We start from the raw sequence: 131,386 nt of genomic DNA on the forward strand, positions 1-131,386 counted from the left end.
AAAAAAAAAAAAAAAAAATTTTTATCTGCAGAAAACTCACACTTTTGTAACAGTAAAGAAAGATACTAGACAGTGGCAATGGTTACATAACATTGTGAATGTGTTAATGCCCCTGAATTGTACACTTAAAAATGGTTACAATGGCACATTTTATGTTATGTAGATTTTACAATTTTTTTAGATACAGTAAAAAAAGATGCAAAATACCAGCCTCAACTTTAATAGTCTTCGACTGACATTGTAAAATTGTCATAAAAGTTTCGAAATGCTTACTTTCAATGTCTGTATTATCTCATTGCAGCCCAGTAGCAGCCTGTGGCCTGGCAGTGGTCCGAGGGCCACTCCTTGATAGCGCTGATTGAGGCCGTAGAGAAGGGTGGCCTGTGGCGGGAGGGAACAAGCCTCCCACATCCCTGCTTCCTCAAGCAAGCACTTCTGGATACCAAGCCACCTAACCCCGAGCAGCCTTAGGCCAAGCATGCTGGTCTGACTTATGGCTGGAGCCCTCCTTATACCTTAGTCGGTCTCCCAGGGCCTTCTGGTTGTACACTGTTATTAAGATCTCCCTATCAGTGGCCCCTGATACACACAGGCAGCTGTGGGTTGGGGTGGGGAACGGGGTGAGGGAAGTACAGAGTAGAAGAGTGCCTTCTTTCCTTTTAACCCCTAGACCAAACGTGGCCCAAGCCTCACCTCTTACAGGAAGTCATCCTGGGCCTACAGCTGCACTGAGGACCCCCCATCTGCATAGCGCAGGTCTCCCTGGATTTGCATTGAATGGTTGACATGGTAAATTCAGAAGAGGTGCCGCTCCTCTGTGGGTTGGGAGGGCGGTGGTGTAACGTGGCCTGGTGTGAAGGTCTGGCCAGATTTCAGGCCCCGGCTGAGTGCCCCCAGGCAGGGTACAGTCTGCACAAGTGAGCAGTGGCCTCGATGGCTGTAGCTCTGGGCCCATCTCTGCCAGACTTTGGGGGACTGGAGAGTGGGAACTGTTTTAGGGATGGTACACCTTGAGTACGGTGGTCTCTGTCTTGCTGAGCAACAGAAAACATTGTGGGTTCTAAAAAAAAAAAAAATCTAGGGGCGCCTGGATGGCTCAGTCGGTTAAGCATCCGACTTCGGCTCAGGTCATGATCTCACGGTTCGTGAGTTCGAGCCCCACGTCGGGCTCTGTGTTGACAGCTCCGAGCCTGGAGCCTGCTCCGGATTCTGTGTCTCCCTCTCTCTCTGCCCTCCCCAGCTCGTGCTCTGTCTCTCTGTCTCTCAAAAATAAACATTAAAAAAACAATTAAAAAAAAAATCTAGACACCTAGACTCCAATTTTAGAAATTCTACCTCCGAAGGGTCCCAGAGTCTATTTTGAAAATTTGTCATGTGACTCTGCTGCCCAGCTGGTGTCTGGCCCCTAAGAGGTGCCCGCAAGCATTTGGAGACTGTGCTAAGGGAACTGCAGCATGTCTGTGGGACAGTTAGGGACCTGTGGCCTCAGGGGACAGAGCCAGGGGACATCAGAGGGAGGGGAGTCACTTTTTATTGTATTTCCTTTTGTACCGATTGGACCTTTGACCTACAAAAAAAAAAGTTTGGCTGACAGATGGAGTTGCTGTCATCTGTGTCAGGGACAGCAAAGGCAGGCCTACAGCAGGGCCCTGGGTCCGGTCAAGGACAGAAGTGGCGGGCCAGAGGACCGATTGCTGTAGTGCGCACATCCCACCTCAAGGTGGCAGCAGCTGCCCAGAGCCTGCCGACTGTGTCTGGGCGGGACTGTGAGCCCAGGGTTGCCAGATCTTCCAGGTTTTTCAAGATAAGCCTGAAATCAAATTTTCTAGTGGAATTAATTGTCAACTCATTCAAAAATTTAAGCAGCACATGCTGAACACAACCTGCCTGCAGACCGATGATTCTGACTGCAGGCCACGGGTTTGTGCCTTTGGATCTGAAAGGATGCCATTAAGTGTAGGGCACCTCCGAGGCCGATCTGCAAACCAGGGCAGAGCCATCTTGTGCTTCTAGAAAACGGAATGACTTCCCATGGGGTCCACACAAGAAGAGGACAAAGCAAGTGCCCCGAGGTGGACCATAAGAGTCACTGGTCCACTCATCATGATTTGATTCAGCACAGATTTATTAACCTCCTACTGTATGCCAGTCTCAGAGCCAGAGATCCAGCGGTGAATGTGACAGGCACAGTTCCTGCTCTCTGCGACCCTTCATTCTAGCTGGGGAGACATACTCGAAACAAATAATTGCCTAATAATTCATTTGTGATATGTAAGGTGCTGCACTAGAGCTGGGGGTTAAAAGTTAGGGTTTGATTCCTGACCCCACACCCTTAGGTATGTCACTTTGGCAAATCACCTGATCTGAGTCTCAGTTGCCTCATTTCTTGCCTGTAAAGTGGGTAAGATAATGTCATAGGGTTGTTCTGGGGACTCACTGAGATCAGGCAAATAATAAGCTGCTGCACACAAGAGGGGGGCCTAGGTGTGGCAGGGAATCCCCCCCCCCCCCCAGTGATGTTGGGGCTTCCTGCCAGCAAGGGCAGTGGGAGGCCTCCTGTACATACAGAGGCTCAGTCGCCTGGTAACCGCCATTCTGCTAAGGTGGTGGCCATGGGCATCTGGCTATTCTGCCTCTGTTTCTTACCCTCTCTGTCCACTTCACAGTAGGATCTGGTGCCCAAGGACAGGGAAGGTACTGCTCTTGACCATACCGGGAGAAAACTGGGCCTTTCCAGCTATGGGCGACAGCCCCCTCCACTGAGGCTGCTGCATTTTGAGCTCCTCAGACCCTTAACTAAGCTTTAAAAATCTGGGGGCATGTATAAACCAAGGCAGAAAATCTTCCCCATGCCCCTTCAGTGCAGAATACCAGCTTCGGCGGGCCGAGGTCTCAGTCACAGGGCCCTTTGGACCTTCTGAATGACCCAGCCCAAGAGGCAGGAGGCAAATGGCAAGGGACTGAAGTGTCAGCAGTGTTTCTGGGGCCTTGAACTTCAGCTCAGTGGGGAGAAACCTCAGTGGTCAAAACATGGTTCGAACTTCCTGGGCACCTAATCCAACCTTCCGCCCAAAGGGAAAGCTCCTTTTTCTTTCTTTTTCTTTCTTTCTTTCTTTCTTTCTTTTTCTTTCTTTCTTTCTTCCTTTTCTTTCTTTCTTTCTTTCTTTCTTTCTTTCTTTCTTTCTTTCTTTCTTTCTTTCTTTCTTTCTTTCTTTCTTTCTTTCAGTTTATTTTGAAAGGGAGAGAGAGAGCATGAGAGCAGGAGCACGTGGGGGAGGTGCAGAGACAAAGGGGCAGAGGATCTGAAGCAGGCAGGCTCTGCACTGTCAGCACACAGCCTGATACAGGGCTTTAATTCATGAACCAGGAGATCATGACCTGAACCAAAGTCGGCTGCTTAACCAACTGAGCCACACAGGCGCCCCTGGGGAAAGCTCCTTTTTTTTCCTTTAACATTTATTTATTATCAAGAGACAGAGAGAGAGAGAGAGCGTGAGCAGGGGAGGGGCAGAGAGAGAGAGGGAGACACAGAATCCAAAGCAGGTTCCAGGCCCTGAGCTGTCAGCACAGAGCCGGACGCGGGGCTTAAACTCACAAATGGCGAGATCATGACCTGAGCCGAGGTCAGACGCTTAACCGACTGAGCCACCCAGGCGCCCCTCAAATATCTCTTTTCCACCAAGGCCTGCCCATCCCATGTCTAAGCACAAAGGTCCCAGGAGGAAGAGACAAGCTTCAGTTTCCACTCAAGCTAAAAGGAATGGAGTGTGCTCCTTGATGACAGCCCCCAGGCTGAGGTCACACCGCCTGGCCTGGTGTGCTGTCAGGGGAGGCGGCCCCACTGGGGGATGGGCACTGGAAGACAGGATAGAGGCTGGGGAAGTGCTCAGGCACTCCCCACTCACAGGCACCCACTGCTCCTTCCCTCCAAGTTGTAGGCCTAGAATTTGAATGAAAAGAGATTTCACTAGCCTAGCTCAGGCTTCTCATTTTAATTTGATTTTTATTTTTTTAATGTATTTTTATTTTGTATTTATTTTAGGAGAAAACTGAGGCCCAGGGCTAAGTGCCTCTCCGAAGGTCAGAGGTGAACCAGAAAGCCAGGATTTTTTGAGGTCATGGTAAGAAGCATCAGGCCTTCAGTTCCTTGTGACGCATCACTGTCACGAGGTGGGAACTCAGGACCACTGTGGTAGAAAGTCAGAGCCACCACGGGGTTGGTGGGAACTAACTGGGGTGTCCTCCCTCAGCCCATCTGGACTCTTTTCAGGCTATTTCCTAAGCTCTGCTCCCTTCCCTACGGGTCTTATATGAACACGAAGTTCACTGCCATCTGTAGGATGCCGAGTGTCAACACAAATTTCTATCTTCACACGGTCTTTATGTCCCAGTTACGCAAAACCGGCATCTAAAAGATCCCTCCAGGCACCAGGTCACCCGTGCCAACCTCTAACTGCTCCGTGCCAGAGGCTGAGGCTGAACGACGCTGAGTCCCTGCACAAGCCTCACTTTGTCCTATCGTCTGAACTATCGTTCTACTAAACTCCACTTGATCTTGTTCCTGTGTTGCCCCACGTGGCCATAACCCTTTAAATTCAGCTTTTTCCCCCAGAACAACTGATCATCTTGGTCTAAGTAAATCTGGAAGCCAATTCAAGGCATCACAAATGCTCATAATCCTTCCCAATTTGAGTATAAACTTGGCTCACTCACCGGCCTCCGGTTGATAAAGCCAGAGCCAAGGAAGCACGTGCGAGGCAACCAGCAGACCCTCCTGCAGTCTGGCCACCGGCACTGTCTCACCTCTCACTACAGATGCGTGGCTTCCAAGGGCTTTTATACAGATGTCGAAGCAAATAATCCTAGGCAATTAAGGCCATTTCCCGAATAGCACCAGGGAAAGCTGCCAAAGGCTTTCCCTGAATTGACAAGCAAAGCTCTGACAATGGTGAATATAACCTCTGGATACAAGATGAAGTAGATTGCGAACCTTAACCACCCAGATCAAACGTTACTCTAGAAAATAAGGCTCCCTTTAACCTCTTCCCAGAAGGTTGCTACATGGGCGCAGAGGATTGGACGAATATTCCCACTTTGGAGTCATGGCTTCTTCGGCAGTAAAGCACTGGAGGGCACATCCCCACCCCACTGGTAACATAAAGCAAATACACTGTCAAATACCTCGAACTAGGATCTCCAGATTTCCTCTGAAGCCTTCTCTAGAAAGCCCACGAAGCCCATGCCTTAATCTGCCTTTTTAACAGGGACATGGGAACAAAAATAAGCTTGTTTGTGAATAAACATCTGAAAGACCATCGGGACAGCTGATCTGGGCGGGGCATCAAAACACAGTGAGGATTGTGGAAGAAGACAAAGCAGGACCACTCTGGGGCAGAGAACTTTCGGTGATGTGTGCACTGGGTGTTTCTGGAGGCCAGAGGCCCCGTCTGGAACAAACAGCAACGAGGAGGGCCTCTAACACGTCACGGTTTATTACCTGTAGAGAAAGAAGTCACTGCCACCAACAGCACTGTGCAGTTTTATTAACCATTCAAGTACAGTAGCATCTGGGAAGATCGGGACAGAATTGGGATTTAAAAGTGAACAGATATTCAGCATCTAACAGTTTGAAAGAAGCCACTACATACTCTTTTCACAAACAGGTTTTCACAGAGCCAATACAGTACTAGCCATTAACCCAGCACACCAGGTGTGCTGAAGTAGAAAAGATGCAACGAGAAAAATAGCTACATTAGAAAGACTTCAACACTTTAGAAAAAGAGTAAAACACTTTCAGTTTCTCCCCTTTAGCCCCTAAAACAACATCATACAGTCTGGGTCTACCTATACAGTCCTACATCAGCTTCTAGAATATTTGTCAGGAGGGCAAAAATAAAATGACACTGGCCAGTACAGTCTTTGGATATTTGGGAAGGGGAAGGGGAGAAAGTCAGTTCTCAGAACAAATTAGTCGGCTTCAGTTTCATCAGCAGGGTCTTTGGACTCTTTGTTCTTCCGTACTTCTTCAATGTGCTTGTCCTGTGAAGAAACGGCATTCGTCATCAGTCTAATTCGAAAGCCTGCCAAGGCGCTCACCCCGAGAGTCCCAACGGCAGCATCAGGGCGCGTATTATAGATCAGTGGGAATCACATCGCATACTTAGAATTCTAAACATGATCTTCCAACTTCCTTGGGTCACTCGGGGAACCTACTGACTGAGCCTCCTACGACTCTTCCACAGAATGTACAACTATTCTGGAAATTATTGCATAGTCTGTCTTATTTCATTTTCATATATTTTTTAAAGATTTTATATTTTAAGTCACCTCTCCATTCAACGTGGAGCCTGAACCACGACCCCGAGAGCAAGAAAAATCGCACGCTCCACTGACTGAGCCAGCCGGGAGCTCTGCTCCACCTTATTCTAAAATAAGATACCTGTCATTTAATGTGTCAGGGCCTGAAACTGGTGACAAAGACACCAACCACCTAGATCGAGGCCATTAGTTCAGGCCACCTCATTGGGGCAGACTTCAAGCTCTTGACCCTCTCAAAGCCAGGCTGGGACACCAACCTTCTCCCGCAAGCGCTCCAGTTTGGCAGCCATCTGTGCCTCTCGGTTCTCTTTGTTGGCTTCCATTTTGTGGGTCAGCTTTTCTTCCGCCATTTTACTGAAGTTGTTGTTCTCCTCGATCGCTTTCTGAAGCACTTCTTTCTCATGCTCCCGCTTCTCAGCAAGCTGCTTCAAGACCTCGGCTTCGTGGGACTGAAAAATGTGTTAAGAGGCTAGACTCTCGGACGTTTATTTAGCATTAGGTACAATGACAAAAGAAATGATTAATCGGGAGGACTGAAGAGAGACAGAAAATGAAGTCTCCTTAAATAACACCTAAGTCAAGGGCCTGAATTATCTGTCTCAAAATACGGTGAAAACCATACTGTTTTTCTGGTATTTGTATTTACTTTGGAAAACTGCCCAGGCTGGTTCAGAGTCTTGCACTACTGTTCTTTAAGGGAATCCCTGTAAGATTTACTGCTTAATGGTAGCAAGAGGACTTGAGCGATGTGCACGCGACAAAGGAGCTGTACTGTAAAGAATCTGGCTCTTGAACTTGAAAGTCCACCCAAAGAAAATTAGCTTATTATGAAAAAATGCAACCATATCGATAAAAAGAAAATCTATGAATGATAGGGAATTTAAGACTAAGAGCCCAGATTACCAGAGAGAGTTCTGTTTCGAGGAAAAACTTATCAGCTTTTCTCTTTAGAAGCTGCATTCACTTCCAGACCACTGGAGCTCTGTTACCAGTGTGCCTCCTTCAACAGACTCGGAATGGCTTGTTACCAAATAGATTCTGATGTGCTTGGAAGTATCACTGACTTGCGCAAAAACCGAAGAGCACCTGCCACTGGTTCTCTTCTGCAAAACCCCAGTCAGGGGAAGTGTCGCTACATTTAGGCAGTTACTGCAGAAAAGCACAAGCTACTGACGACAGGGCTGGGGTCGACTCCTTAATTTTTTTTGTCCAGCTACTGGCCGCATCTCCTCCACAAACTCAAAAACTCCATGAACCTCCATACGAACTCTATCTGCACAGAGAAACAGGTAGAGAGGACCCAGCCTTGCACACACTGCCACTCTTCCTGGAGAAATGAATCACGCGCAGGGTTGACCGTGGGTCAGTGCACATACACATGACATGTAGCACTGAAATGTCCATGGTGCATCTTACAGCAGCTTAAACAGGGGCCTGTGTATGTGTGTATGTGGTTAGATGTGTTAGACTTCAAATTGCATTAACTGTGTTGGTCAGGGGCAGGTTACCGCTTCACCTTCTTGTGCCTACTTTCCCTAATTAAAAAAAAAATTTTTTTTTTCATTAAATAAACTCTACACCCAACACGGGGCTTGAACTCACCACCCCAAGATCAAGAGCCACATGCCGTACTGACTGAGCCAGCCAGGCGCCCCTCCCTAATTTTAAAATTAAACCCACTCACCTCAATCAGGGTTGTTGGAAGGGAATGAAATGGGAATTTATATATAAAGTTCTTCATGAAAAGAATAATATTGGATGGAAGGAAATGCACCAAAACGTTAACAATGGTTATTTCTGGGAAGTAGGATAACGAATATTTTTAATTTTCTATGCATAAACTTTTGTGATTCTCAATTTTTCTATAACAAGCATTTCCATACTTGTTGATTCTTCGGATTTGTTTTTGAAAATGGATACTTTACAGAATTGCTTAGGTAAGAGAAAAACTGCCCTAATATCATCATGCCAGTGGAGCAACACAATCGCGTTACCAGCAATCTAAAATGTTTTTATTGTACAGCTCTCAAAAAGCAAAACAAAACAAAAAAACCCACAGACACAACACACACAAACCACACCGAACTAATTCCCTCCCCCAAAAAAGGGAAAGAAAAAGAAATCATGCACCAACAAATCTATTTTTCAAAGAGAAAGCATGAGAGAAGCAGGAACTTTGGTTTCAGACAAACAGAGGCTTGAATTCTGGCTACGATACTCACTAGCTACAGGACATGGGAAAATGACAACATTCCCAAGACCATTTTCTCCTTTCAGTATCTCAGACATCTACCCTTTAGGGTCATTGTATTAAAGAAAAATAGAAGTAAAGGACTTGGTACATAATAGGAGTTCGGTAAGTGATGCCTGGCCTTTTCTTCTTCCTGGCATATGTAATTTACACAGTGTGTAATTACACAGATGTGTAATAATCACATCTAGCTACAACTGTTTTTCTCCTGTTATGGAAATAAAACTGATTTGCCACATTACATAAATAAATACCCTGTTCTCTGTGAATTGTGATGTTTACCTTGCGTCTTTCTTCTGCCGCTTCTAATTTCTTCTGAATTTCCTCCAGGGAAAGATCCTTCTTCTTTGGAGGGGAAAGAGGGAATTCTGGGACGGATTCTTTTGATCGAGGGCTGAGAATCAGCTCAAAAGCCTGGCCTGAGGCACGCTTCTCCAGTTCTTTCACCTGGATATCTGGATTTGATCATATTTATAACGTATTCAGAAACATGGGGTTTTCCTATTCTAATAAACTATCCTGTAATTTTCTAAAAACTAAATCAATTTAATGAAAAGATTTAGGGCTGATGAAGCTTCCGTTTGCAGGCAAGAAATTACGTAAACACCACCTCTCAGAAAACCAAAGCTCAGTATTTTTGGATTAATAAATACCATTCTGAGATATCAGTGCTTGACAATCACTTTCATAATAAAAGAAAGACTTGTGCAAAACTCCACAATTTTGCTCTAGACCAAGCCAAATCATCAAATGGTGAAACAATTACAAGCTCTCAGTATATTCAAGTGATATTTTTTCTTCTTTATTCTCCGATTTATAAAATGGGTTTTTATTTATAAGACCAAAACACAACTGCCAAATTAATGGCTTGAGGCCTGAATCCATCTCCTATTATAAAATCCTAAACCCATCAGTATTCAGCTTTTCCAAACAGATTACCTACCAGAAGAAGCCATGGTGAACAGAAGACAAGAGACTGGCAGTGTATTCTACACAATCCACTGGCAAGGAAAACCCTGAAAACGATTTTTAAAAGCATGCAATCAATTTCTTTGCATTTCTAGGTCATTGATCCAAAGGGACCTCAAATAACATCCACATAAATCAGTGTCAGAAAAATCACTACTGTGGAATTAAATAAGACATCATTAACTAGAAAATCATAAAAATCTAGAAAATACTGAAACATTGGTAAATTTGAACTAAATAGAACATTGGTTTCAGAAAATCAAGTCAACTGAGCTTGCCTGTTCAAAAAACATCCCCGCGATTTTAAAATTTAGACAAGGTTAAGTCACAATATATATTTTTCTCCTATAAACTCTAAAATACCCCCCCCCACGCCCCCCGGAATCAGCGAGAAGATATTCCAGATTCAACTCAACAGTGAGACCGGAGCCATCTTAATACTGCCTACAACTCATTGTGCAAATGAAATACCCACCCCTGCTTTGTCTGTGTCTGCCATGGTGGAAAACAAAACGCCCAAGCTAATATTAACCAATAATGTTGAACTCCTATTGTTCTTGGGGCCTAAGCTCCTTATCCAACAGCGGGCAAAATTAATCAGTTTTATGAACCTCTAGGCTTTAGGTTGTAGTATTTGCTGCCTTATATCATGAAAAATTCTACATTCCCCCCCCCCCTTGATTTTTTTAAGGTCATTATCCTTGTAGACCCCAGCCTGGTAAGAAGACATAAGATTACAGATCCCAACAGCTGGAAATTAAAATCCGAGGCAACGAAACGGTCTAACCCCGGCAGAGCATGAGACGCAGCACCGGACCCAGGATGGGCGTGGCCCCGGTCAAAGCGAGGAAAAGCGGGTGGCCGCCCCCGGCCAATCAGAGCACGCCCTGCGCTCCGGCCCCTGGCCCCGCCCCCTTCCTCCCCGCGCCTTTTCGAATCTCCCCGAACTCACAACACCCCGGAGCCCGCGCGCGTGGGAAGGGGAGGGATGGGCGGGGCTAACGGTCCTATCTGGGTAACTCCGCCCTTCCCGGGCTAGCCCCGCGCTGACGAACCCCCCCCCCCAACTCCCGCCAAAAACATCTCGAGGCCACCCCCACCCCTGCAGCAGCTCGGCGGGTGGGGCAGGCCCGGGGAACTGGCCGTGGGATAGCCCCGCCATCGGCCCGCCACCTCCTCCCTTCACTCCCTCCCAACCTGCCTCCAGCCTAGTTGTCTGTGCCCCTCGCCGCGAGAACAGGATTGCTCTCGTGGGGTGTCAGCCTCTCCGGCTCGGCCCTAGTCACTGGGCGAGGGCGACAGCGGGGAGGGGATGAGGCCCTAGTCGCCGGCAGTCTGGCCCTAAAACCGCTGCTCCCTAGAGCCGCCCCGCCCCTTCAAACAATGGGGACCCCAGTGGGGCCGCGACTGCAGAAGGAAGGAAGGAGGCAAACGAAGGCCCACGCCCCCTATTGTCTCCACGACTGCACCCCGGGCTAACACCAAAGACTTGCCCAGCTGGCCGCGCCCCCTCCCCACGATAGCCGCGCCCCCAGGGAGCGGGGACAAAGCCGAGACTCCGCCCGAGCCACACACAAAGCGGAGCGACCCCCGCCCGCCAGCCCCTCTTGGGGCCCGCGGCCACGCCCGCCGCCCTCCAGCAGGGGGCCGCTGCCATGGCCCGGCCCCTCCCGCCGGCCGCGTCCCTCTCGCTGGCCCCTAGCCTCCCGCCGCCTCCTCCAAGAGCCCCGCACCCACCTGCTCGGTCCGAGCCGCCTGGCCACACTCTGAGCACCAACAGACCCGGGCGCGCACAAAAGCGCCAAACAGCGGCACGTGACCTCCCGACCGGGCTTCCTATTGGCTGAGAGCCGCGGCACGTGCCGACCCCTCCCCCCCAGCCCAGTGGCCCCGCCCCCCGGGACCCCCAAGCACCTCGGGAAGTGTAGTTCAGGCTGGCCGGGTAGGCGGACAATGCGAGGGGTTGGCCGCGTTTGGGGGTCTCCCCGGTGTGTGCAGGGGGACGGGGCGGTTGTCTGGCCTTGGAAGAGGGTTATACGATGGCCCCTAGCCTGGGTCTGAACCAGCCCTCCAATCTCTAGGAAAAGGGCGGGGCCGGGCGGGGCGGGGTCCCTCTGTACCTCTCAGAGGGTGGCCGACTGGACTCCGCCTCTGTTGAGCCACGTGCCCCGCATCGCCCCAAGGGCAACGCTCGGACAGCGAAGGGCCTCTCCGGTGCTACACCCCCTGCTGCCACCTAAGACGCCCAAGCCCTTGTTACAGGACAGTGCCACTCTCTGCCCTTGTAAGGCCCTCTGCAACCCAGCGCCCTACCTCGAAACCCGCATGTAACCTGCATTGTGACATCATCATAATCCCTTACCCACTCAGTTAACAGGTCCTGGGCGTGGCCCTTCCTCACCGTGTGCCTTCTCCCTACCAAGCTCGGGTCCTGGAGCTGGTGACCAGAGAACAGTGGGGGAAAGGCGTGAGGCTCTGGAATTTGATCTCCTTTGCTTAAATGCAGACTCCATCTGTTCAGCCTAGCCTTTTGCCTGATGATAGGGAAGGAAGAGCAAAAGCAGTTCTAGACTACACAGACTGCAGTTAAGTGTTGCTTTTGTTCTTGGAGCACGTGCTCCCCAGTGCAGTGCTGGGCCCTTTTAAACAATCAAAACAAAAGGGGGAGCCACAAGGTCACGGTTCCTCCTGGCCTGGTTAGATGAGAAGTACAGCAGAGCTACAAAGGAAATTGACCGGAGCTATCTTAGAATGACTGGCCTCCCTCCTCCCACAAAAAGGCCAGAAGGAAAATAAAATGAACGTGGTTTCCAGATCCCTCCTCCCGTTCCCCAGACCAAGGCTGTGTCTTTGGGATTCGGCTGGTGGTCATAACACCAACGTGTCTGCTTTGCGATCCTCATTGGGCAGAAGGACACCTTCATTTCATGAATCCATGGGTTCAGTTTTCCCATACCAAGAAACGAAAATGACTAACTGCTGAAACAACAGCCCTAATTTTGAAAGACTCTCCATGTCCAGCTAGTCCCTAGGGATGTACCAGAGATAAATACAATAGGTGCCTGAGACAAGGAAAACTAGATCATACAGGCAGCAGACACCCCACACAAAGCAAACAATTAGCAATTCGCTGTTGGCTGAAATATGCTTGTTGTGGCATTTTCTCCAACAATCGCCCTTGTGTGGGGTCAGCCTCTCCCCCGCCCCCAATCTAAGTGGTTTTCCCTTAGCATGTGAGCAGGAACAGGAATAATTCAGATTCTAAGCCCTGAAAGGCTTCTCCCTCTCAGACCAAACTTAGCCACAAAACGGCCAGGTGTTTCCATCTGTCAGTTTTCTGAGTGAAATCTCAAAAATCGTTAGAAAGGCTGGAGAGGGGTGGGGATAAGACGGCACTGAAAAGTGACAGATTGGCAGGCAACACAAATAAGCACAGAACCCAAGGCCAAGAGGTCTATTATCCCCCGGAACCAGCCTTTCATGAAGTCTTTGTACTTGAACTGGAGGTTTGCAGAGGAAGGTCCCACCCATTTGATGCATTTTTTCTTTTAATATAAGAAACTGCCATGCAAAAATCTTACGCTTCTGACTATTAATGTTGTGACAGGAAAAAAAAATCTTTCAAAACACAGATTATTTTAAAGCACTTATACTGCTTCCCCCCACCTTTGCTTTCTCCCTAGAGCAGATGTCTATTTCCATGGAAACCACAGCTAGGAACGAAGATGTTAGAACTCATGTAGATTTTTTAATCTTTTGTAACGATGCTACTCAGCTTGTGGGTTTGTTGTTAGATGCCTAGCCCTGCCACCATCTCTGTGGCAAGGATTTCCTGAGCTCCTCACTACAGCTTGAGGACTGAGGGGGCGGGGGTACGGTTGTCCTTTTAATGATCCTGTGAATAAAAAGGTGTTTGTGTGGTGAGATGATCCCTGTTTCTTAGGTGGGGCTGCTTTTCTGAGATCCAGACCACAGCTGTTAATTGTCAACTCCTATGGGTGTGCAAACGTGAGCCCTGAAATAGGAAGGACTTTCAAGCCTAAGGAGAGAAAACAGCTTTGCCCCTTCACTTTGGAGAGGGGCAGAAGCTCCTTTCTTGCAAGCTTGCTAAAACTAACTTCAAAAGCCACTCCCTCCTGAAGCGGTAGCAAGGAGTTAATGTTCGCATCTTGGAGCTGTCTGTCTTTGCCCATGAGAATTATTTTTGCCTCTGCTCAGATGGTTCGGTCGGATTGCTGGGGAGCTAGCTGGCTGTGACTATGGATTAGCAGAAAGTGAAGTTGAGATATGGCAGCCATCCAGCTTATTTGATCTGCGTAGACAGCTAAAGGAGAGCACTTCAGGCTTCAAAGTCTAGATGGGATGTCTACACGGATCAAACGAGCCGGGCCGTTGTCAGATCTCCTCTGTTCTTACACAGCACCGCAGCCTTTGTTCATTGTTGGTTCTGAGGCTACAGAGGTGGCCTCTCACTCGGGCGCCGCCGGGTTCCAGCGCTGCTTACAGGGCCTGTCCTTGGCAAAAGGGCATTGTGGGAGAGGTTTTCTCCTTGTCCCCAGCTTCTCTGTTCCTTTTGTCCCCTTATCCTTAGGCACTGTGCTCTAACCCTCCCTCCCCTGTTCAAGCCCTGCCTGTGAATCTGCCATTTGACATGCCTGTCTCCCTCATTAGACTATCAAGTCCAAGAGGGCAGGGTTGTGCCTTTGTCTTGTCATCCCTTGTGCACAGAACTGGGCCTGGCCCAGGATGCTGGGATCTGGATGCTCACTGTTGGCTTTAGGCAAGAACAGCCTCTGTCATCTTCAGCTTCCTCTTCCGTAATGCTAGACACCTGTACCATATAGGAGTGGTGAGGACTGAATGAAATAAAGTACGTGAAGGCATGTAGCATGATGCCTGGCACATGTTAAGTGTTAATGCTAGAGAAATTTCTTGATTACTATAGGTTATGGAATGAGTGAATGAATGGATGAATGAATGAATTCCCACCCTTTGGCGGGAATCAGTTACTGGGTTAACTCTTCCTATGTGGTGTTTTAAAAAATTCAATTAATTTCACATTTTGGACAACCCATACATGTGGTTTAGAAATTCGGGCGCCTGGGTGTCTCAGTCGGTTAAGCGTCCGACTTCGGCCCAGGTCATGATCTCACATCCGTGAGTTCGAGCCCCGCGTCGGGCTCTGTGCTGACAGTGCAGAGCCTGGAGCCTGTTTCAGATTCTGTGTCTCCCTCTCTCTCTCTGACCCTCCCGCATTCATGCTCTGTCTCTCTCTGTCTCAAAAATAAATAAACATTAAAAAAAAAAAAAAGTAAAAAAGTCCTCCTCCCTTCCCTGTCCCCATCTGCCAAATTCACCAACCCTCCCCAACCATAACCACTGTTGTCAGTTTCCCATGTATCCTAGAGTCTCTTCAACAAGTTTGTACATGTGTATTCTTATTCCCCCCTTATAATACAAATGGTAGTCAACCGCAATTGTTCCACACTTAGCGTTTTTTCACTTGACCATACATACACGTCAGGGATGTTCTCCCTGTTCGTACATCAGGCGCATTTCCTTGATCTGGGATCCACTGTATGAATGTTCCATAATCTAGGTAACCTGTGCCCTATCCATGGCTTTTAGGTTATTCCCAATTATTTGCTGTTTCAGCCACTGCTGTAACGAATGCCTTGGATACATGGCATTTTCCACATAGGTGAGTATATCAGGAAGACGTATTCCTAGAGTGGTATCGCAAGGGCAAAGGGCAAACGCCTTTGTAATTTGGATGTGCCGAACTGCCTTCCACGGGAGTCATGCTGGTTCAACGCTCACCATTTGGTGTTTTAATTCATTGCCTCCGTTCGTTCAAAAATGGTTTGAAAGGCTTTGTCCCTAGAAATTTCAGGCATCAGGGCAAAGGAGGGGGAGGACTAGAAATCCCAAGAAAGACGTGACTGTCAATTCTGTCTATATTAATAACTCCTATAAATACTTGACAAGCAGCAGCTGATCTCAGAACAGCTCTGGTGCGTGCGTGGCAGTACTCCTCCCAGTCAGTCTTGTGGTAGAAATGTCTGCAGGTGTCACTGTGAGACTGGAAGCTTTTTGAAGACAGTCTTTTCCTTGGTGGTAGCCCACTCCCCCCCCCCCCACGATGCTTGACACAATGCCTGGCAAGTATCTTACTTAATTGATTCGAAAATGTATTTTTTCCCGCTCATTTTTGTATCTCTGAAAGTGGTTATGCCTCATGGTCAGTAAATAGCATGTCATAATTACTGATAGCATATCTTCTTAGTGGGACATAAAATAACGGTGTCTTAAAATCAATGGCATTTTTAAAAATAGGCTCCGTACCCAATGTGGGGCTCAAACTCACAACCCCGAGATCAAGAGGCACGTGATCCACCAACTGAGCCAGCCAGGCGCCCCATCGGTGGCATTTTTGAGTCCATGAAATATGGTAAAGCGTACCCATGTTAAATGTGTGGGTGGAATGACCAAGGTATCACTGCCCCTGCCTGTCTTCTCACTCTGTGTTCTAACCCTTATGGTTTTCCAGTTAGTTAGTGGCTTTGCTAGCCTCTTACCCTCCACGTTTCAAACTTCAGTCAGACTCAACTCTTCCCTTTTTCTCACCCAAGCCTCATTATGGAATCTTCCTGTTTTCTAGTTGAATGGAACCTTTAAAATGATAATAGCTACAAGAAGAACAAAGCTGCCGCACTCACACTGCCTCATTTCATTAACTTACTACAAAGTTACAGGAATCAAAACGGTGTGGTATTGGCATAGAGACAGACATATAGAGTAATGAAATAGAATAGAGAGTCTAGAAATAAACCCTTGCATATATGGTCAAATGACTTTTGACAAGGATGCCAAGACTCATTCAATGGGGAAAGGACAGTCTTTGCAACAAATGGTGCTGGGAAAACTGGATAGCCACATGCAAAAGAATGAAGTTGGACTCCTACCTCACGCCATATACAAAAATCAACTCAAAATGGACCTCAATATAAGATCTCAATATAAGACCCGAAACTATAAAACTCTTAGAAGAAAACACAGGGAAAAAGTTTCGTGACATGGATTTGGCAATGATTTCTTAGATGTAACACCAAAGGGACAACAACAAAGGAAAAATATTGGACTTCACGAAAATTTAAAATTTTGTGCATCAAAAGAATATCAACAGAGTAAAAAGGCAACCCACAGAACTGGAGGAAATAATTGCAAATTATATATCTCATAAGGCATTCATATCCAGTACAAGAGAGAGCTCCTAGAACTCAACAATGAAGAAACAACCTAATCCAAATATGGGCAAAGGCCTTAAATAGACATTTCTCCAAAGAAGACATACAAATGGCCAATAAGCACATGAAAAGATATTCAGTGTTACCAATCATTAGGGGAATGCAAATCAAAACCACAAGGAGATACCACCTCATGTCCATTAAACAAAAACAAAACAAAACAAAAAAAACCCCAGAAAATAACAAGTGTCAGAGAGGATATGGAAAAACTGGAACCCTTGAACACTATTGGTGGGAATGGCAGATGGTATGGCCAAAACAGTATGGATGTTCCTCAAAAAACTAAAAATAGAATTTCCATATGATCCAGCAATTCCCCTGCTTGGTATATACCCAAAGTAATTGAAAGCGGGGTTTTGAAGGGATATCTGTATACCCATGTTCACAGCAGTGTGATTCATAATAGCTAAAACATGAAAGCAAAACTCGAATGTTCATTTACGGATACACAGATAAGCAAAATGTGGTCTATCCATACAATGGAATATTATTCGGTCTTAAAAAAGAAAAGGAAATTCTGGCACACACTACAACATGCTTGAGCCTTGAGGCTATTAAGCTAAGTGAAATAAACCAGTCACAAAAAGACCAATACTGTACGAGTCCACCTACATGAGAAGCTTAGAGTAGTCAAAATCATAGAGATATAGAAAGTAGGACGATGGTCCCTGGGGCTTCTAGAGAAGAGGGACTAGGGGGTTAGTGTTTAGTGGGGACAGAGTTTCAGTTTTACAAGATGAAAAGAGTTATGGAGATGGATGAGATAGTGGCTGCACATTCTGGATGTATTTAATATCACTGAATTGAAAACTTAACAGTGGTTAAAATGGTAAATTTTTACCATCTTTTTAAATGTTACGTGTATTTTCTTACAATAAAAATAATTGGAAAAATGGTGATAGCTTACATATTTCTAGAATGCTTACCATGAGTCAGACACTGGTCTAAACACTCCCCATGTGATAACTCACTTAACCCTTATATCAATCTTATGAAATAGTATTAGCCTAACTATCAAGCTGAGGAAGCAAGGGCGACTAACTGTCCCAGTTTGCCCAGCACTGAGGGTTTTTTTCTGGGATGCAGGACTTACTAGTGCTAAAGGTAGAAAAGTCCCAAGCAAACCTGGATGAGTTGGTCACCCTAAAGGAAACTGAGGCACAGAGAGACCATGTCTTCCTTAGACCTGTCAAACAGGGTCCTTGTCCTAGGCCTTGTATGTTCAAGGGCCGCACTCTGACCCTCCAGCTGTGCCCCTTCCCACAGGCAAGCAGTCCCCTGGGGCCAAGGATATGAGCCCCTCTGGAGCCTGGGCAACCCTTCTAAATCACACCCTGAGTATCTGGGACTCTAGAATTCCCTTTCCAAATGGCCTTAGGCCACTTTCAGCCCCTCCACCAGCCCCTTCCCTGGTCCATCCTCCCAAGTGCAAACTTCCCTGCCTGAGTGCAGGCAGGACTGGCTACTGTATGGAAGGGGTATGGACAGAACCTGGGCATGAGGGCCAGGAAGAGGAGCTGGGAAAAGGAAGCCAAGGGGGCTGGCTCTGTTACACTCTGACCTGGAACTCCAAGGAATCCAAGAATTCTCAACTCAAACCCTGGCATTCTAGAGTATTATGGAGGTATATTTATCAGGGTAAAAGGGGTAAAACATACATTAAAAAAGAATTAGTGATAACTCTTAAATACTTACACCTAAGGTATGTGGCCTTCTCTTTTATACTCCTGCCTTGGGTCTGGCAAATGTTAGCACTAGGCCTGCAGAGATTAAATCACGTGTCCACCTAGGCTCCCCAGAAGTGCCGAGTCTGTGCAGCCTGGTTCCAAGTCTATGCTTTGAGCTATCACTCTAAACTGTTTTAGCTGGCTAACTCCAGTACTTGACCGACTGAGGAGAAAGGGCCCCAGGACGTTAGACGTTGGCCCAAGGTGACACAGCTAATTCATGTCACCACAGGAATTTGAATCTGGTGTTTGTTTTCAGTGATGCTGCAGGTAACTGTTCAGTTACTACTTGTGTGAGCTTGGGCGGATGACTTCTCCCTTTTTAGGCTCGTGTCTCATCATCTGTGAAATCGGGAGAATGCCCCAACTTCGTAGGGTTGTTCTCAGGAACCACCGCCTGAAATGCTAAATGCAAATAAAGTTCCTAGCCTTGTGTCGGATGCGTAACAAACCCTCAGTAAGTGACGGCTGCAGGTTTAACCATCAAGCACGGCTCCGATCATGCCACTTTTCTGCTTGAAAATATTCGATGAATTAAACTTGGGGGAACATTTGGGCGCCTGGGTGGCTCAGTTGGTTAAGCATCCAACTTTGGCTCAGGTCATGATCTCACGGTTCGTGGGTTCAGGGCCCGTGTCGGGCTCTGTGCTGACAGCTCAGAGCCTGGACCCTGCTTTGGACTCTCTGTCTCCCTGTCTCTCTGCCCCTCCCCCACTCATGCTCTGTCTCTCTGTCTCTCCAAAACGAATAAATGTTAAAAAACAAAAGCAAAAAACTTTGGGGCACCTCAGAGAAGAAACATAAAAATTCCTGAAATCTAAAAAAAGAATTTTTTTTAAGACTCCCTTAGATTTATAGTCCGAGGGTTATCCTTGGCATGGCATTTGAGACCCTCCATGAGGTTATTGCAGTCTAACTCAAGATCAACTAAACTCTGAGACTCTTTGGTTCTTGATGAAGATCTGTCATCTGAAAAAAGGATAGTTAGAGGGTAGCACAATTAAGAAGCATGGAAGGACTTAGCTAATGACAGAATGGACCTCGTAAGAATGAAGGAGATTCTTGCTATGAGAAGTATCCAGATGAAGATTTGTCAGACAGCTGCTGGGAATGCAAGAAGGATTCTTGCCTAAGGAAGCAGGTGGACTCCCCTCATGCTTTAAGAATCTTCTTTAATGAGATGGGGAAAAGCTACTGGTGATATTGTGCTAATGGAGTAAACAAAGGCTACCCGACCACGTGTACGATATGAACTCAAGTGGGAGCAAAATAAAATGCACCAAAATTTTTGTTTGGAGGGTAAAATAACAACTGAGTTTAGTTTTCTTCTTTGTACTATTCTGGAATTTCCAAACTTCTTCAAGTGAACATATACTATTATATTTTAAAAACAGAGAAGAATTTTGTCCTCCTTACTGATCTGATGTACTCCCATGTCTCTGAAACCTCTACCCTCCCACTCTCCCCCCTCCAAATCTCCGCTTTACTGGACTATTCTCAGCTCCATGAAAAGTTATACATCTAATATGTTCCAGTGTTTTGCTGACACTAATCCTCAGCCTTGAATCCCTTGGCTTCTGTCCCTATTGAAATTCTCTCCACCTTCAAGGTCTTGATTAATCTCTCGGACTCCCACATACTATGCCTGGTATTGAGTCTATCCATATACATCTTTGTCCTCCTCACTAGAGAACGCGTTCCTTGAGGGCAGGATTATATATGATTTTTTCTTGGTATTCCTATAGTGCCATGTATAGACACTCAGCAAATATTGAAACTTTGGGCTGAAGTCTTCTTGACCACTAAATAACTCTTAAGGGGGTGCCTGAGTGGCTCGGTCGGTTGAGCATCCAACTCTTGATTTCAGCTCAGGTCATGACTCCAGGGTTGTGGGATCAACCCCCAGGTAGGGTTCTGTGCTGTTTGTGGAGCCTGCTTAGGATTCTCTCTCTCTCTCTCTCTCTCTCTCTCTCTCTCTCACCCCCCTGCTCAACTCACTCTCTTTCTCTCTCTCACAAAAATAAAAATAAATAATTTTAAAAAATTTTAAAAGGCTCGGGGCGCCTGGGTGGCTCAGTCGGTTAAGCGGCCGACTTCGGCTCAGGTCGTGATCTCGCGGTCCGTGAGTTCAAGCCCCGCGTCGGGCTCTGGGCTGACAGCTCGGAGCCTGGAGCCTGTTTCAGATTCTGTGTCTCCTTCTCTCTGACCCTCCCCCATTCATGCTCTGTCTCTCTCTGTCTCAAAAATAAATAAACGTTGAAAAAACAATTCTTAAAATAAATAAATAAATAAATAAAATTTTAAAAATGTTTAAAAAAAACAAAACAACATTTAGGGCTGATTATCAGACGTATAACTGAGAGTATATCCTGAGGTCTAGAGTCTTGCGATTAAAAAAGTACATTAAAAAATATTTTTTTACTTGTTTTTAAGTTTTTACTTTTTTTAATTAATTTTTTAATGTTTATTTATTTTTGAGAGAGAGAGAGAGAGAGAGAGAGAGAGTGAGAAGGGAAAGGTCAGAGAGAGAGGGAGACAGAATCTGCAGCAGGCTCCAGGCTCTGAGCTGTCAGCAAAGAGCTGGACGCAGGGCTCGAACTCACAAACCATGAGATCATGGCCTGAGCCAAAGGGGGATGCTTAACTGACTGAGTCACCCAGGTGCCCTGATTAAGTTTTTACTTTTTTTTTTTTTAAGTTTATTTTGAGAGAGAGAGAGAGAGAGAGAGAGAGAATGCACATGCAAATGCAGGGAAGGTACAGACAGAAAGAGGAAGAGAGAATCCCACACAAGCTCTGTGCTGACAGCTCACATCTCAAGAACCATGAGATCATGACCTGAGCTGAATTCAAGAGTCAGATGCTTAACCGACTGAGCCACCTGGGTGCCCCTAAGCTTTACTTTTGAAATCATTTCAGATTTCCAGAGAGTTGCAAAGAACAAATACACCGAGTTCCCATACACCCTTCAGCCAGCTTGCTCTAACATTGACATCTTACATAATCACAGAACATTTATCCAAACTAAAACATTAACACCGGTACAATACTACCAATTGCGTGGCTAGCTTTCATTGGATTCTCCATTTTCCCATCGGGGTCCTTTTTGTGTTCCAGGATCCAATTCAGGACACCAGTTTGTATGCACAGCATGTCCCCTCAGCCAGTGACATGTCTTTTAATGTGAAGCCGGGGGGGGGGGGGGGGGGAGGGGGTATTGCTTTCTATTGTTTCTTCTAACCAACCTTTTCCCAAACAATCAAAAGATGAGCAAGAAAGATGATGTGGGGATGGTGAGCACACTGGCTCTCTGTTGGGCTTTTGGGGCTTCAGACAAGTAAAGGGACTGTTCCTCCCACATGGGGCCAGGAGGATGGCTTTCATTTCATAAGATCTAGTCTTTTTCTTTTTTCTTAAATTAAAAAAAATTTTTTAAACGTTTGTTCATTTTTGAGAGAGGACGAGCAGAGGAGGGGCTGAGAGAGAGGGAGGCACAGAACTCAAAGCAGGCTCCAGGCTCTGAGCTGTCAGCACAAGAGCCTGACGTGGGGCTCGAATTCACGAGCTGTGAGATCATGACCTGAGCCAAAGTTGGAAGCCTAACCGACTGAGCCACCCAGATCTAGTGTTTTTCTTGAATGGGCATTGGTAGACCTAAAGACAGAGGGGAGTTACTAGTTACTTTTAATTCATTAAATTTCTGGACCATTCCATAGCCCATTTCTCCATGGCCTGGCATGGGAACATGTTCCCGGTTACTTACAAAACTTCCAAGCAGTTGGCATTTATCAGCAGTCTTAGCAATTCAGTGAGAACAGAGGTTACAGCTGTCACAGGAAGTTGAAATCAAGCCTGCTGCAATCACACCCATTGAAAGGCGGGTGAAAGTGAAGACCGAGTAGAATTCCAGCCCAGGAGGTGGGGGTGGCTGAGGTGTCAGGAGGAGGGTGGGATGCTGCGCAAGAGAAAATACACAAGGGGAAGACAAGCTGATGCCTTACTGGAGCTCGGCTTGATTTATAGACCTTCACGGGCTTATTACTAAGCTCTTGCATCGATTAGTAAGTATCAGCACTGCCGGGCTTTGGCCGACCCCACAGCAGCCTCCTCCTCCTTGGTCTTCCTCCTGCCCCTGCCTCAAATCCACACCCCGCATGGGCACCTGCCAACTCAGGTCCCCGGAGAGTGCAGCCTCCAGCTAATCAGGATGGGTGGGGTCTACTACTTCCCTGGGACCTGCCTTACCGAAGAGCCACAAGCTGGGTGGAGGCTTAAATGGCAGTCTCACAGTTCTGGGACTTAGAAGTCTGGAATCAAGGTGATGTCAGGGTTGGCTCCTTCTGAGGGCTATGGGAGAGAATCTGCCTCTAGAGGAAACAGGGCAACGAAATGCCCAGATGAGAGAGTAAGTCCCGTAGGGCAGTGAACTGCCAGTGTTCCTCCCTGGCTCCAGCCTTCGGGTGAGAGTGGATCCCATGCCTGGGAATGGGCGGGGCAGGAGCACCAGAGCCCCTGAAAACCCTTCAGGGTGGGACCAGGACTTTAGGGATGCTGACCTAGAATCACAAGATCGCAGGGTCTCTGACTTGAGGGATTTGAGGGGTCACACAGTCACTCTTCAACCCCTTCCCTGAATTTTTACAACTAAAACAAACCCCCAAAATTATTCCCATTCCCCATCACCTGGAATTGACCATTGTTTACATTTTGACATATTTGTTTTCAGTGTTTTCTTTATGACTACATCGTTTTAAATTCCTTAGCCAATATATGGATGCACTGTCATTTTTTTTTTAAAGGAAAAATTAGAATGTTACAAGGAAAGCTAAAGTTCCCTTTCACCTCCCCTGGCTATCCCAGCTCCTTGCCCCTCTCCCCCAAGAAAGCCACTCTTTTGAGCTGGGAGTGTATCTTTTTATTTTTATTTTTTTAATGCATTATATATGTTTGAATATACCACAATTGTGTTTGATATGTTGCAAAATGGTATTATGTTGTATGCATTATTCTGCAACTTTCTGCCTTAATATCTTAGAGCTCTGCCCATGTCCCTGCATATATAGATCCAATGTATTCCTTCCAACTGCAATCTAGTGACTGATTATGAAAATAGACTGTTTTATTTATACTTTCCTTACTGATGGTCATTGAATGGTTTTCAGTGCTTTGTTATTAGATACGATCCTGCAATGGACAGCTTGCCCGAACACACCCCGTGGAAGTATTTCTCTAGCGTAGAAACCAAGAAATAGAATTGTTAGAGCACAGGGTACAAACCCGCTTCCCCACAGCCTCACCAATACTTGACATGGTCTAACTTTATGTTTATAGACGAGAAGACAGGCCTGGGGCTGTATTGCTTTCTTCTGGTCACAGTGCAGGTTACGGTTCAGGGCCAAGACCCGACCCCACACTCCCCCTGATTCCACGGAGTTCAATCTTTTCACCACACAGTATCGTCACTGTCACTTCTCCCCGGAAAATCAAGGAGAGGCTGGTGTAAGGAGGCGGGTGGGGAGGGAATGGCTAAAATTCTCCAGCATGGCGACTATGCTGTGAGTGGAAATGACTCCAAATCCTCCCAGAAAATGGCTTCACTGTGCGGCACGGATCTGCTCTCCCACGCGGGGAAGTTTCTACCTGCAGCTCCGCACCACGACAGTGATTGGCTCTTCCAGCCCAGACAAGGGTGGGGACAGAAATGGCGTCTCTAGCAGCTGATTTTTCAGTGCAGCAGCCCTGCTCGGGGAGGAGGGGCGGGGGAGGGGGAGGCCAAGCCTCCCGGGACTTGGGCAGGTGCGGAGCCCATGAAGGCAACCCCGCATCCCAGGCTCGCCCAGCAGACCGCGGCACGCGGCACCCAGCACGAGCCCCAGCGACCCCTCCCTGCCACTTGCAGCACCTTGAGGGTGGGCTGGCACTGGCCGGGCCCTGCAGGCAGCGCCTGACTGGCTGGAATGGAGCGAGCGCGCTGCAGAGAACGGCACTGACAAGTCCCAAGGACCTCCCAAGCCATCGAGCACGCAGCCGCGCCCACCGGGGCAGCTCTGAGACGCTGGACCCCCGGAGGCATAGGCAGCCACCGCCTGCCGTTAGCTCGGAGTAAGAAATGCAAGGCTGGGTCAGCACTTCTCACTTCCCGGGCTCCGATCCGGCTGCGGCAGGGACCCCCGTGGAGGATGCACGGACCTCCGAGGTGCACAAGGGCAATCTGGGTGAGGTCCCAGATCCCAGCCCCTCTGAAGAGCTAGTGCTCCCAGAGCTAGTGCTAGTGTGAGGTGTTCCTCCCCAGGGGCCTGTGGCCAGATTTCCCTTTTTCCTCTTCAAGGCAGGAAAGACCAGAGGAAGAATTTGCGGGAAAGAACAAAGCTGGCACCGCCCAGCCTCCTTTGCAGAGCCTGGAAGGCTCCCTCCTCTCACAGTTGGCATTACTTGGAAGATTGGTGTTTTTTCCTTAGCAAACTTTTCTTCTTGGCTACCACGTTGTGAGCCCTTGTCAGATGCCAAGCACTGTGCTGAGTGCATTATCCCATTTCCTCCTCCAGATGACTCTAAGACCTTAGTCTTGGAGATGATAAGCAACTTCCCCAGGTCACACATATAGAGTGGGATTAGGAAATTCTCCCAGATTCTGTGTTTTAAAATTTGTTTTGATTATACGAGTTTTTTTCCCCCCAAGCAAATTAGAATGTTTTTCATAATAGTCAATTCATAATTGCATGATGCTTTATGGTTTCCTAAAAACTACCACATAAACCCATCTACTTTAAACAAGTTTTAAAAATGAACTATCTGCTCACTCTTGCTAGTCTTTCACAGATCCTTTTGGCAAAAGTGACAATGGAGCACAGACACTGCAAACATCAGCATGCTATTTTTACTCAGTGGGAGGAGGGCGTGGAGGGCTGATGTATGGCTGGCAAGAGAGCAAATAGGTGACACGCTTCTGGAAAGTAGTTTGGCCATTTGGATCAAGAGTTTGAAGAACTGTCCTTGCCCTTTAATGAGGAAATAAGCATCTTCTAAGGAGACAGCACCAGCTGGCGATATATGTCAAATGCACATTTCCAGGGACCCAGCAATTCCACTCAAAGGAATCTATTCTATTGATGGATGTGCTAGCATGTGGTGAAAATGGTGTGTATATGTAAGGACATTCATTACGGCACAGCTCCCATAGCAAAAGCTGGGAACTAACCTAAAACCATTTCAATAGAATTAATTGTGGCACATCCATTTAAAGAAATTCTATGCAATATTTTCAGAAAATGAGGCAGTTCTCCTTTTTATATATGGAACAATCGTCAATATTAAACGAAGAGAGAAAAGTATAGCTCTGATATGCTATTTCTAAATGAAAAAGGAATATATATGTATGTATACATGTGTGTATACACGTGTATGTATAATACGTGTCTGTGTATATGCATATATATATATACATATATATATATACACATATATATGTATATATATATATATATGTGTGTATATATATATATACATATATATATATATATTTTTTTTTTTTTTTTTCCCCTAAGAAAGATACACAACAAACCAGGCAATTTACCTTCGGGGGAACACCACTGCTGGGGGGACCAAGTAGAATAAAGACTTTTTTTTTCATTGTCTAACTTTTAGTACCTTTGGACCTTTGTTCCATGTATGAATATTAGCAATTCAAAATTCCACTTAAAAATAGATTCACTAACATCCTTCCTCTGGACCCAGTAATTTTCCTTTTGGGAATCTAGCTCAAGGAAATCATTGCATTTCAAAGATTTGTACAAAAAGATATTCACTGAAGTGTTACGGTGAAAAATATGTAGGCAACTGAAAAGCCCAACAATAGAGGAAGAGCTAAGAAAATTACAGTATGTACATGTAATGTCCATCATGAAATCATAAAAAAAGGATGCTGACAAAAATATGTTACCGACACAGGAGAATGTTTGTAACATTAGGTAAAAAAAATGCCGGATAGAAAATTATCTCTGCAGTATGATCTGATCTGGTCACTGTAACAATAGTAGGACACAGAAACTGATTGGAAGCAAACATGCCAAAAAGCAGGCAATTGTGGCAAATGAGTAGAGGGACTGTGAGTGATGTTTTCTCTCTAGATGGCTTTCTATACTTTTCCACTTTTTTTGCAATGAGCATTCTTGGATAATTAAAAAAAAAACCTTAAAAATAAATCCCCACAGTATTTAGAAAAATTAAAGATATACTAACACATGAACCTAACAATTCTACCTCTAGAAATGAACCCTACATCAATAGGTGCACAAATGCACAAAGCATAATATTAATAACAAAAGATTATAAACAACGCAAGTGTCTATCAGAGGAGACCACTTCATAAGCACAGAACATCCATAATGGAGAATATGAAACGTGGAAAAATCTACAGGGTAACATGTTATTGTAGCAGGAAAGGCAACTTGCAGAAGGATATGGATGTTATGATTGCATTTTTTTGAAAGGAAGAAAAGCTGAAACTCTGTGTTTGTGCTGTTGGTACATACATGCATGAAGGATGCTAAAGTTTACCAAAAGTTGTCTTTGGGGAAGGGAATATGCTTTGGACTCTACGTTTATCTGTGGCATTTGTGTCTTTTATAAACATGTGTTCCTGTAAATCACTTGTGTAATTAAAACATAATATAGGGGGGAAGCAATACACATAGAGAAAGCTCTAAAAAATACACAATAAAATCACCAGCAGTTTTCAGCAGGAGTGACGTATCGGCGCTTGAAGCGATGGGTGATCTTCTCAATTGACTTTATATACTTTATGTACTGATTTTTTCTTTACACCCACACGTGAGCTACCTTCATAATTAAAATAGCAACACTGAAAGCCCTGTCTGATCGGCAGTAGCCCCTGGATTTCTCTAGCTCCGCTGTCCCTGTTCTAGGGCTCTGCTCTCTTAGGTAACCACCCTGGTCACGTGCACCGCCCAGGCACTCAAAGCCCCAGACAATACCCTGCTCATTTCTCCTCTTACCTAAGAGGAGGAAACGGAGACGCAGAGACACAACCTTCTGGCAGCTTTGTTGGGAAAGTGGACTCAGGCGACCTGGATCCCAGGCCCCTTCTCTCCCACCTCCAATTTCCAGAGATAACCCATAGGAAGGGAGAGCCGAGGACTGTTTCCACCAGGGCAGGGAGGACAGGGCTTGGAGCCATAAATTAATGATATCAGTGTAGCATCAAATGAGGGAACAATAAACCCCATCATTTGCCGAGTTCCCTCTAGGCTCGGCTTCAAGCTTCTTTCCCAGACAATGGCTGGTCCCATCCCCAGACAGCCTCTGCCAGGTTTTCCAGAAAGACTGTGACAGAGCATGGGGCCAAATTGGCCTCTGGTGGCCAACACTCTGGGCTTCACCTCTAATGACTTATCCCCTCCAAGGAGGGAGGCTTGGAAACCCTCCGGAGCCCAGGAGCTCAGCACTGGAAGATCTGTTTGCTCCAAAAGCTGAGCAGGAGACAAATGGTGCAGCGGGAGGGCACTGGCCTAGAAGCCAGAAAAGCGGCATCTCAGGAGCCAGCACCGCCTTGTCTCCTTTTACGACCGTGGCAACTCACCAGATCCTGTGAGTCTGGGCGCTTCAGGGGCAGACAGGAGCCTCTGTATCTGGGGAAGAAAGGGCGGTGTCGAGCCCCCTCCCCCTCCATGGCTGTCTCAGAATCCTAGATGCTGGTGAGGCTGCTGTTCCCTTTCCCAGCGCAGCTGCTGCCTGTCTGTCTCCATGGCAACCAGGCCAAAAGACTAATTTGCCAGGGTCCAGGCTCTGGAGCTTCCCTTGGAGCAGGGTTTTCACTTGTCTTTCTGCAAGCCAATCTTTTGCCCCTCCCAGGATCCTCTCATGGCAGCATCCCCTAGCCATCGCATGGGAAGGACACTGGGCCAGCCAGAAAAACGATTCCACGTGTCCTTTATAAAACCTGTCCCACTTAGAGGAAAGACACACAGCCTCCTGCCTGATGGCCTTATAATCACTGGCGATTCGTGTTTCAGAGACCCCCGTCCCGCTCCCTAGCTGCTCTGGGCTGCTAGCACGGGTCTGTAAGAACAGAGGGCTTAGGGAACAGGTTCGCTGGTAATGAGGTCCCCAATCTTATTCCTTTTCATCCCCTCAGGCTCCTTGCCACTCTCTCCTAGCCTATGGCTGGTCCAGAAGTTCTGCTGTGACCTGTCTGGTTCTCACAAGACCGAAATCTTTTTTTTTTTTTTCTTTTTGAAGCAAAATATCTTGATGACCACCTCTCTCAGAAGTTCACGGAGGGTTCGGCAGGTACTCAGCTTTCCAGAACTCTCCCTTGGATATAGTAAAATTTGCCTAACTATGTTGGCTTCCCCCAGGGCCATTTAAAATCAAACAGCTATCTTTTTCCATTTGTGCTCTGCTCTGCTGGCCTGCCTGTGAGCTTCCTAGAGGACAGGGATTATACAGCGGTCTTTTCCCAGGATATGGCATATTGCCTGGTATGCAGCAGATGGGTTGACGAACACCTCAATAGCACGGAAGCACCTTTATATACCAACCAAAAAAATCTGACTCGAGTCAGAAGACCTGGTTCTGGGCCTAACCCTGCAGCTAACTTGCTGTGCAACTCTGAGCAAGTCTATTGCCTTTTCTGGGCCCCACTCTCTCCATCTGTGAAGTAAGTTGGACTGTGATCTCTAAAGCTTCCTCCTCAGCTCCAACACCTTCTGTTCAAGGGAGAAATCCACACGGGTCTTCATAGGGGAAAACGGGTCAAGAGCAGGATAAATTAAAGAAAAAAAAAATCATGAAATGGTAACTTTGGACCCTAATGTCCCAACTGGAAAGGACTCCGTGAAGAAATAACACAGTCTGTGCAGATTAAATGCCATCCACGAGATGAATTCTGGAGAGCTAAGTTACCTGCCCTATTCACAGCCCGATCTGAGGAAGGTGTCCTGTGGAGTTCTCTCTGTACAAGGTGATAGTGGATGGTGACCAGATGGCCTGGTATATGCTGAGCCCAATGGAAACCAACTCCTGCCATGGTGGCTTGGCTGAAAGCCCTGCGTAAGGAGGCGAGTCATGCCCAGCAGCAGACCAGCACAACCAGCCTCCTTCTCCTAGGAACCGCCAACACTAGGTGCTCATGGGACCCTACAGCTCGGGCTGTAACCTGAACGGCACTGCACTGACTTGGAAGCCAGGGATCCTGGGCATGTCCAGTAGCCGAGACAGTAGAAAACAGCAACCAAAAACCTCTCCTCCTCCAGTGGAACCTGGTAACAAAATTCCGTCACTGAATTTCATTTACATGGGCTTCTTGTAACCCGGAAAGGCAACCTAATACACACTGACACTACCAGCTGAACATGCCACAGAGGGAACCCCAAGGCGACTCCTAGGCCCCACTGCAACAGTGAGAAATAGCTACCACACTTCCTCAAACAGCCCCTGCTCCAACCGTGCTAAACTACTCACATACTCTTCTCGCACATCATCCCCTTATTTCTGCTCGCTGCCCCTCCCCCTCCGCACCCCCCCCCCATCACCTTCCTACTCCTCTGCCTTCTGTGGGGCCTCCTCTGGTTCCAAATGTTACTCACCACACCCCTTTCTGGATTCCACAGCACTTTAGGACCCCTCACTGGGAGGTCTCCTCGACTGTGGACTTCAGTTTAAAGTCCTCATGTCTAGAGGCGCCTGGGTGGTTCAGTCGGTTGAGCGTCTGACTTCTGCTCAGGTCGTGATCTCAAGCTTGTGAGTTCAAGCCACGCGTCGGGCTCTGTGCTGACAGCTCCGAGCCTGGAACCTGCTTCAGATTCTGTGTCTCCTTCTCTCTCTGCCCCTCCCCTGCTCATGCTCTGTCTCTCTCTCTCTCTCTCTCTCTGTCTCAAAAATAAACATACATTAAAAAAATAAAAGTTAAAAAAATAAAATAAGGTCCTCACGTCTATGCCATAATTCTTTGTTTACATCTGTCTCTTCTCCCTTTGAATTCCTCAAAGCCTGGAGATTTCCTTGGGTCCTCAGTACCTATTGCAGTATCTGGCACAGGAGAAGTAGTCTATAAACATTTTTTCTAGCACTGAGTGAATGCATGAAAAGTAACAATGAGGAAGAAGACCTCATTTTTTGTATGAAGATGTTCAGAATCATGCCTGGTATTTGTTACCGTGCTTTTAATACTCTCAAAGCATTTCTTTCTTTTTTTTTTTTCCAAAAAAATTTTTAAAGTTTATTTATTTATTTTGAGAGAGACAGAGACATGAGAGCAGGGGAGGAGCAGAGAGAGAAGGAGAGAGAGAGAGAGAGAGAGAGAGAGAGAGAGAATCTCAAGTAGGCTCCCAGCTGCCACTGCAGAGCCAGACATGGGGCTTGAACTCCCGAAACCATGAGATCATGACCTGAGAGGAGACCAAGAGTCAGACGTTTAACCGACTGAGCCACCCAGGCCCCCTCAAAGCATTTCTAAGGTCACTTGTTACTTGGAGCCTCATCATACCCAAGAAGTGGACAGGGAGAGGGCTATGGCTCCCCACAGTAGAGAAGGACCCCAAGACTCTGAAGAGTGCAGTGACCTGCTCAAGGTCACAAGAGAGATGGCTCAGAGCTGGAGAAGAGCTGACCTCCTGACTCTGATCTGAAGCTGGGGTTCATCTACTCACACCATTGGCTTCCTGATGTCCCTGTGACCTCCCACACGGGAGGGGGTATCGGGAAAAGGAAGAGAGCTTTACGGCCGTGGATCTTCAGCCCTCTGGGGGACCCTCTCCTTCTTAGAAGAAGACCAAATCCATGGCCCCCAGGAAGCAGGCATCTAGAACCATGGAAGCACTGGGCTCACAGCCAGCAGAGTTGGGTTCCAGATTTGGGATTTCCACTTTTTAGCTGTTTAATCTTGGGTAAGTCATTTACTTTTTCTTTTTTCTTTTTTTTAAATGTTTTAATTCATTTTTGAGGGACAGAGAGCAAGCAGGGGAGGGGCAGAGAGAGAGGGAGATACAGAATCCAAAGCAGGCTCTAGGCTCTGAGCTGACAGCACAGAGCCCAACGTGGGGCTTAAACCCACACACCATGAGATCATGACCTGAACCGAACTCGGACACTCAACCGACTGAGCCACCCAGGCGCCCCTCGTTTGACAGGTGCTAGCTTCACAGGGCTATTGTAGAATCTGTGGGTTTCCAGAACTGAAGAGAATTTATACTCTGTTGAGGTATCATACCCATGTGAGGGGGAAAGACAAAAATAACATGGCAAAGAAGGGTGGACAAGGCCTCAAGTCTGAACCCATGCAAGGACATTCCCTCAGATGGAGTTCTATGTATGGGTGGAGGTCGCTGGCACAGCGACAGGGCAAACTGCCTTCTGTCATATCGTTCCCACCTCTCCTGCCATGTCCTTCAGTCAATTGATGGAAGGACAGAGTAGAGGGTTCCACTTTAACCTAAACCTGCAAAAAGGCATTTTCCTAAATTCCTTGACCTCATACAAATGACCTGCTTATTTTGAGATCACTTTATTTAGTTATTTTTAAGTAATTGCCATACCCACCACAGGGCTGGAACTCACAACCCCGAGATCGAGAGTCACCCCGAGATTGAGAGTCACATCCTCCGTGGACGAAGCCAGCCAGGCACCCTGGTGATCTGCTTACTAGATTCACTGGGTTCTAGCCAGCAGCCTCTTTCCAAAGCACGCTTTGGCCATTTTGTTACTTGTTTTCCCCTCTAAAAAGGTGGGTGGGGAGCCCATACCAGTTCTGGCTCTGCCGGGCTTCATCGGAGCAGGAGCTGGTAGGCACGGGGCCTTAGGGACAGTTACTTTTATTAAGTCCCTAGAAAAGCCACACTCACCTCTTCAGTTATTCATCACCAGATATTGTAAAGACTTGCAGAGGAGACAAAGAAGTCACTGGCTACCGTGACTGATTTTACACCCTCTGCCTGGAAATGGCCAGTTGCTACTTGCTATTGTTATTACTTTTTTTCCATTTCCATTAGTAAGGTTATGGGTTCAGTTTCTGCTCTCACACAATTAATGTCACCTGCAGACACGGGGGAGCTCTAGTCACCGCTGCAGACAGCGCCACTCCCATCGTGCTGTGCGGTAAACATTAGCCCGCCTGTTCTATCCACAGGACAATCAACTCCCCAAAGACGAAATATCTGCCGTATTCACGTAAGTATTTCCGGTGACTGGCACAGGGTCCGCACACTGTGGGCATTTGGTGATTACGGCTACCATTTGTCACACGCTGTGCTAGGCACTTTTTAATGTATCATCTCACGTGATCCCTACAACATCTCCAGGGAGAAATATTATCATTCCCATTTACAGATGGGGAAACTGAGGCTCAGAAAGGTGAAGTAACTTGTCCAGGGTAACACAGCCAGTAAATAGCAGACTCAGGATTGAAGAGAGGCGGACTAGCTTCAGAGGCTGTTGTCTTGCCATTTTGTCATAGGCTCGTCACCATCCACCTCCACTGCTGGAAAAACCCTTTTTTTCAGAGGGCCATTTCTGCAGCTAAGGCAGAGGCTGGCTCTGATTCTCTATCTTGTATTCCTGACTCTCTGGGGTCCCAGGTACTCTCAGTCTCCCCAGCAACAGAAAGGGACACTTACTCTTTTTCTTGATGTCTGCAGTGTTGGGGGCAAGGGTTTCTCACAAGTGCACGGGGGCTAACTGAAAAGGAAAAAATCATGATTAAAATAATGAGGCAGTCGAGGGACACTTCAGGCTCATCTGTCCTCAGGGGAGCCTCACATCCTAATCTGGTCCAAACCACTCACCTCCCTCCCCGGCGGGGCTGATTTGATGGTCTATAAGATGATGGTAATAATGCTAAAGGGAAAGGAGGTATGCGGGAGGAGTTAAGACTCAGATGGGGCGAGATTAGAGATAAAAAAGCACGAGTTTCAGGCTGAATTTAGAGCATGACATCATTTCTTTTCGGAGTCAAAAATCTCTTTTAAATTATGTTTATGAAATTGCGTTTTGGAGTTCCATAATTTCCTCATATTGCTCATCTTCTCCCTCCTATATAACAGGAGTCAGAAAAAGGGAGACAGAAGTCCTGAGGGTGCCGAGTCTCAAGCCTTCACAGGACAGACTTGGAGACTCAAAGGCTCACAAAGCCTCCGCCCCCACCAAGGAACGAAGGACGGTGAAAACAGGAGGGGACAGCTTGGAAGGTGGCTTTGGCTAGCTCCAGGTGCAGGAGAATTTGCAGTGGGAGACAAACAGGTCATGGGGACGGAAGCTCGCTGTGAGCTGGGGGGGTGGTGGTGGGGGGTCCCTCACCTGTGTGTTTCCCCGGGGCCCACGCCTGGACTGCTGAAGCAGACACTGTCATCTGAGGGCTTGTGGGCTCGGAAGGATAAAAGTGGTATTTAGCAGAAGAGAGAAAAATGTATTCAACTCCCAGCCCAGTTATGATTTAGACGCAGCCGTGGGCAGAATAGCAATGAGCTCCTTATTTTAAACAAGTGGTAGAGAGATGAAAATAGATCTAGGGTGTCGAACCATTGGAGGTTTTTGCAATCCGGGAAAGGACTGCAGACCACACCCTTGTCAGGCAGGGAAGAGAGAGGGTCTTCCTTGAGAACAAAAAGCCTCTCTTTTCAGAGAGGGGTGTTCACATTATTGTTGTGGCGGGATTTGCGTCTAAATCATCACTAGAGAAGGTTCAGACCTCATCTTGGTGCTGGGCTCAGGGAGGGAGGAGTCTCCAGCCCCTGCCTTGGGACTCTGGACCCAAGTAAGACCCTCCAAAACTAAAGGAACCCCTGACTGGGTGGGCCCTCAGGGTCATGTAGCAAAAGCTATGACCGTGGTTCCACTCTCACAGCATTCTCACGGAGCAGGCGTAAGTATCTGCATGCTATATATGAAGAAACTAAAGCCCAAGCTAAGGTCTAGACCAAGGTCACACATTTAGAAGTATAGAGTCATTATTTGAACTCAGGCCCATCTGACCCCTAAACCCATATTTTGCCTACTACACCACAGAGGCCTTTGCTTGATTGTCACTTCTCAGTGAGGCCTTCCCTGAGTACCCCAAGTAAACATGCAGTGCCTTGTCCCTGGCACTCTCTAGGCCCTGCCCCTATTTTATTTCTCTTCTCAGCCCTTAAAAGCATCTGACCTGGGGTGCCTGGGTGGCTCAGTCGGTTGAGCGTCTGACTCTTGATTTCGGCTCAGGTCATGATCTCATGGTTTGTAACACGGAGCCCCACGTGGGGCTCTGTGCTGATGGCATGGAGCCTGCTTGGGATTCTCCCTCTCCCTCTCTCTCTCTCTGCCCTTCCCCCACTCTCTCCGTCTTTAAAAAAAAGGCGAAAAAAGCAAACAAACCCAAAAAACATCTGACTTACTATATCTTCAGTTGTTTATTTGTTTTAGTCCGTGCTCTTCCCCTGAAAACTAGGCTTGGCGAAAGCCAAGATTTTTATCTATATCCGTAGTGCCTAGAACAGTATCTGAATTAATGAATATTCAGTGTATAAGTGAATGTTGAAAAGCCTCTTGCCTGACTTTCTACTGGAAAGCTAGCATCGAAATGCATACTGCTTTTGATAAAAAGCAACCCGATGATCCTTTAGAAAACCTAAGGGTTCTAGACTCTGATGGAGTAAAAGGGAGAGTACACGGACAGCGGGGCTGCCGTTTGGAAGGAAGGGGAGCGGAAGACAGCATTCAAGGTGGCAAGGGGGGTGAGATGTAGATGTGAGGTGCTAGCTCACAAGTTAATCCGAGTGCACACAGGGATCAGTGAATAAGAAAATAAGACAGGTAACTAGAGATGCTGACACAGACAGTGGTGCTCAGTCTCCAGAAGAATCAACAAAGCTGTTCCACAGCGTCGTCTGGCATGGATCGTGGGTGTGCTTGTTGCCAATAACTTTTTCTTCATTTAGGAAGATAAAAAAGGTGGGGGTGGGGGTGGGGGGTGGATAAGACTTCCCTGTAGGACAGATAGTAACTGTACCAGAGAAAAGATACACAAAGTCACTTGAAAACAGAGGTTCTTTAGCATGCCCAGACTGATAACTTGAGACAAATTTTTGGACTCAGTGGGGATAACATGAGGTTATGTAAAACCCTGAGTACAAGGCCTAGAACATGGGGGCCATGTGATGCTCACTATTAAGCTGATATCCTTTTCTGAAAATCTGATAAATGCAACGAACTCTCTCTCCAGAAAAATGCACATTTGACCATATACTCAAAATTTTGCATGCAATTTCACTGGGGATAGGAGCCTTCCAGAGCCTTCCAGAGCCTTCCAGAGGCTTCCAGGTCTACTGAACAAGGGGTTATGAACAAGTGCCTTAATGAGACAGAAGGGCTCTGGGGTCAACAAGATTTGGCTGTAACTCGCTAGAATAGAATCATACGCCTAAAGAAACAATGTGCTAATTGGAACAGGGGTTAATCAACCTTAGGAGCACAGTAGGCAAATATAGGCTGTCCCCATTCAAGCACTGCTAAGGGAGGGGTGCCCCTGGCCCAAGAACCCATTTGTCTGTCGCTGGTAGCAATGGTTCAGCCCTATTTCTGAGGTGTGTGTAGTAAGCCTTGGCTTGATATCTTTAACATTTGAATCATATCACCTAACTCCCCTGGCTCTGCTGGTGGAGGGTCTACGGGCAGCAAAAGCCCTGGCCAAATGACAGGGAGTCTGGTCCCCTCTGCTCACACTTTTCACTGTAAATAGTGAACTAGCATTCTGGGTTTACAGAACAGTCTGTGAGTTTGGCTAACCCCTCCTCCTCTGCGGACATGCAGATAGGTCTTCTATGTCCTGGGACTGAGAGTTCGTATCTTCGACCAAGTTTTCAAATTTGGTAATTTCTCTCATAGGAATCTACCCACAGGAAATAATTAGAAGTTGAGATGTATATATGCACACAAAGAAGATATCCACTACAGTGGATTCCTAAAAGCTTCTTCTTTTCTTTTTTCTTTTCTCTTTTCTTTTCTTCTCTTTTTTCTTTACTTTTCTTAAAGTAATCTCTACATCCAGCATGGGGTTTGAACTTACAACCCCGAGATCCAGAGTCACACGCTCTACTGATTGAGCCAGCCGGGCGCCCCTAAAACCTTTTCTCTTGAATTAATTTTTAGATTAGCAGACAGTTATAAGAAATAATATTGAGAGAGTCTCTATTCCCTTCACCTAGTTTTCCCCAACGGTAACTGTCTCCGTCTGTTCAGGCCGCTATAACAAAAACACCATAGATGGGGTCGTTTAAAAAACATTTATTCCTCCCAGTTCTAAGGCTGGGAAGTCCAAGCTGAAGGCACTGGCAGGTTACAGGTGTGGTGGGGGCCCTTTCCCTGGTTCAGAGGTGGTTGTCTTGACGCTGTATCCTCGACATGGCAGAGACATGGCAGAACGGGTGAAGGAACTCTGGTATCTCTAACCCCATTCACAAGGGCTCCACCCTCCTGATCTAATCACCTCACAAAGGTCCCACCTTCTAACACCATCACACTGGAGATTAAGTTTCAGTATACGAATTTTGAGGGGACACGTTCGATCTATGGCAGTAAAAAAGCTCATATAATCATGGATCAAGATGCTGGCATTCATGCAATCCTCACCTTATTCAGATTTCACTATTTTACATGCACTCATTTGGGTGTGTGTATTTCGTTCTATGTAACTTTATCACATGTAGATTGTGGAGCCACTCCCATAGCCAAGACAAGACAGTTCTGTCACAAGGAATAATGTTAATTTTTACAGTAACAAAAAGTAAAAGCAAGTTCAACACACAACATCAGGAGACTGCTCACATAACCTGTGGTATAGTCATAGGATAAAATATTATTCAGTCATTTAAAATGGTGAATACAGGGGCGCCTGGGTGGCTCAGTCGGTTGGGCGTCCGACTTCGGCTCAGGTCACGATCTCGCGGTATGTGAGTTCGAGCCCCGCATCGGGCTCTGTGCTGACAGCTCAGAGCCTGGAGCCTGTTTCAGATTCTGTGTCTCCGTCTCTCTCTGACCCTCCCCCGTTCATGCTCTGTCTCTCTCTGTCTCAAAAATAAAGAAATGTTAAAAAAAAAAAATTTTTTTTTTAAATGGTGAATACAAGGGGTACTTGGGTGGCTCAGTTAGTTAAGCATCTGATTCTTTTTTTCTTTTTTTAATGTTTATTTTTAAGAGAGAGAGAGAGAGAGAGAGAGAGAGCGAGCGGGGTAGGGGCAGAAAGAGAGGGAGACACAGCATAGGAAGCAAGGTCCAGGCTCTGAGCTGTCAGCAACAGAACCCAATGTGGGCTCGAACCCACAGACTGTGAGGTCATGACCTGCACTGAAGTCTGACACCCAACCCACTGAGCTATCCAGGAGCCCCAAGCATCTGATTCTTGATCTCAGGGTTGTGAGCTCAAGCCATGGGTTAGGCTCAAAATAAATAAATAAATAAAATGGTAAGTATTATAAAATGTTTACAAAGATTTTTTCATATGGGAAAATGCTTATGAGATACAGAGTTGTACATATGATATATATATTTAAAATTTTTTTTATTTATTAATTTTTTTTTGAGAGAGTGAGACAGAGCGTGAATGGGGGAGGGGCAGAGAGAGAGGCAGACACAAAATCTGAAACAGGCTTCAAGCTCCAAGCTGTCAGCACAGAGCCCAACATGGGGTTCGAACCCATGAGCCGTGAGATCATGACCTGAGCAGAAATTGGATGCCCAACTGATTGGGCCACCCAGGCACCCCTGATATGTATACTTTAAGAAATATGCTAGAAATTTCTAAATATCATTTACCTTTAGATGGTAGTATAGGTTGTACTCTTCTTCTGTTTTACTTTTCTGTATTTGTCAAAAATTTCTACAATAAGCATCTACTATGGACTGAATGTTTGTGTCCCCCTACAATTCATATGTTGAAGCCCTAACTTGGAATGGCATGGTATTGAGAAGTGGTGCCTCTGGGAGGTAATTAGGTTTAGATGGGGTCCTGAGTGTGAGGCCCTCATGATGGGATTAGTGGCTCTAGGAAAAGAAGACAGAGAGAGAGACGGCTCCCTTTCTGTCATGTGAGGACACAGGGAGAAGGCAGATGTCTGCAGGCCAGGAAGAGGGCCCTCACCAGGAACCAAATCAGCTGGCACCTTCATTTTGGACTTCCGAACCTCTGGCACTGTGAGAAGTCAATGTGTCTTGTTTAAGCCCCCCAGTGTATGATATTTTGTTATGGCAGCCCAAACTAAGACAGCATCTCTTACTTAAAGAATGGGGGTGCTGGGGTATGTGTGTAGGAAAATACAAGAGGGTAAAAAAGGAAGAGAAACTAAATTAAAACCAAAAATTTCAATTCAAGGTTCAGACCCTACTGCCAGGAGGGACTGCTCTCTGGGGAGGCAGTGGCTCTATCCAGGGCTCCAAGGGCAGCAGGGGCCGTGGCCTATGGCTTTCCCAGGCACTGGCAGCAGTATAGAGGAGGTCTACAGGCCTTGTAGCTCCCGAGTTTTGAACAGGGTGCAACAAGGAGGTGAAGGCATCCTCTGGGCCAGCCTTATTTATGGAAGACAAGGAGGCTGGAGAGACAGAGGACCAGGGGCAGAGGGCAGGAGCAGCCCGCTAGCTCACTCTTGCCTGTTCCACACTCGCCTTCCTGATCTGAACCCAGGAGGAAGAGGGAGGGGGTGCGGGGAGCCAAACATAGGATGGGTGGAACATCTGCTCAGGCAGTAACCCGCAGGACAAATGAGGGCAGAGCTTGGGGCTGGACTCTGCCCTGCTGAGGTCTGGCCCCTCTCTGCAAGGAGACTGTGCACTATCTGATAAGAGTATTGGCCTGGGAATCAGCTATCTGAGTCTCATTCTAACCGGGCCTCAAAGCAGGGCAGCTTGGCAAAGCCACTTTGATATGAGGGACATTTTGAAATGACAGAACAGTCAAAATAAAAATTATCATTAAAAATTACCAAGTAGGGCACTCGTGATGGGCACTGGGTATCATATGTAAGTGATGAATCACCAAACTCTAGTTGTGAAACTAATATTACTCTGTATGTTAACTAACTGGGATTTAAATAAAAACTTGAAACAAACAGGGGCACCTGGGTGGCTCAGTCAGTTAAGGGTCCGACACTTGATTTCAGCTCAGGTCATGATCTCACGGTTGGTGAGATTGAAGAGAACTGTGCTGATAGCTTGGAGCCTGCTTGGGATTCTATCTTGCCTTCTCTCTGTCCCTCCCTTGCTCATGCTTTCTCTCTTTCTCAAAATAAATCAATAAACTTAAGGAAAAAAACTTGAAACAAATAAAAATTACCAAGTAGCTTCTGAAAGGCATATCCAATCCTTACTTTCTCTCACACCCTCACCTACCCCTGACTCTCATGCCCTCCCTGACCTTGACTCCATTCCTGATTTCTACCATGTCTCTGACCCCCTCTCCACTGCAGTGAGAGCTGGCATTAAGTGGGGTGCAGAGTGGAAGGGAGGATGTCTGCTTTGCATGTACCACTCGATAGTAAGAAAAAAAAAAAAGAAAAGAAAATGAAAGGGGCTCCTGGGTGGCTCAGTCAGTTGAGCAATTGACTTTTGGTTTCGGTTCAGGTCATGATCTCACGGTTCATGGGTTTGAGCCCCATGTCAGGTTCCATGCTAACAGCATGGAGCCTGCTTGGGATTCCCTGTCTCCCTCTCTCTCTGCTCGCCCCCCCTCAAATGTAAATAAATAAACATTTTTAAAAAATTATAAATTTAATGATGTGGTTTTTAGGGTAGATGTCCTCATATGATAGTGCTGTGCCAATGCCTTCCAGGGATGAATGGCTGCTTTGAAATCTGCTAAAGGTACTGGAAGTGCTTTCCCAACAAAATGAGAGATCTCAGGGAGGGTGCTTAAGTGAAAAAGCCAGAGGTCCCAGAAGGGAAAAGAAGAGGCAACTCCATCTGGCAATGAATGCCCTAGAATCCTTATGAGAACATGGGTGGTCTACCTGCCAGGAATTGTGCCCTTTGCGGGGCTGCCTGCTTTTCTGCCATCCCACATGATTCTGGAAAACAGTCACAATGTCAGGTCTGCACTAGGCATAAGAAGTGGGGGGGCGCCTGGGTGGCTCAGTCGGTTGAGCGGCCGACTTCGGCTCAGGTCATGATCTCACGGTCTGTGAGTTCAAGCCCCACGTCGGGTTCTGTGCTGACAGCTCGGAGCCTGGAGCTTGTTTCGGATTCTGTGTCTCCCTCTCTCTGACCCACCCCCATTCATTCTCTGTCTCTCTCTGTCTCAAAAATAAATAAACGTTAAAAAAAAAAAAAAAAAAAAAAAAAAGAAGTGGGCCATGGATCAGTCCTGGCCAATTTCAGTACCTATCTCCTGTCCACAGTGACTGGTCTAAGACCTGGCTAAGATACAGAATCCAAGCAGAGTCAATCCCTTCCTTGGAGTCTAATAATACGGTCCCTGGGAGAGAACACTCCAGGATCTTCCTCTGGGACTGTGGACAAACATGGATAAAGATTGTAGATAAAGATGATGGGAGTCAGGGGGCTGTCGGCAACCATCTTGACACCATGCAGATAGCCAGCAACCCCACTTCGAACTCTGTAAGCCAGTAAATTGTTTTTGCTTAAGCTGGATCATGCCTGTTTTCTGGCCGTTGCAACTAACAGACCAGTTAACATATTGTTCCACTCCTTATTTTAGAAGGCCGGGGATTCCAAGATTGCCTAAAGGGAGGCTTGCTTCTGATAGGCCCTGCCCACTTATCAGAGCCCACAGTCAGACCTCCCACACAGGAAAGAGATCCTCTGTGAAAAAAAACCTCCCATGCTTCAGAGGAACCTACACCATCCATCTATCTGTACTAATCAACCAAGTCCTTTATTCATAATTGTCTTTCAGTCAAAAAGAGATACATACCCAGGCACATAGTGGTGAAGCATCTGACCTCCGAGGATAAAAGTTGGCCTCCAGAGTTCCCAGAGATAAGGGATCAAGACGTAGATTGGCATCAGATCTCTTACCAACAGTACTGCATCCTGGAAGACAAAAGAGTGGGGTCTTCAAAGTTCTAAGGGAAAAAGTGAATTTGTATGTAGAATTGTCTCCCCAGCCAAATGAACATACGTCTGAGGTCCCCCAAGGACCCCAAGTTTCCCTTTCAAAGAACTTTCAAAGAAGCATGCATACTCACACAAAACGAAAAAGGAATCCCAGAAAGGAATGGCCCTGAATGGGATACAGGAAACCGAGGAATGAACCCAAAAGACCTCTGAAGGCAGTATTTTATAAACTGCATGAACAAGAGTCTCAAAATTAGGGAACCCGGGTGGTGGACCTACAGGTGTTTTTCTGTACTATGATTTCAGCTTTTCCCTCTATTTGAAATTTTTCATAATAAAAAGTTGGGGTAGAAATAGAAGGACAAGGATCAGGAAGAAAAAAAAAATAACAGCCCATGTCTTTTATGTCAACAAGAAAAAAAAGGGCAGTTTAATGCCAGGATACATTAAAACAGGTTATTCAATGTTTTGTTAATCACATAGATGTTTCCTGATTTACTAGGTTCTACCTTCTAGGTATTTAAACCCGTGCTCATTAATAAACACGGGTTTTTTAACACTTTTCTTTAATGTTTATTATTATTATTATTATTATTATTGAGAGCGAGACAGAGCATGAGTGGGGGAGGGGCAGGGAAAGAGGAAGACAGAATCCCAAGCAGGCTCCAGGCTCTGAGATGTCAGCACAGAGTCCGACAGAGGGTAGAACCTACGAACCATGAGATCATGACCTGAGCCCAAGTCGGACACTTATATTGAGCCAGCCAGACGCTGCAAGAAACACAGGATTTTTAGGTTGCACGATGTGAGAGCACTTAATACCACAGAATTGTACACTTAAGAGTGATTAAAAGAGTAAATTTCATGTTATGTATATGTTACCACAATAAATTTTTTTTTAATGAAATGTGATTTCAAAAACTTCAGTACTTTCATTATTTTTTAAAACTCTAGGGGCGCCTGGGTGGCTCAGTCGGTTAAGCGGCCAACTTCGGCTCAGGTCATGATCTCGCAGTTCGTGAGTTCGAGCCCCGCGTTGGGCTCTGTGAGGACAGCTCAGGGCCTGGAGCCTGCTTCCGAGTCTGTGCCTCCCTCTCTCTCTGACCCTCCCCCGTTCATGCTCTGTCTCTCTCTATCTCAAAAAAAAATAAACGTTAAAAAAAAAAATTAAAAAAAAAACAAACTCTAGTTGGAGCTCAGGGTACCTTCGTGGCTCAGTCAGTTAAGCATCTGACTCTTTTTTTTTTAATTTTTTTTTAACATTTATTTATTTTTGAGAGACAGAGAGAGGCAGAGCATGAGCAGGGGAGGGAGGGAGAGAGAGAGAGACAGACAGACAGAATCCAAAGCAGGCTCCAGGCTCTGAGCTGTTTGTTAGCCCAGAGCCCGACGTGGGGCTCGAACCCACGAACTGCGAGACCATGACCTGAGCTGAAGTCGGACGCTCAACCGACTGAGCCACCCAGGCACCCCAAGCACCTGACTCTTGATCTCCGCTCAGGTCATGATCTCACGGTTGTGAGATTGAGCCCTGAGACGGGCTCTGTGCTGATAGTCTGGGGCCTTTGTGGGATTCTCTCTCTCTCCCTCTCTCTCTGTCAAAATAAATAAATAAACTTAAAAAAAAAAACAAACACCAAAACTCTAGTTGGAGCTTTTTAGGAAACAATACATTTTGTTATGAAGAAACATGTATGTGCGGCAAGAAATAATTTTGTGTGTGTTCCCTTATACACGTGAGCAAGGGTTTCTTCAGGTTTGCCTGGGAATAGACTTGCTGATTGTAGGTGCATCTCTGACTCTGTACAGTATTTTTTTTAATGTTTATTTATTTTTGAGAGAGAGAGCGTGAGCAGGGGAGGGCCAGAGAGAGAGGGAGACAGATCCCAAGCAGGCTCCCCGCGGTCAGCACAGAGCCCTTTTTTTCAGACTTGTGCATTTTGGGTGTGAAATCTGAATTTCATTTTTATAGAGCAGGGGTGAGCAGTATGTGATTTGTCAGCCTGGTTTAACATTCAGGACAGTACCCAACACGTGGTCCAGCAGTGACACAAGCAGGTGTGATGTTGGTTGAATTGAATTGCTGGGGACGCTCGTCCTTCGTGAAGTCCTTTGTGTGAAGGGGGACCAGTGTGTGCAACGAGCACTTAACAACCCTGCGGAATCGATCCCAGGCGCTGACAGCTGACTGGGCAGAGGAGATGTTGGAGCAGCCTGAGTGCGGCTTGCAGGGTGGGTTTTGTAGAGGAGGAGAGTCACCAGCAACACGGGAACGGAGGGAAGGAACGGAACTTGATGAAGAGGGGAGAGGGTTTTTAAGAGACTGTGGCGTGTCCCAAAGCTCAAAAGCAGGAGAGAATTCTTCAGCACTGAGGGAAGAAGATGGGTGTGTTTGGCAGGAAAGAACTTAAACTAGAGAATAATCAGAAAATACAGGACGGTGAGTTAAATTACTAAATTGATTCATGCCTCAGTAGCTTCAGTCATAAAGACAGGATACTGATGGTACCCATCTCATAAAATTGTTGTGAACATCACATGAGATCATATCTCTAAGGCACTTGGCATAATGCCTGCAACAAGTAAATTTAATGTTAGTTCTTGTTAACTAAGTCGTCCAAGATCACACAGCTCAACTCGCGAATGGGTGTCTAGGATTTGAATAGTTTCTCTGATTCCAAAGCCCAGACTCTTAACTGCACTGTGCTCTACTACCTACCATTTATTGCACACAGTGCTCCATACTCTACATTAGTTATCTCATTCACTCCTTATCACATCCCTGAGCTGGGTATTGCCATTTTACAGAAGAGGAAATTGGCCATCATTTAACTCTCTTGCCCAAGTTCACCCAGTTGGGTTTCACGCCCAGGCCTGCCTGGCTCCAAAGCCCTCTCCCCAACATCACGCTGGAAGTGTCCTGGCTTGGGTCCCAGTCCCAGATCTGCTACTGATCAACCTGTGTCACTGAGCCTGTTTCCTCATTTTGTACATACCAGGGGGTAAGTTAGAGAATGGTCTCTCTGGTCCCTCCACCTGTTCTGGAAAGGTGGATGTGATGAAATCAGACAGTGCTCCAGGTAGGAGGGAGGGGTATGAGTCAGACAGGATCCCCATCCCCATCTGAATGCACACCATCAACCAACAGAGATCCAGAGGCGCCAAGAGATGAGTCCTGGTCTCCAAAGCATTAGTCATCGTCTGCTCCCATGCCTCAGGGGACCAGCAGGGATGCTGATCCAATTATAGTGGATTGATGAGGGGCCTCTAGGATGATGAAAGGGTGGGAGAGGAGATGTCAGAGGGCACACTGGGAGAGCCGAATCACCCAGCCTGGAGAAGAGAAGGCAAGAAGGGCCTGTCTTCAAGTCTCCAGGGACTATGCGGTCTGGGTGGCAGGGGAGAAAGAACACAAGGGTAAGCCTCAGGGTGTCTGGGACTGGCCCTGTTCCTGGCTCTGACGCTAACAAGCAGGAAGACCTTTGTATGACAAGTTACTTCATCTTTCCAATCTTCAACTTCTACATCTAAAATATTAGGGACCTTGCTGTGATCTATCGAAAGTCAGCCCTCGACACAAGAATTTGTGAAAGAAAGAAAGAAAGAAAGAAAGAAAGAAAGAAAGAAAGAAAGAAAGAAAAAAAACAATATCAGGGAAAGAACTTTAAAGAGAAACCCCACCAATTTAAACAAAGAAATATAAACTATTATAGCTAAAAACAACTAAAAATGGCTCAAAACCCTGGCAATGGGGGGCACCTGCTAAGCAGACCCAAACAAAAGGGTGCCGGTTGATGCAACAGAATATTAAAATGTCATTTGAGGGGTGCCTGGGTGGCTCAGTTAAGCGTCCGACTTCGGCTCAGGTAATGATCTCACAGTTCACGAGTTCGAGCCCTGCGTTGGGTTCTGTGCTGACAGCTCAGAACCTGGAGCCCGCTTCCAGTTCTGTGTCTCCCTCTCTCTGCTCCTCCCCCAATCATGCTCTGTCTCTGTCTCTGTCTCTCAAAAATAAAAAAAAACATAACAAAAAAATTTTAACGTCATTTATAGAGGCGCCAGGATGGCTCAGTTGGTTGAGCATCTGACTCTTGACTTCGGCTCAGGTCATTATCCCCCACTTCATGGGTTTGAGTCCTGCATTGGGCTCTGTGCTGAGTGTGCAGCCTGCTTGGGATTCTCTCTTGTTCTCTCCGTGCCCCCACCCCCACTCAAAATAAATAAATAAACTTTTAAAAATGTCACTTGGAACGCTGGATAATAATAAACATTTATTGAGCACTATGTGCCAGGCACTGAGGAGAGGTCTTGGCATGCATGATCTCATTTGCTATCCTCGAGCATCTTCTGAGGTAGATATGATTGCATTTTTCAGATGAGTTAGCTGAAGCCCTGAGAGGTTCCATCACCCGACAAGTTAATAAGTGATGACATCAGGACTCAAATTCAGAGGTCCAGCGGACTCAGAAGGGCATGCTCCTAATTAATACTCTCCTGTTGGATGGGAGGACCATGCAGAAATAGAGAAATGCACATACGAAAGTGTGAAGCAGTGGGGGGAAAGCCTCTCCAGAGTGATTATGTTAATGTAAGAATGTTGGCATCAACATTCGGTTTGGAAATTTATAAATAGGCAATTTAGGTTGATGGGAACTTACTTGGGGCTGCTAAAGTTTAGATGTTTCTGTTTAATTTTGGATAGTTAGAGAGGATAAGGGCCTAACTCCTTCCCTTGACATAGAAGGCCTTGATTTCTTCAGTAAGCTCCCCTTTATCTCCATTTCTCACCTATTTTCTTTAAACCAGTTACAATGTCCTGAATATGCCAAGCCTTGCTATTTATATTTCTGTGCCTTTGCATGTTACTTCTTGTGCTTAGAAGGCCTTCTCCCTTGCCCATCTGGAAGATTCCATTCATCTCCAATACTGTGGTGGTTGGCCTCCAAGATGACCCCCAGTAATCCCCACCTCCTGGTGTTTACACCCTTGTAGGTCCCCTCCCACACCGAATAGGCCTGGCCTGTATCATGTGATACTGTGGATACAATGGAGTAGGACTTCTAAGGATGGGACATAAGAGACATTGTGGCTGCCATCTTACTCTCTCTTGGGTCACTTACTTTGGGAGAAGCCAGCTGCCATGTCTTGAACAGCAGCCCCATGGAGAGCTCCATGAGGTGAGGCCTCCTGCCAACAGCCATGTGAGTGAGCCGGCTTGTAAGTGGATTCTCCAGTCTTAGTCAAGCCTTCAGATGGCTGTAATCCCAGCTGACATCTTGACTGCAACCTCACGAGAGAGCTTAAGCCAGAACCACCCAGCTAAGCAATTCCAGAATTCCTGAGCCGTCAAGTGTGAGATAACGTTTGCTGTGCAAAGCTGCTAAATTTGGGGTTATAATGCAGCAATAGATAACTAATACAAATACCAAGCTCAAGCAAATGTTACTCTGCGAGGGTTTTGTAGCTTTTCTCCGCTGCTGAGGTTGAACTAATCACCGTGTGCTGCTCTGAGCCTTAGATCTCCCCTATTATAGCACTCGTGACACAGGGCCTAACTGCTGACTTGACGTTCTTACCCTCTAGATTCAGTCCCATGAGGACAGAGACAACCATGTATAGCCGTGTAAGTGACTGTAGCGTGAATGAACACATGTGAGAAAGGCTATCTGAGTTGATTCTCATAGACCTTTCAGCCCGGGCTTCTTCCCCACACAAAAAATCCAAGGTATGACTTCTGGAAATCATGGATGTCATGGTGAGTGGGTCCTGAGGATTTTCTTTCTTCTCTTCTTCTCTTTCTTTCTTTCTTTCTCTCTCTTTCTTTCTCTTCAAAACTTAGTTTATTGCCAGTTTAAATGTTTAATTTATTTTTTTTTATTTAGAGAGAGAAAGCATCAGTAGGGAAGGGGCAGAGAGAGAGGGAGAGAGAATCCCAAGCAGTCTCCATGAGCTGTGAGTGGAACAGCAGTCCTGCTGCGGGGCTCGATCCCACAAACCATGAGACCGTGACCTGAGCCAAAACCAAAAGTCAGATGCTCAACCGACTGAGCCACGCAAGTGCCCCGGAAGATTTTCTTAATAATCTAATAAAACTCTGGCATGTATGGAGGCATCTAAAGCACTAGATTAGAATTCAGATCTGGATATTAATTCAAATCTTCCAGCTACTTGCTGAACTTCCCTGAGCTTTGGTTTCCTCATGCACCAAAAGATTTAAAGGTTCTTCCAGTTCTAAAATTTAATGATTCTATATTTTCAGCTAGTAATTACTCTTGTTCCAGAACAAAGTGAAAGATAGGCTAATAGTGTTAAGCCATAACAGGGGTTCTCAAACTAGGCTGCATATCAGGAATACCCCTGGAGCTTATCACAGTTAGCGTGCGCGCGCATACACACACACACACACACACACACACACACACCCCTGGAGCCCACCCTATACCTGCTGATCAGCTTCTCTGGGTCTCTGGAGACATGGCCAGGGCATCTGTATTTTTATGCAGTTCTAAAGTGATTCTGATGTACATCTAGAGCTGACACTCACTGATCTACAGTATGTAAGTTAGAGATTAGAAATTTTCTTTCTGCCAATTGGTTGGCTTCATGGTTTATAGAGTACGGAACTAATGGGTTTGTTCTCTGAACTGTTAACTTTATATGAGGCGGAGAGATGATGGATGGACTGTTGGAACCGGCCCATCTCTACTGCTAGAAGAGGTGTACCATCAGGACTCAGTTGGACCTTCCCCAAAAATCAGTCTTTGTATGACCCAACTGTTCAGGGCATTTACTGGAGATCAAATCATGGCTTATTTTAACCTATATAGGGTAGTACAGAACTGCTTTCTCTTTGTGAGGTAGGGATGAACAGAAACTGAGAGCACTGACTTTGGAAGCCAACAGTTTAGGTTCCGATCCTGACCCCAGGACTTACTTACCTGCTGGGCGACTGTGGCCGAGCTAGTACACCTTCCTGAACCTCCTTTTCCTGATCTGTTGTATGGGGATAACACGTAATACCTTACAGGGATGGTGTTAGGATTAAACGATACAATGTATGTAAAACACTTAGCACAGAATCTGGCACAAAATACGTCCTCATTATATAGCAGCACACTGGCAAAAAGCAAAATATGGCACTTTTGTTATTAATAGCAGCATATATTTGTCTAGTGCCTTGTAAATTACAAAGCACCCTCTGTCTTATATTGAACCCCTCCCCCACCGCCCCGCATCTTGAGGTGGGCAAGGCAGACATTAATGACCCCATTTTATAGGAAAATAAAGGCTCGGGAGGGTTCACTGGCTCCAGATCAAATGGTAAGAAAGTGTCAGTGCCTGGATTCAGACCTGGATGTGACACCATGAAAATGAAGAATTATGCACGCACTCTTGGCAGGCTGTGCATCTAGGGACCATCTGGCTTAGCAGGCTGAGGAGGGCTGTGTTTCTGAGCAGCTTCTTTTTTTAGGTGAAAGCAAGATGGGAAAAATAAGCTGGCAAACTTTCCCTCATTTTCAGTATCGGTATGATTTGTGCTCAGTGTTGCCCTCCTTCTAACTCTCAAACGCTACGTGTCCAAGTATCTCCATATCTCCTTTCGCTCCAGCTGCCCTCGGCCGCAGTGTCACTGGGTCTGCCCCGGGCCCCACACCTGGGATCTGGGAAAACCCCAAGAAAAGGAAGCAGGGGCAGCCGGAGGCATCGGAGGGCTGGGCGAACACCAGCTGTTCCCAAGTCTGCCTGGGAAACAAGCAGCCTGCTGATCAGGGGGACAAGAGGGGAGGGGACGGTGATCCCTGCTCCCCATGTCAGTCAACAGGAGGATGCTTGTCCTGCGCAACAGATCGGTCCTACTCCTGGAATAACGTCATTAACTGCAATACTAAATACGGCACGGATGTGTTTCTCTTGGGGAGCAGGAGGCCAAGAGATCAAACGTTAGGTGAGTCGAAGCAGGAAGGCTTTCACAGAAGAGCAGGAGCTCAAATGGGGCCTAAAAGATTAGCAGTACTTGGATGTACAGGGAGGAGACTGGGAAGAAAACATCGTGAGAAAGGGCATGCGTGTTCGTCTGGGGAATGGGTGGGCACGTACTTGAGGGGGACTGTGGGAAAAGTGCGTGGTAAGAAGCAGAGGACAGGAGGGGCAGGGCAGGACCAGGCGCGATGAGGGGGTGAGATGTCATGCCACAGGAAAATCCACTCCGTGACGGAGCCAGGAAACAGCACAACTGCACGGGCCTCAGGGATCAGCCAAGTCAACGACCCACCACCCCGCATCCCAATTTACAGGCAGGGAAACTGAAGTCACAAGAGGAAAGGCGCTGAGCAAGAAAGACGGTGACAAGAGAGACAGTGACAAGAGAGACAGTGACAAGAGAGACGGTGACTGAGAGCCGAGACAAAAACCCTGGGCTCCAAACAAGCAGTTTGGTCCTCTTCCCATCAGACCCCCTTGCCAGGTTGGCGTTTTGAAACAAAAGTAGTGTTGTCGGCGGATCTGGCAACAGGACGCAGAGGGAAAGGGACTGGAGTCCAGGAGACTGTAAAAATGAGTCCAGGGGTGAGCGGCCGGGAGACTAGCCTCAAAGGTCCTGGCAACCGGCCGGTGGGAGGACACAAGAGAACCTGGGGGGAAATCAGGGCAGGCAGTGAGCGGGGAGAGCTGGAGGAGTGTCTCCCGAGGAGGTCACGGGGCGCTTTAACCCCCCCACGCCCGCCTCCAACACGGCAGACGATAATTCCCGCAACTAGCCTCTGCCACAAACTCCCCACCCCCAGGTCCTCCTCCCTCCGACTAACCTCTACGCAGACCTCTGACTCGCCCACCTTTGGGTTACGGCCGGCGCATAGACCTGTGTGCTTGGATGATCAGGTGTGAAACTCAAACCCACACCAGAACCTAGGGGCGGAGACTCTCCCTGGTGGTGAAGAGTGGCTAGAACTGCAGTGTGGGCTTTGAGCTTTGATGTGCGGAGCAGGGAAATCAGGGCAAAGAGAACGGAACTGTCTCTTCATCCAGTGGATTCATCCTCACACGGTGGAGGCAGCTGGGTGGCAGGGAGCAGGCTTCTTGCGAGGGAGGGGCCTGGGGAACCGGACAGGCTGGTGTAAGAACTTAGACCAGGACCACTGGGGTCCACTCAGCGAAGGGCAAATGATACCTGACCTCACAGACACGTGAGGAGGAGCAAGGAAAACAATGCCAGTCATAGGTCATGTTCACTAAGCCCTCGCATAGATACCGGGCTAAGCGCTTTACGTGCATGAACTTCATTTAATTATCACCACAACTCCAAGAGGTAAATACTATTAGAATTCTCATTTTGCAAACATGCACACATAGAAGGAAAACAAAGTTCACCGAATAAACAGCATGAGGTCACAGGGCTACTGGGGTTGGGGGTGTCTGATTTCAAAGACCATCTTCTTAACACCTGAACTGCTTTCCTCATAAATCAAACTAACTGAGCACCCGACCCACCCACAGTCCTCGGTGAAGGGCATTTCTCTCCCCCAACCCATTTCTTAATAAATAATGCTGAGGATGTCATGGAATCTAAATACATGTCATATCGAAATTGCTGGAGTTTGACTTTTTTTTTTTTTTTTTTTGAGTTTGGGTTTTTTTCCCCAAGATTTTTAAAATTTTATTTATTTATTTATTTATTTATTTATTTATTTATTTATTTATCAGAGAGAGAGAGGGAGACAGAGAATCCCAAGCAGTCTCCACACGGTCAGCACAGAACACAATTGGGGCTCAAACCCACGAACTGTGAGATCATGACCTGAGCCAAAATCAAGAGCCAGACACTTAACTGACTGAGGCACCCAGGCATCCCAAGATTTTATTTTTAAGTAATCTCTACACCCAGCATGGGGCTTGAACTCAAAACCCCAAGATCAAGAGTCCTATGCCCCACTGACTGAGCCAGCCAGGTGCCCCGTGGAGTTTCATTATTTTTGATTCAATTTCTCATGAAATTGCATTCTTCATACCCTGACAGTTTAAAAAGACAGAAGCAGGTGCAAAATTGAGTATGTGTATCTGGCAGTACGGCTCAGTGATTAGGAGCTTGGCTTTTGACGCCAAAATCCCAGCTTTGCCAAATTCTTGCTGTGATTGCTGATCGAGTCACTTCTCTAAGGCTCTTGTTTCCTCATACATGAAATGAGGCCAATAGCCCCTCACCTCAGGGGGTTACTGTGAGAAGCGAGATGACGCATGTAAAGCCCTGAACATAGTCTTAGATTCACAGGAAGGGCCCGTTAACCCAGGCTGTGATGATGAACCTCATCACTGCTACTTGGCTACGCGGCAATGGGCAGGGACACTTGGTATCTGTGTGTGGTTGTGACGGGACAGAAAGTAAGCTTCTTAAGGAGGATGGGTCCTGAGTACAGAGTATGGCTTCTTCTGTCCCTCCCTCTGTCAGTTTGCAGGCCCAGGGGTAAGTGGTGTCCCAGAAGAAAAGGGGAGCAGATGTAGTCCCACACAAGGCCACCACATGGAGTTGGAGTTCATCGACTGACATTTCAAGAGCCTAGTAGTCCTCTTGAGGATGAGCAAGTAGACAGCACGTCAGGACGTATACTAGAAATGTACCTGGGGGCTGTGCTGCGGGCACAGCAAGAGCCCGACCAGCCTCAGCCTGACAAGACCAGGAAGCGGGAGGGATGAGGACTCTCATTCCAGTCTGTGCTTACTACCCTTCCCTCCTCACTGATGCACCATGCCCCGCACAGAGACTTCACAAAACACCACTAGGAGGCTTCCATGGGTGTAGTTGAATAACGGGATGGGAAACAAGACAAGAGAAATCTGAGACATCTTTGCTTTTGGAAAGGATTCGCTAGCATGTAATTTACCAGCAAATGCCAAATAATATGCCGGATCATCTTACTTCTCTAAAGGCCATTTATCTGGTGTCTTTTGATACCCTGGGAGCTAACAAAAAACCAGGACAAAAGACCAAAGGCCTTGTGATATCCCTTCTGGGCAGTCAAAGGAAGGATTATAAAGTCCAAGGGCTAAAGGCAGTGCGTTTTGACTGCAGAAGTCTCTAAAGCCCTCCGGGACTACCTAGTTTTACTTTAGACAGTTGTAAATAATGTGGCTGACCACAAGTCACAAATCTCAAGTGAAGAGGGGTTGGCGCAAGAAAGGCAACGAAGAGTGATGGCTGGCAGTCTGACTGCAAGGGAGACAAACACAAACTCTGAAAAGCAACCAAAAGAACGAGGAGGACAGCTGCTGGGGACCACACTAGGTGGATAGGTGCAAACAGGATAGGTGCAAACAGGATAGGTGCAAACAGCTATCCACATCTTTACAGATAAGGGTGTGCCACTGCTCACACATTAGACCGGTCACAGACAGGTCGGCTCTCTGGGTGTGGTATGGGATGTTAGGTATGGGCGGATTACTAGTTTTGGCTAATGAAACGTGAATGGAAATAGTGAGTGGCACTTCTGGGCAGAAGCTTCAAGAGCTAATGGGTGCCCATGGCAACCAGCAAAGGACGCTTTCAGACAGTGGCAGCTCCACTGTCCCCACTGTCCCCAAACCAGGATACAGAATTCTAGAGCCCAGCACTGAAATGATATTCTCCTTATGCTCTGTCTCACTGGAATTCATAGATCCTCTGTGTCTTATGAGGGTAAAAAAGACACAAGGCAGAGTTTCTAGCCAACCAACAGAGAACAAGAACATGGGCAAGAAATAAACTTTTGTTGCTGTTTGGGGTTGCTTGTTACTACCATATAATCTGGTTTATCTTAATAGAAACATCCTAAAAAGTTAAATGAGATCGGTTCACATTAACAAGTAACTGCATTATCTTTTTGGTAGATTGATAATTCAAAATAGTCAGTATTAGGGATGCCTGGCTGCCTCAGTCAGTAGAGCACACAACTCTTGATCTTGGGGTTGTGAGTTCAAGCCCCGTGTTGGATGTAGAGATTACTTAAAAAAAAAAAAAGTCAATATTATATTCTGTAGCTTACAGGATAATTTTCAATTATATAAAAATTCACCTACTCCAACGTTGCTGGATAAATGAGTCATTACCAGAACATGAACTGAGTGGAGGAAACAGATCCAATTTCTGAGAACCTTCTCTACAAAATATATCTGCATTCTTTATTTGCCTAAGGTAGCAGTTGGGTCTCATGTGCTCATGCTGCCAGAACTGGCCCCTCAGCATCTGCAGAACCAGCCCCAGGCTCAAGAACCAGTAGATACTGGTTCTGCGAGTGCGGAGGGGCTCTGGTCCCCATGCGGGGGTTGGAAGGCTCTATTAAATATCTGCATGCATTCTCCTAGAAGGAAGTCCATAATGTGTGGTTGAGTAAAAAAGCAAGCCAAAACTTCTTATATATAGTCTTTTAAATCATTTAAATTACAAAACTGACCTTATACTGGGCCAAAAAGCAAGTTTCCACAAATCCTGAAGGATGAACACCATATGGGTTATTTTCTCTGACCACAAAGCAATTAAGCCAGAAAACAACAGCTAGAAGATAACTACAAAAATCTCACATATTCGGAAAGTAGGAATCATACTTTTATTTATTTACTTTTAAATGTTTATTTACTCTTGAGAAAGAGATTGAGGGAGAGCAGGGGAGAGGGGCAAAGGGAGAGAGAGAACCCCAAGCAGGCTCCATGCTGTCAGCGCAGAGCCCTACATGGGGCTCAAACTCAAGAACCGTGACATCATGACCTGAGCGGAAATTAAGAGTCGGACGCTTAATCAACTGAGCCACCCAGTGCCCCAGAAACATACTTTTAAATAAGCCTTGGGTCACTCATCTTTACACTTAATCCTCTTAACAATTCATGATGCAGATCCCCATTTTAGAAATTCAGGAACTAAGAATGGAAAGAGAACATAATTTGCTCAAATTTACTCAGTGGTGGTAGAGTCAGGACTCAAAACCAGGATACAGAATTCTAGAGCCCAGCACTTAAATGATATTCTCCTTATGCTCTGTCTCACTGGAATTCATAGATCCTCCCAAGGTCCACAGCCTCAGGGGAGCTGACGCTTCACATCTTAGAGAGAAGAGCTGTCACAAGATGGAAGACATGGTCCCAGCTTGCTTTGGTGGCACTGACCTTGGACCTACTGTGTAGATGCATTTCCCCTTTGCTCCTGCCTCATCTGGGGTCCCCTACTACCTGGGCTGAGGTATGAAGTCTAGAGTAGTGGAGAGGAGGGTTTCAGGTTGATGTTCCCAGACAACTTTGAATTCGATCCCCAGGAAGATTTCCTTTCCTTTTAAAGTTTTTTTCCACATGGGCATAAGTGGTAAGTGAACAAAGAAAGACAGAAGGAAAAGTTACTTCCAGATGGCTCACCATCTTGCTCTAATGCAGATTAAATAAAGAAAATATTCCAACATATCATTAGGCAAACATGAGTATTAATATCATTCATATTATAAATGGAACAGAATGGAAATTCAGTCTATATCTTGACTTACATTTGAGGCTAGGGCCTCAGAGCCAGAAAACAGACTATAGCACCCTGATTCCAGGCAAGTTGGAGGCTCATGGTATCTGACGTAAGGGGCAAGACCAAAGAGTCCCTAGACCTCTCCAGGGGTGGTTGCCTGAATTCTAACCAACCAAACTACCTCCCTCTTGTGGCAAGGGCCTGTTCAAAAGGCCACTTAATGGTGTTAATCTATCTTTTCCATCTCAACCAACTTGTGTTGATTCTTGTCAAGATACATTTTTAGCAAAAGTCCATGACATCCAGAAACTTCTGCGATACCAGTGTGGACTCTGCTTCCCTCCCTATGCTGTGAGGACAATGCTTCTGTCCTCCTCCGTGGGCTCACAAGTCTGAGTCCTGATGTTTCATGCAACAAGAAGGCTTGAAAATAAACAGAGAACAGTGGTCTCTATCCTAGGAAGTTACCTAAAGTGATCAGAACTTACCAAGTGGCCCTGGGGAGGGAGAAGGCGGAGAGGTGGGAGGAGACAGTGCGAGGCTGGGCTAGAGGTCCTGAAGGTGGAAATTTCATTCCATCCTCTGGCTTCCTTCCTTCCACTGCAGAAGCCACACTGGCCCGAGGTGAGGGAGTAGGCCACTGGGTTAATAGAGCTTGGGGCTGGAAGCACCCCCCCCCCCCCACCAACTCTACCCCACTGCTTGTTCCCCACACCATCAGGGTTCAGTTCCCAGAAAGTCAGTTTGCCAATCAGTAAGTGATCCACACCCCAGCATGAGTTTGAGATCAACAAGTCCAAGATCAAAGTACCCAGTTATCTAATCAGCAGTGTGATTTCATCCTCTTAATCTGCGAAGAAGGGTCACCATCAGCCACTTCTCGATAGGAGGCTACGGGTGTCCCTGGGCAGGCCCCGCATGGGAACTCAGCTCAGTGACCTTTCACAAATGGCCAGCTGTGCCTACAGGCTGGACAGATGGTGTGGGGCCCCTGGGATGAGCGACGGTCCAATGCCTTCAATGAGGCTGTTCCACTGGTCATAGTCCTCTTTCAGGTCTGAATGGGGAAAAAAACAGGACGGTCAAGTCAATCTTTGCCAGGTTAGATCAAAGAGTAGCTACCATGGATTTAGCGGGTCAGCCTTGAGAGGAGCACCGGGGATACCAAAAGGACTGATTACAGTGGCTGTGATGGTGACCGCAGTATAACTGTGCTTCGTTCAATGCTTTTATACACGTGCTTCATAAACGACTTGCTTAACCCATAACAACTCAGTAATGATAATAATTAGTAACAGAAGGCAGCATTTACTGAAGGATAATTCATTCTACAGACTGTGCCAAACATGCACTGTTTCTTTTTCACAATATCCCTATGAGTTAAGTACTATGTTAGCCCTATTTTACAGTTGAGGAAACTGAGGCTCACAGAAGCTACCCGATTCACCCAAGGTCCTTACAGCTGGTAAGTGGTAGAGGCAGAATTCACGCCTGGGTCAGAAAGGGTGAGAAAACGGAAAGCCTATTTCCGAGCTCAGGAAAGCTGCTGAACAGGAAGAAGTCTTCTGCATGCTAGCCCGTGGGTGCAAATTCAGGGCCACCTCGATGCAGGGCAGGAGAGAACAGGATGGCAATATCGTGAGGCAGCACAACTGGATATGATTCACGAGAGGGCCCCGGGATCGTGGGCAGATGGGTCTAAGTTTTTTTTTTTTTTAACGTTTATTCATTTCTGAGAGACACAGCACGAGTGGGGGAGGAGCACAGAGAGAGGGAGACACAGAAACTGAAGCAGGCTCCTCGCTCTGAGCTGTCAGCACAGAGCCCGATGCAGGGCTTGAACTCACTGACCATGAGATCATGACCTGAGCCGAAGTCACACGCTCAACCGACTGAGCCACCCAGGCGCCCCGGCAGATGGGTCTAAATACACAGCAGCAACAGTCACAAAGGATCCAAGGCCTCAGGCTGAGGGAGTGGGGCACAGCCGAACAGGCACTCACTGTGCTTTTGTTCAAAACAAACAAAAGCTGGGGCAGAAGGCAGGGACCACTCTCCTTCATCTTTGGATCCCCAGCACCCTGCCAAGGACGTGGCATGGACCAGGTCCTCAACAAGTAAGTGTTACAGATTTGTTAACTCAAAAAACATCGAGCACACCCATGATGTGCCAATCTGTTCTTGGTGCTAAAAATACATCCACACACAAATAGAAATCCTTATCCTCACAGAGCTCGTAATCTAGTAGGTATAACAATAAACACAAGAAATTACATAGGATGGGAAGTGGTGATAAATACTATGGGAAACAAAATAGAGCGAGATAAGAGAAGCAGTGGTGGTGGCTGGGGGATGGGGCAAGGGGAGGCAGGGAAGGGACAATGTTTTAAAAAGGGTGGTCAGGGGCACCTGGCTGGCTTGGATGGAAGAATGTGACTTTTGACCTCAGGGTTGTGAGTTCTAGCCCTACGCTGGGTGTAGAGATTACTTAAATAAATAAACTTAAAAAATTTTAAATTAAATTAAAAATAAAAAGGGTGGTCAAGGTGGGCCTCACTGAGGTGAGATTTGCACAGAGACTTAAAGGAGGTGGGAAGAAGCCACGAGACTATACGGGAACAGTGTTCCATTCCAGGCAGAGGGAATGGCAGTGCACAGGCCCTGAAGTGGGTGAGTGCCTGGAGTGCGGGAGGCTTTTGCAGCAGCACGGAAGGAGGCCTGAGGAAGAGCAGCAGAGGGGGTCAGGAGGGACCAGAGGGCCACATCACATGGGCCCAGCAGGATGCTGGATGTTGGCTTTTGACCCTCAGAGAAATGGGGAGCCATTGGAGGATTCTGAACAGGGGTGTGAAAGATCTGACTTACTTTCTATCAGGATCACTCTGGCTGTTCGATTAAGACCGTGTGGGGAGAAAGGGTGGCAGTAGGGAGGCCACTCAGGAAACTCTCACAGTGATTTCAGTGAGAGACGACTTGGACAGGATGGCGGTCGTGGGGGTGAGGACCAGTGACGAGATTCCATATGTAATTTAAAGGCAGAGCCAAGGGGATTCTTGAAAGATTGGAAAGGGGGATGTGAGAGCAGAGACAAGAGTGAGGACTACAGCTTGAGTAACTCAAAGGGCAAGACCGCAGCCGAAATCAGGTTTGGCTGGCGAGAGAGTAGAAACGTTGAGTGGTGGGTTTAGACAAATGGCGACATTCATGGAAGAGATTAAACTGGCGATAGAAAGGTGGGACTTGCCAGCATGGAGATGGCGCTTAAAGCCGCAAGACTGGATGACATCAGGGGACACGGGTAGAGAAGAGGTCCAAGCCCTGAGCCCTGGAAGCAGCAAAGTAGACCGAAGAGGAACAGACATCGAGGCAGGGGAAAAACCCACCGTGGGGTGTCCTGGCAGCAAACTCCAGGGTTCACAGAGGTGGGCGTCCCCGACTCTGTCAGGAGCTGCTGAGCATGCCAGGGGACGAGGAATGGAGTTCACCACCGGATGGAAGGCTGTGAGGGTCACTGGCCACACTGACAAAAGCAGTTTTCATGGGGAACTGGGATGCAAAAGCCTGACTGGAATGGGTTCAAGAGAGAATGCGAGGGGCGCCTGGGTGGCTCAGTCGGTTGAGCAGCCGACTTCGGCTCAGGTCATGATCTCACGGTTCGTGGGTTCGAGCCCCACGTCGGGCTCTGTGCTGACAGCTCGGGGCCTGCAGCCTGCTTTGGATTCTGTGTCTCCCCCTCTCCCTGCCCCTCCCCCATTCTCTCTCTCTCTCTCTCAAAATAAATAAAAAATGTTTTAAACTAAATAAATACATAAAAAAGAGAGAATGCGAACACAAGAACCAGAGAAAGCGAAGACGGACATTCTTCTTTGAGGAGTTTTGCTGTTAGGAGGAACAGGGAAAAAGGGTGAAGACAGGGGAGAAAGTGGGGTCAAAAGAGAGATCTTTAGTTTTTTTTTTTTTTTTTTTTTTTTTTTTTTTAGTTTTTAAAGAGAAAGCACAAGTGGGGCAGACAGAGAGAGAGGGTAGAAGAGAGAGAGAGAAAATCTTAAGCAGGCTCCATGCTCAGGGCAAAGCCTGACTCAGGGCTCGATCCCACGACCCTGGGATCATGACCTGAGGTGAAATCAAGACTCGCAGCTCAACCGACTGAGCCACCCAGGCACCTCCCAGAGAGGTATCTTTAAAGAGAAATTTCAGGGTGAAATGAAGCAAGAGAGGGAAAAACTGATGATGGAAGATAAAGAGGAAAAAGCTGCCGGCATATGGAAAAGGAGGGAATCTGGTACGTGAGTGGAGGGGTGGCCTTAGACAACTGACTGGGAATCTCTAGGAACCGGCCGCAGAGCTGAGCATAGGCATGAAGGTGGGTAGACGAGGTGCTGGGATTTCGAGGAAGTCCTGACTACTTCCATTTTCTCAGTGAGGTGGGAGGCGAAGTTAATCAGCTGAGAGACAGGGTAGGGGAGGGTGTCAGAGGTTCGCAAAGGAGAAGATGTGAAATAGTCTTCTGGGAGAGCGGTAGAGAGGAGCACTAGGTGGAGACAGAAGCTACCTGTAGTTCACTGGAAAGGAGCACCAATCTTCCTAAAAGTTTATTTATTATTATTTTTAAAATTTTCTTTCATGTTTATTTTTGAGAAACAGAGCGAGCATGAGCAGGGGAGGGGCAGAGACAGAGGGAGACACAGAACCCGAAGCAGGCTCCAGGCTCCAAGCTATCAGCACAGAGCCCGACGCGGGGCTCGAACTCACAAACCATGAGATCATGACCTGAGCCAAAGTCGGACGCTTAACCGACTGAGCCGCCCAGGCGCCCCAAGTTTATTTATTTATCTTGCGAGAGAGAGAGAGAGAGAGAGAGAGAGAATATCCCAAGTAGGCTCCACACTGTCAGCGTGAGATCATGACCCAAGCCGAAATCGGGAGTCAGACGTTTAAATGACTGAGCCACCCAGGTGCCCCAGAAGCACCAATCTTTTTAACAAAGAGAAAGAATATCCCCGGATCAGTGGCATATGCCCTCCCAGAGGTATTTTGTAGGAGCCAGAAGAGGGTCAGCTCACTACAACTCAGCTTAGTTTCTCGTGTGCCAATGTATTGTGTGGCCACCAAAATGCTTTTCTCCCGCTGCAAAGCTAACTGTTCCAAGTGAGAGCCTTTGTGTTTTCGGACCCTGTGTCATCTCTTCTCGTCTGCTTATGCCAGAGCTTCAGACAGGCCCATCGCCCGTCCTCCATGATGCAGCCGGCTCGCACACCCAAGTCTGATCATGACAGTCCCCTGCCAGGGGAATAAAATCCACTCTCATTTCAGCAAGTACATGGCTTCTCCTCTGGCTTCTGCCCACTTCTCTGCCTGTATGTTCCACCAACTCACTATCCCGAGTGCCAGATACTTTTTTTTTTTTAATGTTTATTTTTGAGAGAGAGAGAGACAGAGTGTGAGCGGGGGAGGGGCAGAGAAAGAGGGAGACACAGAATCCGAAGCAGGCTCCAGGCTCCGAGCTGTCAGCACAGAGCCTGACGTGGGGATCGAACTCACAAGCCGTGAGATCATGACCCGAGTCGAAGTCGGACACTCAACCGACTGAGCCACCCAGGTGCCCCCGAGAGCCAGATACTCTAAACACAGTTTCTCAAAACTGACCATACAAGCGTCTGCGCCTTCTGTTTAGAATATCCTTGCCCCTTTCTTGCCTGGAGAATTGTACTCATCGGTTAAGATTAAAGACAAGCAGGGGTGCTTGGGTGGCTCCGTCAGTTAAACCTCTGACTCCGGCTCAGGTCATGATCTTGTGGTTTGTGACTTTGAGCCCCGTATCAGGCTCTGTGCTGATAGCTCGGACCCTGCAGCCTGCTTCAGATTCCGTGTCTCCCTCTCTCTCTGCCCTTCCCTCACTCGTGCTCTGTGTGTGTGTGTCTCTCTCTCAAAAACAAGTAAGAACATTTTTAAAAATTAAAAAAAAAAAAAGATTCAAGATAAGCATCACTTTGTCTAGGGAGCCTCCTTCCTCGGCTGTCTGTTCCCTTCCATCAGCCAGGCGCCTGCCCTCTGTGTCTCCTCAAGACTGAGCGCATATATCGTGGGCATCAGTCACTGGCAGAACAGTGCATCAACTAAGTACGTGGGCTTGGGAATCAGACAAGTTGGGCTGCATTCCGGCCTTGCCACTCAATAACCAGATAACCTTGGACAAATTACTTAAATTTTCTAAGCTTCCTATCTTCACCTATAAAATGGAGTTAATAATAAAAGTACCTGCCGGAGAGGGTCATCTTCAGGATTATACCTCATACTGAATCTATAGTATTCAGTGGAAAGCCTGGCATAATGCAAATCCTCAGTAATCTCCCTTCAGTGTAGGGCTTGCCTCCCTTCCGTCTCCTCTTCTGGTGGTCTCCGTAATAAGTACCTTAGCTCACCAGACATTGGTATTAAAGGCGGAAATACCAATCACGCCATGGTAGGCTCCCCTGTCATACTTAGCTCTTACCTAATGACATGGTGCCAGTAGGAAATGGGGAAAGTGGACTGAGGACCATGTAGTCAGTCTCCATGAAAGTCTAGAGTCATGGATTCATTCTTCTCCTAGGAGGTGACAGGTGGTGCTCCACGGTCTCTATTAACCCTGGAAGTCTCTAAACCCAGGCAGGCATAATGGCTCACACAATGAGCAAGAGAAAATGAACAGGCATAAATTTCGAAATGCAAACGGAGGTTCAAAAAGTCAATAAACTCGTAACAGAACAGATGTGTCTTAAAAGCAAACTCAATCCAAGCCGAATTTGTTAGGCAACGGTTGGAATTGTGAATGCGCTCAGGCCACGCAACTAGAAGTCTAGTGTCCAGAGCACAGAGGTGACGGTGCTGCTGTACCGCAACCGGCTGCTCAAGTCGGGGCACCACCCAGGTGTGGTGACAAACAGTGCATCCGAAGGGGATAATAATGGCCACACGGGGAGCTGCACGGGGAACAGGCGCAGGTACCGGGGACATTCAGCTTACTGACCAGGAAACTCAGAGAGGACACCATAGGGGACTTAAAGTATCTGAAGACCTGCCATGTGCAAGGGGTCGGGGGCCCCTCTGGGTAGCCCTTGAGGGGATGATCAGGGCAAGTGGGAGGAGTCACAAAGTAGGACATTTTGGTCTTAGGCTGGGGTGAGGCGGAACCTTGGAAACCCAGGCCAGCCTGGCTCCCTTCTGAAGGGCACTGTGCTAGCACAACAGTTGGTGGATCAGAGAAGGACATCTGATCCAGAGCTCTGGGCCTAAGCTGGACAGTGGCCTACGATGCGTTGCTAGGTAAAGATGAGCTGGTAGAACCAAGCTGTCTCTCTTGGGAATCCGGTCTGGGAAACTCGAGGAAACATGGCAGCGAGCAGTGGGAGCCAAAGATGGGAGGGGGCCGCAAGGAAGAAAGACCGAGCCACGAGTGGTTCGAGCTGACTGGAGCTATGAGGGACCAGCAACTGAACAAGCAGAGGCTACTGGCAAGAGAAAAACTAGAGTAGAGTATAAGCAAAATACAGACTGGAGCCAAGAGAAAGAGAGATGTCATGAGAGGAAATGAGGCTAAGCCCATGAGAGAGATGAGAGAGAGAGAGAGAGAGGCCAGTCCTACTTGGGCTCCTGTAACTTTTTGCTTGCCACCTGGCTGGGTGTACTTTCATCAATAAACTCCCCTTTTCTTCTTGAGGTAACTGAGTCAATATCTAGTCCTTGTAACCAAAACAAGCCTAACTAGGGTATCAGTCTTAAAATGGAGAGGCAGAGAGGGCTGACCCTCAGAGAAGCACACTCTCCACATGGCAGGGAAGGGGCCATCTCCTCTGGGTGGGAGGATGGACCGATGACCTCTACAGGCCTTGCCATTTAGCTGGTCTGTGATGTATGACACTGGTCACAGGCCTTCCGTGCTTTGTTTCGTTTAAAGCACTTCCACGAATTTAGCCCATTTATCATTATAACCTCCACAATCCACATGAGGTGAGTGATAATGAGTTAGGACCCAAGTAATGGAGTAGAGAGAGGTGAATGTTCGATTTACAGTGAGGAAACCAAGGCTCAGGAGTTCAATGATGAGGCCAAGTTCATTCAGGTAGTAAGAGACAGAGTCAGGGTCTCCGAACTTTCAGCTAAGTGTTCTTTCTGTAATTCTACATAACTCTCTCCTTCGCTCAGGTTTTCCTTGTGCCATAAATCGTCCTGATCTGGGACATGTCGGTATAGACCACTGTGCAGGGAAATCTAAGGGACCCCATGGCTTTCCCATAAACCCCAGTTCTCTCCTTACCAAGGTGCTTCTGCAGGAAGGCCAACATGGCCCTCACCATAATCTCTTGACCTTCATAGGGGTCCAAGCTCCCACGGGTTTGAGTGGAGAAGAATTTACCAATCCAGTTACCAGCCACAAAGGCAAAGTCAGTTTGACTCCGATGAACAGAACCACTAGAGGAAAAGAGGAACAAGTAACTGGGATGGGTCTGGAGGTCAAGGCATACTAGTATTTGTTAAGCATTCACCATGTGCGAGCTTTTTTATGTGCATTATCTCAATTTTCACAAGAGTCTCGTAAGGGAAGCATTTCCCCTTTGACGGAATCCGAGGAAAGGAACTGCCTGAGGTCACACGGCTAGCAAGGGACAGGGTTAGGATTTGAACACAGGGGTGCCTGGCTTCAAAGCTGCCTCGGCCCCTAGAACACAACGTCTGACGGTGCAGGGAAGGGTGGAGTTAGCTGGAGCGGGCAGGCGCAGGGGTGAGGAAGCAAGGTCTGCCACACCGGCCATTCCTATGTCATGACAAACCACCACACCATGGCTTTCACGTGACTCCTGAACATTCACAAAACATGGCAGCTCCTCTTTCTTCAGAAATGTACCACAAAGTAAACAGGAAAAGGAATCCCCTGTCTTCATTTAAGTAACCAGACAAGTGAGGACAAATGCTTATAAAAGAGGGTTTCTGGATTAGAATTTAAGTTCTTTGATATCAAATACATTTAATTCGAAGGTGAAAAGTTCTCGGCAGGTTCATTTTGGGCTATTGCTCCCAACTCAATTTCCTAATCAATTCAATGAGGGAAGAAAACCTAAATGCCAAACTTTGGTTGATATCATGCAGAAAAACTGACTTAAAAAAAAAAAATGTGTTACTTAAGGCACACGAAAAAGTGTAACGAATAAACATAATGGATACCCAGCGCTCGGTTTAAGAAGTGATACACTGCCAACAGTTAAATCATCCCCTTCCCGACTGCTCTCACCTCCCTTCCCACCATTACCCTCAATCTGACTGGCTTGGGGAAACTGTCACGCTGCCACGAGATCAACAGCCAAAGGGAGGGCTGGCCCTCGGGGAGACAGCCCCGCCAAGATGAGCAAGGGTGGCAGACTCCTAGCATGAGCGCTTCAGACTTAGCGTTTCAACTACCTGAGTGATTGCAAAGGCCCGTGACACGTAGTTACTCGTCGTCTTGCTAAGACGGAACGTGGGATCCTTGACGCCTGCGCTATTAGGCTCTGTGAGGCTCGAGTGCGGGGCGGAAGCAAGTCAGAGATCTGTCAGTGAGCCTTCAGCCCTGCACCTGAACTGTGTGCCACTTACGAGCTACGGTACGTATCTCAAAGTCACTCAGAAAATTTTCTTTCTGTGAAAAATGGCTCCTGAAAGAAAACCATCTGATAGTGCCAGCAATGGAAGTGAAGAGTGTGGTTTCTCTTGGGCAGAATATAGATGGTTTGTGGAAGGTATCTGAATTTAGGTTTTCAAGGTCTCCTGAGGCCTATCTCCTGAACGTGGAAGGGCTAGTACATTTACAGTCTTCAAAAGACTCGGTAAAATTCCCAAATGAGGTTCGAGATCTCTGGAGTCCGCCCCGACCCACACTTTTCCTCTCCGGGGGAAAGAGTTGCTTTCTGTTCCAGAAAGTAACAGGTAAATCTTGTCATCGAGTCATATAAACTAGTAAAGGAATTGCCGTAGATAGAGCTAAGTGGAAAGGGACAGATAGGAAATCCTAAAGGAATGAATAAGGCTTTGCACTTCAGGAAGTACTCAGGTGCTGTATTAATGGGTAGAAATTATGGATAATGTAGAAGAAACTAAGAGAGCCACAGCTAGGTAGCAAATGGCGAGGACACTGGGGATCATGACCCTGGGGCTTACTCACAGGACAGTTATGATCCTGGATTGCTCGTGCTGAGCACATATCTTCTTCATCAAGTTGATACTCTCCACTGTCTGGAATTTCTCAGCATTGATAAAGAACACAGGGCCTCGGGCCTTGGGGTAAAAGTCATGTTCCAGAGGAAACATCCAAGCATCCAGAGCCACAGCACACCTGTCATGGAACCAGACATTGGAATAGCCATGCAGAAACCCAGGTAAGAGTAGTTAGGGTAGAGGGGGAAGGGGCAGGGTTCTTCCCTTCAGGGGGACAAAAGCTCAGAAAGCCAGGAATGGGGGTACCAGAGCCCAGACACTTCAGTTAGGATCTTGGGTAGAGATCAGTTTTACCTGTCACCAAAGACTCTTCTAGATTTTAAACTCACTGAGAGCAAGGGTCAGACCTTCTCCTGGATCTACTCAGGTTGCTGACCTGGGTTACTCAGAAGGTACTTCATTCATTCAACATTCACTGAGTACCTACTATGTGCTTAGCTCTGTGCTGTGGATACAGAGATAAATGACACAGTTCTTGCTCTCATGGAGCTCCCAGTCTAGAAAGGGAGACAGAACAGACAAGGTAACGAAATGCAGCTTAGTGCCCTGACGGCACAAGGAGCTATGTGAGCCCACAGCATGCATGGCATGGGAGGTCAGGAAAAGGTTCCTCGATGCCACAACTCAAAGACATGGCCAGTGTGGCAAGCAGTAATCTGTCACCTGGGGCAAAACTAAGGCCCCAAGATTAGCACCCCACCCCCAAAGTTCCTCCGGTCTTCTCCATATCAATGAAGGACATTCATCTCCCACTCAGATGATGTATACAAAAATGAAAAACCTGACTCCTCTTTCCTTCACCTCATACATCACCAAGTCCTGAAAATTCTAAAATATATCCTGACTCAATTCACATCTCTCCATCCTGCCACCTCTGTCCTAATGCAAACCCATCACCTCTGACCTTGACTCTGAAATAGCTTTCCTCTAACTAGCCTCCTGGTTTTCAGTCTTGTCCTGCTACAGTCCATTCTTCACACAGTAGCCAGAGGGATCTTTACAAGTGTAAATAAGATTTTTCTCAGGGTGGGGTTGAGGGGGGTGGTGCTGGCTCAGCAGGAAGAGCATGTGACTCTTGATCTTGGGGTCATGAGTTTGAGCCCCACGTGGAGTGTAGCAATTAGTTTAATACATAAATAAATAATAAAATAAAATAATAAGTAAATAAATAAATAAAGATTTTTTTTCTGCTTAAAATCCTTCAACGGTTTCCCATCATACCTGGAATAAAATCGAACTCCCTCACTGTGGCCAAAAGGCCCTGTGATCTAGCCCCTGTTTATCTCTCTGATCACATCTTGAGCCACTTCCCCCTCACTCACTGTGCCTCTCCCACACTGACACAGCAAGCTTCTTTCTACCTCAGGGCCTTTGCATTAGCTGTTCCCTCTTCCTAGAATGATCCCCTAGACCTTTATATGGTTAGTTTCTTTGTTAAGTCTTGGTTTATGTCACTTTCTCCAAAAAACCTCCAATTACTCTGGCATATCGGCCTCTTATTTGCTTCACTACACTTGGGGACTGGGGATTTGACTGTTTATTAGTCCATCTCCTCCCACAATAACATAATTCCATGAAATCTTAGACCCACTGAACCCTTAGCCCCCAAAACAGTGCCTAGTATATAACTCTTGTGTGACAAACACACGCTGAATGAATGGTGTGTGCTCACAGAAGCATTGCTGGGAAACTCACCGAAACTGGGTCTCCTTGGCCAAAGCCAGTATCGCCGTGGCCCCACCAAATGAATGTCCCATCACAGCCACGCGGCTCATGTTGATGCTGCCCTGAGGAAAGCAGAGAACTGAGCCAAATCAGAAACGAGGGGTTGCTTTTCTGGGAATTCTTCAGAGGCAAGAGGCAAAGAGTGAGAGTGATGTGGGAGCACAGTACAGTGGGTGAGCTCCCACCCGCACGTTAAGAACCTCTTGCTCACTGGAGAGCGGCCAGTCAGGCATTCCCCAGGCTGAACAGCTTTCTGTAGTCAGGAATTCTGAAAACTATGTTTTCCACCTTTGTTTTTGTAATCATACTGCCTGTAACACCTGGACCAGAGGAGACATTCAAATATATACCAACAGGGGCGCCTGGGTGGCTCAGTCAGTTAAGCATCCAACCTCAGCTCAGGTCATGATCTCGTGGTTTGTGAGTTCGGGTCCCGCGTCAGGCTCTGTGCTGACAGCTCAGAGCCTGGAGCCTGCTTCGGATTCTGTGTCTCCCTCTCTCTCTGCCCCTTCCCTGCTCACGCTCTGTCTCTCACTCTCTCTCAAAAATAAACATTAAAAAAATATATATATATTATATATATACACACATGCATAAATGAATGGACATAAATGATGTGATTCCACGCTGACCCATCAGTGTAAGAGCACGTTAAGAACAAGAACTGTCTCTGGCCTCTAGACCCCTGCCTTACAGCCAGTCCAACAGGCTGACATGTGCACCAAGCCAAGGACAGAACAGAAAGCTCCTGCCACCTGTCATTTTCCTCTGAAGTGAGGCGTGCTCATCCAGAAACAGACTCAGGTTCTCCTTCCTCTGGGCATCTGTCCTGACGTTTCTCTAGCAGTGAGTCTGGTTGCTCGAACATGCTCCGCAAGTATCTATTTCTGGTTGTCCACAGAAGCCTGCAGGGCTTGGTTATATAAAAAGCCACTGCAGCTGCCTGCTAAGGGGCTCGAAAATCTCTCTAGCCTTTGCTGTCCAGCCTCTGCCCGGCTCCCATGCTCTCCCCTGCTCTCCCCAATTTCTAACCCAAGGCTCTGTATCCAAATTCTCCCCCCCTTGCTCAGTACCTTCCGACCAACAACTTGGCTGGTGGCCACTTTAGCTTTTTTAAATAGGTTAATATATTTATAAATCCCTAAAATCAGGAGTATATAGCAAAGTCACCCGTGTACCACGTTCCCTTTTCCCACAGCTGCCCAACACCTATCCCTACACGGGTAAGTTTCTTCAGTGTCTTTGCAGAGCTTACTTACATGCATACAGGTAAATGTGACTCTATACTTCCCCCCCCTTTTTATACAAGTGGCATTGTGTCTTACCTTTGTACATAATAATATTAGTACATAAAGACCTTCCTTATCCTTTTTACAGCTACAATGAGTTTCACCATGGCATAGACAGTTGGCTGATCACCAAATCTGTCTTCTTCCTGGACAGACAGCTAGACTCTATTGCCCAGCAGTTGGATGTGGCCTTGGGACCGAGTTCTAGCCGACGAATGAGCACGAAAGCGATATCTCCACTTCCAAGCTTGGCCCATAAAAAGTGTTTCATACAAACCTCTACACCCTTTCCAATTCCAACTCCACACAGTGGAGTTGGGTTTCACAAGTGGAAGAGGGTAGAGCTATGAGCTGAAAGGAGCCTAGATCCCTGAGTTAGCTCGTGCATAGGAGCACCCATTTTCGACTTTACGTGGGAGAGAATTAAATTTCCATTGTGTTAAGCTGCTGAGATTTGGGGCTTACAAGTTACAGCAATTAACATTCCCAAAACTAATACATCCATTGTTCCATAATCTATTAAACCACTTCCCTTACTGGAGAACACTTAGGATACTATCCAGCTTTCGCTATTACAAACAACAGTGGAATGATTAACCTTGTACGTACATCATGTTGCATGGGTACAAGTATCTATAGAATAAATTCCAAGAAGTGGACGCTGGTGGGTCAAATAATATGTGCATTTGTGCTTTTGATAAGTATCGCCAAACTGCCCTGCATGGGGCAATCTGTAATCTCTACTTCCCCACAGTTTTGCCAACAAGAGTGAGTAATCAATTTTCAGATTGTAATCTGATAGACGAAAACGTTCTTAGCTTTTCTTATTCTGTATTTCTCCAAAATACAACAATCGAACTAAACTCCAGCCTGCCTAATGTTGGTCCTAGGCTCACAGGCGTGCAGCCCTTCACTTCAGTGCCCAGGACCCTGCTTGTCTAGTGGGGGTTGATGACATACATCAAATAGTTGGTAAAGCGCTTCAGATCTCTGCCTTGCCAACTGGGCATCCAGGCACATACTCTGCTACTAGAGCCTTTACGAGGTATTTTCTTTTTCATTTATTTTTATTATACAGAGAGCCAGAGTGGTGGGGGGAGAGGGGTGGGGGAGGGGAGAGAGAGAAAGAGAGAGAGAGAGAGAGAGAGAGAGAGAGAGAGAGACTCTCATGCAGGGCTCTATGCTCAGTGCAGAGCCCGAGGTGGGGCTCAATCCCATGACCTTGGGATCACGACCTGAGCTGAAATCGAGTCGAATGTTCAACTGACTGAGCCACCCAGGTGCCCCTAAAAGGTACTTTGTAGTAAGGTTTTGGGGCACACAGCACAGGCTTTGGGATCCAAAAGCCCCAGTTTGAAGCCTGAGCCTACCACTTACTTAGCTGTGTCACCCTGGGTAGATACTTAGTCTCTTTGATCCTTGGTTTCTTTCTATGTAAAGAGATAATACTTCCCGCATAAGTTTGTGCGAAGGGCTCTCATCACGGTAAGTACTCTTAAGGCAGTAATTATTATTTTTTATATATATATACATACACCATTCTCACTTATGCAATGGAATATTACACAGCTATTAAAAATCATGCCCTAGAAAATATTCACTGGCATAAGACAACATTCAGACTATTTTGCTAAGTGGAAAAAAAAAAAAAGGCCATACAAAAGCTTGTATTAAATGATAACATTATTGCTTTTAAAAATGTATACGTATACGTTATGCATTTTAAAAGAACTAGAAAGCCTGGGGCACCTGGGTGGCTCAGTGAGTTGAGTGTCCGACTCTTGATTTCAGCTCAGGTCATGATCCTAGGGTTGTGAGATGGAGACTGTGCTGAGCACCAGCCTGCTTAAGATTCTATCTCTGCCCCTCCCCCTGCTTGCAGGCTCCCTCTCTCTCAAAATAAATAAGTAAATAAATAGATAAATAAAAGAACTGGAAGGACAAACATCAAAATGTAAAAAAACTATTTTTTTCTTCATGCTTTTGTGTGATTTCTTGGTGGTCTAAATAGAGCCTGAGCTATTTTTGAAATCAGGTGGGAAAGATAGGGGGGTTGGGAATGTATCTTCATAGGCAGCAGATTCCATAGCCAAGACAGTTTCTATCCTCCTGGGAGGATTTCTGAGATCCCCTTGAAGGAAGGAATTAGCTTGCTGTGGACGCAGGTTGTTTGTGGCTCGACAGCCCTTCCTCTGGGGACCGAAACATCTCTTCCTTATCCGTGTGGCCCCGTAGGGCTGCCAGTCCTGGTGCTCAGGTTCCCCTGACCCAGAAGTGGGGGTAGAACCGAGGCAGGCCAATCTATCTGCCCCACTTAACAACTGTCCTTCTGGTACAGTGATAGATCTAGAAGGGACAAGTAACCCAAGCAGGGCCACGGCCTTCCCAGAATAGTGGAGGCAACAGAATCTCTCTTCCTGTTAAATCTGGAGCTGAATTGAAAAAGCGCTTGGGGTGGGGCGCCTGGGTGGCTCAGTAGGTTAAGCATCTGATTTCGGCTCAGGTCATGATCTCGTGGTTCGTGAGTTTGAGCCCCGTGTCAGACTTTCTACTGTCAGCGCAGAGCCTGCTTCAGATCCTCTGTCGTCCTCTCTCTCTGCCCCTTCCTTGCTTGTGCTTTCTCTCTCTCAAAATAAATAAGCAAACTTAAAAAAAAAAACACACAGGTTCAGGCTGCCAGCAACATCTTTCTTGTCTAATGGGGGGGGGGGGTGTGCAGTGAGAATGGAGCTCACACACACAGGAGTGGAACTGAGCCAGGAGAAGGTAGAGAGAGTGCCAGGGCTTTGATGACAATGTCTGAGACCCTGGATCTAGCTACACTGGCCTGAAGCCTGTCTGCCTTGGATCTTCCCACTTACTTGAGTCAATAAATTCTCTTTCGGTTTAAGCTAATGAGTTAGGTTTCTGTTATTTGTCACCAAAAAAGTCCTGATGAATATGTGTGCTCAGGGTCATACCAATGGCTGCCATACCTTCAAAGTCATCAGATCCAACCCGCCAGGCAAGATGTTGAGGACGATCTGCCCGGCAGTGACCTCCTGCAGGATCTTCAACACCCGTGCACACTCGCTTACCCTCTGATGCACCTGCAACACAGACAGTCCTGGTGGGAGCTGGAACGCCGCACAATCATCCAGCAGGGATCTCACTCTCCGACAGAGCCAAGGAAGAATGCAGGGATAGCTTTCCCACCCACATCTCAGCAAGCACTGTGGGTTCCACATCCTGAGAAAGGCTCAGCAACCTCCTAGCAGCTCACATAAGCACCACCTAACAGTTCACTGCAGTCAGCACTGCCATACAGACTCTCTACCCACCTCCCCACGGGGGTGTCAAAAGGACCGAATAAGACAACACATATGAAAGCACCTTGAACACAAAAGGAGCAAGAGTGTTTTTGAATCAACCTAGTGCTGGATTCTACGTGCCTATCAACAACATACATCTATTGCTTTTGTCTGTCTAGCACTCATCTGCTCCTACTTTGCCCGCTAACCCTGACCTTTGAGGACTGTGCTCCCCTCAAGTCTATCAATGTACTTCTGATGGGAATTTCCCATTTGGGTATCTCTCCCCAGTCTAGGAGCCTCCCCCCAGGGTTTTTCATTTTCAACCTGCAGCTTGAGGCAGGTATGACGACTGGGAGACAACCCCCAAAGAGCCTAATTCTCTCAGAGGGGGAGCTGAAACATACGCAAGCTCAGACTGTCACGAGCTATGGTTCTAACCTCACAAGGTAAGCGAGTTTGCAGACGAGACCAACCAGCAGAGCAGAGATGAGAAAGAAAGAAAGGTCTTGACCGTATTTGTCTGGCTCCCGTGGTCCTGCCCCACTTACAACTGCCTGGATAAGCCAATCAAGTCTCCATTTGGCCTAACGAGATTAAATGGACTTTCTGTCACCTGCAATTGTAAAAGTCTTGATTAATACCCCATTTCTCTGATGTGGCAAGCTCAGACCCACTATGGCTGAGATTTCAGGACAGAAGGTTAGTGAAAAGTCTTCTTAGTGACTATAGTAGGAGGAAGACAGGTAAACTCTCCCTTCCCCAACTGGCACAAGCTTACCTGGCAGTTTCGGACATGGAATTCCTTCTCCCCTTCTTCAATCTGACGGTGAGGGATCCATTCCTCCCCCAGCGACTCATTAGTGAGCTGGTTCTCCTCTGGGGCCTGCTTGCAGAAACAGGTGGTCGCGGCTGACCCGTCCCTGAAATACACATGCCACCAGAGACACCAAGAAGACACTCTTCAGCTTATTTCTCCCCTTTACCAAATCCTCCATTTCCGCCAAGATACCCTGGATCATCCTTTGGCCAGGAGGGAAAAAGATCTGGGGGCATACACAGGAGAGGAGAAAAACCCTGAAATTGAAGACTGATAGGTTTGAACCCCAATTTAGCAGTGTCACCTTCAGCAAGTGAACCTCTGAACCGTGGTTTCCTCACCTTTAAAATGAGTATAAGGGCGCCTGGGGGCTCAGTCGGTTAAGTGACCGACTTCAGCTCAGGTCATGATCTCCCAGTTGGTGGGCTCACGCCCCGCATCATCGGGCTCGGTGCTGACAGCCCGGAGCCTGGAGCCTGCTTTGGATTCTGTCTTCCTCTCTCTCTGCCCCTCCCCCGTGCATGCGCGCGCGCGCGCGCTCTCTCTCTCTCGCTCCCTCCCTCTCAAAAATAAATGAAACAATAAAACATTAAAAAAAATTTTTTTTAATGAGTATAATACCTGCTTTGCGTGGTTGTTGTGAAGACTAAAAATACCATCTCAATATGGGTCCAGCCTATATCCTAGCCCATGGCAGGCATCCAATCTATTATACTTCGTTATGACTGCCGTCCCCTCACCTGTGTTCTGGAACAGCCACCACAAAGCCGTGGGAGGCCAGCTCCATGCAGAAGGCTGAATACAGTGTCCTAGAGACGCAGGAAGGAAGAAAGAGAGACGTGGTCAAAAGAATTGCCCACCTGCAGCCCCCAATCCAACCATACTTGGCTAGTGACCATCTCAAAAGATTGAATGGAGGAAGCTTCCTTTGGAATAGCCCTCCTCAATGTACTTTCTCCGGCCAGCATACCACTTGTCTCCCCAAGGTTCCAAGAAGCATGTGGAAATCCATCCGTGATGTTTTCAACCCCATATGAACCTTGACTTATCTCCTCCAGCACCCCCCAATACAGTTTGGCTACTTTGACAATTGCATTTTTATTGTCTATATGTTGTATGTCTCCCAAATTCGTTGGTCAGATCCTCAAAGACAGACACGCTGGCTATTTCTGTAATATGCAAATCTGCCCCTGTCAGTTAGCATGTGATTTTTTTGGTCTGTCCTCCAACTTCCCAGAAAAAAAGCAATATGGCAGACACTGTTCACTGCCTACTCTAAACACTTATTTTTCCCTCCGCCTTAGTAACAGAATCTGATTTTCAGCTCAAGATACAGTTATGCCATCAATTATGACATTTCTCAGCCTCCCCTGCAGCCAGGTTTAACTGTGTGATTAAGTTCCAGCCCAGCAATGGAAATATAATACTACCCTCATAATTAATTAAAATTCTCTAGTAGATATATATTTTAATGTGTATTTACTTATTTTTGAGAGACAGAGAGAGAGGCAGAGAGAGAGAAAGAGAAGCCCAAGTAGGCTCCGTACTCATAGCACAGAGCCCGATGCAGGGCTCAAACTCATGAACTGTGAGATCATGACCTGAGCTGAAATCAACAGACTGATTTCAGCTCAACTGACTGAACCACCCAGGCACCCTGATGTATGTTTTAAACTCAACAACAACAACAACAAAAAAAAAAAAAAAAACCCAAAAAACAACCCAGGTGGAATTAATTTTAATAATGTTATATTTAACTCAATAGAGCCAAGACATTATCATTTTGACATATAATCAAAATGTCTGAATTAGGGACACCTGGCTGGCTCAGTTGGTAGAGCATCCTACTCTTGATCTTGGGGTCATGAGTTTGAACCTTTGAGCCCCACGCTGGGTGTAGAGATTACTTTAATTTTTTTTTTTTTTTTTAAGATTTATTCATTTTTCAGAGACAGACAGAGTGCGAGTCGGGGAGGGGCAGAGAGAGAGGGAGACACAGAATCCCAAGCAGGCTCCAGGCTGCTCAGAGCCTGACATGGGGCTCAAACCCACACACCGTGAGATCATGACCTGACCCAAAGTCAAACGCTTAACAGACTGAGCCACCCAGGCTCCCGGGATTACTTTAAATAAAAAGAATGTCTGAATTAATGAAATATTCTATTAAGTTCTTTTTTTTTTTTTTTCCATATGAAGTCTTTGAAATCCAGTGTATACCTTACACTTCACATCTCAGTTTAGACCAGCCATATTTGTAATGTTCAATAGCCACATGCAGCTAAAAGCTACTATAATGGACAGAGTAGATCTAGTCAATGGGACTAGAACTTTCTAGTCTCATTGTTGTACAGTGTTGTACAGAACTTTCAGGCAAGTTCTCCCTTCCTATTGCTTGGACTGTGGGTGTCACAGTAGGAGCAAAAGCAGCCACCTGAGGTCATCAGATAGCCTTAGAAATGGAAGCCACACACGGCAGAGCAAGATGATAAAAGAAGTCTGGCTCTCTGCTTAACTGTGGAAGTACCATATCATCTCTGTCTACCTCCAGCTTTCTTTTATCTGAGCAAGAAAAAAAAAACTTCATATTGCTTAGGTCACTGTTATTTGGAGTTCTTCTGTTAATACAACTTGTTTGGATCCTAACTGATTCAGAAAGGTCAGGAAGGACAGACATTAAATTGATTCTCACCTTCTCTCACTTCTCCAAGGGAGGCAGTGCATTGGACGTAAGAGCCAGAGAGATTTCTGATCCTTTCCCAGTTCAAACTGTGTAACCTTGGGCAAGTCTGCCTTTCAGAGCCTGCCTGGTCATCTGTAAAATATGCATCCCGCCCCCCCACTGACCCCCCACATACCTCACAGGACTGTGTGGAAACCAAAGGAACAATGGCACATCATTATGTATTTGTGTGTTTATTTATTTAGAGAGCACGTGTGAGCATGTGAGGGAGGAGGGGCAGGGAGGTGAGAGACAGAAACAGAGACACAGAGAGAGAGAGAGAGAGAGAGAGAGAGAGAGAGGGAGAGAGAATATATCTCAAGCAGGCTCCACGCTCAGCACAGAGCCCAATGTGAGGCTCCATCTCATGACTGTGAGATCACGACCTGAGCTAAAATGGAGTCGGATGCTTAACCACCTGAGCCACACTGGCACCCCAATAAACAGGTAACATGTAAATACACATACTCCTCCCTGTGATGGGAAGCCATAGGTCTGGAAGGATTTCCAATCCCGAATTTAACCACACAGGCAACAAGAGGAAACCATGTCCCTTTCCCTCCCTGCCTTTTTTCTAGGAATTTTTTTAATGTTTATTTATTTTTGAGAGAGACAGAGACGGAACGTGAGTGGGGGAGGGGCAGAGAGAGAGGGAGACACAGAATCTGAAGCAGGGTCCAGGCTCCGAGTGGTCAGCACAGAGCCCGATGTGGGGCCCGAACTCACGAACCATGAGGTCATGACCTGAGCCGAAGTCAGACACTTAACTGACTGAGCCACCCAGGCGACCCTTTTCTAGGAATTTCATTCTGGTTATTGATGAGTATTTATAATTGGCTCACCCAGGTCAACTGAGGGGTGAAGTCTCAATACACATTCTTAGACCAAAAAGACCACTCTCCAAAGTCATGTGCTCACCTGCTGTCTGTATAAAATACCTGTGAGCTTATGAGGATGTTTCTTACTTTTTTCCCTGCTAGACTACAGTCTTTCTGAAGGCAAGGACTCTATCTTATTCACTACTGAATACTCAACCCCAGCACAAGCCCCGGCATATGGCAGGTACCGAATTTACTGAATAAGAAAGCAACATTGAGGGCACCTGGGTGGCTCCGTCGGTTAAACGTCCGACTTCAGCTCAGGTCATGATCTCGCAGCCTGTGAGTTCGAGCCCCGCGTTGGGCTCTGTGCTGACAGCTCAGAGCCTGGAGCCTGCTTCGGATTCTGTGTCTCTCTCTCTTTCTGCCCCTCCCCTGCTCATGCTCTGTCTCTCTCTGTCTCTCAAAAATAAATAAAAATGTTTTTAAAAAGTTTAAAAAAAAAAAAGCAACATTGAAACCCATCTATTTGCCTTTTGAGCCGCATCTCCACATTTACTCTCCACTTCCTGCCATGGGCTAGCTGTGTGAGTCCACGTTTAGGCTCCCCTAGTGGATGCAATTCCTTGATGTTTATCTCCATAGGACTCACCTCCTCATGCCAAGGGGCTGGCACAGAACAGATGCTCAACAGATATTTGCTAAATGAATGAGAACCTAGCAAAACATAGCCCTTGTATTCACTTAGTGAATATTTGTTGGGAGACTACTACTTTCCAGGTATTGGCCTAGGCGCTGGAAGAGATAGAAGACAGACATGGTCTCTGCCTTCAGGGAAATTACAATCTAGTAGAAAAGACAGACCTTAAAGAATAATCACACGTGGGCACCTGGGTGGCTCAGTCGGTTAAGTGTCCGACTTCAGCTCAGGTCACTATCTCACACTTTGTGAGTTTGAGCCTCGCGTCAGGCTCTGTGCTAACAGCTCAGAGCCTGGAGCCTGCTTTGGATTCTGTGTTTCTATCTCTCTGGCCCTCCCCTGCTCACACTCTGTCTCTCTCTCTCTCCCAAAAATAAATTAAAAAAAATTTTTTTTTAATTTTTAATTAAAAAAAAAATCACGCATAGTTAATCCATTATAATTATGATAAGTACTGAGAAGTACTAGATATTGTCTTATGAAAGTACATTACTGAAAAAATTAAACTAATATAATGCAGGGGTTAGAATGGGTGTCCCTAAAAGTGACATCCAAACTAGACACTGAGGTTAATTTGGAATTAGCCAGGCAAAGATGAAGGGGTTGGGGGGCCAGAGGAGGAAGAGAGAAGCAGAACGGCAAATATTTCAGGCAACGGAAACAGCCAAAAAGCACGGCACAGATAAAGGCTCTGAGGCAGAAAACAACATAGTGCTTTTACAGAAGTGAAAGGTCAGTTTGTCTCAAGAGCCGGAGTGAGGCAAGTAGTTAGAACTGAGGCTGGAAACTTTGTCTGGGACCTGCATCCACGTAAGGCCATGACAAGAACTGAATTAAGTTCAAAGGACTATTAAAAAGTCTAAATACAGAAGCGACAGTCGTTCATTTATATAACAATATTCACTGAGCACCCACCATCAGCCAGGCACTGCTCTAGGTGCTGAAATGACTCGGTCCTATCTGCTTTTTAAAACAGATCTCCCTGGCTACCGTGTCGACAATGGTTTAGGGAATGGAGAGGCAAAAATAGATGCCTTTGAGATGTGTAACCTTCTAGGACATAAGCCAGACTTATATGTTGATAATGAACCTATAGACAGAATCTTCACAAACTTACACAGGAACACACAGACTATAGTTATTAAGCTATGTAACACAGCAAGATGTAGAAATCAGGGTTCCTAGGAAGAATTCTGAATGGATACTGACTTATAAAACTCAGGCAGAGCCTACCCAAGTCTGGTAGGAGAGATCTTACCATTCACCATCCCATGGTTCCTCGACATAGGGAAACAGAGAGCTGCGTGTGTGGACACTTCCAGGTGCCAGTCTAACTGAATCCTCACAAACCACGCTGTGGGAGCAGCATCCCCATCCGACAGATGATGAAATCTGGGCTCGGAGAGTTCTACCACTGTCCCAGGCTCCCACGGGGTGGGGGGTGGGGGGGCGGCGGCGGTGTGGCTGAGATTCACAGGTGAGGCTCTGAGCTCCAGGCGTGCAGGGAGTGAGCCCGTCTTACTGTTATATCAGTGCCATGGCAGAGCTGTCCCTCCATATACAGTGAAGAAATTACTCTGTAAGGCTTAAGCTCCTTTCTAATACTTCCGTGCTGTTACATAGAAAGAGGACTAAAAGTGTTTATTTATAAATGTTTCTGTTTAAATAAAGATGAACAGAAAAAAAGTTGTTTGTTTCATTATAAATGCTGAACATGAGAAGCCTGCTGAAAGACTCCACCAGGTGGAAGGGGCTTGGGAAAGGCCTTTAAGGGAAGGTGGAAGGAGGCAGACGGGAGATAAGACAGCTGGCAGGTGGAAATGTCTGTTCCTCTGCCCTTTGAGAAGAAGTTCAGACTCAGCTGCTGTCACTGGTTGAGGAATATGACAAGTTCTGGGGGACAGAAGCTCTTACCTGAAGGCTCCCATGCCATGGGAGAAGATGATCAAGGGGTATCCAGAATCCTTTGTCTTAAAGGGGCCATTCCAGCTAACAGGCAGGCGACAAGATCCTGGCAGAGACATGGGCTATAGAATCTCTGGCTGCCCCAGATCTGTATTCCCAAGGGCAGCCTGGGCACAGGCATGCGTGGAGACACATGCCCCTCCTCACTGGAGAACCACCTTTTGCCCCTGAGCAGTCCAGGGCAAACAGTCACCTTGTCTTTCCCCTTTTCTTCCCTAGCAAGCACAAATATAATAGAAAATGGGAAGATAAATGCAACAAGTACTGAACGACCCCTGAGGTGCCAAGGCGGTGGGTAGACTTCTTAATGGTGGGGCCTTTGGGGGAAGTAGATGACTCAGTGTGACTTTCCCCAGAGAGAGGAGAGCTAAGGAAGAACTGTAAACGCGAAAGTCTGGATTCAAATCCATGACAATCTAACTCTATAACCAAAGCTCTTATGTATATAATCCTCTCCCAATTCTCCACACTGCAACGGCTGACGCACGCCCCGTGACAAAAGGGCTGGAAAATGCAAACTAATGGTACTGTGTGCGCCTAGGGATCTCTCCTAGAAACATAACCAAGAAGCTGGGAAAGCATCTGGGCGGGGTGGGGAGGCCAGCCCTTACCCACAGCCAGGTTGAACAGCAAACCCCCCCAGCGCTTATTAAACCGCAGGTAATCGGCCAGGCCAGTGCAATACTCATAGCGGGGGATCCACAGGGGCTGCTCCGTGGTCTCCTCTGACTCCTGGCAGGGATAGAACAGTCGAAAGAAGCTCCCCTGTAGGAAAGAAGAGAGCAACTGCTCAGAGCAAGAAGCCTGACTCTGCTAGACTTCCCATCAGACACACTCAGAGGGTATCTGAGGTGCCAGCGGGGCAGGGCACCAAAATGGGGAACTTAAGCTCTAATTCATATACCTGAATTTCACACCCAGAAAATCCAGAAAGGAGCAAATTTATTTTTAGCGTACATGTAAGGCTTATGTGATTTCAAATAGCTGACTATACTGTGAATTACATCTGGGAGCACCAAAATATTTTCAGTGCTTGGATCAGAAAGATTTCAATTCTGGCCCTGAGCCCAGGCCTGGAGGAGCCCCAGGAGTGAGATTAGCCCTCGTGCTGGATGGGGTGGGGGTGGGGGTGGGGGGGCATCACCCAGGGCAGTTCTCTGGAAGCGGCAGCACCCTCATTTTACACAGGAGTAGGTGAGGGCTTAACAGGATGTATGTGCCTCTCTCAAGAGAGAGGGGGAGTCTAAGGGCCAGCAGAGAAGCACCTAGGGACTGTTGGAGGGAAAGTCTGGAACCAAAGCAGGAGGGAAAATGGATGAAGGCAGGAGAGGAGAGAGAGGAGCATGTCTTCCAACCCAGGTCAGGGAGTCAAAGGCCAACAGCACATGGCCCACGGCTCCTCCTCCCATACCTTCAGATTAGCAGGAGACTGAAGACGTTCCCAGCATCAGGCATCTGCTCTAAAGATAAGGCCGCAAGCCCGAGAGCTGCCCTTGGAGCCAGAGCCCGCACCCCCTTTCCTCCTAGCTGGCAAAAGAACCCATCTCTGGCTACCGAGAGGTTTCTAACTGGAGAGACGAAGAAAAAGGTCAGGGAAGACAGACTTGGGGGCTCTATCACCAAATCCAGACCAGCTCTCTGTTTCATCGGGATGGCTATTAAGTCATGGTGCAGGAAAAAGCAGCAGGGGTGTGTGCGGACAGAGCCGGGGACGCTTACCTGGAGACTCCGACCTTCCATCACATCCCCGCAGCCTACGAGGTGGGGTCCTGTGACAGGGGGAAAGCCCACGGACTGGTTGACCCCCATTTCGTCACCAGCTGAGACGAACAACGACCTGGGCAGCGCTGAACTTGATGGCTGAGGGTGGAACATAGAAGAGCCTCTTGCTGGTTTCCTCTTAGCTTCCTGTTGATTCTATGTGTCATCTGCCACCCGTGTCCACTGCTCCTTATCACCCCATCTCCTTGTCAGGGACTCGTTCAGTCTTCCACACCAACCACTGTGCTACCCTGACTTTGCCAAGGTTTAAGGGCTGCTTTGTTGTTGGGGGCAGGGTGAAGAGATGGTTGGGGAAAGGAAAGAGAGCTTCCATGCTTCTCAAAACCCACTGCCAAGTGCTCACTCAGCACCTACTATGTGCCCAGCACAGCAGTAACTTCTGCATAGAATGTAACCCAGGCTGTGTCCTCATGAGGCTAGGAATAACGACGACTAAGATGTATTATTGGCTCTGTGTCAGCACTGAACTAAGCTCTTTACATACAGTACATCACTTCATTGTCTCCACAAATCTCTGAGGAAGGTCCTATGAAGACCCCGTTTACAGATAAGGAAACTAAGGCACAGGGAGGTTGAATAGCTTTCCCAAGTTATACTGCTTCCAGGCAGCAAACCCACGTCTGTCTAATGCAGACCCGAGCTCTTAACCCCTACTGATCCTGCTTGTGCGGAGACTCGGTTGCAGGTTTGCAAAAGCACGGACCTCCACTACTGACTATGAAGGAGGCACTTAGGCTGGGCCTTGAGGTATGAGCAAGATCTGGAGGCAGGGGAGAGGAAGGAAAGCACTTCTACACAGAGCAAGAAAGGGCAGCGATAGGGGAAGAGTGTGATGTGGCAGGAGATCAAACAGGAGCCCTGAACGTGGCAGGTGTGCGTGCTTCGGACTAGCCCACATTCCAGGAGCTTGGCTGCTCCCTAAACAGGAGCTAATGCCATGGCTTCTGTCCCTCTGCAACCTCATCATCACCAGCAACATCGTCATCATTACACCTATGGAATGCCAGGAATGACACCAAGTGCTTTGCTATATTACTAATTGAAAAATTGAGATGAGGAAACTGATGAGTTTGCCAGTTACATAGATTACCCAAGAACATACAGCTAACAGAGCCAGAATTTGATCATGAGCAGTGTGGCTCTAACAGTGGAGAATATGGCCAAGCTTCTCAACATGCATTCTATCTTGCCTTCCTGTGTGACTTGGGCGGGGCTGCCCGATCAGCCCTTGGTGTCCCCTGGTCGGTATCTGGATGAAAAGCGGGCACATGACATAGTTGGTCCATTCAGAGCAAAGCTCAGGACTTTTGATCCCTGAGGACGGAAAAGTTCTTTCTTGTTTTGAATGAGAGTGATGTGCAGATACAAAGCCTTGGAATGTGGGAGCTGCTTTGCTACTTCAAGGACGAAGCTACCCAAGGAGGATGGATAGCAGAGTTGAGCAAATCGGAGAAACGCGAGTCCTATTTGTGAAGACATTAACACTCTCTTTATCTTTATCTTAAAATGAGGGGCGGCTCAGTCAGTCAAACGTCCGACTCCTGATTTCGGCTTAGGTCGTGATCTCGCGGTTCGTGAGGTGCGTGACACGGAGCCCGGTGCGGGGCTCTGCACTCACACGTGGAGCCTGCTTGGGATTCTCTCTCTCCTTCTCTCTCTGCCTCCATCCACCCCCTGCTCACATGAGCTTTCATGTGCACATGCGCACACGCTCTCTCTCTCAAAATAAATAAATCAACTTAAAAAAAAAAAAAAAAGAATCTCACCCTTTGAGGAAGACACGGCCGCAGCTACAGCAGAGCTTTGGAGGCCCTGCTCCTGCTCCTGACTCACCAAGTTGCTCAGGAAGCCGCACTGCAGCCATGGCTTTTAAAGACCCCGGGAAGACACCCGTGGAACCAGAGGTGGCGATTCACCGAATGAGAATGACTCTACCCAGCCGCAACATAAAATCTTTGGAGAAGGTATGTGCTGACTCGATCAGAGGCGCAAAGGAAAAGAATCTCAAAGTGAAAGGACCAGTTTGGATGTCTACCAAGACTCTGAGAATCACTACAACAAAAACTCCTTGTGGTGAAGGTTCTAAGACTTGGGATCATTTTCAGATGAGGATACACAAACGACTCACTGATTTGCACAGTCCTTCTGAGACTGTTAAGCGGATTACTTCCATCAGTATTGAGCCAGGAGTTGAGGCTGAAGTCACCATTGCAGACGCTTAAATCAACCTCTTTAATAAATTATCAGTTGCTAAAAAAAAAAAAAACCTCTAGACTATACATGAAAGGCCTGACCCACTCACTCCTAGATTTTCTAGTTACATGAGTCAGTAAATCCCCTTTTTGTTTAAACTGACTTTAGATTTCTAATGCCTGAACCAAAAGCATCTAAACCGATACGCGAAGTCCCAGCCCCAGATTTTTGGTCATTACACTATTCTGTTTTCTTTAAGACACTCTGGGATGGATCAGAAAGTTCAAGTCCTGGGGCACCTGGGTGGCTTAGTCGGTTGGGCAGCTGACTTTGGCTCAGGTCATGATCTCACGTTCCGTGAGGTCGAGCCCCGCATCGGGCTCTGTGCTGACAGCTCAGAGCCTGGAGCCTGCTTTGGATTCTGTGTAACCCCCCTCTCTCTGCCCCTTCCCTACTCGTGCTCTGTCTTGCTCTGTCTCTCAAAAATAAGTAAATGTTAAAAAGAAAATTATAAAAAAAAAAAAAAAGAAAGTTCAAGTCCAAGCATGTCTAGGCAAGAAGAGACCTTAGAGACCATTCCCATCAATCCTCCCCCACCCTCCCCAGTATATACATGTGCTGCTGATGAAGAAATCAAGGTCCTAAGAGGTTAAGTGAACTGTCGAACATCACAAGTGTATCTATTACTACACACAGATCTCCTGGCTGCCAACTTCCAACTGTCTGGTCCAGTGGAAAACTCAATAACCGATAATCCTAACGTCATTCTATTTACCTTTGGAATATAATAAGTGATTTTCTTTCTACTACTCTGTAGTAGTAGAACCCAGTTCTTTTTATTTACTTATTTTTAAATGTTTACTTTTTTTTTTTTTAACATCTATTTATTTTTGAGACAGAGAGAGACAGAGCATGAATGGGGGAGGGTCAGAGAGAGGGAGACACAGAATCCGAAACAGGCTCCAGGCTCAGAGCTGTCAGCACAGAGCCCGATGCAGGGCTCGAACTCACGGACCGAGAGATCATGACCTGAGCCGAAGTCGGCTGCTTAACCGACTGAACCACCCAGGCGCCCCCAAATGTTTACTTTTGAGAGAGAGAGTGAGTAGGTGAGGGACAGAGAGAGAGAGGGACAGAGACAGAGAATCTAAAGCAGGCTCCGTGCTATTTGCAGAGAACTTAACATGAGGCTGAACTCCCAAACCGCGAGCTCATGACCTAAACCAAAATCAGAGTCGGACACTCAACGGACTGGGCCACCCAGGCACTGCAGAATCCAATTCTTTTTAAAAAGAAACTGAGCTCCTGATGTAGTCAGTGCACCAGTTAGCCAGAGTGAAACTGAGCATGTGCATGAGCATGTCTCATAGCCTGAGCTTTTCCCCTGGTCGTTGCGGGTGTAACCAATGGCAGGCCTCTGCAGGGAAACAGGGCACATGTCACCCACATGACAATGAAGCAGCTCCAAGTTCTAACTGCCATCAAAGAAGGTCAGATAAGAAGATCAGATAGACGTAGGAGTTCTGAGAAGAAAACACACTCTGGTAGCTTGCCCGTGGAGGGCGGGAGAAGGTGGTAAAAGTTAATTTTCAAGGAGAAGAAAGTGCATGAGCTAAGACACAGAGGTAAGAAAGCACACGTGAGAAACAGCTAGTCATTAGTGACGGATGCGAGGTGACAAAAGAAACGTGTGACAGATACGGAGGGTAGCAGTCTCTCAAGAGCTAGGCTAAAGAGTTGGAATCCACTCTGGAAATGAGGGTGTGGAAATCACCAATAGTAAGTCTGAAAGAGCCAAGTTTGAGCCCAGCTCCTTTGCTGCCTTTCTTACCTCGGGTGGAGCATCCGATCTCACTAAGCCTGATTCCCCATCAGTACAATGGGATGCTATCTATCCTCATGGGGTTGCTAGGGAGGTCAAATGAAATAATGTAGTTAAAGCGCCCAGTATAGTATCTGGCTCTTATGAAGTATCCAGGAAATATGTGTTGATTGAGTGAAATGTAGAAACAATGGGATTTGGCAACGGAGTGGATTTGTGGAGGCAAGGGAGAGAGAGACAAGAGCCAAAGATGAGTCAGGTTTCAGGACTGGGTAACCAGAATGATACTAGCTTCTTACGGGAAAAGATGTTGGTCTTTCTGCATATAGAGAACAGTGCTTGGGATTGGAAATCAGGATAAGTGGAGTTAGACTGCTAAACAGATGGGGGAGTAGAACTCACTGGTAGTCCTGGAAAGTTTCTGGGGGGGGGGGGGTCATTAAGTTTGGAAATAAATACAAATGAAAGCTAATTAGCCAGAGTGAGGCATACCCAAAAATGAATCTGCATTCCCTGGGCTCACATTAACTGATGTCCAAGGAAGGCAGGGGGAGTTGGGGGTGGGGGGGGAATGGGAAAATCCAATTTTGCCTACAAGACACCCACACAAAGTATCCAGAGTCATTTCCAATAAATGCCATATAATTTTCCAAGGAAATGAGTCCAGGTGTCTCTAATTTGCTTTGCTTAGCTCATCCAAACAATTCAAGGTGGAACCTGTCTAGAAGCCTCTCTACCCATGCAAACCTATTCCACCCATCAAGGCCCAGAGAAATCCCCGGTTCTCTGTGCTTTCCCAAGTCCTTCCACCTTCCCTCCTCTCAAATCTAAGCACTGTCCACATCCCTCACCTGGTAACCAATCACGGGCTGCTTTAGAACAGCTCTTGGATTACTGCCTATTCTAGCAGTTTTCGATCAGTGACTTGCCTATGAACAGTTCAAGTAGAACCTAGTTCAGAGGTTCCTGAACCTATCATCACAATCACCTGGGAAACGTTCAAAAATATAGATTTTAAGGTCCTCATTCCCGGAGGTCAGTTTTTAAAAGCTGCCCATGTTTCTCATCAGCAAGGTGTGAGAACCTCTGGTCCAGAGGGAACACAGGACTTTTTATTCAGAGATGTATGCATGCAACAAATATTTACTGAGTGTATACAGTGTTCCAGCCCACCACTGTATATTAATGAACTGATAATGACTAAGATTTCACTTAGTTGAATCCCCATGGCCACCTAGAAGCATGTTCTTGCTGGTTACAAGGCTTAATGTAGCGCCTTGCATATAACTACTCGCAAGAATTAATTTATCCAATGAATCTGATTTAGTTTTTTACACACTTAGGCCTCATTTCTTTGGATATACTAGAGATAAAGGCTGTGTTTTATACTTCTTTGTAGGCCAAACCATCTATCATCAGGCTTCCTCTATGTAGTAAGGACCCAATAAATGCCTCTTTATTTGGCTTTGATTTAAACTCCCTCAATTCTTTAATCTGTCTTTTCTACCTAAAAACAAGGCTATATGGTATAGTGTAAAAAAGGCTTTGGCGACCGTCTGAATTCCAATTCTTAATTGGCTGTGATCTTGAGCCAGTTCCTTAAGTTCTAAGCCTCTGATAATTTATCCCATAGGATAGAAATAATAGTACTCGTGAAGTTGTTGATGAGAATTAAATGAAATAATGTATATTATAATAATGTATATAAAGCACCTGAAACGTAGAAGGCCCTAGAACCAGAGATGGTAGCTCTGAGCCTAAGTTCTTTTTAAGTAAAATGAAGTCACTTCTAGTTAAATTAAAATAAGAAAGCTGATAATTGCCTATGGCTTGGTACGTTTCAAGTACGCATAAAAATCTTAAAAATGAATGAATAATGCCATGTCTCTCTTTCGCCATACCCAGCCGAGGTCTCTTTCAGAAATTTTTTCTGGATTAAGCCCTTTGGCAAAATGGATTCTTCCCTCCCAGCTTTTCTGGGTCAGAAACACCCAAGCCCAAACCACAGTGTACTAAAAAGGCCCACAAGAGCCCAGAAGGAATGGACAGTGCCTACAATGCAGCTGTCCATCTCCTGCTGGGGCCCTGTTTCCAGTGAGTAGAAATCAACCACCCTTTTGCCAGCTGTGTGGACTTTTCATCACTGGCTATTTCAGGACAGAGTCCACGATAAACACTTCTCTGGGGCTTCCTTTCAGACAAAGCTCTATGGAGACTTAAAGCTCCTTAAAGACCTTTGGGCGCTGGAGGAAGTGAGGAAACATCCTGCTCTTAGAGAATAGAGACACCAAGTGCTCCAGAGGCAGGCTTGAGCAACAAGGGGGCAGAGATAGAAAAGGAGCCAAGATAAGAGGGGTCCAGAGCATTAACAATTATAATAAAAATAACCTCTCTCGCTTGTGGAGGCTTTACAGTTTAAATTTTTTTTTTAACGTTTTATTATTTATTTTTGAGACAGAGAGAGACAGAGCATGAATGGGGGAGGGGCAGAGAGAGAGGGAGACACAGAATCGGAAGCAGGCTCCAGGCTCTGAGCCATCAGCCCAGAGCCCGACGCGGGGCTCGAACTCACAGACTGTGAGATCGTGACCTGAGCCGAAGTCGGACGCTTAACCGACTGAGCCACCCAGGCGCCCCGGCTTTACAGTTTAAAAAGCCCTTTCACACACATTAGCTTATTGGCTCCACAACACAGCCTCACCCTAAGACCGACAGAGCGATTACCATCTTCACTGTGTCAATCAAGAGCGGAGCCCCAGAGAGATTGCTTGATGTGCCCAAGGTCACACAGCGAGTGAGCTGCCGAGGTGGACCAGACCCCGGGTCGGGGGGAGTCCAGGGCTCTTCCACTAGGAAGAAGGAATGGCGACCCCCCTTCCACTACCATGCAAAACCGGAAAGTGAGGGTAAGAGAGAAAGCACACAGGAGGTGTGGAGCATAAAGAAGCCCAGGTTTCAGGGAGGTCACATTGTGTGCTCAGAGAGGGGTCGTGGGGGGGTGGGTCCTAGCACCAGAGCTCAGGGTGGGACTCCAGGGCCGTTGGGAGTGAAGGAACAAGATGACAGTGGGAGGGTGAAGGGTGCGGGTGGATACTGGAGGTGTCTGAACAGGAAACAGAAAAGGATGAGGGATTAATGCGGACTTCCTCGGATTGGGACGAGCAGCCCCCAAAACCGGCTGGAGGATGGAAAAGTTGGCTCACATCTCAGTTCAGAACAAGAGCTTTCTCCAATCCAACTTACCCAGTCAAGTTGACCCCTCAGAAGTAGCCCAGAAGGTCAACTGACGGGAACTAAAAACTATTCTGGAGCTCGTAGCCCTTTGGTAGTTGTAGTTTCCAGAACTCACCACTGGCGCTTTAAAGCGTTCCCCGCTTCTCTGTCCGGAACTACAACTCCCAAAGTGCACCGCGCGAGATTGTGCATTACGACTCTAGAACTACAATCCCCAGAGTTCTATGCAGCCCCCGCCTCGTTGGATGAAACCTCCCAAGGTCCGGGATGCGGTCCGATTCCTCCCTCTGGTGGTCTGAGGCGTCGCCACCACGATTACAAGACCCGCGCGTAGGGTTACTGCTTGTAGTCCCGGTTAGTAACCCTCCGCCTCACCATTCCTCAAATAATTCCCGGGCGTGCCTAGAAATTGCAATGGCTTCCGTTTTATTCTCAAGGAAGGAGGTGGGAGGAGAGGGGTCGGAGCTTTTTTTGGTTCTTTCCCCCCTCCCCCCAATTCTGTTTCCCCTGAGAGTATGAGACTGCTCATTCAAATTAAGTGCACATTGGCGCCAAATCCATAACCTGTTGACAATTGTGATTTTTCCATTGTCCTCCAGAAACTCACTGACATGGAACAGGGGCGAACCTGAGTGATCACGGATACTCCCCACCCTCAGCCCAGCCCTTCCATCCGTCATCGCTTTGCTGCTCTTGTGCTGGTTCTTAGGGACACACTGGTGAATAAGATACTGTCCCTAGCCTCCAGTGAAATCACAGTCTAGTGGAAGAGTCTGACAAATCAATTACAACACCGCGATATGGGCTCTGATGGCGGACACAATGGGGGGTGTGGGAACCCGGAAAGGGGCACCTGCCCAGGCTTGGAGGAAACGGGATGGTGTCAGCAAGGCTTTTTAGAGATCTATGTTAAAATTAAGAACTGAGGGAACAGCACTTAGCCAGGAGCACAGGGATTGTGAAGAATGTTTTACACTCAGTAACACAAGAGTGTGAGGGTTGCCACATCCTTGAGTCTTGTAAACTTCTGTAACAAATTTGGATCATTCAAGCAACTTTAAAAACTTTCAGCGGCTTCAGACTACTTCCTGAACGAGGTCCCAGCTTCTTAGCTTTGATGCAGGCAGGCAGGGTCTCAAGACCTCAAGAGGGTCCCGCAGGACTAGCCAAGAGGATCCTTGGCTCCATGCAGGATGGAAATCAACCTCCAGCCAGCAGGAGGTAAAAGCAGTTGATTGAAGATATAGGAAGAACAGATACAGACAGAGCATCTGGGAGACTCGGAAAGGAAAGGAGCATGAGTCTTGTCTTTGCTTGGGGTCTGGGGGATTTATCGACAACTGTGGTCTGATGCCCGTGTCCTCTCAGACCTCTAAGAAGTGGTCAGAAAAAGGACGGGGTCCAGATGTCCATCATAAGTCACTCAGTCCTTAGAGCCAGGGGTCTTGGTGTCGAGATGCCTAGTGCCAGTGGTCTGAAATATGCACATGATGGCTTTTCCAGTAGTGCCTTAGGTATTATCTTTTGTGCTAGAAAGAAGGCTCCAAAGATATCATTACCTCTTTGTCCCTACAAGGAGGACATACAATAAGGCATGTGCAGGGCAGGGGTACCGGTCCTAGCAAGAATAGAAGCCCAAAAGAGGCAAAATTAAAAAACAGCTTTTTGTCTCAAGGGGTCCCTTCGGTTTCCCTGTCTCAGCTTGGCATTGGAGATCCTCCCCGACCTGGCTCCCCACCACTTCCCCAGAAGTGTTGCCCATGCTTCTCTGGCAGGGCTCTCCTCTCTTCTGCTCTGCCTCCCGCTATGTGCTATGTGCACCCCCTCACCATTCTGCAGGTGTCCCAGGCTTGTACCTCCACACTCCAAGTCGTGCTCTTCCCTCCACTGGGTGCTGCCCTGTCTGGTGGCTTGTCTAATCCTGTTCTTTTAACGGTCCGCTAGGTTCTCCTCCCCACGAAGCTTCCCTGATTCCTCCAGCCCCAAAGGACCTCTGCCCATTCTCAGTTGCTGGGACATTCGTGTGCGCCTCTCATTTGGGGGGCTTACCTCACACTGCCTGGTGCCATCTCCTAGGTGGGAGGTCTTAACGCTCCAAGAAATTGTGAGCTCTCTGAGGTCAGGTGCTGAGTCCTACAGGCGACCCTCCCCGCTCCCCACCCCCCCCCCCCACCGGCTCCCATCTCACATACCCTCTAGTCACCAGGGTCCAGAGTCCCTGTTCAATTCTTCTATTCAGAGGCTCACCTCTGCTCCTGACACCCTGTCGCCACCACCATCCTTCCAGAAGCCAAGATAAACTCATCAGGAAAGAGTAATGGTAGTCTCGCACCGTGGTAATTAAGCCCTGGATTTAATTAAAGCTGTGGTTGGTGGCACTGACAGCAGAGTAATGAAAGCTTAGTGTAGATCCGAGAATGCTCTCTTTGGCATTAATCAGTGCTCTTCAGCTGGCCCAGCACAGCCATGACTAACCAGAGTCCCTAATCATGAGAGGGGCAGCTCACACCTCCTATGTCTCCTACTCCCAGACGAGGCCACGGAGGGTGTATTTGCTGGGCAACTGACTCTTAAACTTCCCAGGGACAGGGACGTCACAGCCTCCTTTACCTCTTTGGTCACTGTTAGGAAGATCTGTCTTGGGCCCAAACTCCTGTTGCAAAATAAAATACTTGAGTTCCATTGCATTTCCTTCCAATCTAGTCTTTTCGGGGGTAAACAACCCAAATGCTTTAAGTTTTTAGCAAGCATTTGACTTTCTAGGCTTTTATCCTAGATCCTGTCCTCCAACGGCTCACGTTTTCCTTCCAGCTGGCCACCATCCCACTCTAGCCTTCTCCTTGTTGCTAAGTTACTAAACTGATATTTAGGTGACTAGTTTGGATTTCCTTCCCCCCTCCCCCGCTGAAGTTGTTGGACAACACTTTTTAAAATCAAACTATAATATGTATACAATAAAGTGCGTAAAGCGCTCTAATACTAAGGGTCCAGCTTAATTTTTTTTTAAAAAAAATTGGCGTAACCCTCACTTAGTTTGAAATGTGGAACGTTTCCAATACCCTGAATGGTTGCCTCATGTCCCTTCCCAGTTTATAACCACTTATCTCCCAAAGGGAACCACTATTTTTCTTTCTATCTTCATCAACTAGTTTGGGGTGAGCAACATTTTGTAACTTTTGACAATGATTTTTTTTTTCAGTTTGTTTATATATTTTGAGAGAGAGAGGCAGAGAGAGAGAGAGGGAAAGAGTGAATCCCAAGCAGGCTCCCTGCTGTCAGTGCACAGCCCAATGCGGGGCTTGAACCCGCAAGCTGTGAGAAATGACCTGAGCTGAAATCGAGTCGGATGCTTAACCGACTGAGCCGCCCACCCAGGCACCCCGACAGTGATATTTTATGCTCAATGATCCATCATTGGATGATACCTGTGTTAATGCCATTGTGGTCAAAGACCACCAGAAACACACCTGTAATTGAGTAAATTGGATACTCCTTGCAATGAGAGAGAGAATACATGAAAAGGAACTGTGGGCCATCTCAGAAAGAGGGGTATCAGGAAAGACTTAGAATCGGGACTTCTGTTAGATGATTTCAAGGAGGCTTGCAGGAAGGAGGGCTTTGCTCTGGATTGGATGCTGTCCAAAAGTAGGGGTAATCCTATGACCAAGGATCTTAACTTTATCTAGAAGGAGGGGAAGAGTTCAGTAAGGTAAAAGCTGTCATTAGTAAGAAGCAATAGTCCCTTTTATTAGCCAGAATAGGGGGATGGTTGGTGTTTTTTGTGGCTTGGACAATGTCCATATTTTGTTCAGACATGAGTATGGAGTGGTCCCGTTTGTATCTTAGTCCATCATGGACACAGAGTGGCCTTGTCTGATATTGACATTCTATGAAATTGTTTCTGTTCAGCTTAGGTACACCCAGGCTCAAGGGTGAGTCCCAGGCCAGCTCCTGGAGGTCAGGGTCTGCTTTGCTCTTTCTTATATACCAACGTATGTCGATGTCTGCTCTGGGCTGGGTAAATAGAAATTACTTGCCTTTGTGTCCTTGGGGACCTCGTGGCTGGTCAGGAAAACGGACAAGAGAACAAATATACACCGTTGGAAGGCACAGGGTCTGGGCCCTGGAGATAGGCTACAAACTTTAAATCTCAGATCTACCACTTACTAACTGAGATCTTTGGCAAAGACTGTTTTTAGGCCTCAGTTTCCTCATCTATAACAGGGACAACAATAGCATCTACATTATAGAATTGATGCCAGGATCAAACGAGCTAATCCACAGATCACTGGTTACTTAAATAGCTTGGATCTGATAGGGGGCAGGGGTGGATGCAGGTTTTGTGGGGCTTGAAGCTTAGAGAATTCGAGGAGACCTTCTTTGAAAAGAATTTTAAATATCTTACTTTTTCAAAATTTGGGTTTTTTTTTTTTAATGTTTATTTATTTTTGAGAGAAAGAGAAAGACAGAACACGAATGGGAGCGGGGCAGAGAGAGACGGAGACACAGAATCCGAAGCAGGCTCCAGGTTCTGAGCTGTCAGCACAGAGCCTGACGTGGGGATCGAACTTACAAACCATGGGATCATGACCTGAGCCAAAGTCAGACACTCAACCGACTAAGCCACCCAGGCACCCCACTTTTTCAAAATTTATAAAACATGTGACCATATGAACACATTGTAGATACCCTCCTAGGGCCTTGGACAGGACTCCGAAGCTTAACCCTTGTTAGCTTCTCTATAACTCTGACCTTGGGAAGAGGCAAGATTACGCAATATCTTCAATCTTTTCAGATTACTGCTTTCAAACCTGCTCTCCCCAAATACCCTTGTCCTGGCTGAAACCCGCTCGAGTACTCTTAGCTCTTTCTTGTGTCAGAGCCTGGAAGTTCATAGGCTCGTGTTGGAGGAATGGACTCGGGTCCTGCTCTGAATGTAGCTGTGCCTACTATTTTCAGCCCTGGGCCCCAGCTGGAGTCCGGATGAATCCAGCTAGGTCTTTAATGTCCTGTTAACAGACAGAGTACATACTTAATAAAGAATTGTAACTGTCCTTCTCTATTATTGTTAATATAATAATTCTTCTAGTCAAAAAAATATATTGAGTAGAGTCTAGTATGTCGCAGGCACTGTGCTCAACCCCGGAGATCAAGCGGTGAATGGAGAAATCAACATCCTACCCACATGGTGCTTTCATTCTGGTGGAGAGAGACAGATAACACACATATAACCGAGATAATCACATGCTATGTTAAGTGCTCTACAGGAAACAGACAGGATGCTTTGACGGAGATCAACAGGAAGGATTCTATGAACAGCTGGCATTTGTGCTGAGCTCAACCATACCCACCATTTCTTGATTGTCTGCTATGTGTCAGACACGTCGTTAGGAACTTTCCAATACTTTATGTCATTTAATCCCCCTGGGAAGTATATCATAGTCTTTCTTTTTTTTTCTTTTCTTTTTTTTTTTGAAATTTACATCCAAATTACTTAGCATATAGCGCAACAATGATTTTAGGAAGAGATTCCTTAGTGCCCCTTCCCCATTGAGCCCATCCCCCCTCCCACAGCCCCTCCAGGAACCGTCAGTTTGTTCGCCATATTTGAGTCTCTTCTGTTTTGTCCCCCTCCCCCCGTTTTTATATTCTTTTTGTTTCCCTTCCCTTATGTTCATCTGTTTTGCCTCTTAAAGTCCTCATATGAGTGAAGTCATATGATATCTGTCTTTCTCTAATTTCACTTAGCATAATACCCTCCAGTTCCATCCACGTAGTTGCAAATGGCAAGATGTCATTCTTTTTGACTGCCGAGTAATACTCCATTGTGTATATATCCCACATCTTCTTTATCCATCCATCCGTCGATGGACATTTGGGCTCTTTCCATACTTTGGCTATTGCTGATAGTGCGGCTATAAACACGGGGGTGCATGTGTCCCTTCGAAACAGCACACCCGTATCCCGTGGATAAATGCCTAGTAGTGCAATTGCTGGGTCGTAGGGTAGTTCTCTTTTCAGTTTTTTGAGGAACCTCCATACTATCATAGTCTTTCTATTTTTCAGACAAGAAAACAGAAACTCAAAGAGGTAATAGCAGTGTTAATATCTGCCTCATCTCCCCTCATCCTTCTCTGAGCTCCCTTGCCAGTGTGGTACTTTCCAGCACACTGAGGGCCCCTCCACCCAAGGGCCTGCTCCTGCCTGCTTCCTTCCGGAGGACTTTCTTAGGCATCTGTGAGCCACGAAGGGGAAGGGAGTGGCGAGTTCTGCCCCCGAGGGCGAGCTTCAGCCATCAAGGAAGTTGGTGCCTCCATCCTGAGTTAAGGTGATTTTGAGGTGCATTTCACACTGTCTTTCAGAGAGTCCCGGGGGACACTGAACCCAGTGGCTCATGGCAGCAAACCTCACATGAACGAGCCCCGCCCAGATTCACCTCCTCCACGCCTTTACTTCTGCTTCTTGAAATCACCTCTCAAATAGACTATAAGCACCTAAATCTCAGGGTCTAATTTTGGGGGGACTCAGGCTAAGACAGAGCCTAAATGATTTTCCCAAGGCCACCCGACCAAGTGGCAGAACTGCAATGTGAATCCAGGTTCGCATGGACCACACTCCACAGTCCTAACCACTGTGCCCTATGACAATAAGCCTGAGGAGAGAGCCCAAGCCCCTCTGGCACCACCCCAGGCCCTTCCCACTCTGACCTCTCCTGCCTCACTCCCGGCCACCTCATTCTCAGCACCTCACTCCCGGCCTCCTCACTCTTGGCCTCCTCACTCCTGGCCACATCACTCCTGGCCTCCTCACTCCCGGACACCTCACTCCCGGCCACCTCACTCCCGGACACATCACTCCTGGCCTCCTCACTCACGGCCTCCTCACTCTCGGCCACCTCACTCCCGGACACATCACTCCTGGCCTCCTCACTCACGGCCACCTCACTCCCGGACACATCACTCCTGGCCTCCTCACTCACGGCCTCCTCACTCTCGGCCACCTCACTCCCGGACACATCACTCCTGGCCTCCTCACTCACGGCCACCTCACTCTCGGCCACCTCACTCCCGGACACATCACTCCTGGCCTCCTCGCTCACGGCCTCCTCACTCTCGGCCACCTCACTCTTGGCCACCTCACTCCCGGCCACCTCACTCCCGGCCTCCTCGCTCCCGGCCACCTCGCTCCCGGCCACCTCGCTCCCGGCCTCCTCACTCCCAGCCACCTCACTCCAGGTCACCTCACTCCCGACCACCTCACTCCCGGCCTCCTCACTCCAGGTCACTTCAATCCCGGCCACCTCACTCACAGCCACCTCCCTCTCGGCCACCTCACACCCGGCCACCTCACTCTCGACCACCTCACTCCCGGCTACCTCACTCCCGGTCACCTCACTCCCGGCCACCTCGCTCCCAGCCTCCGCATTCTTGGTCACCTCATTATCGGTCACCTCACTCCCAGCCACCTCACTCCCGGCCTCCTCACTCCCAGCCACCTCACTCCAGGTCACCTCACTTTCGGCCACCTCACTCCCGGGCTCCTCACTCCCGGCCACATCACTCCCGGCCACCTCACTCTCAGCCACCTCAATCCCGGCCACCTCACTCATGGCCACCTCACTCTCGGCCACCTCACTCCCCGCCGTCTCACTGTTAGCCACCTCACTCTCGGCCACCTCACTCCCGGCCACCTCACTCCCGGCCACCTCACTCACGGCCACCTCACTCTCGGCCACCTCACTCCCGGCCACCTCACTCCCGGCCACCTCACTCTCGGCCAACTCACTCCCGGCCACCTCACGCCCGGCCACCTCTCTCGGCCACCTCAATCCCGGCCACCTCACTCCCGGCCACCTCATTCTCGGACACCTCACTCCCAGCCACCTCGCTCCCAGCCTCCGCATACTTGGTCACCTCATTCTCGGTCACCTCATTCTCGGCCACCTCGCTCCCGGCCTCCTCACTCATGGCCACTTCACTCCCGGCCTCCTCACTCCCGGCCACCTCACTCTCGGCCACCTCAATCCTGGCCACCTCACTCACGGCCACCTCACTCGCGGCCACCTCACTCGCAGCCACCTCACTCTCGGCCACCTCACTCCCGGCCACCTCACTCCCCGCCGTCTCACTGTTAGCCACCTCACTCTCGGCCACCTCACTCCCGGCCACCTCACTCCCGGCCACCTCACTCACGGCCACCTCACTCTCGGCCACCTCACTCCCGGCCACCTAACTCCCGGCCACCTCACTCTCGGCCACCTCAATCCCGGCCACCTCACTCCTGGCCACCTCATTCTCAGACACCTCACTCCCAGCCACCTCGCTCCCAGCCTCCGCATACTTGGTCACCTCATTCTCGGTCACCTCATTCTCGGCCACCTCGCTCCCGGCCTCCTCACTCACAGCCACCTCACTCCCGGCCTCCTCACTCCCGGCCTCTTCACTCCCGGCCACCTCACTCCCGGCCACCTCGCTCCCGGCCTCCTCACTCCCGGCCACCTCAGTCCCGGCCACCTCGCTCCCGGCCTCCTCACGCTAGGCCACCTCACTCATGGCCACTTCACTCCCGGCCACCTCACTCTCGACCACCTCACTCACGGCCACCTCACTCTTGGCCTCCTCACTCTTGGCCACATCACTCACGGCCACCTCACTCTCGGCCACCTCACTCTCGGCCACATCACTCCCGGCCTCCTCACTCCCAGCCTCCTCACTCCCGGCCACCTCACTCATGGCCACCTCACTCTCAGCCTCCTCACTCCCCGCCACCTCACTGTTGGCCACCTCACTCACGGCCACCTCACTCCCGGCCACCTCACTCTCGACCACCTCATTCTCGGACACCTCACTCCAGGCCACCTCACTCCCGGCCTCCTCATTCCCAGCCACCTCACTCAGGTCACTTCACTCCCGACCACCTCACTCCTGGCCTCCTCACTCCCGGCCACCTCGCTCTCGGCCACCTCAATCCCGGCCACCTCACTCCCAGCCACCTCACTCTCGGCCACCTCAATCCCGGCCACCTCATTCACGGCCACCTCACTCCCGGCCACATCACTCCCGGCCACCTCACTCCCGGCAACCTCACTTCAGGCCTCCTCACTCCCGGCCACCTCACTCTCAGCCACCTCACTCTCGGCCTCCTCACACCCGGCCACCTCACTCCCGGCCTCCTCACACCTGGCCACCTCGCTCTCGGCCACCTCAATCCCGGCCACCTCACTCCCAGCCACCTCATTCACGGCCACCTCACTCCCGGCCACCTCACTCCCGGCCACCTCACTTCAGGCCTCCTCACTCCCGGCCACCTCACTCTCGGCCTCCTCACTCCCGGCCACGTCACTCCCGGCCTCCTCACACCCGGCCACCTCACTCCCGGCCACCTCACTCCTGGCCACTTCGCTCCCAGCCTCCGCATTCCCGGTCACCTCATTCTTGGTCACCTCACTCCTGGCCACCTCACTCCCAGCCTCCTCACTCCCGGCCTCCTCACTCCCGGCCACCTCACTCACAGCCACCTCATTCTCGGTCACCTCATTCTCGGCCACCTCGCTCCCGGCCTCCTCACTCATGGCCACTTCACTCCCGGCCTCCTCACTCCCGGCCACCTCACTCTCGGCCACCTCAATCCCGGCCACCTCACTCACGGCCACCTCACTCGCGGCCACCTCACTCACAGCCACCTCACTCCCGGCCTCCTTCACTCCCAGCCACCTCACTCTCGGCCACCTCACTCGTGGCCACCTCACTCTCGGCCACCTCACTCCCGGCCACCTCACTCCCGGCCTCCTTCACTCCCGGCCACCTCACTCACAGCCACCTCACTCCCGGCCTCCTTCACTCCCGGCCACCTCACTCTCGGCCACCTCAATCCCGGCCACCTCACTCACGGCCACCTCACTCCGGGCCACCTCACTCACAGCCACCTCATTCTCGGGCACCTCACTCCCTGCCACCTCACTCCAGGTCACCTCGCTCCCGGCCACCTCACTCCCGGCCATATCACTCCTGGCCTCCTCCCTCCCGGCCTCCTCACTCTCGGCCACCTCACTCACAGCCACCTCACTCTCGGCTTCCTCACTCCAGGCCTCCTCACTCCCGGCCACCTCACTCACGGCCACCTCATTCCAGGCCTCCTCACTCCCGGCCACCTCACTCCCGGCCTCCTCACTCACAGCCACCTCATTCTCGGGCACCTCACTCCCTGCCACCTCACTCCAGGTCACCTCGCTCCCGGCCACCTCACTCCCGGCCATATCACTCCTGGCCTCCTCCCTCCCGGCCTCCTCACTCTCGGCCTCCTCACTCTCGGCCACCTCAATCCCGGCCACCTCACTCGCGGCCACCTCACTCCTGGCCTCCTTCACTCCCGGCCACCTCACTCCCGGCCTCCTTCACTCCCAGCTACCTCACTCCCGGCCACCTCACTCCCGGCCACCTCACTCACGGCCACCTCACTCTTGGCCACCTCACTCCCGGCCTCCTCACTCACAGCCACCTCACTCCCGGCCTCCTCGCTCCCGGCCACCTCGCTCCCGGCCACCTCGCTCCCGGCCTCCTCACTCCCAGCCACCTCACTCCAGGTCACCTCACTCCCGACCACCTCACTCCCGGCCTCCTCACTCCAGGTCACTTCAATCCCGGCCACCTCACTCACAGCCACCTCCCTCTCGGCCACCTCACACCCGGCCACCTCACTCTCGACCACCTCACTCCCGGCTACCTCACTCCCGGTCACCTCACTCCCGGCCACCTCGTTCCCAGCCTCCGCATTCTTGGTCACCTCATTATCGGTCACCTCACTCCCGGCCACCTCACTCCCGGCCTCCTCACTCCCAGCCACCTCACTCCAGGTCACCTCACTTTCGGCCACCTCACTCCCAGGCTCCTCACTCCCGGCCACGTCACTCCCGGCCACCTCACTCTCGGCCACCTCAATCCCGGCCACCTCACTCATGGCCACCTCACTCTCGGCCACCTCACTCCCGCCCACCTCACTCCCCGCCGTCTCACTGTTAGCCACCTCACTCTCGGCCACCTCACTCCCGGCCACCTCACTCCCGGCCACCTCACTCACGGCCACCTCACTCTCAGCCACCTCACTCCCGGCCACCTCACTCCCGGCCACCTCACTCCCGGCCACCTCACTCCCGGCCACCTCACTCTCGGCCACCTCAATCCCGGCCACCTCACTCCCGGCCTCCTTCACTCCCGGCCTCCTTCACTCCCGGCCACCTCACTCTCGGCCACCTCACGCCCGGCCACCTCACTCCCGGCCACCTCACTCCCAGCCTCCTTCACTCCCAGCCACCTCACTCTCGGCCACCTCACTCACGGCCACCTCACTCTCAGCCACCTCACTCTCGGCCACCTCACTCCCGGCCTCCTTCACTCCCAGCCACCTCACTCTCGGCCACCTCACTCCCGGCCACCTCACTCCCGGCCTCCTTCACTCTCGGCCACCTCACTCTCGGCCACCTCACTCGCGGCCACCTCACTCTCGGCCACCTCACTCCCGGCCACCTCACTCCCAGCCTCCTTCACTCCCAGCCACCTCACTCTCGGCCACCTCACTCTCGGCCACCTCACTCCCGGCCACCTCACTCCCGGCCACCTCACTCCCGGCCTCCTTCACTCCCAGCCACCTCACTCTCGGCCACCTCACTCCCGGCCACCACACTCCCGGCCTCCTTCACTCCCGGCCACCTCACTCACAGCCACCTCACTCCCGGCCTCCTTCACTCCCGGCCACCTCACTCTCGGCCACCTCACTCGCGGCCACCTCACTCTCGGCCACCTCACTCTCGGCCACCTCACTCCCGGCCTCCTCACTCCCGGCCACCTCAATCCCGGCCACCTCACTCCCGGCCTCCTCACTCGCGGCCACCTCACTCCTGGCCTCCTTCACTCCCGGCCACCTCACTCCCGGCCTCCTTCACTCCCAGCCACCTCACTCTCGGCCACCTCACTCCCGGCCACCTCACTCCCGGCCACCTCACTCCCGGCCTCCTTCACTCCCAGCCACCTCACTCTCGGCCACCTCACTCCCGGCCACCACACTCCCGGCCTCCTTCACTCCCGGCCACCTCACTCACAGCCACCTCACTCCCGGCCTCCTTCACTCCCGGCCACCTCACTCTCGGCCACCTCACTCGCGGCCACCTCACTCTCGGCCACCTCACTCTCGGCCACCTCACTCCCCGCCTCCTTCACTCCGGGCCACCTCACTCACAGCCACCTCACTCCCGGCCTCCTTCACTCCCGGCCACCTCACTCTCGGCCACCTCACTCGCGGCCACCTCACTCCCGGCCACCTCACTCTCAGCCACCTCACTCCCGGCCTCCTCACTCCCGGCCACCTCAATCCCGGCCACCTCACTCCCGGCCTCCTCACTCGCGGCCACCTCACTCCTGGCCTCCTTCACTCCCGGCCACCTCACTCCCGGCCTCCTTCACTCCCAGCTACCTCACTCCCGGCCTCCTTCACTCCCGGCCACCTCACTCCCGGCCACCTCACTCCCGGCCACCTCACTCCCGGCCTCCTTCACTCCCGGCCACCTCACTCTCGGCCACCTCACTCCCGGCCACCTCACTCCCGGCCACCTCACTCCCGGCCTCCTTCACTCCCGGCCACCTCACTCTCGGCCACCTCACTCGCGGCCACCTCACTCTCGGCCACCTCACTCCCCGCCTCCTTCACTCCGGGCCACCTCACTCCCGGCCTCCTTCACTCCCAGCTACCTCACTCCCGGCCTCCTTCACTCCCGGCCACCTCACTCCCGGCCACCTCACTCCCGGCCACCTCACTCCCGGCCTCCTTCACTCCCGGCCACCTCACTCTCGGCCACCTCACTCTCGGCCACCTCACTCCCGGCCACCTCACTCCCGGCCTCCTTCACTCCCGGCCACCTCACTCTCGGCCACCTCACTCGCGGCCACCTCACTCGCGGCCACCTCACTCTCGGCCACCTCACTCTCGGCCACCTCACTCCCCGCCTCCTTCACTCCGGGCCACCTCACTCACAGCCACCTCACTCCCGGCCTCCTTCACTCCCGGCCACCTCACTCTCGGCCACCTCACTCTCGGCCACCTCACTCTCGGCCACCTCACTCCCCGCCTCCTTCACTCCGGGCCACCTCACTCACAGCCACCTCACTCCCGGCCTCCTTCACTCCCGGCCACCTCACTCCCGGCCACCTCACTCTCGGCCACCTCACTCCCGGCCTCCTCACTCCCGGCCACCTCAATCCCGGCCACCTCACTCACGGCCACCTCACTCCCGGCCACCTCACTCACAGCCACCTCATTCTCGGTCACCTCACTCCCGGCCATATCACTCCAGGTCACCTCACTCCCGGTCACCTCACTCCCGGCCATATCACTCCTGGCCTCCTCCCTCCCAGCCTCCTCACTCTCGGCCTCCTCACTCTCGGCCACCTCACTCCCGGCCACCTCACTCACGGCCACCTCACTCCTGGCCACCTCACTCCCGGCCTCCTTCACTCCCGGCCACCTCACTCTTGGCCACCTCACGCCCGGCCACCTCACTCACGGCTACCTCACTCCCGGCCACCTCACTCACAGCCACCTCATTCTCGGGCACCTCACTCCCTGCCACCTCACTCCAGGTCACCTCGCTCCCGGCCACCTCACTCCCGGCCATATCACTCCTGGCCTCCTCCCTCCCGGCCTCCTCACTCTCGGCCACCTCACTCACAGCCACCTCACTCTCGGCCTCCTCACTCTCGGCCACCTCAATCCCGGCCACCTCACTCCCGGCCACCTCACTCCCGGCCTCCTTCACTCCCAGCTACGTCACTCCCGGCCACCTCACTCCCGGCCACCTCACTCCCGGCCACCTCACTCCCGGCCTCCTTCACTCCCGGCCACCTCACTCTCGGCCACCTCACTCCCGGTCACCTCACTCCCGGCCACCTCGCTCCCGGCCTCCTCACTCCCGGCCACGTCACTCCCGGCCACCTCACTCTCGGCCACCTCAATCCCGGCCACCTCACTCCCGGCCTCCTTCACTCCCGGCCACCTCACTCACAGCCACCTCACTCCCGGCCTCTTTCACTCCCGGCCACCTCACTCTCGGCCACCTCACTCCCGGCCACCTCACTCCTGGCCACCTCACTCTTGGCCACCGCACCCATGGCCACCTCATTCCCGGCCACCTCACTCACGGCCACCTCACTCCCGGCCACCTCACTCTCGGCCACCTCAATCCCGGCCACCTCACTCATGGCCACCTCACTCTCGACCACCTCACTCCCGGCCCCCTCATTCTCGTTCACCTCATTCTCGGTCACCTCGCTCCCAGCCTCCTCGCTCCCAGCCTCCTCACTCCCGGCCATCACTCCAGGTCACTTCACTCCCGGCCACCTCACTCCCGGCCACCTCACTCCCAGCCTCCTCACTCCCGGCCACCTCACTCCCGGCCACCTCACTCACAGCCACCTCACTCCCGGCCACATCACTCCCGGCCTCCTCACTCCCGGCCTCCTCACTCTCAGCCACCTCGCTCCCGGCCACCTCACTCCCGGCCACCTCGCTCCCGGCCTCCTCACTCCCAGCCACCTCACTCCAGGTCACCTCACTCCCGACCACCTCACTCCCGGCCTCCTCACTCCAGGTCACTTCAATCCCGGCCACCTCACTCACAGCCACCTCCCTCTCGGCCACCTCACACCCGGCCACCTCACTCTCGACCACCTCACTCCCGGCTACCTCACTCCCGGTCACCTCACTCCCGGCCACCTCGCTCCCAGCCTCCGCATTCTTGGTCACCTCATTATCGGTCACCTCACTCCCGGCCACCTCACTCCCGGCCTCCTCACTCCCAGCCACCTCACTCCAGGTAACCTCACTTTCGGCCACCTCACTCCCGGGCTCCTCACTCCCGGCCACGTCACTCCCGGCCACCTCACTCTCGGCCACCTCAATCCCGGCCACCTCACTCCCGGCCTCCTTCACTCCCGGCCACCTCACTCACAGCCACCTCACTCCCGGCCTCCTTCACTCCCGGCCACCTCACTCTCGGCCACCTCACTCGCGGCCACCTCACTCTCGGCCACCTCACTCTCGGCCACCTCACTCCCCGCCTCCTTCACTCCGGGCCACCTCACTCACAGCCACCTCACTCCCGGCCTCCTTCACTCCCGGCCACCTCACTCTCGGCAACCTCACTCGCGGCCACCTCACTCCCGGCCACCTCACTCTTGGCCACCTCACTCCCGGCCTCCTCACTCCCGGCCACCTCAATCCCGGCCACCTCACTCACGGCCACCTCACTCCCGGACACCTCACTCACAGCCACCTTATTCTCGGTCACCTCACTCCCGGCCATATCACTCCAGGCCACCTCACTCTCGGCCACCTCACTCCCGGCCACCTCACTCCCGGCCTCCTTCACTCTCGGCCACCTCACTCTCGGCCACCTCACTCGCGGCCACCTCACTCTCGGCCACCTCACTCCCGGCCACCTCACTCCCAGCCTCCTTCACTCCCAGCCACCTCACTCTCGGCCACCTCACTCACGGCCACCTCACTCTCGGCCACCTCACTCCCGGCCACCTCACTCCCGGCCTCCTTCACTCCCAGCCACCTCACTCTCGGCCACCTCACTCCCGGCCACCTCACTCCCGGCCACCTCACTCCCGGCCTCCTTCACTCCCGGCCACCTCACTCTCGGCCACCTCACTCTCGGCCACCTCACTCCCGGCCACCTCACTCCCGGCCTCCTTCACTCCCGGCCACCTAACTCTCGGCCACCTCACTCGCGGCCACCTCACTCTCGGCCACCTCACTCTCGGCCACCTCACTCCCCGCCTCCTTCACTCCGGGCCACCTCACTCACAGCCACCTCACTCCCGGCCTCCTTCACTCCCGGCCACCTCACTCTCGGCCACCTCACTCGCGGCCACCTCACTCCCGGCCACCTCACTCGCGGCCACCTCACTCCCGGCCACCTCACTCTCGGCCACCTCACTCCCGGCCTCCTCACTCCCGGCCACCTCAATCCCGGCCACCTCACTCACGGCCACCTCACTCCCGGCCACCTCACTCACAGCCACCTCATTCTCGGTCACCTCACTCCCGGCCATATCACTCCAGGTCACCTCACTCCCGGTCACCTCACTCCCGGCCATATCACTCCTGGCCTCCTCCCTCCCAGCCTCCTCACTCTCGGCCTCCTCACTCTCGGCCACCTCACTCCCGGCCACCTCACTCACGGCCACCTCACTCCTGGCCACCTCACTCCCGGCCTCCTTCACTCCCGGCCACCTCACGCCCGGCCACCTCACTCACGGCCACCTCACTCCCGGCCACCTCACTCACAGCCACCTCATTCTCGGGCACCTCACTCCCTGCCACCTCACTCCAGGTCACCTCGCTCCCGGCCACCTCACTCACAGCCACCTCATTCTCGGTCACCTCACTCCCGGCCATATCACTCCAGGTCACCTCACTCCCGGTCACCTCACTCCCGGCCATATCACTCCTGGCCTCCTCCCTCCCAGCCTCCTCACTCTCGGCCTCCTCACTCTCGGCCACCTCACTCCCGGCCACCTCACTCACGGCCACCTCACTCCTGGCCACCTCACTCCCGGCCTCCTTCATTCCCGGCCACCTCACTCTTGGCCACCTCACGCCCGGCCACCTCACTCACGGCCACCTCACTCCCGGCCACCTCACTCACAGCCACCTCATTCTCGGGCACCTCACTCCCTGCCACCTCACTCCAGGTCACCTCGCTCCCGGCCACCTCACTCCCGGCCATATCACTCCTGGCCTCCTCCCTCCCGGCCTCCTCACTCTCGGCCACCTCACTCACAGCCACCTCACTCTCGGCCTCCTCACTCTCGGCCACCTCAATCCCGGCCACCTCACTTCCGGCCACCTCACTCCCGGCCTCCTTCACTCCCATCTACGTCACTCCCGGCCACCTCACTCCCGGCCACCTCACTCCCGGCCTCCTTCACTCCCGGCCACCTCACTCTCGGCCACCTCACTCCCGGTCACCTCACTCCCGGCCACCTCGCTCCCGGCCTCCTCACTCCCGGCCACGTCACTCCCGGCCACCTCACTCTCGGCCACCTCAATCCCGGCCACCTCACTCCCGGCCTCCTTCACTCCCGGCCACCTCACTCACAGCCACCTCACTCCCGGCCTCCTTCACTCCCGGCCACCTCACTCTCGGCCACCTCACTCGCGGCCACCTCACTCTCGGCCACCTCACTCCCGGCCACCTCACTCCCGGCCTCCTTCACTCCCAGCCACCTCACTCTCGGCCACCTCACTCCCGGCCACCACACTCCCGGCCTCCTTCACTCCCGGCCACCTCACTCACAGCCACCTCACTCCCGGCCTCCTTCACTCCCGGCCACCTCACTCTCGGCCACCTCACTCGCGGCCACCTCACTCTCGGCCACCTCACTCCCCGCCTCCTTCACTCCGGGCCACCTCACTCACAGCCACCTCACTCCCGGCCTCCTTCACTCCCAGCCACCTCACTCTCGGCCACCTCACTCCCGGCCACCACACTCCCGGCCTCCTTCACTCCCGGCCACCTCACTCACAGCCACCTCACTCCCGGCCTCCTTCACTCCCGGCCACCTCACTCTCGGCCACCTCACTCGCGGCCACCTCACTCTCGGCCACCTCACTCCCCGCCTCCTTCACTCCGGGCCACCTCACTCACAGCCACCTCACTCCCGGCCTCCTTCACTCCCGGCCACCTCACTCTCGGCCACCTCACTCGCGGCCACCTCACTCCCGGCCACCTCACTCCCGGCCAACTCACTCCCGGCCTCCTTCACTCCCGGCCACCTCACTCTCGGCCACCTCAATCCCGGCCACCTCACTCACGGCCACCTCACTCTCGGCCACCTCACACCCAGCCACCTCGCTCCCAGCCTCCGCATACTTGGTCACCTCATTCTCGGTCACCTCACTCCCGGCCACCTCACTCCCGGCCTCCTCACTCTCGGTCACCTCACTCCCGGCCACCTCACTCCCGGCCTCCTCACTCTCAGCCACCTCACTCCCGGCCACCTCACTCCCGGCCACCTCACTCCCGGCCACCTCCCTCCAGGCCACCTCACTCCCGGCCACCTCACTCCTGGCCTCCTTCACTCACGGCCACCACACTCACGGCCACCACACTCCCGGCCACCTCACTTCCGGCCACCTCACTCGCGGCCACCTCACTCGCGGCCACCTCACTCTCGGCCACCTCACTCCCGGCCTCCTCACTCCCGGCCTCCTCACTCCCGGCCTCCTTCACTTCCGGCCACCTCACTCGCGGCCACCTCACTCCCGGCCACCTCACTCTCGGCCACCTCACTCCCGGCCTCCTCACTCCCGGCCACCTCAATCCCGGCCACCTCACTCACGGCCACCTCACTCCCGGCCACCTCACTCACAGCCACCTCATTCTCGGTCACCTCACTCCCGGCCATATCACTCCAGGTCACCTCACTCCCGGTCACCTCACTCCCGGCCATATCACTCCTGGCCTCCTCCCTCCCAGCCTCCTCACTCTCGGCCTCCTCACTCTCGGCCACCTCACTCCCGGCCACCTCACTCACGGCCACCTCACTCCTGGCCACCTCACTCCCGGCCTCCTTCACTCCCGGCCACCTCACTCTTGGCCACCTCACGCCCGGCCACCTCACTCACGGCCACCTCACTCCCGGCCACCTCACTCACAGCCACCTCATTCTCGGGCACCTCACTCCCTGCCACCTCACTCCAGGTCACCTCGCTCCCGGCCACCTCACTCACAGCCACCTCATTCTCGGTCACCTCACTCCCGGCCATATCACTCCAGGTCACCTCACTCCCGGTCACCTCACTCCCGGCCTCCTCACTCCCGGCCACCTCAATCCCGGCCACCTCACTCACGGCCTCCTCACTCTCGGCCACCTCACTCCCGGCCACCTCACTCACGGCCACCTCACTCCTGGCCACCTCACTCCCGGCCTCCTTCATTCCCGGCCACCTCACTCTTGGCCACCTCACGCCCGGCCACCTCACTCACGGCCACCTCACTCCCGGCCACCTCACTCACAGCCACCTCATTCTCGGGCACCTCACTCCCTGCCACCTCACTCCAGGTCACCTCGCTCCCGGCCACCTCACTCCCGGCCATATCACTCCTGGCCTCCTCCCTCCCGGCCTCCTCACTCTCGGCCACCTCACTCACAGCCACCTCACTCTCGGCCTCCTCACTCTCGGCCACCTCAATCCCGGCCACCTCACTTCCGGCCACCTCACTCCCGGCCTCCTTCACTCCCATCTACGTCACTCCCGGCCACCTCACTCCCGGCCACCTCACTCCCGGCCTCCTTCACTCCCGGCCACCTCACTCTCGGCCACCTCACTCCCGGTCACCTCACTCCCGGCCACCTCGCTCCCGGCCTCCTCACTCCCGGCCACGTCACTCCCGGCCACCTCACTCTCGGCCACCTCAATCCCGGCCACCTCACTCCCGGCCTCCTTCACTCCCGGCCACCTCACTCACAGCCACCTCACTCCCGGCCTCCTTCACTCCCGGCCACCTCACTCTCGGCCACCTCACTCGCGGCCACCTCACTCTCGGCCACCTCACTCCCGGCCACCTCACTCCCGGCCTCCTTCACTCCCAGCCACCTCACTCTCGGCCACCTCACTCCCGGCCACCACACTCCCGGCCTCCTTCACTCCCGGCCACCTCACTCACAGCCACCTCACTCCCGGCCTCCTTCACTCCCGGCCACCTCACTCTCGGCCACCTCACTCGCGGCCACCTCACTCTCGGCCACCTCACTCCCCGCCTCCTTCACTCCGGGCCACCTCACTCACAGCCACCTCACTCCCGGCCTCCTTCACTCCCAGCCACCTCACTCTCGGCCACCTCACTCCCGGCCACCACACTCCCGGCCTCCTTCACTCCCGGCCACCTCACTCACAGCCACCTCACTCCCGGCCTCCTTCACTCCCAGCTACCTCACTCCCGGCCTCCTTCACTCCCGGCCACCTCACTCCCGGCCACCTCACTCCCGGCCACCTCACTCCCGGCCTCCTTCACTCCCGGCCACCTCACTCTCGGCCACCTCACTCCCGGCCACCTCACTCCCGGCCACCTCACTCCCGGCCTCCTTCACTCCCGGCCACCTCACTCTCGGCCACCTCACTCGCGGCCACCTCACTCTCGGCCACCTCACTCCCCGCCTCCTTCACTCCGGGCCACCTCACTCACAGCCACCTCACTCCCGGCCTCCTTCACTCCCGGCCACCTCACTCTCGGCCACCTCACTCGCGGCCACCTCACTCCCGGCCACCTCACTCCCGGCCAACTCACTCCCGGCCTCCTTCACTCCCGGCCACCTCACTCTCGGCCACCTCAATCCCGGCCACCTCACTCACGGCCACCTCACTCTCGGCCACCTCACACCCAGCCACCTCGCTCCCAGCCTCCGCATACTTGGTCACCTCATTCTCGGTCACCTCACTCCCGGCCACCTCACTCCCGGCCTCCTCACTCTCGGTCACCTCACTCCCGGCCACCTCACTCCCGGCCTCCTCACTCTCAGCCACCTCACTCCCGGCCACCTCACTCCCGGCCACCTCACTCCCGGCCACCTCCCTCCAGGCCACCTCACTCCCGGCCACCTCACTCCTGGCCTCCTTCACTCACGGCCACCACACTCACGGCCACCACACTCCCGGCCACCTCACTTCCGGCCACCTCACTCGCGGCCACCTCACTCGCGGCCACCTCACTCTCGGCCACCTCACTCCCGGCCTCCTCACTCCCGGCCTCCTCACTCCCGGCCTCCTTCACTTCCGGCCACCTCACTTCCGGCCACCTCACTCCCGGCCACCTCACTCCCGGCCACCTCACTCTCGGCCACCTCACTCCCGGCCTCCTCACTCCCGGCCTCCTTCACTCCCGGCCACCTCATTCCAGGCCACCTCACTCCCGGCCACCTCACTCGCGGCCACCTCACTCCCAGCCACCTCACTCTCGGCCACCTCACTCCCGGCCTCCTCACTCCCGGCCACCTCAATCCCGGCCACCTCACTCACGGCCACCTCACTCCCGGCCACCTCACTCACAGCCACCTCATTCTCGGTCACCTCACTCCCGGCCATATGACTCCAGGTCACCTCGCTCCCGGTCACCTCACTCCCGGCCATATCACTCCTGGCCTCCTCACTCCTGGCCTCCTCACTCCCGGCCTCCTCACTCCAGGCCTCCTCACTCTCGGCCACCTCACTCTCGGCCTCCTCACTCTCGGCCAACTCAATCCTGGCCACCTCACTCGCGGCCACCTCACTCCTGGCCTCCTTCACTCCCGGCCACCTCACTCCCGGCCTCCTTCACTCCCGGCCACCTCACTCCCGGCCACCTCACTCACGGCCACCTCACTCCCGGCCACCTCACTGCCGGCCTCCTCACTCCCGGCCACCTCACTCCCGGCCACCTCACTCCAGGCCTCCGCACTCCCGGCCACCTCACTCTCGGCCACCTCACTCCCGGCCTCCTCACTCCCGGCCACCTCACTCTCGGCCACCTCACTCCCGGCCACCTGACTCCCGGCCACCTCACTCTCGGCCACCACAATCCCGGCCTCCTCACTCCCGGCCACCTCACTCCCGGACACATCACTCCTGGCCTCCTCACTCACGGCCACCTCACTCTCGGCCACCTCACTCCCGGACACATCACTCCTGGCCTCCTCACTCACGACCACCTCACTCCCGGCCACCTCACTCCCGGACACCTCACTCCTGGCCTCCTCACTCACGGCCTCCTCACTCTCGGCCACCTCACTCCCGGCCACCTCACTCCCGGCCACCTCACTCTTGGCCACCTCACTCCCGGCCACCTCACTCACGGCCACCTCACTCCCGGCCACCTCACTCCCGGCCACCTCACTCTTGGCCACCTCACCCATGGCCACCTCATTCCCGGCCACCTCACTCACAGCCACCTCACTCCCGGCCACCTCACTCTCGGCCACCTCAATCCCGGCCACCTCACTCATGGCCACCTCACTCTCGACCACCTCACTCCCGGCCCCCTCATTCTCGTTCACCTCATTCTCGGTCACCTCGCTCCCAGCCTCCTCGCTCCCAGCCTCCTCACTCCCGGCCATCACTCCAGGTCACTTCACTCCCGGCCACCTGACTCCCGGCCACCTCACTCCCGGCCTCCTCACTCCCGGCCACCTCACTCCCGGCCTCCTCACTCCCGGCCACCTCACTCCCGGCCACCTCACTCACGGCCACCTCACTCCCGGCCACATCACTCCCGGCCTCCTCACTCCCGGCCTCCTCACTCTCAGCCACCTCGCTCCCGGCCACCTCACTCCCGGCCACCTCGCTCCCGGCCTCCTCACTCCCAGCCACCTCACTCCAGGTCACCTCACTCCCGACCACCTCACTCCCGGCCTCCTCACTCCAGGTCACTTCAATCCCGGCCACCTCACTCACAGCCACCTCCCTCTCGGCCACCTCACACCCGGCCACCTCACTCTCGACCACCTCACTCCTGGCTACCTCACTCCCGGTCACCTCACTCCCGGCCACCTCGCTCCCAGCCTCCGCATTCTTGGTCACCTCATTATCGGTCACCTCACTCCCGGCCACCTCACTCCCGGCCTCCTCACTCCCAGCCACCTCACTCCAGGTAACCTCACTTTCGGCCACCTCACTCCCGGGCTCCTCACTCCCGGCCACGTCACTCCCGGCCACCTCACTCTCGGCCACCTCAATCCCGGCCACCTCACTCCCGGCCTCCTTCACTCCCGGCCACCTCACTCACAGCCACCTCACTCCCGGCCTCCTTCACTCCCGGCCACCTCACCCCCGGCCTCCTTCACTCCCGGCCACCTCACTCTCGGCCTCCTTCACTCGCGGCCACCTCACTCTCGGCCACCTCACTCCCGGCCAATCACTCCCGGCCTCCTTCACTCCCGGCCACCTCACTCTCGGCCACCTCACTCACAGCCACCTCACTCCCGGCCTCCTTCACTCCCGGCCACCTCACTCTCGGCCACCTCACTCGCGGCCACCTCACTCTCGGCCACCTCACTCCCCGCCTCCTTCACTCCGGGCCACCTCACTCACAGCCACCTCACTCCCGGCCTCCTTCACTCCCGGCCACCTCACTCTCGGCCACCTCACTCGCGGCCACCTCACTCCCGGCCACCTCACTCCCGGCCTCCTTCACTCCCGGCCACCTCACTCTCGGCCACCTCAATCCCGGCCACCTCACTCACGGCCACCTCACTCTCGGCCACCTCACACCCAGCCACCTCGCTCCCAGCCTCCGCATACTTGGTCACCTCATTCTCGGTCACCTCACTCCCGGCCACCTCACTCCCGGCCTCCTCACTCTCGGCCACCTCACTCCCGGCCACCTCACTCCCGGCCTCCTTCACTCCCGGCCACCTCACTCCAGGCCACCTCACTCCCGGCCTCCTTCACTCCCGGCCACCTCACTCACAGCCACCTCACTCCCGGCCTCCTTCACTCCCGGCCACCTCACTCGCGGCCACCTCACTCTCGGCCACCTCACTCCTGGCCTCCTCACTCCCGGCCTCCTTCACTCCCGGCCACCTCACTCCCGGCCTCCTCACTCCCGGCCACCTCACTCTCGGCCACCTCACTCCCGGCCTCCTCACTCCCGGCCTCCTTCACTCCCGGCCACCTCACTCCCGGCCTCCTTCACTCCCGGCCACCTCACTCTCGGCCACCTCACTCGCGGCCACCTCACTCCCGGCCACCTCACTCTCGGCCACCTCACTCCCGGCCTCCTCACTCCCGGCCTCCTTCACTCCCGGCCACCTCACTCCCGGCCTCCTCACTCCCGGCCACCTCACTCTCGGCCACCTCACTCTCGGCCACCTCACTCACGGCCACCTCACTCCCGGCCACCTCACTCCCGGCCACCTCACTCACGGCCACCTCACTCCCGGCCATATCACTCCCGGCCTCCTCACTCCCGGCCTCCTCACTCTCAGCCACCTCACTCCCGGCCACCTCACTCACGGCCACCTCACTCTCGGCCACCTCAATCCCGGCCACCTCACTCACGGCCACCTCACTCTCGGCCACCTCACTCACGGCCACCTCACTCCCGGCCTCCTCAATTCCGGCCACCTCACTCACGGCCACCTCACTCTCGGCCACCTCACTCACGGCCACCTCACTCCCGGCCACCTCACTCACGGCCACCTCACTCCCGGCCTCCTCACTCCCCGCCACCTCACTGTTGGCCACCTCACTCACAGCCACCTCACTCTCGGCCTCCTCACTCCAGGCCTCCTCACTCCCGGCCACCTCACTCACGGCCACCTCACTCCCGGCCACCTCACTCACGGCCACCTCACTCCCGGCCACCTCACTCCCGGCCTCCGCACTCCCGGCCACCTCACTCTCGGCCACCTCACTCCCGGCCTCCTTCACTCCCGGCCACCTCACTCACAGCCACCTCACTCCCGGCCTCCTTCACTCCCGGCCACCTCACTCCCGGCCTCCTTCACTCCCGGCCACCTCACTCTCGGCCACCTCACTCGCGGCCACCTCACTCCCGGCCACCTCACTCTCGGCCACCTCACTCCCGGCCTCCTCACTCCCGGCCTCCTTCACTCCCGGCCACCTCACTCCCGGCCTCCTCACTCCCGGCCACCTTACTCTCGGCCACCTCACTCTCGGCCACCTCACTCACGGCCACCTCACTCCCGGCCACCTCACTCCCGGCCACCTCACTCACGGCCACCTCACTCCCGGCCATATCACTCCCGGCCTCCTCACTCCCGGCCTCCTCACTCTCAGCCACCTCACTCCCGGCCACCTCACTCACGGCCACCTCACTCTCGGCCACCTCAATCCCGGCCACCTCACTCACGGCCACCTCACTCTCGGCCACCTCACTCACGGCCTCCTCAATTCCGGCCACCTCACTCACGGCCACCTCACTCTCGGCCTCCTTCACTCGCGGCCACCTCACTCTCGGCCACCTCACTCCCGGCCAATCACTCCCGGCCTCCTTCACTCCCGGCCACCTCACTCTCGGCCACCTCACTCCCGGCCACCACACTCCCGGCCTCCTTCACTCCCGGCCACCTCACTCACAGCCACCTCACTCCCGGCCTCCTTCACTCCCGGCCACCTCACTCTCGGCCACCTCACTCGCGGCCACCTCACTCTCGGCCACCTCACTCCCCGCCTCCTTCACTCCGGGCCACCTCACTCACAGCCACCTCACTCCCGGCCTCCTTCACTCCCGGCCACCTCACTCTCGGCCACCTCACTCGCGGCCACCTCACTCCCGGCCACCTCACTCCCGGCCAACTCACTCCCGGCCTCCTTCACTCCCGGACACCTCACTCTCGGCCACCTCAATCCCGGCCACCTCACTCACGGCCACCTCACTCTCGGCCACCTCACACCCAGCCACCTCGCTCCCAGCCTCCGCATACTTGGTCACCTCATTCTCGGTCACCTCACTCCCGGCCACCTCACTCCCGGCCTCCTCACTCTCGGCCACCTCACTCCCGGCCACCTCACTCACGGCCACCTCACTCCCGGCCATATCACTCCCGGCCTCCTCACTCCCGGCCTCCTCACTCTCAGCCACCTCACTCCCGGCCACCTCACTCACGGCCACCTCACTCTCGGCCACCTCAATCCCGGCCACCTCACTCACGGCCACCTCACTCTCGGCCACCTCACACCCAGCCACCTCGCTCCCAGCCTCCGCATACTTGGTCACCTCATTCTCGGTCACCTCACTCCCGGCCACCTCACTCCCGGCCTCCTCACTCTCGGCCACCTCACTCCCGGCCACCTCACTCCCGGCCTCCTTCACTCCCGGCCACCTCACTCCAGGCCACCTCACTCCCGGCCTCCTCACTCCCGGCCACCTCACTCTCGGCCACCTCACTCCCGGCCTCCTCACTCCCGGCCTCCTTCACTCCCGGCCACCTCACTCCCGGCCTCCTTCACTCCCGGCCACCTCACTCTCGGCCACCTCACTCGCGGCCACCTCACTCCCGGCCACCTCACTCTCGGCCACCTCACTCCCGGCCTCCTCACTCCCGGCCTCCTTCACTCCCGGCCACCTCACTCCCGGCCTCCTCACTCCCGGCCACCTCACTCCCGGCCACCTCACTCACGGCCACCTCACTCCCGGCCATATCACTCCCGGCCTCCTCACTCCCGGCCTCCTCACTCTCAGCCACCTCACTCCCGGCCACCTCACTCACGGCCACCTCACTCTCGGCCACCTCAATCCCGGCCACCTCACTCACGGCCACCTCACTCTCGGCCACCTCACTCACGGCCACCTCACTCCCGGCCTCCTCAATTCCGGCCACCTCACTCACGGCCACCTCACTCTCGGCCACCTCACTCACGGCCACCTCACTCCCGGCCACCTCACTCACGGCCACCTCACTCCCGGCCTCCTCACTCCCCGCCACCTCATTGTTGGCCACCTCACTCACAGCCACCTCACTCTCGGCCTCCTCACTCCAGGCCTCCTCACTCCCGGCCACCTCACTCACGGCCACCTCACTCCCGGCCACCTCACTCACGGCCACCTCACTCCCGGCCACCTCACTCCCGGCCTCCGCACTCCCGGCCACCTCACTCTCGGCCACCTCACTCCCGGCCTCCTCACTCCCGGCCACCTCACTCACGGCCACCTCACTCCCGGCCACCTCACTCCCGGCCACCTGACTCCCGGCCACCTCACTCTCGGCCACCTCAATCCCGGCCTCCTCACTCCCGGCCACCTCACTCCCGGACACATCACTCCCGGCCACCTGACTCCCGGCCACCTCACTCTCGGCCACCTCAATCCCGGCCTCCTCACTCCCGGCCACCTCACTCCCGGACACATCACTCCTGGCCTCCTCACTCACAGCCACCTCACTCTCGGCCACCTCACTCCCGGACACATCAATCCTGGCCTCCTCACTCACGGCCTCCTCACTCCCAGCCACCTCACTCCCGGCCACCTCACTCCCGGCCACCTCACTCCCGGCCACTTCAGTCTCGGCCACCTCAATCCCGGCCTCCTCACTCCCGGCCACCTCACTCCAGGTCACCTCACTCCCGACCACCTCACTCCCGGCCTCCTCACTCCAGGTCACTTCAATCCCGGCCACCTCACTCACAGCCACCTCCCTCTCGGCCACCTCACACCCGGCCACCTCACTCTCGACCACCTCACTCCCGGCTACCTCACTCCCGGTCACCTCACTCCCGGCCACCTCGTTCCCAGCCTCCGCATTCTTGGTCACCTCATTATCGGTCACCTCACTCCCGGCCACCTCACTCCCGGCCTCCTCACTCCCAGCCACCTCACTCCAGGTCACCTCACTTTCGGCCACCTCACTCCCAGGCTCCTCACTCCCGGCCACGTCACTCCCGGCCACCTCACTCTCGGCCACCTCAATCCCGGCCACCTCACTCATGGCCACCTCACTCTCGGCCACCTCACTCCCGCCCACCTCACTCCCCGCCGTCTCACTGTTAGCCACCTCACTCTCGGCCACCTCACTCCCGGCCACCTCACTCCCGGCCACCTCACTCACGGCCACCTCACTCTCAGCCACCTCACTCCCGGCCACCTCACTCCCGGCCACCTCACTCCCGGCCACCTCACGCCCGGCCACCTCACTCTCGGCCACCTCACTCCCGGCCACCTCACTCCCGGCCACCTCACTCTCGGCCACCTCAATCCCGGCCACCTCACTCCCGGCCTCCTTCACTCCCGGCCTCCTTCACTCCCGGCCACCTCACTCTCGGCCACCTCACGCCCGGCCACCTCACTCCCGGCCACCTCACTCCCAGCCTCCTTCACTCCCAGCCACCTCACTCTCGGCCACCTCACTCACGGCCACCTCACTCTCGGCCACCTCACTCCCGGCCACCTCACTCCCGGCCTCCTTCACTCCCAGCCACCTCACTCTCGGCCACCTCACTCCCGGCCACCTCACTCCCGGCCTCCTTCACTCTCGGCCACCTCACTCTCGGCCACCTCACTCGCGGCCACCTCACTCTCGGCCACCTCACTCCCGGCCACCTCACTCCCAGCCTCCTTCACTCCCAGCCACCTCACTCTCGGCCACCTCACTCTCGGCCACCTCACTCCCGGCCACCTCACTCCCGGCCACCTCACTCCCGGCCTCCTTCACTCCCAGCCACCTCACTCTCGGCCACCTCACTCCCGGCCACCACACTCCCGGCCTCCTTCACTCCCGGCCACCTCACTCACAGCCACCTCACTCCCGGCCTCCTTCACTCCCGGCCACCTCACTCTCGGCCACCTCACTCGCGGCCACCTCACTCTCGGCCACCTCACTCTCGGCCACCTCACTCCCGGCCTCCTCACTCCCGGCCACCTCAATCCCGGCCACCTCACTCCCGGCCTCCTCACTCGCGGCCACCTCACTCCTGGCCTCCTTCACTCCCGGCCACCTCACTCCCGGCCTCCTTCACTCCCAGCCACCTCACTCTCGGCCACCTCACTCCCGGCCACCTCACTCCCGGCCACCTCACTCCCGGCCTCCTTCACTCCCAGCCACCTCACTCTCGGCCACCTCACTCCCGGCCACCACACTCCCGGCCTCCTTCACTCCCGGCCACCTCACTCACAGCCACCTCACTCCCGGCCTCCTTCACTCCCGGCCACCTCACTCTCGGCCACCTCACTCGCGGCCACCTCACTCTCGGCCACCTCACTCTCGGCCACCTCACTCCCCGCCTCCTTCACTCCGGGCCACCTCACTCACAGCCACCTCACTCCCGGCCTCCTTCACTCCCGGCCACCTCACTCTCGGCCACCTCACTCGCGGCCACCTCACTCCCGGCCACCTCACTCTCAGCCACCTCACTCCCGGCCTCCTCACTCCCGGCCACCTCAATCCCGGCCACCTCACTCCCGGCCTCCTCACTCGCGGCCACCTCACTCCTGGCCTCCTTCACTCCCGGCCACCTCACTCCCGGCCTCCTTCACTCCCAGCTACCTCACTCCCGGCCTCCTTCACTCCCGGCCACCTCACTCCCGGCCACCTCACTCCCGGCCACCTCACTCCCGGCCTCCTTCACTCCCGGCCACCTCACTCTCGGCCACCTCACTCCCGGCCACCTCACTCCCGGCCACCTCACTCCCGGCCTCCTTCACTCCCGGCCACCTCACTCTCGGCCACCTCACTCGCGGCCACCTCACTCTCGGCCACCTCACTCCCCGCCTCCTTCACTCCGGGCCACCTCACTCCCGGCCTCCTTCACTCCCAGCTACCTCACTCCCGGCCTCCTTCACTCCCGGCCACCTCACTCCCGGCCACCTCACTCCCGGCCACCTCACTCCCGGCCTCCTTCACTCCCGGCCACCTCACTCTCGGCCACCTCACTCTCGGCCACCTCACTCCCGGCCACCTCACTCACAGCCACCTCACTCCCGGCCTCCTTCACTCCCGGCCACCTCACTCTCGGCCACCTCACTCTCGGCCACCTCACTCCCCGCCTCCTTCACTCCGGGCCACCTCACTCACAGCCACCTCACTCCCGGCCTCCTTCACTCCCGGCCACCTCACTCTCGGCCACCTCACTCGCGGCCACCTCACTCCCGGCCACCTCACTCCCGGCCAACTCACTCCCGGCCTCCTTCACTCCCGGCCACCTCACTCTCGGCCACCTCAATCCCGGCCACCTCACTCACGGCCACCTCACTCTCGGCCACCTCACACCCAGCCACCTCGCTCCCAGCCTCCGCATACTTGGTCACCTCATTCTCGGTCACCTCACTCCCGGCCACCTCACTCCCGGCCTCCTCACTCTCGGCCACCTCACTCCCGGCCACCTCACTCCCGGCCTCCTTCACTCCCGGCCACCTCCCTCCAGGCCACCTCACTCCCGGCCTCCTTCACTCCCGGCCACCTCACTCACGGCCACCTCACTCCCGGCCTCCTTCACTCCCGGCCACCTCACTTCCGGCCACCTCACTCGCGGCCACCTCACTCTCGGCCACCTCACTCTCGGCCACCTCACTCCCGGCCTCCTCACTCCCGGCCTCCTTCACTCCCGGCCACCTCACTTCCGGCCACCTCACTCGCGGCCACCTCACTCCCGGCCACCTCACTCTCGGCCACCTCACTCCCGGCCTCCTCACTCCCGGCCTCCTTCACTCCCGGGCTCCTCACTCCAGGCCACCTCACTCGCGGCCACCTCACTCGCGGCCACCTCACTCCCGGCCACCTCACTCTCGGCCACCTCACTCCCGGCCTCCTCACTCCCGGCCACCTCAATCCCGGCCACCTCACTCACAGCCACCTCATTCTCGGTCACCTCACTCCCGGCCATATGACTCCAGGTCACCTCGCTCCCGGTCACCTCACTCCCGGCCATATCACTCCTGGCCTCCTCACTCCTGGCCTCCTCACTCCCAGCCTCCTCACTCTCGGCCTCCTCACTCACGGCCACCTCACTCCCGGCCACCTCACTCCCGGCCTCCTCACTCCCGGCCACCTCGCTCCATGGCCACCTAACTCACAGCCACCTCACTCTCGGTCACCTCACTCCCGGCCTCCTCACTCCCGGCCTCCTCACTCCCGGCCTCCTCACTCCCGGCCACCTCACTCCCGGCCACCTCACTCCCGGCCATTTCACTCCTGGCTTCCTCCCTCCCGGCCTCCTCACTCTCGGCCTCCTCACTCTCAGCCACCTCACTCCCGGCCTCCACACACACGGCCACCTCACTCCCGGCCTCCTCACTCCAGGCCTCCTCACTCCCGGCCACCTCACTCACGGCCACCTCACTCTCGGCTTCCTCACTCCAGGCCTCCTCACTCCCGGCCACCTCACTCACGGCCACCTCATTCCAGGCCTCCTCACTCCCGGCCACCTCACTCCCGGCCTCCTCACTCACAGCCACCTCATTCTCGGGCACCTCACTCCCTGCCACCTCACTCCAGGTCACCTCGCTCCCGGCCACCTCACTCCCGGCCTCCTCACTCTCGGCCACCTCACTCTCGGCCTCCTCACTCTCGGCCACCTCAATCCCGGCCACCTCACTCGCGTCCACCTCACTCCTGGCCTCCTTCACTCCCGGCCACCTCACTCCTGGCCTCCTTCACTCCCAGCTACCTCACTCCTGGACACCTCACTCCCGGCCACCTCACTCACGGCCACCTCACTGCCGGCCACCTCACTCCCGGCCACCTCACTCCCGGCCACCTCACTCCCGGCCTCCGCACTCCCGGCCACCTCACTCTCGGCCACCTCACTCCCGGCCTCCTCACTCCCGGACACATCACTCCTGGCCTCCTCACTCACGGCCACCTCACTCCCGGCCACCTCACTCCCGGACACATCACTCCTGGCCTCCTCACTCACGGCCTCCTCACTCTCGGCCACCTCACTCCCGGCCACCTCACTCCCGGCCTCCTTCACTCCCAGCTACCTCACTCCCGGCCACCTCACTCCCGGCCACCTCACTCCCGGCCACCTCACTCACGGCCTCCTTCACTCCCAGCTACCTCACTCCCGGCCACCTCACTCCCGGCCACCTCACTCTCGGCCACCTCACTCCCGGCCTCCTCACTCCCGGCCACCTCACTCACGGCCACCTCACTCCCGGCCACCTCACTCCCGGCCACCTGACTCCCGGCCACCTCACTCTCGGCCACCTCAATCCCGGCCTCCTCACTCCCGGCCACCTCACTCCCGGACACATCACTCCCGGCCACCTGACTCCCGGCCACCTCACTCTCGGCCACCTCAATCCCGGCCTCCTCACTCCCGGCCACCTCACTCCCGGACACATCACTCCTGGCCTCCTCACTCACAGCCACCTCACTCTCGGCCACCTCACTCCCGGACACATCAATCCTGGCCTCCTCACTCACGGCCTCCTCACTCCCAGCCACCTCACTCCCGGCCACCTCACTCCCGGCCACCTCACTCCCGGCCACTTCAGTCTCGGCCACCTCAATCCCGGCCTCCTCACTCCCGGCCACCTCACTCCCGGACACATCACTCCTGGCCTCCTCACTCACAGCCACCTCACTCTCGGCCACCTCACTCCCGGACACATCACTCCTGGCCTCCTCACTCACGGCCTCCTCACTCTCGGCCACCTCACTCCCGGACACATCACTCCTGGCCTTCTCACTCACGGCCACCTCACTCTCGGCCACCTCACTCCCGGACACATCACTCCTGGCCTCCTCACTCACGGCCTCCTCACTCTCGGCCACCTCACTCTTGGCCACCTCATTCCCGGCCTCCTCACTCACAGCCACCTCACTCCCGGCCACCTCACTCCCGGCCTCCTCCTTCCCGGCCACCTCGCTCCCGGCCACCTCGCTCCCGGCCTCCTCACTCCCAGCCACCTCACTCCAGGTCACCTCACTCCCGACCACCTCACTCCCGGCCTCCTCACTCCAGGTCACTTCAATCCCGGCCACCTCACTCACAGCCACCTCCCTCTCGGCCACCTCACACCCGGCCACCTCACTCTCAACCACCTCACTCCCGGCCACCTCACTCCCGGCCTCCTTCACTCCCAGCCACCTCACTCTCGGCCACCTCACTCCCGGCCACCACACTCCCGGCCTCCTTCACTCCCAGCCACCTCACTCTCGGCCACCTCACTCCCGGCCACCTCACTCCCGGCCTCCTTCACTCCCAGCCACCTCACTCTCGGCCACCTCACTCCCGGCCACCTCACTCACAGCCACCTCACTCCCGGCCTCCTTCACTCCCGGCCACCTCACTCTCGGCCACCTCACTCCCCGTCTCCTTCACTCCGGGCCACCTCACTCACAGCCACCTCACTCCCGGCCTCCTTCACTCCCGGCCACCTCACTCTCGGCCACCTCACTCGCGGCCACCTCACTCCCGGCCACCTCACTCCCGGCCAACTCACTCCCGGCCTCCTTCACTCCCGGCCACCTCACTCTCGGCCACCTCAATCCCGGCCACCTCACTCACGGCCACCTCACTCTCGGCCACCTCACACCCAGCCACCTCGCTCCCAGCCTCCGCATACTTGGTCACCTCATTCTCGGTCACCTCACTCCCGGCCACCTCACTCCCGGCCTCCTCACTCTCGGCCACCTCACTCCCGGCCACCTCACTCCCGGCCTCCTTCACTCCCGGCCACCTCCCTCCAGGCCACCTCACTCCCGGCCTCCTTCACTCCCGGCCACCTCACTCACGGCCACCTCACTCCCGGCCTCCTTCACTCCCGGCCACCTCACTTCCGGCCACCTCACTCGCGGCCACCTCACTCTCGGCCACCTCACTCTCGGCCACCTCACTCCCGGCCTCCTCACTCCCGGCCTCCTTCACTCCCGGCCACCTCACTTCCGGCCACCTCACTCGCGGCCACCTCACTCCCGGCCACCTCACTCTCGGCCACCTCACTCCCGGCCTCCTCACTCCCGGCCTCCTTCACTCCCGGGCTCCTCACTCCAGGCCACCTCACTCGCGGCCACCTCACTCGCGGCCACCTCACTCACGGCCACCTCACTCTCGGCCACCTCACTCCCGGCCTCCTCACTCCCGGCCACCTCAATCCCGGCCACCTCACTCACAGCCACCTCATTCTCGGTCACCTCACTCCCGGCCATATGACTCCAGGTCACCTCGCTCCCGGTCACCTCACTCCCGGCCATATCACTCCTGGCCTCCTCACTCCTGGCCTCCTCACTCCCAGCCTCCTCACTCTCGGCCTCCTCACTCACGGCCACCTCACTCCCGGCCACCTCACTCCCGGCCTCCTCACTCCCGGCCACCTCGCTCCATGGCCACCTAACTCACAGCCACCTCACTCTCGGTCACCTCACTCCCGGCCTCCTCACTCCCGGCCTCCTCACTCCCGGCCTCCTCACTCCCGGCCACCTCACTCCCGGCCACCTCACTCCCGGCCATTTCACTCCTGGCTTCCTCCCTCCCGGCCTCCTCACTCTCGGCCTCCTCACTCTCAGCCACCTCACTCCCGGCCTCCACACACACGGCCACCTCACTCCCGGCCTCCTCACTCCAGGCCTCCTCACTCCCGGCCACCTCACTCACGGCCACCTCACTCTCGGCTTCCTCACTCCAGGCCTCCTCACTCCCGGCCACCTCACTCACGGCCACCTCATTCCAGGCCTCCTCACTCCCGGCCACCTCACTCCCGGCCTCCTCACTCACAGCAACCTCATTCTCGGGCACCTCACTCCCTGCCACCTCACTCCAGGTCACCTCGCTCCCGGCCACCTCACTCCCGGCCTCCTCACTCTCGGCCACCTCACTCTCGGCCTCCTCACTCTCGGCCACCTCAATCCCGGCCACCTCACTCGCGTCCACCTCACTCCTGGCCTCCTTCACTCCCGGCCACCTCACTCCTGGCCTCCTTCACTCCCAGCTACCTCACTCCTGGACACCTCACTCCCGGCCACCTCACTCACGGCCACCTCACTGCCGGCCACCTCACTCCCGGCCACCTCACTCCCGGCCACCTCACTCCCGGCCTCCGCACTCCCGGCCACCTCACTCTCGGCCACCTCACTCCCGGCCTCCTCACTCCCGGACACATCACTCCTGGCCTCCTCACTCACGGCCACCTCACTCCCGGCCACCTCACTCCCGGACACATCACTCCTGGCCTCCTCACTCACGGCCTCCTCACTCTCGGCCACCTCACTCCCGGCCACCTCACTCCCGGCCTCCTTCACTCCCAGCTACCTCACTCCCGGCCACCTCACTCCCGGCCACCTCACTCCCGGCCACCTCACTCCCGGCCTCCTTCACTCCCAGCTACCTCACTCCCGGCCACCTCACTCCCGGCCACCTCACTCTCGGCCACCTCACTCCCGGCCTCCTCACTCCCGGCCACCTCACTCACGGCCACCTCACTCCCGGCCACCTCACTCCCGGCCACCTGACTCCCGGCCACCTCACTCTCGGCCACCTCAATCCCGGCCTCCTCACTCCCGGCCACCTCACTCCCGGACACATCACTCCCGGCCACCTGACTCCCGGCCACCTCACTCTCGGCCACCTCAATCCCGGCCTCCTCACTCCCGGCCACCTCACTCCCGGACACATCACTCCTGGCCTCCTCACTCACAGCCACCTCACTCTCGGCCACCTCACTCCCGGACACATCAATCCTGGCCTCCTCACTCACGGCCTCCTCACTCCCAGCCACCTCACTCCCGGCCACCTCACTCCCGGCCACCTCACTCCCGGCCACTTCAGTCTCGGCCACCTCAATCCCGGCCTCCTCACTCCCGGCCACCTCACTCCCGGACACATCACTCCTGGCCTCCTCACTCACAGCCACCTCACTCTCGGCCACCTCACTCCCGGACACATCACTCCTGGCCTCCTCACTCACGGCCTCCTCACTCTCGGCCACCTCACTCCCGGACACATCACTCCTGGCCTTCTCACTCACGGCCACCTCACTCTCGGCCACCTCACTCCCGGACACATCACTCCTGGCCTCCTCACTCACGGCCTCCTCACTCTCGGCCACCTCACTCTTGGCCACCTCATTCCCGGCCTCCTCACTCACAGCCACCTCACTCCCGGCCACCTCACTCCCGGCCTCCTCCTTCCCGGCCACCTCGCTCCCGGCCACCTCGCTCCCGGCCTCCTCACTCCCAGCCACCTCACTCCAGGTCACCTCACTCCCGACCACCTCACTCCCGGCCTCCTCACTCCAGGTCACTTCAATCCCGGCCACCTCACTCACAGCCACCTCCCTCTCGGCCACCTCACACCCGGCCACCTCACTCTCAACCACCTCACTCCCGGCCACCTCACTCCCGGCCTCCTTCACTCCCAGCCACCTCACTCTCGGCCACCTCACTCCCGGCCACCACACTCCCGGCCTCCTTCACTCCCAGCCACCTCACTCTCGGCCACCTCACTCCCGGCCACCTCACTCCCGGCCTCCTTCACTCCCAGCCACCTCACTCTCGGCCACCTCACTCCCGGCCACCTCACTCACAGCCACCTCACTCCCGGCCTCCTTCACTCCCGGCCACCTCACTCTCGGCCACCTCACTCCCCGTCTCCTTCACTCCGGGCCACCTCACTCACAGCCACCTCACTCCCGGCCTCCTTCACTCCCGGCCACCTCACTCTCGGCCACCTCACTCGCGGCCACCTCACTCCCGGCCACCTCACTCCCGGCCAACTCACTCCCGGCCTCCTTCACTCCCGGCCACCTCACTCTCGGCCACCTCAATCCCGGCCACCTCACTCACGGCCACCTCACTCTCGGCCACCTCACACCCAGCCACCTCGCTCCCAGCCTCCGCATACTTGGTCACCTCATTCTCGGTCACCTCACTCCCGGCCACCTCACTCCCGGCCTCCTCACTCTCGGCCACCTCACTCCCGGCCACCTCACTCCCGGCCTCCTTCACTCCCGGCCACCTCCCTCCAGGCCACCTCACTCCCGGCCTCCTTCACTCCCGGCCACCTCACTCACGGCCACCTCACTCCCGGCCTCCTTCACTCCCGGCCACCTCACTTCCGGCCACCTCACTCGCGGCCACCTCACTCTCGGCCACCTCACTCTCGGCCACCTCACTCCCGGCCTCCTCACTCCCGGCCTCCTTCACTCCCGGCCACCTCACTTCCGGCCACCTCACTCGCGGCCACCTCACTCCCGGCCACCTCACTCTCGGCCACCTCACTCCCGGCCTCCTCACTCCCGGCCTCCTTCACTCCCGGGCTCCTCACTCCAGGCCACCTCACTCGCGGCCACCTCACTCGCGGCCACCTCACTCCCGGCCACCTCACTCTCGGCCACCTCACTCCCGGCCTCCTCACTCCCGGCCACCTCACTCACAGCCACCTCATTCTCGGTCACCTCACTCCCGGCCATATGACTCCAGGTCACCTCGCTCCCGGTCACCTCACTCCCGGCCATATCACTCCTGGCCTCCTCACTCCTGGCCTCCTCACTCCCAGCCTCCTCACTCTCGGCCTCCTCACTCACGGCCACCTCACTCCCGGCCACCTCACTCCCGGCCTCCTCACTCCCGGCCACCTCGCTCCATGGCCACCTAACTCACAGCCACCTCACTCTCGGTCACCTCACTCCCGGCCTCCTCACTCCCGGCCTCCTCACTCCCGGCCTCCTCACTCCCGGCCACCTCACTCCCGGCCACCTCACTCCCGGCCATTTCACTCCTGGCCTCCTCCCTCCCGGCCTCCTCACTCTCGGCCTCCTCACTCTCAGCCACCTCACTCCCGGCCTCCACACACACGGCCACCTCACTCCCGGCCTCCTCACTCCAGGCCTCCTCACTCCCGGCCACCTCACTCACGGCCACCTCACTCTCGGCTTCCTCACTCCAGGCCTCCTCACTCCCGGCCACCTCACTCACGGCCACCTCATTCCAGGCCTCCTCTCTCCCGGCCACCTCACTCCCGGCCTCCTCACTCACAGCCACCTCATTCTCGGGCACCTCACTCCCTGCCACCTCACTCCAGGTCACCTCGCTCCCGGCCACCTCACTCCCGGCCTCCTCACTCTCGGCCACCTCACTCTCGGCCTCCTCACTCTCGGCCACCTCAATCCCGGCCACCTCACTCGCGTCCACCTCACTCCTGGCCTCCTTCACTCCCGGCCACCTCACTCCTGGCCTCCTTCACTCCCAGCTACCTCACTCCTGGACACCTCACTCCCGGCCACCTCACTCACGGCCACCTCACTGCCGGCCACCTCACTCCCGGCCACCTCACTCCCGGCCACCTCACTCCCGGCCTCCGCACTCCCGGCCACCTCACTCTCGGCCACCTCACTCCCGGCCTCCTCACTCCCGGACACATCACTCCTGGCCTCCTCACTCACGGCCACCTCACTCCCGGCCACCTCACTCCCGGACACATCACTCCTGGCCTCCTCACTCACGGCCTCCTCACTCTCGGCCACCTCACTCCCGGCCACCTCACTCCCGGCCTCCTTCACTCCCAGCTACCTCACTCCCGGCCACCTCACTCCCGGCCACCTCACTCCCGGCCTCCTTCACTCCCAGCTACCTCACTCCCGGCCACCTCACTCCCGGCCACCTCACTCACGGCCACCTCACTGCCGGCCACCTCACTCCCGGCCACCTCACTCCCGGCCACCTCACTCCCGGCCTCCGCACTCCCGGCCACCTCACTCTCGGCCACCTCACTCCCGGCCTCCTCACTCCCGGCCACCTCACTCTCGGCCACCTCACTCCCGGCCACCTGACTCCCAGCCACCTCACTCTCGGCCACCACAATCCCGGCCTCCTCACTCCCGGCCACCTCACTCCCGGACACATCACTCCTGGCCTCCTCACTCACGGCCACCTCACTCTCGGCCACCTCACTCCCGGACACATCACTCCTGGCCTCCTCACTCACGGCCACCTCACTCCCGGCCACCTCACTCCCGGACACATCACTCCTGGCCTCCTCACTCACGGCCTCCTCACTCTCGGCCACCTCACTCCCGGCCACCTCACTCCCGGCCACCTCACTCTTGGCCACCTCACTCATGGCCACCTCACTCCCGGCCACCTCACTCACGGCCACCTCACTCCCGGCCACCTCCCTCCCGGCCACCTCGCTCCCAGCCTCCGCATTCTTGGTCACCTCATTCTCGGTCAAGTCACTCCCGGCCACCTCACTCCTGGCCACATCACTCCCGGCCACCTCACTCCCGACCACCTCGCTCCCAGCGTCCTCATTCTTGGCCACCTCCCTCCCGGCCACCTCATTCCCGACCACCTCGCTCCCAGCCTCCTCATTCTTGGCCACCTCCCTCCCGGCCACCTTACTCTCGGTCACCTCACTCCTGGCCATCTCACTCCAGGCCACCTCACTCCCGGCCACCTCACTCCTGACCTCCTCACTCAGGCACCTCACTCCCGGTCACCTCAATCTCAGCCACCTCACTCCCAGCAACCTCACTCCTTGCCACCTTATTCTTGGCCACTTCACTCCCGGTCACCTCACTTCCGGCCGCCTCACTCACGGCCACCTCTTTCTTTTTTTTTTTTTTTTTTTAACGTTTATTTATTTTTGAGACAGAGAGAGACAGAGCATGAACAGGGGAGGGTCAGAGAGGGAGACACAGAATCCGAAACAGGCTCCAGGCTCCGAGCTGTCAGCACAGAGCCCGATGCGGGGCTCGAACCAACGGACCGCGAGATCATGACCTGAGCCGAAGTCGGCCACTCAACCGACTGAGCCACCCAGGCGTCCCACCGGCCACCTCATTCTCAGCCACCTTATTCCTAGCCACCTGTTGCTCCAGGCACAGCCAACTGCTTGGGGACATAGCATTCTCCAATCCTGCCAAGCCCTGTCACCCTCCAGGCCTTTGCAAGTCCTGTGTCCTCTGCTGAAGCACACGTAGAACCCACTGTGGTCCATCCCTGGGCCCTCCACCTGATGAAGTCCAGCAGTGACAGGCCAGCACTGATAAGAATCTCGCTAGTGTTGGGGCACTGGGTGACTCAGCCGGTGAAGCTTCCAACTTCAGTTCAGGTCGTGATCTTGCGGTCTGGGAGTTCGAGCCCTGCATCGGGCTCTGTGCTGGCAGCTCAGAGCCTGGAGCCCGCTTGGAATTCTGTGCCTCCCTCTCTCTGCCCCTCCCCTGCTTATGCTCTCGCTCTCTCTCTGTCTCTCTCTCTGTCTCTCTCAAAAGTAAATAAACATTTTTAAAAATTTTTTAAAAATCACGTTTGTGTCAAGGGCTCGGCATACAGTCTCTCATTCCATTGATACCAAAACTCTGTCAGACCTAACTCTACAGCTAAGGAGACGTCCCCCAAGGCGGTCACCAGAACACTGGGCTGAGAGGCACAGGGACAATAGAGCCCAGAGGAAGGAGGCCAGGCTGAGGGCGCTTCCTGCAAAGGAAGGGGCGGGGCCTCCGGCCCACCTCACCTGGGAGGGGAAAACTGGTGAAGGCACTACCCTTTCTACTTCCTGGCTCCTTCTCTGCCTTCAGGAGTGTACTTGGCCTTGGCAATGGCCTACTTCCCAGAATTTCTCATCAAAAATGGTTCTCGGAGGCTAAGCCAGTTCAGGGATGCCCAGAGGCCAAGAAGGTCCTGAATTCCCACTTTCAATCTTTTCCTCCTGGCCCCCAGCCTTGTTATCATCAAGCCCATCAAATGTCTGGTAAAGGCTCGCCAGCCTGCAGAACGTGAGCTGGCCTGGTGGGTACCAAGTTCTCGGCAGGTTTGGGGAAATGGGGTTGGGGAGGGGTGGAACCCTTACCAGCAATGCCTTGTCAGTCCTTACTTAAAATCCTTTTAGGATGGCTTTTGGCCTCCTCAACTGAGCTCACGGTCCTCACCAGAAGCCCTTCATGATCTGAGTCAACGTCCTTCAGCCAGTCAGATTCACTCTTCCTTCTGCAAAGTGACGGCCTGGTCCCCAGACGTGCGTGTGCTCAGCCACCTGCGTGTATTTCCGCTGTTGCCATTTGTGTCCGCCGCACCATTCCTCGCTGCTTCCCGTCCCGTCTTCCAAACCCGTCAGAGATGTCACTTCCTCTGGGGAATCCTGGCTGAGTCCCCCTGTGCTCTGGGGTGCTCCCCTAACACACGCCGACATCTGTGTGACAGGTCTGCCTCCCCACACGGCCAGGGGCTCCTCGAGGACAAGGATGTGTCACATTCACCTCCGCGGGCCTAGCACAGTGCCTGGCACAGTGGGTGTTGGTTAAGGGAATGAGCGAATGCGTAAGGGACACCCAGAGCAGGGGTTAGAAACATGAGTGCCTTTGGGGGTCCAAGAAACTCAAGGGAATTGGTGTCAGATGCTAGGGAGCAGGAAGGACGGTGGCAAAGGAATTTGAATTCGATGAGAGAAAACAGGTGAGTGAAATTCAGCCTCTGTTCACAACAACCACCACCACAACAACAGCAATAGCTAATTACGAACTTAATCTGCACCAGGAAAGAGGGTGCAGTGGTTCAGAGTGTGGACTCTAGAAATGGGCTGCCAGGTTTGGGGCCCAGCCCTCCTGTTAGCTGTGAGACTTGGGTCATGCCACTTGACCTCTCTCTGAGCCTCGCTCACCTCGTTCGCAAAACGGAAACAATAATGGCACCTACCTTATGGGGTTATTGTGAGGATCCAAAGAGCGAAGACGTGGAAAGTACATGGGGTGGTGCCTGGAACACAGAAAACACCCAGGAAGTGCTACTATTACTATTCTGTGATGGCCAGTGTTCAGAAGAAGGCCTCTCCATGAAGGCGACATGTACACAGAGCCCTGGATGCTGGAACCCTTGCTGAGCTCTGGGAGAAGAATGTTCTAGGCAGAGGGAAGAGCCAGGGGAAAGATCCTAAGGTAGAAGTGGCTTTGCTGGGTCTGAGGAGTCGAGAGAAGGCAGTGAGCTGGAGAGCAGTGAGTCAGAGAGGGGGGCCAGAGACCGGGTCCTGCACGGGAGGCAGGGATTAGGTCACGTAGGGCCTTCGAGGCCATGGAAGGAAGCCTGGATTTTATTCTGTGTCACGCGAGCCACTGGGGGAGTTTGTTTTGAAACAGAGGCTTTAGGGGTGCCTGGGTGGCTCAACTGGTTAAGCGTCCGACTTCAGCTCAGGTCATGGTCTCATGGGTTCGTGAGTTCAAGCCCCTCGTCCCGCTCTGTGCTGGCAGCTCAGAGCCTGGAGCCTGTTTCAGATTCTGTGTCTCCCTCTCTCTCTGCCCTTCCCCTTGCTCGTGCTCTGTCTCTCTCTGTCTCTCTGTCTCAAAAATAAATAAACATTAAAAAAAAATTTTTTTAATAAAAAAGAGGTTTTATTATTTAGGTATGGCAAGGCCAACAGATCAGGAGACACCTAGGACTGAAGACACGGTTTGTTTTACTCACAGGTCCTAAGAGGAGGGGGACCACGTTGCTACAAGGGGTCAGGAAGCAGAGGGAGCAAGGGAAGAAAACTGGGCAGGAGCCTTTACTGTGGTTTCTGTGGGAGGAATGGATAAGGGAGGGGAAGGTGGTTTAGGATTGGCTAGTATGAATAATGCCCGCAGGCTCTGAGACATAGGGGCCATCTCCCGGTCGTGGTTGTCCAGTACCTGGCCCTGGGGTGAATAGGGCAGGGGGATAGTGGCCCTGAGTGTGAGAGCCCTTGAGGAGGTGTCTGGGAGTATGGGCTCTGGATCTGTTGGCTTGCATTTGAAAGACAAGCTTGAGGGGCACCTGGGTGGCTCAGCTGGTTGAATGTCAGACTTTGGCTCAGGTCATGATCTCTCGCTTGGAGAGTTAATCCCTGCATCAGGCTCTGTGCTGATAGCTCAGAGCTTGGAGCCTGCTTTGGATTCTGTGTCTCCCTCGTCCTCTGCCCCTCCCCAACTCATGTTCTTTCTCTCTCTCTCTCTCTCTCTCTCAAAAATAAAAATAAACATTAGAAAATTTTTTTGAAAGGTAAGCTTGAGAGTGAGTTGTTTTTATCTCCAGGAATGGGCTGACCTTGGGAGGGGCAGCAAGGCCCCAATGTCAAAGCATCAAAATACAGAAAATAAGAAGACATGGTTAATATAGCCAAGGAGGGATGGGGTTTACACTTTAACAAGGTTCTCTGGCTGATGTGAGGAAATAGTATTTTATTTATTTTTTTTTTATTTTTTTTTTTTAACGTTTATTTATTTTTTGAGACAGGGAGAGACAGCATGAACGGGGGAGGGGCAGAGAGAGAGGGAGACACAGAATCGGAAGCAGGCTCCAGGCTCTGAGCCATCAGCCCAGAGCCCGACGCGGGGCTCAAACTCACGGACCGTGAGATCGTGACCTGAGCTGAAGTCGGACGCTTAACCGACTGAGCCACCCAGGAGCCCTGAGGAAATAGTATTTTAGTGAGACAAGAGGAAAGAGAGGCCAGAGCCCAATGCAATGATACACACACACACACACACACACACACACACACACACACGAAATTATGGTGGGCCTGGACTAGGTAGGAGCAGGAGGTGGGAGCCAGGCTACTGTCAGGGTTTGTCAGGGACCTGATGGACATCTGATGAGGATGCTGTTTGGATTACAAGAGGCAACCTTCAAGGGGCCCATCCTGTCCTTCTTTCCAGGATTCACGCCTGCATTTCCTCCCCCAGTTATGGTCTGTACTATCTCACTCTTCTGATGTTAATGAAGAGACTCTAGGAAATGGTACTTCCAGATTAGAGATTGAAATGTCCAACACAGTGCCTGCCACATAGTAGGTACTCAACAAATAGACAGTTTTTTCTTCCATCAGGGACAGTATAAAGCCCAGCAGTCGGACAGATCATGGTTTGGTCCTGTCTCTACAATCTACTAGCTGGGTGACCCTAGACAAGTGATTTCATCTCTCTGCATCTCCTTTCCCTATTCTGGAAGCAGAGATTCGAGCACCTAGCTCTTCTGGGGGTTGCAGGGACTCAATGAGGCGATATAAGGGGCCCAGCCCTTGCATGCGCTCCCATCAATTACAGCAATAATTATCATGTCATAAGGAATGTCAGTGTGGGCCAGGCTTCGGAGGTGGGGCCAAGACTCCCAGAGAAATGGGACTGAGCCCCCTTCATTTCCTTCTTGAAGCCTAATTCCTGCCCCTAGCTCCTAGTCCTCTGCTGGGCACCTCCTCAAAGAGCCAATAGAAAGCTGTGTTTACTCTGCCAAGCTGAATCCCTGGGGAGGGAGGAGAGGAGAAATAAATCTTCCTGCC

General features: G+C 52.3%; 3 protein-coding genes and 1 long non-coding RNA gene across 10 annotated transcripts; 2 read left to right on the top strand and 2 right to left on the bottom strand.

The window, feature by feature from the left end:
• Positions 1–5,523: 5,523 nt before the first annotated feature.
• Positions 5,524–11,811, bottom strand: STMN1 (stathmin 1). Of its 5 annotated transcripts, none has more exons than XM_042996600.1 (5): positions 11,659–11,811; positions 9,513–9,585; positions 8,852–9,024; positions 6,576–6,767; positions 5,524–6,039 (listed from the first exon to the last, which is right to left on the bottom strand). In XM_042996600.1, exons 2-5 carry the CDS (start codon positions 9,523–9,525, stop codon positions 5,968–5,970), a joined length of 450 nt encoding a protein of 149 aa, XP_042852534.1. In that variant the 5' UTR covers positions 9,526–9,585; positions 11,659–11,811; the 3' UTR covers positions 5,524–5,967. The 5 variants fall into 5 exon arrangements, with proteins under 5 accessions (XP_042852534.1, XP_042852536.1, XP_042852533.1 ...); XM_042996602.1 differs by lacking the exon at positions 11,659–11,811 and adding an exon at positions 11,453–11,473; XM_042996599.1 differs by lacking the exon at positions 11,659–11,811 and adding an exon at positions 11,276–11,371.
• An 11,808-nt stretch (positions 11,812–23,619) lies between these two features.
• Positions 23,620–87,758, bottom strand: PAFAH2 (platelet activating factor acetylhydrolase 2). Of its 3 annotated transcripts, XM_042996198.1 has the most exons (13): positions 87,680–87,758; positions 80,359–80,499; positions 79,251–79,404; positions 78,589–78,685; positions 73,178–73,246; positions 72,399–72,540; positions 71,303–71,416; positions 67,009–67,100; positions 65,261–65,431; positions 63,383–63,537; positions 41,479–41,597; positions 33,203–33,263; positions 23,620–23,801 (listed from the first exon to the last, which is right to left on the bottom strand). In XM_042996198.1, exons 2-12 carry the CDS (start codon positions 80,446–80,448, stop codon positions 33,243–33,245), a joined length of 1,224 nt encoding a protein of 407 aa, XP_042852132.1. In that variant the 5' UTR covers positions 80,449–80,499; positions 87,680–87,758; the 3' UTR covers positions 23,620–23,801; positions 33,203–33,242. The 3 variants fall into 3 exon arrangements, with proteins under 3 accessions (XP_042852132.1, XP_042852131.1, XP_007083715.1); XM_042996197.1 differs by lacking the exon at positions 23,620–23,801 and having other exon boundaries at positions 33,064–33,263; XM_007083653.2 differs by lacking the exons at positions 23,620–23,801; positions 33,203–33,263; positions 41,479–41,597 and adding an exon at positions 55,035–56,143 and having other exon boundaries at positions 87,680–87,753.
• On the top strand, positions 82,284–82,643 carry LOC107179765 (40S ribosomal protein S20-like). Its single transcript, XM_042996199.1, has one exon. The coding sequence runs from the start codon at positions 82,284–82,286 to the stop codon at positions 82,641–82,643; it is 360 nt and encodes a 119-aa protein (XP_042852133.1).
• A 173-nt stretch (positions 87,759–87,931) lies between the features above and the next one.
• Positions 87,932–88,737, top strand: LOC122241120. The gene is made up of 2 exons (XR_006221100.1): positions 87,932–88,024; positions 88,270–88,737. It is a non-coding gene; the product is annotated as an uncharacterized LOC122241120 (long non-coding RNA).
• Positions 88,738–131,386: the final 42,649 nt, after the last annotated feature.

This window comes from Panthera tigris, chromosome C1, assembly GCF_018350195.1.
Source record: "Panthera tigris isolate Pti1 chromosome C1, P.tigris_Pti1_mat1.1, whole genome shotgun sequence".
Lineage (NCBI taxonomy): Eukaryota > Metazoa > Chordata > Mammalia > Carnivora > Felidae > Panthera > Panthera tigris.

Coding starts and splice junctions, on each gene's coding strand:
- PAFAH2 (XM_042996198.1), bottom strand. CDS start 80,448: ATGGGGGTCAACCAGTCCGTGGGCTTTCCCCCTGTCACAGGACCCCAC. Junction 72,541..73,177: donor GTGGCTGTTCCAGAACACAG/GTGAGGGGACGG, acceptor TGTGTATTTCAG/GGACGGGTCAGCCGCGACCA. Junction 67,101..71,302: donor TGGATCTGATGACTTTGAAG/GTATGGCAGCCA, acceptor TGCTTTCCTCAG/GGCAGCATCAACATGAGCCG.
- STMN1 (XM_042996600.1), bottom strand. Junction 6,768..8,851: donor CGGCAGAAGAAAGACGCAAG/GTAAACATCACA, acceptor CACATTTTTCAG/TCCCACGAAGCCGAGGTCTT. Junction 6,040..6,575: donor TGGAGCGCTTGCGGGAGAAG/GTTGGTGTCCCA, acceptor GTTTCTTCACAG/GACAAGCACATTGAAGAAGT.
- LOC107179765 (XM_042996199.1), top strand. CDS start 82,284: ATGGCTTTTAAAGACCCCGGGAAGACACCCGTGGAACCAGAGGTGGCG.